We start from the raw sequence: 144,179 nt of genomic DNA, 5'->3' as shown, positions 1-144,179 counted from the left end.
GGCCTAGATACTGTGAAAGGACAGCCAAAAGTACTCACCTGCTGGTGTTGTACACATACTTTTTCAAGGGTACTGTAGTGCATTTTTCTGCCCTCATAAGTGCACACCACATACATATATCTAAGTATTGTACCATATTGTTCCCGATAAAATCTTAAGGGCCTAGATATGAAAGGACAGCCAAAAGTAATCACCGGCTGGTGTTGTACACAGAAACTTTTTTAAGCGTAGTGAAGCGTATTGTAAGGTATGTAAGGCAGAGAAGTGCCAGGACATGTACAGAGGAGTGGCAGAGGTCTAAATTCATCAGGCGCAGGCAGAGGTTGCAGCAGACTAGGGGCGAGTGGCAGCCGAAGTCGCAGCGAGATGCCTGATCTCCCGGTATCAGCTAGCGGTCATGTCTCGACCTGCAACCCATCTGCCGTCATCGATTTGTTAACACGGTCATCCACTTCATCACAAGGGACATCTGATACCCCCAGTCAACAGTCAGTGGGTTCCTTAGACACAACCCTCAATTGGCATGGCTCGGGAACAGTCCCTTTCCTCCCATTGCATCTGTCCTATGCTGTTCCCTCCCCTACAGAAGTATCTTATGCTGTGGGGTCAGCTCCACTATTCACTGAGGACGATCTAATAGAGGACAGTCAGCAGCTACTGCCCAGCCAAAAAGTGGAGGAGACATCAACCACTTCCTCTGCTAGGTGGGCAAGTAGTGATGAGGAGAGTGACATGGGAGGTGGTGTTGCCATCATTCAGGGTCCTGAAGCAGACACTGTTGAGGAACCTGAGGAAGACATCAGTGGCATGCAGACACTTGTCGATGATGATGAAGCCGATCGCAATTAGGAGTCGGGTGCAGAAGGGGCTTCATCATCATCAGGAGAAGAGGGTTGCGGGTTGTCCATGAGGCAGCAGCTGAGCCAGCAAGGTGGTAGCATGGTTGGCAGTCAGCATGGTGGCAGAAGTGGAACTTCTGGAGCCAAACGTGTCCATTGGAGACCACCTGCTTCGTGGCAGCCTATCTTCCCGGGATGTAGTGGAACAGGGGTTCCTGGAGACAGTGGCAGTAGCAGTCAATTATTGCGAACTGTTGGTGGGAAAATCAGCTACTCGGCGGTGTGGCAGTTTTTTGTCAAGCATCTGGAGGAGTTAACATAGCCACATGCAAGATGTGTTGGCAGAAGGTGAAGCGTGGCCAGGGTCCCAATGTTGGCACCACGGCCCTGTGTCAACATATGCTGTGCCACCATAAAGCAGCCTGGGAGAACCGTGGCTCCGATGTGGTAATCCAGCTGCTGCATCACCCAGTGGCACGCTGCTCCCTCTTTCAGCCAGCCAAGACTCCCCCACTTCAGCTGAAGGGGGCTGTGTGTCATACCCTCCTTCTGTCGCTTCAGATGCTCCTGCTCCTCTTATTTTTGGTCAGTCATTCCACCAGCAATCCATCGGCGAAGCCATGTCCAAGAGACAACAGTATGCCCCCACTCATACAACGGTGGAGAATCTGAATGTGCTCCTGTACAAGTCTCTGGTGTTGCAATACCTCCCTGTTCAAGTGGTGTAGCAATACCTCCCTGTTCAAGCCATTATTTCTTTGCAAAGAAGGCAGTATCAGCCCTGCACAATTTTGTGGAAGAGAACGTGGGCCAGTACTTGAGCCTGTTGGTGTGTACCAAAGTGCACGGCAGTGCCAACCTCTGGAGCTGTAACTATGGTCAGTGACAATACATGTCCTTTATGGCTCACTGGGTGAATGTGGTTCCTGCACAGCCACAACACCAACTTGGACAGGTCATGCTGCTTCCTCCTCCACACTCTCAGGCCGTTGGTCCTGTGACAGTGTGCAACTCCACCTCCTCATCCTCCACTGTGTTCTCAGCCTCCACTGCACAGACAAGTCTCAGTGCCCCTTCAGCATACCATGTGTGCAGGGAACGGCAGTGTCACACTGTTCTTCACATGGTTTGCAAATGGAGTCACATGGGGAGGAACTGCTAAAAGTCATTCATAAAGAAATCGGAGCATAGCTTACTACACGAAAACTGGAAATGGGAACCATGGTGACAGACAACGGGAAGAACATCTTGTCTGCGCTTCGACAAGGAAGGCTGAGCCATGCGCCCTGCATGGCACACGTGTTCAATCTGGTTGTCAAGAGGTTCCTGAAGTGTTCCCCCCATTTGCAAGACATCCTAACAATGGGAGGGAAACTTTGAATGCACTTCAGCCACTCGTACAACGCAAAGCACACCCTCCTCATAAAGGTATCCCCCAACATAGTCTGATTTGCGACGTTGCCACACCTTTGAATTCCACACTCCATATGAAAAGCTCTCACCGATTTCTAGATGATCCAAGCAGATAGAGATACTCCCCTGTGTAACTTCAATGTCAACCAGTGGCAGCTAATACGTGACACCTGCCGTTTGCTCCACACTATTAGTCGCCTGGATTACGGGATGAACAGCGTCATTCCACTCTGCGCTCACGTTCCACTGCCACATTATTAGTCAGTCGTCAGGATTACGGCATGAACAACGTCATTCCACTGCGTCATTTCCTACAACACGTGTTGGAAACGATGGCTGATCAGGGCACTGGAAACGTATGGCCTATATCTACCGGCCACATGACCCCTGTGTGGGCTGAACTGGAGGAGGAGGGAGAGGGGCACAGTGGAGCACAGTTTAGGTTTTGCAAATTGGGCGGTTTTTCTAGTCATCTGACAGGAGATGAGGAGCAGGAGCAGCCAGAGGAGCTAGAGGGTTATGAGGAAGGCGAGACAGAGGACCCAGACACACCGTGGCAGTATGCAGTGGAGATGGAGGCAGAGAGACCCTCCGAGTCACTTGCACAAATGGCATGATGCATGCTCACTTGCTTGCGTAGTGACCGCGGAATTGTCGCCATTGACTTCTGGCTCTCCACCTTATTGGACCTACGCTTCCCGCACAAAATGGGGTCCTTTCTTACACCCACTGAGAGGGAGGACAAACTGACCTACTACAGAGACATCCTTTGTAGTCAGTTGGCCGATGCCTATCGGCGCCATTGTCCATCCTCTCGCAGGTCTAATTCGGGGGGCCCTCTGTGCTCACCTTCCACTGCCATGGCTGCTGGGGAGGGGTGGAAGGAGCAGTACCAGCTCCATCAGCTGCAGCCTGAGTCTACAGTCACTAATGAGTACGTTTCTTCACCACACAGTGAAGAAACTCATGAGCAGCAGGTAGACCTGGAGCAGGAACTGAACCAGCAGGTGGTGGCATACCTTGACATGCCCATACCAACCCACCTTGAAGATCCGCTGGACTTCTGGGCAGCCAAACTTTCAGGACTCCTGATGCTGCTGCTGCCACATCCACGCTGCTGCTGGGCCTGGGACATTACCTAAAAAATGTTATGGTAGCACTAGATACCATTAATCTTCAATTTAAACTTGAAAATTCATTTTTTAATCTTAGGGATTGTAAAGCCCTATTGTGTCCTCATGCTGCCGCCAGCTCCAGGCTGTGGCATTCTGCCACTATATGGTTTACTCATGCTGCTGGGCCTGGGACATTACCAAAAAATTATATGGTAGCACTAACTACCATAAATCTTCAATTTAAATTAGAAAATGTATCTTTTAATCTTAGGGATTGTGAGGCCCTATGGTCTCTTCATGCTGCCGCCAACTCCAGGCTGAGTCATTCAGCCACTGTATGGTCTCCTCTTGCTGCTGCCAATTCCAGGCTGTGTCATTCTGCCAGATTATGGTCTCCTCATGCTGCCGCCACCTCTAGGCTCTGTCATTGTGCCACCATGTGACTCCTTGTTAGATTGGGTTTTGTGGTCATACAGTAGTAATCCAAAGTAAACACTGGGCCATTAAACTTGGGAATTTAATATAAATTTTCAATTTAAATAAAAAAAAATCAATGTAATCTTTTCAAGACTGAGGCCCTATGGTTGTCGACATCATATTACCTGTGGAATTATCACAAGAATCCAATGAAACAGCTTGGAGCGATAACAAAGAACCATAACTGATTAAATTAAACATTTGCACTTTCATAGTCAGGAGGCAGGGGCTGGAACAGGTGGTATCTCACCTGGCTGAGGACCGCCAGCTCGATGCTCACCAGAATGCGTAGTAAAAACATTAAAATAGATTCTAATAGAGATGCCTATAATCTGCATGTCATACTGAATAACAGTATTATTTCACTAGCACAGCACACTCCCTATCCTATGCATAGGCAAAGTGTTCTACACCCCTATTGAGCCTCTCTGTAGGCCAGAAATAGACGTTTTTAATAGCGATTCACCACAAATAAATTTGGTCCAAACCAAATTTTTGGGGAAAATTCGGCGAATTGGCCGAATGGAATTTTTCAAAAATTCGCTCATCTCTATACTTAATAAAAATGATTTCCTATAGAAATCATGGTTATAAAGACACCACTAGGGGTCTTCATACCATTCAGTACATAATCCTGTCTGGCTGCAGCATTATATTTTTCCATGCTAAAGCACAGGCTGGGACAAAATCCAGTAAGTGAGGGTGGGACTAGCACTCCTCTCTGCTCACTCCTGTCCTATCAGACTTCAGCATGAAAACAGAGAGTAAGGGGTAACAGAGCAGCATGCAGTGATTAGATGAAGAGATCAGCAGAGCAGAGGGAGGAAGAAGAGTCATGCAGATTGAAGACACGTCCCTGCCAAAGCACAGGATGACAAGCCAAACAAAGTGAGCAATTTATAGAAAGTATTTGTGAGAGAAATATAGGTGCTAGCCACATAGAAATGATATGTACATGATCAGGATGAGGTACTAAGTAACACATGATATGTTTTTTGTTGTTATGGGATATGACAGTGTGGTAGCTTGGGGGAATAGGGTAAATGGGGTGTAGCTGTGCGGTTAATAAAGGGTGCTTTCTTAACCCTTTCTATTCATGACGCCAGGGTGAGGGCTCCTCTGTGCTTGTCCTACTGCCACCTTTCCCAAGAGTGATAGGGAGGTATGAAATAATTGAATGTCCACAACCGGAGAGTTTGCTGAAAACAGTCGCAACTTTTACTGAAGATTTTATGCAAGCTTTATAACCGGAACAGTCTCTGTACAAGCAAAGTCTCTTATATATTGACTGTGGTTGGGACCTTAAGTGTTTTAGAGTCTGTAGACTAATTTGCGCTGTTCCGCTGGATTTAGGGGATTTAGTTGAAGTCCAGCAGTCACGCTAGCTTTAGTGGGGATTCAGTTTAAGACTCACGTTTTGAGGCTAGCAGGCTTCAGGCCTAGAGTTGTCTTTGCAAGTTGCACGGATCTGTCCTCTCTGATAGTCTGGAACCCAAGAGAGTGATAATTCCAAGGTAAGCATACTAATATACATTATATTAAATATATACATTTAGACATTACAAAACTAGAAAAGAAAAGGCGACTAGGGGCTGTCCCATCTGTGGGACCCTACCTGAGCGTAGTAACTCTGACTTTGGGGACCACCATACAAGGTACGGTATGCAATATGGTACCGGGACACCACAATAGGTACTATTAAATAAATCATGATATCATTAAATTTCAGGAATGGGCTTCAAAGGCTGGTATAAGCAATCTTACACACTGAAAACCAGTTGCCCATGTTTTGAGATATAGAATAGTATTAAATAGTATTCCTTAGATAAAATAGCTGTCAGTACTTATATTTCTGTTCATGTTTAATATGGATGAATTGCTATGGAATGGTTTCAAAGAAAGTTTTCTCGCTTCAGTGGGTACTGTATGTAGTGTAGAGTTTGATATGATGGTTGGAGAATGTAGGACTTGCTAGGAATAGTCCAAGCTGCCTCAAGGCTCCAACCATAAAATCGCTAAATGGGCCACTCAAATGAGCTACAAATAGGAGTAAGTGTAACAAAAGAGACAATTAAAAAAGTAGTAGAACAGAGATTAAGTATGAATATATTTAACACCAAATGTTGTTCTCATTGCCATCTGTTTACAAAGAGTTAAACGACTGGCTCTGTAGCTGACTTATTGTGTTACCTCAGAATCAAATGTCAATGAGGCAGCTGTCACACAATCCCAAGCGATCAAGTGTCTGTCCCATTGTCAATGAGAGATAGGCACGCAAAGCTAGATGTTGTTACTCCAATGAGTGCATTATTTCAGGCAGTAACATATGCTAAAATTAGAGTAATCGCATTATCAGTAGCCTTTTAACTTGGCCTCTCAAATTTGCGGAGGTATAGCATTTAAAAATCCAACCAAATTCTAGTAAAAATAAATTCTACTTAGGCACTTGTATTTTTTACCATCTGGTTTCCCTTGGTCACTAAAGGCATTAAGTTTACAACAGAGAAAAAAATTTGATTCAGAGGTCAAGGCACATATATTCAGTGCTTGAGAGACAAAGATACAGCGTGGTCACCAGTAATTCAGCACTGAGTGGAGATTGCTCCAAGCATGCGGATTAACGGGGTGCCTGGCAGGAGATTTCACGGAGTCCCAGCAGCTGGACCACCAGCAATCACTTATCCTCTATCCACAGGATAAGATGCCTAGGAGCAGAGTACCCTTTTAATATGTGGAAAATTTGCCAGTTTTTGCTGGAGCCCTGGTTTACACAGAAATTTCAGGATTTTGCAGATTTACACCACCCTCAAGTGGGTGGAACTTAATGTAATGGGAGTGTGGTCTTCTGTTCCCGTCTTATTAATTACGATTTATGCTACGTTGTAACTGAAATCTATGCCAGTTCCTAGCTTGCGTAGATTTGAAGCCATGGTGCAGGGCCAGCCGCTGCAGATTAATTAAGAGAGGTGCGCCTCTTATTACTAATGAGAATAATAATTATAATACTGAATATCGCCAGGCACTTATACCCTAAGTAGAAGGTAAATTGAATCAAAAATGAAAGAAAAAGTGCAGTCCTCAGGTTCACCTGTGGATATCTGTGTGTGGTAAAGGTGAGGTGTGGGCATAAAAAGAGGGGGAAGGGGGAATGGATAGGAACAGAATGGGGAGGGGGAGGTAAATTAGAAGGAAAAAGGGAGAAAAAAGGGAGAAAGGGGATAGAAAAAGGACAAGGAAGGAGAAAATCGATCAGACTCAAGTAAAGTGAAAACTAAGTCATTTATTTAAATTAATGTTTGTGGTGAAAAAATGTGGGGAGGTTCGCTGGGCCCTAGCGACCACCCACCTAGTCACCTGTTACAAATAAAAACAACAGAAGTAAACGACATGCAAAAATCTCCCCCTATGCTGCCAAAAGTCTGGTTATCACCAATAAACAATGCAGTGAATGTTAGGCAGGCACAAAATATCTCCTGAGCTCTGTGTGCTCCCTGCAAACAAGAAGACAATATCACTCCTATGTAGAGGTAAGTTCTCCTGAGCGCTGTGTGTTCCCTGCAAACAAGAAGACAATATCACTCCTGTGTAGAGGTAAGTTCTCCTGAGCTCTGTGCGCTCCCTGCAAACAAGAAGGCAATATCACCCCTGTGTAGAGGTAAGTTCTCCTGAGCTCTGTGCGCTCCCTGCAAACAAGAAGACAATATCACTCCTGTGTAGAGGTAAGTTCTCCTGAGCTCTGTGTGTTCCCTGCAAACAAGAAGACAATATCACTCCTATGTAGAGGTAAGTTCTCCTGAGCTCTGTGTGCTCCCTGCAAACAAGAAGGCAAAATCACTCCTGTGTAGAGGTAAGTTCGCCTGAGCTCTGTGCGCTCCCTGAAAACAAGAAGGCAATATTACCCATCAGCAGCGGTACATCGCGGCTTGCAGATCTCAAAGAAGACCGACAGACGGGTGAGCGGGACATATTACCCCAGTGTATAATAACCCATTGATGCTATAAATTACAGAAAACTTTTACTTTTCTGCCTTTATCCTGCCACAAAGCAGGAATCAGACTTTATTCCATGTTGGCGGGGAGCGCATAGCGCTTAGGAGGATTAACCCTGTGTATAATGGATATTGAATATCACTTTATAGGAGCATATAACGCTCAGGAGAACGTATCATCTGCATAGCAGGAACTACTTTCAATTTACAGGAAGCGCACAGCGCTCAGGAGAACTTACCTCTACACAGGAGTGATATTGCCTTCTTGTTTTCAGGGAACACACAGAGCTCAGGAGAACTTACCTCTACACAGGAGTGATATTGCCTTCTTGTTTGCAGGGAACACACAGAGCTCAGGAGAACTTACCTCTACACAGGAGTGATATTGCCTTCTTGTTTTCAGGGAGCGCACAGAGCTGAGGAGAACTTACCTCTACACAGGAGTGATATTGCCTTCTTGTTTGCAGGGAACACACAGCGCTCAGGAGAACTTACCTCTATACAGGAGTGATATTGCCTTCTTGTTTTCAGGGAGCGCACAGAGCTCAGGAGAACTTACCTCTACACCGGAGTGATATTGCCTTCTTGTTTGCAGGGAACACACAGAGCTCAGGAGAACTTACCTCTACACAGGAGTGATTTTGCCTTCTTGTTTTCAGGGAACACACAGCGCTCAGGAGAACTTACCTCTACACAGGAGTGATATTGCCTTCTTGTTTTCAGGGAACGCACAGAGCTCAGGAGAACTTACCTCTATACATGAGTGATATTGCCTTCTTGTTTTCAGGGAACACACAGCGCTCAGGAGAACTTACCTCTACACAGGAGTGATATTGTCTTCCTGTTTTCAGGGAACACACAGCGCTCAGGAGAATTTACCTCCATACATGACTGATATTGCCTTCTTCTTTTCAGGGAACACACAGACAGACATTTATCAAGCGATTTAGTTAATTTTTTTTGACTAAAAATGTCGCACAAATGTCGCACCTGCGACTACGCGATTTTTCGTCCGACATTTTGACTGGAAAGCGAGAAAAGCAAGTTTTCCAAAACGTAACTACGTAGTAATAATATTAAAATGGACTACGGGTAGTCAGGTATTTATTAACTGCGACAGTCGCAACTGCGCAAAAAAAAGTCACGACAAGGTTAAAAATTGACTAAATTTACTCCAGCTCAAACATGGAGCAGAAAAAGCTACTACCAAAGTAAAAAAGGAAAAATTGCTTACGTGAAAGAAAATTATCAACAGGCTGAAACCAGTTGATAAATAAGTCGCACATAAGCAAAAAAAAAGTAAGGAAAAAATTACTAAAAAAAAAGGAAAACATAAGCAAACATTGATAAATGTCCCTAACAGAGCTCAGGAGAACTTACCTCTACACAGGAGTGATTTTGCCTTCTTGTTTGCAGGAAACACACAGAGCTCAGGAGAACTTACCTCTACACAGGAGTGATATTGCCTTCTTGTTTTCAGGGAACACACAGAGCTCAGGAGAACTTACCTCTACACAGGAGTGATATTGCCTTCTTGTTTTCAGGGAACACACAGAGCTCAGGAGAACTTACCTCTATACAGGAGTGATATTGCCTTCTTGTTTGCAGGGAGCGCACAGAGCTCAGGAGAACTTACCTCTACACAGGAGTGATATTGCCTTCTTGTTTGCAGGGAGCACACAGAGCTCAGGAGAACTTACCTCTACACAGGAGTGATATTGCCTTCTTGTTTGCAGGGAGCACACAGAGCTCAGGAGAACTTACCTCTATACAGGAGTGATATTGCCTTCTTGTTTGCAGGGAGCACACAGAGCTCAGGAGAACTTACCTCTACACAGGAGTGATATTGTCTTCTTGTTTGCAGGGAACACACAGCACTCAGGAGAACTTACCTCTACACAGGAGTGATATTGCCTTCTTGTTTGCAGGGAGCACACAGAGCTCAGGAGATATTTTGTGCCTGCCTAACATTCACTGCATTGTTTATTGGTGATAACCAGACTTTTGGCAGCATAGGGGGAGATTTTTGCATGTCATTTACTTCTGTTGTTTTTATTCGTAACAGGTGGCTAGGTGGGTGGACGCTAGGGCCCAGCGAACCTCCCCAAAATTTTTCACCACAAACATTAATTTAAATAAATTTAAATAAATTATTTAGTTTTCACTCTGCGTGAGTCTGATCGATTTTCTCCTTCCCCACACACTATCCCCTCCTCCTCCTTTATCTATCCCCCTTCTCCCTTTTTTTCCTTTTTTCCTTCCCCTCCCCACTCTGTTCCTATCCCTCCCCCCTTACCCCTCTTTTTATGCCCACACCTCACCCTCATCACACACAGATATCCCCAGGTGAACCTGAGGACTGCACTTTTTCTTCCATAACAATGAATATGCTGAATCTAACAGCAGTAGGATTTTACATAAGACCGATGTGTGAAACTAATTATTAAATTCTCCCCTGAAGTCCTTTTGCTGCTTACATAAATGAACTGACAACTTGGTGTTACCATTCCCCATTGTCAAAGAGCTGTGTCCTTGCACTGTCTGATACTGTCTAGTCATTGCTGGTTAAGTCTAGAGATGAGTGATGCAAGCCCGGGGGACCCAGTCTCGCTTAGAAATTTGGGAAAAAGTGGCTGGTTGAACATTCAACCTTTGCCAGGCTCGGCTTGCAGGAGCCTGGCAACCGTGCTATTATAGGAGAAGGAATTAGGAACAGGTGGAATTTTGGAGCCTTAATGAATGTAGGAAGTACTAGGAACACTGAGATGACGTCAGGGAAGCCCAGAATACCTTGTAGCTAGCATGACCCAAGGTTAGCCATTCATTGCCAGCACTATATTAAATACATTTGTCACAAGAAAAAGTAATAGCGCTTAGCACAGTGCATACATATCGTCCACTCAGGCAGTATTTAAGTAGCCGGTTAACACATATACCCTTCGGGTTCCAAATCCTTAGAAAATACAGTCTTTAGGCATAACAGTCAGCAAGAATGAATAGGACGTCACTCACCGGGGTAAAGTGCTGTGTTTCTTTATTTTCTAAGGTGCATAAGCCGAGGTGCGGACGGACAACTTCAGGGACGCAGCTTGTAAAGTATGGACGGGGTAACAGTCGTTGCACGTGCCTTAAGGCACGTGCAACAGCTGTTACCCCGTCCATGCTTTACAAGCTGCGTGCCTGAAGTTGTCCGCACCCCGCCTTATGCACCTTAGAAAATAAAGAAACACAGCACTTTACCCCGGTGAGTGACATCCTATTCATTCTTGCTCACTGTTATACTATATTAAATACAGTTCCCAGCCCAATCAAGAGACAGCACAGAGAAGGGGATTTAAAAGACTGATAAAACCCTATGCACTGCATTGTGGCCATCATCTTGGAGAAAAAAGCAATGCAGAGAGCAGTACACAGAAGAATTCACTGTGGAACTACTAATCCCGGAAAACACTGTGTAGTGGGCTGACCAGTCATCTGCTTTACTGTGTCCAGTTGCTACATTAAAAATCCCAGCAGTGTGTGCAGTGGGCTGACCTGTCTTTTAACATACATTTGCATTAAAAGTTTGAGAGTGAACCTGGTATAGGAAATTTAGGCTAAGTTATGTGCATTTTCTGGGTTTATTCAAAAATATAGCATGTGTAGCTGGGTTTAACATAAATCTGTGTTAAAAGCATTGAGAGTAAACGTGATAAAGTAGTCCCTTAACTTATATCAGCCTTAGATTCCAATATATATATATATATATATATATATATATATATATATATATATATATATATATACATATAAATATATAACTGTTTATTTATTTAGAAAATTTTCAAGATTTTTTAACAGACAGTGAGTAGCACAATTGAATACAGAACAAGGAAGTATAGACATGTCTCCCACGTAAAATTCAAAATAACAGATGTGGTTAGATGAATATCATCCTATCTTCCGGGTAGTAGTCTAGACATGAATTATCCTATGCAAAGGTGATAACCTAAATTCTAGAGGAATTAAATCAGCGTATGCAAAATAAGCTAAATCTATTGAAACAGTCAGTAATCGGCTGATTTTAATATGTATTCTTACTTGTGGGCACCATTGCATCAAAAGATTTTAAGTCAGAGATAAAAAGAAGTAGTATGTAGTAAAAAAAAAAAAAAAAAAAAAAAGAGATGAATCATTGAAGTCCACATTGAAGACAAAGAAGGAATAGAAACAAAGTAATAGAAAAATAAGAATAGAAAAATAAGACAATTAGGTTAAAGAGAAAGAAAGAAACTAGAAAGCAAGGATCGCAGTTCCACCCGACCAAGCCCTTAGAAGAGGACTATTGGGGCGGTTGGTTTATGTGCAATGAATCCCATAGGAACCAGATCTTATAAAAGGCAGGCAGCTTATTGGCTATAGTGGCCAAAAGGTATTTCATCCTTCTGACCTCTTGGATCCTGTCTATAAGTATTTGGAGAGAGGGGACGTCGGGTAGCTATCAAACATTTTGAGGCCGTTAGAACTAGCAGAAGCAGTTTGATCTTACTACTGGAGAGTTGACCAGGAGAGAGGTTTATAGATATGTTTTCGGAAGTAAAGGGATTCCAATATTTTCAACATACATTTCCGCTACATTTCTGGACCATTGTAACTTGAAACCAAATATACAATCAATGTACTATACAATGCTACAGACAGTCCAGATCTGCAAAATGTGTCTCTGGCTGGAAAAAAAAACAGACTGGGCATTTCACTGGCAAACACCTGTATTACTGAAATACATACACTGATTGGCTATCTGGTAGCACCCCCCTACAGTACAGGAATGTACTACATGTTCTGTACTACTCTTTACCTATGCCACAGTTAGCTGCTCCTTTTGACACTAGGTGGAGGCAGCTTCATTTTACCTTTTTTAGGACATTGTGTGTACTGTAGAAAGACCTGAAGAAGCTCCTGTCCTCTACATAGACAGTGATTTACAGCTTCCAGCAGCTCTTTCTTACTTTTATATGTAAGGATTTGCTTTATCTGTATTAGTTATCTACTTATTTTTCTTTAATCCTCACTTTTTTCTTTTTTTGGGGGGGCTTAAGAATCAATAACCAGGTTTCCATAGAGGTATGGTCTCTACATACAGGGGGTTTCAACATACAATGTTCATCCTGGAACCAATTAATATTGTAACTTGAGGGACCACTGTATAGGCATTTTAGGTCAAGTTATGCATATTTTCTGGGTTTAATCAAACAGATATTATTTGTTGCTGGGTTTAACATAAATCCGTATTGAGTGTTAAGAGTGAAAATTGACTGATAGTTCCTCCAACACTTGTGGTCTAGTTGGTGAGTGACAAATCATCTTAAAAATATAAAAATAACCTCAAAATTTTTTTCATAAAAGAAAAAATGTGTGGTAAAGAAATGATTGACCAGGAACGGGATAGTTTAACACTGGTGGTTGGCAGCAGCCAATGTGCAGCCCACCCTGCTGCATTCCTCAGACAAACTGCAGGAAAGGCTCCTCCTATCCACTGCAGGCTTGGGACTCACTATCTTGCACTGCTGCAGGACAGCGACAGCTTCAGATACACCTTGCAGGGTCCACATGCGGAGAGTGTTTCTAGGGACAGCTTAGGGCTCACTCTCCCTGTCCTCCCCCGGTCATGACAGTCATCATTATTTTGCTATAAAACCCATTTCTGCTTTGCACACTCATGTGGCGGAGAGGATGGGTCAACTCATGCAGTTGTTAGTGTGCAGCTCAGTGTATGAAGAAAAAGAAAACATCCAGCACAGTAGCTCCTTTAAAGCGATGAGTCTTTATCATTTAAAACACAAGTTCACATGGTATACAAGACATAGTGACGCATTTCCATTGGCACAGCAATCGTAGTCAGACTGTGTTTGCAATGCACAGTGTATGCTATGGCAGATCCTGGGAGTAGAAGCTATGACCAGAGCCAATACAAGTCTTTTACGGTTGGCTGGATCTACATCTTGCAGAACAAGGCTCCACCACAAAGAGGCCAGGAAATAGTAATGACTTCACCATGGTTGCGCCAATCCAATTCAACTTCTGACACCTCCCACCTATCCTCCTCCTTCTCATTCAGATCCCCCTCCATGGGCATCTTGCAATCCCTCACAGGGAATAGGGTAGCTTACCTTTCTTTTCATTCCTCCTTTCAATGGTGCAAAGTCAAGCAAAGCCATTACATATGCTAAAACTGGCCAACAAAAGTTGATGTCCTGTCTACAGCAGGAAGTTTGACACTGGCTCTTTCCTCATAATCTGAGATTCGGAAATGTGATAGCTGATAACAGCACGAGCATTGTAGCTGCCCTGTATGACACTCTCTACCTGTATGGCGCATGTGCTTAATCTTGTCATCAAAGTTTCTTGAAAAATTATGTTGGTCTAAGCTATGTGCTGCTTATGTGCAGGAAAGTTTGCATCTGGTTTAGCTGTTCTTATGGTTTTTAAACACGCCCTTTAAGACCTACAGTGGCATAATAGTCTTCCAACACGGTAGAACTCAACATTACACATTTTGGACTTCCAGTTCCAGTAGCAGCGTAAAGCAGTGAAAGACTACCTAATGCAGCAGACAGTTTTTTGAGCCACTATAACTTTTATATGCTCTGGTCTTTCAAAGAAGCAACAAGATTTGTCAGGAAGGACAACAGTGGAATTATTGATGTTATGCTGCTGATATTACTTCTGGAGCAAACGCTCACGGTGAAGGTGGAGCAAGGAAGCATAGACAAAGATTCACATCTGGCTGTTAGCAGTATGGAAATTTGTCTTGAGGAGGAGTTGGATGAAAAAGTGTGGCCTGATGAGAATTTGGAGATGGAATCTGTTGAAGATATAGGAGATAAGGAACCTAAACAAAGTGACAGCGATGATGATGATAATGATGACCATGTTGACCAAACTTGGCAGTATGGGACAGAGGCCGAACCAGCCATCGGAAAAGCTGAAATGGATTGAGAGCTGTATGCTTACTTGCTTGTACATTGACAGGCGTATTGTGCATATGAAGGAAACATGTGAGTTCAGAATTGCCAGACTCTTAGATCCACAATATAAAGCCAGAATGGAGGAATTTTTTGCACCTTCCGAGAAGGAGGCAAAATTGCATATTTATAGCGAGAAGCTACCCAGCCAGTTTACCACGGTTTTCCAACAACAAACAACTGCTAAATAGGGGTCAATCTCTACTCCTCGCTGAGTCAATGCTCCACTCTCTCTGTTAGCGCTACCCCTGCAAAAGGCAGGAGAAGCACATTTACATTGGAGTACGCAATGATGAAGTTTTTACTAAAAATACATAGGAATTATAGTATAACTTCACCTGGGGTACACATAGCCTTTCTGCAGGAGATTTATCATCTGCAGTGTTTTAGTATGCTGCATATATGTAAGGCCTCCTTTGTGTATATTTTGCGATGCTCCCTGACGAAGTGCAATAGCGCGAAATGTGCATTGGGGTAAGTGCAGGTGGTGCATGGCTCTGCATTGGTAATCCTCTTGTCTCTTTTTCTATGTGCTTCCATTATCTTGAGTCATCTATTTTAGGTTTATATACCTTAATACCATGTAAGCTCTGACTGACGTGGTTTATGCATGTTGTTCTATCTATTACAGCAATGTTTCAGTCTGGATTCCCTGCTGTCTATCCAGCTATGTGCACTGTTCTTATTCCATATTTTTTATATTTTTAAGTTTATTTTATCAATAATAAACAGTAATATATAAAATATACAATTCCAATCAGAATCATAGACATACCAGTTCCTTAACAAACACATATTAGCCAACCATTCCAAATAGCCCCCCAACCTCCCAGCTCCACCCCCCAGTCGCCAATGCAAAAAAAAAATTTTTTAACAATTTTGCCAAGTTTTTTTTTAACTTCTGCATTTGTTTAGATGAGATTTGCGCCTTCAAATATTCATATTTTTCAATCTTCTCCACCAGATTTTACCATTCCACTATGGATGGGACCCTTTCGGATAACCATACCCTTAGGATCAGCAATTTCGCACAGAACAAGACCTTATTAATAAGCAGCATGTACCTATCCCCTTGAAATGCTACTCCCAAAATTACTAATCTACCTGTTAGAACTAGTTGTATTCCCAGTTTCATATTAATTTGATGACCCACATCTTCCCAATAGGCAGACATTTTGCGACAATTCCATATTATGTGCAAAAAAATCTGCTTCACTCATATCACATCTAGGACACTTTGCACCTATCTGAGGCCTCATCTTGGCCAATTGTTTCGGGGAGAGATAAGTATTGTATACAATGCGCAATTGGGTAAAACAAAATTTATCATTAATAGAGATATTAGGAATGTTCCTCAAGATATTACCCCATTGAGACTCTGGAAACTCTCCTAAGCACTTTGCCCATGTTGACCTATATTTCATATTTATTTTTCCCTACTTTCTTTTGATAGTAGCCCGTATATTATAACCATAATTTTCTTACCATACGTGTTCTTCTTTATTAATTCTAGCACACCGTGATTCTGAATTAACATGTTCTTTTTATGCTCTGTGGTCTGATAAGCGTGACTCAATAAGAGGAACCTAAAATATTGGTTCCTATTTAGTGCATATCTATTAGCTAAAGTGTCAAACGTGACCATCTTATCTCCTTCAATAATTTGTGAAATATATTTAATTCCATGGTTAATCCAAAATCTGGCATCCTCCATCAACAAAAATTCTGCCAAATTATGATAAAACCCTAGAGGAGTGAACTCTGTGCACCCTTTAATCCCTATAACTTTTTTTAGTAACATCCAACCCTTCAATATCATCCTCCCATATGAGAAGGAAGAATCTATTTGTTTTGCCTCTAAGCTCTCAATTATTCAAAAATCACCCCATGGATTAATCAAACTACAAAGTTGTAAACACAACCTATTTTCCTTATCCAAAATAAGTTTAACTATACGGGCCAGATAATAAAGTTTGAAATTCGGGCCCGCACAGCCCCCCTCTCCAGGTTTAGCACATAGGACCTCATATTTCAGTCTCGCCCTTTGCCTCCCCCAAATGAAACGATTTAACTTCCTATGAAACTGATTAAAACAGAATTCTGGAATCCAAACTGGGGCTGAGTTTAACAGAAAGAGAAGCTGTGGCAAAATTATCATTTTTATCAAGGCCATTCTGTCTGCCATAGAGAGGGGGAGTTTCCCCCATACCTGCATCTTTTTCTCAATTTTCTTTACTAAGGGATTGATATTAGCTTCCATAAACCTTTGCAGGTTGATTGTAATCTTAACTCCCAAATACTCTAAACTCTGTCCATCATTCACTATTTTAAGTGGTATATCCCTGTCCTTCAGACAGAACCCAATAGGCATAATGTATGATTTCAGCCAGTTGATCTCCAAGCCTGCGTATTTTCCAAACTTAGAGCAAATTTCTATTATTTCTGGAAGGGCAGCCATCGGGTCCTGAATGAAGAGGAGGAGGAACGAATTAGGTTAGCCAGAGGCTCTATATAAATTGCAAACAGAAGGGGAGAAAGGAGACAGCCCTGACGGGTCCCTCTGCCTAACACAAAACCTCTGGATAAACATTTACCCCATATAATTCTGGCGGACGGGTGTAAGTATAGGAGTTTAATCCAGGCAATACATTTTTCTCCAACCCCTACTGCTCTCAATACTTCCCACAGGAAGCACCACTCCACCCTGTCAAACACCTTGGTGGCATCTAATGACAGGATGTAGCAGAGAGCGTACCTTTCCCCTTTGGAAATTATTAAATGTCCTTTGAATATTAGTAAATACATTTCTCCTTCATGTAGTCCCACAAAAATATGTCTCAAAGTGTTAGACCTGGTGATCATAGAGGTCAGCACAACACTGGGGAATAATTGTTTTAGTCGCAGACGATTCAACTTTCTGATGAAGTTTCTTCAAGTATCTGTGAGCATCTAAATGGTAATTCAGACAGGTGATAAAAAGTATATTACCTACAAGCCCAACACGGCTAATGATTTAATCAACAAAACCTACAAAATTAGCCCAAAGATATACCGTATTTTTCGCCATATAAGACACTCCGGCATATAAGACGCACCCAATTTTAAAGGAGGAAAATCTAGAAAAAAAAAGATTCTGAACCAAATACTGTAGTAAAATATTTTATATCAGTATAGTTCCCCCACAATAGTTGGCAGTATAGTTCCCCCACAATAGTTGGCAGTATAGTTCCCCCACAATGGTAGGCAGCTCCTCCCCCCCTCCCCCCACAATAGTTGGCAGTATAGTTCCCCCACAACAGTAGGCAGCTCCTTCCCCCTCCCCCCCACAATGATTGGCAGTATAGTTCCCACACAATAGTTGGCAGTATAGTTCCCCCACAATGGTAGGCAGCTCCTCCCTTCTCCCCCCCACAATGGTTGGCAGTATAGTTCCCCCACAATAGTTGGCTGTATAGTTCCCCCACAATGGTTGGCAGTATAGTTTCCCCACAATAGTTGGCAGTATAGTTCCCCCACAATGGTAGGCAGCTCCCCCCCCCTCCAAAATGGTAGGCAGCTCCCCACCCTCCACAATGGTTGGCAGTATAGTTCCCCCACAATGGTTGGCAGTATAGTTCCCCCACAATGGTTGGCAGTATAGTTCCCCCACAATGGTTGGCAGTATAGTTCCCCCACAATGGTTGGCAGTATAGTTCCCCCACAACGGTTGGCAGTATAGTTCCCCCACAATGGCTGGCAGTATAGTTCCCCCGCAATTGTAGGCAGCTCCCCCCACAGACATACAGCTTCCAGCCATATACAGTGTATGGCTGGAGGCTGTATCTCTGTGTGCTGCCCCCACAGTGATCCGGTCACTGCTCCTCTGGCCCAGTGTCACATCTACTGCTATGGCCTATGGACCATAGCAGTAGGTGCCGGGACCGGAGGACCGGTGACCGGAACGCTGAAGATTACACACCGCCGGTCACTCACCAGGCCCTGGTCAGCGCGCGTCTTCCTCCGGTCCTCCGGCGCCTCTATGGTTGTACGCACGGGACGTCACTGAGGTCCCGTGCGTACAACCATAGAGAGGCAGAGGATCGCAGGAAGACCGCAGGAGGACCGGAGGAGGACGCGCATCGGCCGGGGAATGGTGAGTGACCCGCGGACAGCCTTATGTCCCGAAAAGATTTTTCGGGACATAGGGATGTCCGGCATAGGAAAACCTATGATTTTATCTGCCCGGGCCGGCTCCTGTGTGCGGCTGCAGGCGGGGGCCGGCCAGAGCAGGTAAAAATTAATACTGTATATTAAAAACCAGGGGGCCTCCAGCTGTTGTGAAACTACAACTACCAGCATGCCCAGACAGCCTTTGCCGGTCCGGGCATGCTGGTAGTTGTAGTTTCAGAACAGCTGGAGGCCCCCTGGTTTTTAGTATACAGTTATTAGTAATTCACTTGCCCGGCACCCGGAACTGTATGTTCCAGGCGTAGGGCAATAAACATAGCCGGTGTGAGGTGAAAAATTCACCGGCGGTCATGAGGCTGCTGCGGGTGGGGAGCGGGTAGTCAGCGCTGTACCGCACCGCCGCAGCCTCTGTACTTACCGCTGACTTCCCGCTCTCGCCAGCAGCAGCCACGGGCGTATATTCGCCGTATAAGACGCACCAACTTTTCCCCCCACGTTTTGGGGAAGAAAAAGTGCGTCTTATACGGCGAAAAATACGGTAATCAAAAATTCATCTTTATTAATGTATACAAAACAGGTAGAAAAAACACCCATAAAATGACCTACCCTTAAAAAAAAACCAACACAAAGCTAAGCAGGATATCACTGGGATATATACAGAAATCACGGTAATGCCAATATACAGTCTTGCAGTATTAATTTGGTCAGCACATAAGAGAACAATATCTCAAATCAAAACAATACCTAATTGTGACATGCTGACGGCTTCCCAGTGATGATCCTGCAACCTCGACACGTGTTTCGGATGATTCCTTTCTCAAGAGGCGCTACATGAGGTAGGAACTACCGGCTTTTTATATGGTCGCCCTCAAATGGCGCATGTAGCGGAACCGGACGCCGGCCGACTTCCGGGTGGCGTCACCGATGGATGCGCGTCATAACTTGAAGCACATCCGCCCATACTGACTGCTCTCCGAAAGACAGCACAGCGCCACGAATCCGCGCATGCGCTCCGTTCGTAACCATCCTCTTTCTTGAGTATCAACTAGGGTAGCCGCATCGCATATCCCAACAAGGGAAAGGTACACAACATTATAAATTGTTTGCACTGTATTGAAAAATATATATATATATATAGGATAGAAATACTGATCATATATCAAATATCAAAAGTAGGAATACCATACTATATGATCCTAAATCCAAATCAATTCTTACAATATCATTTTACAATAACCCTCATTGTCTATCACAGCAAGAATCATAAGGACCTATAATCCATACTAGTATCCATATCTATCGTATAATCTCTTTATATCTCTAGCAACTATGTATCCTTGTCCTTAGGGAGCCCCCTACAGACTAGTATGGAAACCGACACAAGAATCCCACAGCCTACACCCAAACATCCCCTATCCAATGATATATTCAAACCAAAACACCCATTTCAACATACAATAGATACCAATATTGATAATAATTCAGAAATAGTGAAAATCAATAATGTGTAAAAAAATATGAAGTTAATGTATATATATACATTCACCCATGTACACACACGCGTACATGTGTATACACCCGCATACATACCCATGCACGCACAACCCAACACCATACCCAGAGATAAAAATTGTTCATCATACTAATAATAATAATCCCATAGGAGAGCAAGGCTCAGTTACCACCTAGTGATAAACCCCCTATTATGTGTTTGTGATCATTGTATGTGCTTGTGATCATAATGTGAAGATAATGGGATTATTATTATTAGTATGATGAACAATTTTTATCTCTGGGTATGATGATGTTGGGTTGTGCGTGCATGGGTATGTTTGCGGGTGTATACACATGTACGCGTGTGTGTACATGGGTGAATGTATATATATATATATATACATTCACTTCATATTTTTTACACATTATTGATTTTCACTATTTCTGAATTATTATCAATATTGGTATCTATTGTATGTTGAAATGGGTGTTTTGGTTTGAATATATCATTGGATAGGGGATGTTTGGGTGTAGGCTGTGGGATTCTTGTGTCGGTTTCCATACTAGTCTGTAGGGGGCTCCCTAAGGACAAGGATACATAGTTGCTAGAGATATAAAGAGATTATACGATAGATATGGATACTAGTATGGATTATAGGTCCTTATGATTCTTGCTGTGATAGACAATGAGGGTTATTATAAAATTATATTGTAAGAATTGATTTGGATTTAGGATCCAATAGTATGGTATTCCTACTTTTGATATTTGATATATGATCAGTATTTCTATCCTATATATATATATTTTTCAATACAGTGCAAACAATTTATAATGTTGTGTACCTTTCCCTTGTTGGGATATGCGATGCGGCTCCCCTAGTTGATACTCAAGAAAGAGGATGGTTACGCCCGGAGCGCATGCGCGGATTCGTGGCGCTGTGCCGTCTTTCGGAGGGCAGTCAGTATGGGCGGATGTGCTTCAAGTTATGACGCGCATCCGTCGGTATCGCCACCCGGAAGTCGGCCTGCGTCCGGTTCCGCTACATGCGCCATTTGAGGGCGACCATATAAAAAGCCGGTAGTTCCTACCTCATGTAGCGCCTCTTGAGAAAGGAATCATCCGAAACACATGTCGAGGTTGCAGGATCATCACTGGGAAGCTGTCAGCATGTCACAATTAGGTATTGTTTTGATTTGAGATATTGTTCTCTTATGTGCTGACCAAATTAATACTGCAAGACTGTATATTGGCATTACCGTGATTTCTGTATATATCCCAGTGATATCCTGCTTAGCTTTGTGTTGGTTTTTTTTTCAGGGTAGGTCATTTTATGGGTGTTTTTTCTACCTGTTTTGTATACATTAATAAAGATGAATTTTTGATTATAACTTTGGGCTAATTTTGTAGGTTTAGGTGATAAAAAGTATTAAAGGGGTATTCCAGGCAAAACCTTTTTTTATATATATCAACTGGCTCCGGAAAGTTAAACAGATTTGTAAATTACTTCTATTAAAAAATCTTAATCCTTCCAATAGTTATTAGCTTCTGAAGTTTTCTGTCTAACTGCTCAATGATGATGTCACGTCCCAGGAGCTGTGCATGATGGGAGAATATCCCCATAGGAGCTGCACAGCTCCTGGGACGTGAGTCATCAGAGAGCAGTTAGACAGAAAACAACTCAAATTCAGAAGCTAATAACTATTGGAAGGATTAAGATTTTTTAATAGAAGTAATTTACAAATCTGTTTAACTTTCCAGAGCCAGTTGATGTATAAAAAAAAAGTTTTGGCCTGGAATACCCCTTTAAAGTTGTGCAGCCACGCTGCTCCTTAACTTAAAGGGAACAGAAGCAGATTAACCTCTTGAATGCATGGCCTCTTTTGGCCATCATGTATAATACATTTTGGGTGCCTTTACTTATCCAAGAGATTCGGAGAGTTTTTTTCATTGTGGTAGATTTAGTAAAAAACACTTTTTGTTAATAATTAGCAATTTTTAACATTTTAAATGATCTCTTAGTTAATAATTATCATTTGCTATATGTTAGGTTATGTCATTGTTATTTATATATATAAATATATGTATTAAGACTAATATATTAGCCGTATTTGTGGGAGGCGCGGGAGGTACATAAGGACCCGCGGCTCACCTTCCCTGCACGCCGTGGGTTCTTCGCTACTTCCGATCAGCTGACTAGGCGGGTCAGCTGACCGTCTTCGCGAGCTTCGGGCGCACTCGGCATACGAGCAGGTTAGTGGCTGGGCTGGGCGGGGTACTTTCCCTCGCTCCGGAGGTAAGCTAGAGGCTAGAGGGGTCCCCGTTCAGTCCAGCCTTGGTTGTTCTCATGTTTCATTGTACATGCTGTAAGGCAGGCCGGCTCAGTTCACGCTACGAGGGGGGGAAGGGGGAGTTTTATTGCAGGCCGGCTCGGTCACGCTACATGCGGGTCTGTTGTATTCAGTAAGCTGGCTCAGTCACGCAACATGTGGGGTCTGTGCTTTTAGCAGCCCGGCTCGGTCACGTTCATGCTGGGGTCTCTGATTATTTAGGGGATTTGTGGCGCATTCAATACATGATTCTGGGCCATACAGCAGGCCAGCTCGGTCTACGCCACTTGGGGTGTTTTGTACTCTTTATCAATGATTTCATCCAGCCTTACACCTGGTAGCTTGTGCATGCCTTATTTAGTGTCAGGGGGTGGGGAGAGGGGGTAGGGGGGTTGTCAGCGTGGGTGGTTCTCAGCTGGGTCTATGTCGCCTCTTGCTCAGCTGGTTGTGTTGCCCCCCCTTCCTCACCACGTTTACTCTCTTATGAAATAAATGCATCAACGTGTAGGGGTACACATATGTATATATATGTGTATTGTGCATTGTATTTAGTGTATATGTGTACATGTGTGTATGTATATGTATGTATGTGCGTATATGTATATATATGTGTGTGTGCATATCTATATACATGGGTGTATGTGGGTATAAAAAATGGGGAAGAGGAGGGGTAGTGAAGAAGAGACTTAATTTAGTCATGTTTCTACAGGATCAAGCTCATCATTATTATCTACGTTTGGGACATCCTCAGATAACATTCGGTACGTTTGATAATCTGCATAGTTAAATTAGATATCTGGCACATGTTGTTAATATATGTTTTCATAGGTGTAGCCTGTTGTGCTAATCAGTCAGCGACCAGTTGCAGTCCTCGTTTAGCACACACTCACCATTCAGTTTTCGGTACGTACAGCTCGATCACATACAGTACCATGTAAGTCAGCGCAAGGTTTTCATGTCTTATCGTGTTTTTTTTTTTTTTTTTTGATAGTATGCGGAGTGAATGCCTTGTCTGTTTTTCAGAGATTCAGTGTTCGGCACGTAGCTGTTTCAGTTCTGCCATTATAACTGGTGTTAACTCTCTTGTCTTAGGTAGGTAAGTGGGGGTTTACTATGTTGTTGGTCTGTCATTATATATATATATAAAAAAAATAAAAAAAGTGTTTGCTTTGTTATCCCCAAGATTACAGTTGGCCTATATCTGCGCAAGGATCTATTTTCGCTTCATTTTTATAGTCGGCTATTCTTGCTGGTATGTGGGGGAGGTCAGTCCCTTGTAATCGCCTCATGAACCTGACACGCCTTCAGGTTGCGGTTACCTCAGGGTTTTCGGTTCTCGTTTTTCAGTCATGGATTCGTGGTTTTGTCTTTCAGGTTGATCAGTTAAGACAGCTAGGTGTCTGTAACACCTGGAGCTGGTGTGGTCATCATATTTCTACAGTCGACTCGTCTTTAATTGGTATGTGTTCACGTCAATCGGTCATGTTTAAAGGGGTACTCCGCCCCTGGCATCTTATCCCCTATCCAAAGGATAGGGGATAAGATGTTAGATCGCCGCGGTCCCGCTGCTGGGGACCCCGGGGATTGCCACTGCGGAACCCCGCCATCATTACTGCGCAGAGCGATACAGGGACCGGAGCAGCGTGACGTCTTGGCTCCGCCCTTAATGCAAGTCTATTGACGGGGGCGTGCCGTGACGTCACGTGGGGCGGAGCCGTGATGTAACGATGCTCCGGCCCCTGTATTGCCCGTCATTACGTGCAGAGCGATCTCTCTCTGCGCAGTAATGATAGCGTGGTTCTGCAGCAGCCATCCCCGGGGTCCCCAGCAGCGGGACCCCGGCGATCTGACATCTTATCCCCTATCCTTTGGATAGGGGATAAGATGTCTAGGGGCCGAGTACCCCTTTAAGTGTGCATTTCTATTGATCACCTTGATGTAATTTGATTATAGTCCAGGTATAGGTGATATAGTTTGGGTTGTATTTCTAATATCAAGCTTGTTGTTGTCTTCACTTTAGGAAGTTCTGCTCCATCTATTCCGGGTAAGATTCTTGCTTATTACTTTTGGTAATCGCCTCATGAACCCAACACGCCTTTGGGTTGCGATTACTTTGGTGCATTTCTGTCAAGATTACAGTCACCACATGTCCTTCTATTTATGGCTTGGGAGTATTCACGAGCATGCGTGGTCACCAGCGGCACTCAGTTACTTCACAGGTTATGTGTTATAGTCTTTGTTTGGTAGTTGCAGTTTGGTAGTTTGGTTCAGAGCAGGCTAGCGTGTCATCTCTGCGGAATTGGACTATTCCGAAGATCACGGCCGAACTCGTCAAAAGGGGGATCCCCTTCCCAGCGACTGCTAGGAAGGCAGAACTTTACAGATTCATGATGGCCAACACTGCTGGTCCCTCTAATGAGGAGGTCTCCATGAACACACTTCATACGTCGTCAACGCAGCTTCATGCTCTCATTAACAATATGTCCAACAACATGTCAGATATGCAAACTAGAGTCGAGGCTTTAGAGAGCAGGAACGTTTCGAATCCTACAGCTCCTCCCACCACTCACTTGCCAGCGTAGCAAGTTAGCCGTCCAGATACAGTGGCTGTCATCCCTAATATCGCTCCAGGCCATTTTCTACCGGCACATATCAAGAAAGACATTATCGAGGGCAAAGATGTAAACCTAGCTTCCCTGTTGATAGCCACACATGATTTGTCCGAAAACAAAACTATAGCCTGTGGTGAGGTGTCGGTGATTCTAAAATCCAAGGATGTGAGGCTCAACAGGAAGCTAACGTTGTCTGAGTTTATAATGTCTTTCAGTATTTATAGAGACATTATCTGCACAGTTAAGCCGGGTAGGAGGGAGGAGCTAGACCAGCATCTGTATTACGGAATTTTATCATAAGTACGGGGGTCACACCTTTTATGATTATCATAAGTCTTTTTCTGCCAAAGCTGCAGCTGCCTTGAGTGAGTTTAACTATGAAGTCAATTCGGCGGTGGTAGATACTGAGATCTATTGCAACCATTTTGCGGGTCTTAAAGCCCCAGCATGCGCCAGATGCCAATCTACCACCCATTCCTCAGAATGGTGCCATCTGGCGAATTCTGACGCTACAGTGAGTAAGCCTAGTACTTCAGGTTCCTATTCTAAGAGTAATAGAGTGTCAGGTTTGACTGATAAACTGGGACGGCCTATCTGTTTTTTGGGAAAGCCACAAATATGCAATAATTTTAAAGGGTACCTCTCATCAAATAAACTTTTGATATATTTTAGATTAATGAATGTTGAATAACTTTCCAATAGCATGTTAATGAAAAATATGCTTCTTTCTATTGTATTTTTCACGATCAGTCCTGTCAGCAAGCATTTCTGACTCATGCTGGAGTCCTAAACACTCAGAGATGCCAGCCTGCTTTGTTCACAGCCAAACAGGCTGTGAACAAAGCAGGCTGGCAACTCTGAGTGTTCTCCTTTGTGAACAAAGCAGACTGGCAGCTCGTAGTGTTTAGGACTCCAGCATGAGTCTGAAATGCTGGCTGCCAGGACTGGTAGGGAGACCCCTAGTGGTCATCTCTTCAAAATGGAAAATTAAATAGAAAAATGCATATTTTTTAATAACATGCAATTGTAAAGTAATTCTGCATACATTAATCTATAATATATCAAAAGTTTTTTAGATGAGAGGTTCCCTTTAATTACACGTCGTGTAACTTTGGTCAGTGCAGGTTAATGTATATTTGCACAATCTGTTTTCATGCTCACCCCAAGACATCTTGCTCCCAAAAAACGGAGAAGTTCTGACTAGGCATAGTGAACACTGAGTTTCTAGGTTTGTTCTTGGAAGATCACCCTGACCAGCGCTTTGTCCAATTCCTGCTCAATGGGTTCCGTGCTGGATTCCACGTAGGGTTCGTGACGCTTCCTCAGGCACCTATGAGTGTGATAATCTGTTATCAACCTTGGCGGATCCAGACACTGTTTCGCTTCTCATACAGGCAGAATTGGACAAAGGATTTATCATAGGCCCCTTTTCCCAACCTCCTTTTGACATGTGGAGAGTAAGTCGCATTGGTTTGATTACGGGTAAATTGTCCAATAAAAAAAGGTTGATTTATGATTTGTCCGCGCCATATTCTAAGTCTACTCCTAGTCTTAACTCCCTCATACCTGCAGAGGAATTTTCGTTAAAGTATGCCTCCGTTGATAGTGCTATTGCCATCATCCTCAATATGGGGCGGGGGTCTTGGCTCGCTAAAGCTGACATATCTGATGCATTCAAGCTCCTGCCCATTCAGCCTCAGGAAATGTGGAAATGGCATGGCATCAAATGGATGAGTAATTATTATTTTGCAGTCAAGCTGACTTTTGGGGCAAGGAGTAGCCCGTGGTTATTTAACAGGTTTGCGGAAGCGCTTCATTGGATTCTAGAGAATAGATTTTCATGTGGTCACGTTATACATTATTTAGACGACTTTTTGCTTGTTGAACCTCCGCATAAACCCCCGCGAGATCTAGACATATTGTTAACAGTTTTTGAACAGTTAGCAGTTCCAGTTTCCCCCAAGAAAGTAGAGGGCCCATTGAAGGTTATCACTTTTTGGGGATTGTACTAGATTCCCAAAATATGGAAGCTAGGTTGCCTCAGGAGAAGCTGCAGAGAGTCAAAGCAGTTATTTCCAGATTTAAAGAAAATCCTCACATATCAAAGGTAGAGTTACAGTCAGTTTTAGGAATGTTACATTTCGCTATGCGAATAATTCCGCAAGGCCGCACTTTCATTTCCCGACTTTTAGAACTTTTGCCTACAGTCCCAGAACAGCACAGCATTATCCAGCTAGACCGGCAGGCGATATCTGATCTAAGCATGTGGGAATTATTTTTACGTGACTGGAATGGCGTGTCATTTTTCATTCCGAAAGTCAGTGATCAATAGTTTTTTCCGATGCTTCTGCTATTTCAGGTTTTGCTGCTATCTGCGGCACAAAATGGTTGGCAAGCTCTTGGCCTCCAGAAGTCAGTATGCTGCCTGGTTTTCAGCGCAATTCAGCACTCTTTGAGTTATATCCTATAGTGGCGGCAGCGCAAGCTTGGGGTCAGTACTGGAGAAAGACCACGGTATTGTTCGTATCTGATAATACTGCCATAGTAGAGGTGCTTCTGAAAGGCAGGTCAAAATGTTCTTTAATTATGTCTTTCGCTAGAAGATTAGTATGGTTATCGCTACATCATGGATTTAATTATACTTGCGCTCACATAAGTGGTATTCAGAATGTGGCTGCCGATGCTCTCTCTAGAAGGAATCTCTCACTTTTCTTTCAGGTGATGCCAGAGGCAGAGCTAACAGGGGCTCTCATCCCACTGCTACATACACTGATGTTTGATTAGAGGGACACTGGCAAGTAGCCAAACAACTTATCGTTAATTCATTATCTGCTAATACTTGTAGGATTTATGACACAGCTTGGAGAGCATTCTCCAAATTTCATACTGATTTTCCAGAAGGGGACATAAGATCAGTGTCTTTTGTTTTAGCATTCTTTGGGTTTTGCCACACTGATCTACACTTAACCCATAGTACTATTAAGTTATATCTGACGGGTATTCAACACCATCTGTCCTTGACTGACCCAGACAGGGCGTCATTGTTTTACTCCCGTTTAGTCAAGGCAGCACTGAAGGGTGTTGCTCAAAGGGAGGTTCCTAGGGCACCCGTTAGGCAGCCCATTTCTGGTGATGTTTTTAGGAAACTTTCCGATATGTTAGATAATGCCCCGTTTGGTTTAATTAATAGTTTATCTTTAAAAGCAGCTATGTATCTGGGGTATTATGGATTTGTAAGACCCGGGGAATTTACTAGCTGCAATTCTGTTAGTTCTTATCTCAAGTTTAGTCAGCTAGTACGTGAGGCGGAGCATTATGTATTGTCTTTGACGGTGACTAAGACAGCTCTTCCAGGCCAAGTGGTAGAGGTCCGGTATTTCCCCACTACTCATAAATGGTGCCCGGTGAAATTTCCCGACACGCTGTTGGGACAATGTCTATTTAGTAGGCCTGACACTCCTCTGTTATGATTTCATAATGATTCCTTAACCACTTCTGTTTTTATTAAATATTTACGCGTTTTGATCAAGTCTATGGGAGGTGATCCGTCCTCTCTATTGAGCCATTCATTTCGTATAGGGGCGGCCACCGCCGCGTCTCGAAACGAAGTTCCGGCGCACGTCATTAAACAACTTGGTCGCTGGAAATCTGCTAGCTACATGAGATATATACCTAATCCTCGCAAGGAGATGGCGTCCGCTTTTCAGTCTCTTGTCATGTGATGATTATGTAAATAAAGTATTATGATTTGAATTTCTGAGTTTTGCCCTCTTATTCAGGCCTACTCTATACGCTGCAGTATGGGCACATTTCAGACTGCTTAGATTCCAGTTAGGTAGGGGTTGTTGTCTAGGTACCTAAGTACGCTCACGGTTTCGGTGAGCTCCGACCACAAGTATTAAGGCTAATATATTAGACGTATTTGTGGGAGGAGCGGGAGGTACATAAGGACCCGCGGCTCACCTTCCCTGCACGCCGTGGGTTCTTCGCTCCCACCCACCCTCCCTTAATGACACATATTTACTACAGGGTATGCCCTCTTATTCAGGCCTACTCTATACGCTGCAGTATGGGCACATTTCAGACTGCTTAGATTCCAGTTAGGTAGGGGTTGTTGTCTAGGTACCTAAGTACGCTCACGGTTTCGGTGAGCTCTGACCACAAATATATATAAAACTGTTTATTTGTAAATTTTTAAAAAATTTTTGTAACAAATAACAAAGAAAAATGAAAGAGGATAAGTAAAAGAAAATATATCAATGGGAGTTCCCAAGAATTATCTTCATTACATTTTCATCAATGTCATAATATCTAAGATATAAGTCAGTAGTTTAAATACACTTATTTTTTTCCAAACATTAGGAAAATTAAAATTTACGTATCATTTGTAAAATCGTTTTCCATAATGTAGATAATAAGATTATATGTATAAATCTTGAAAATGGTCCTATGGTAGGACAGAAACGTTGTTGCTATGTGAGCCAATAAACCACCACTTTTTTTCACGTAATTGAGGAGTGCTGCGCTTTTTCTACATTTATATATATATATATATATATATATATATATATATATATATATGTGTGTATTTTGGGTGAAAAAATGCTGTCCCTGTAGCTATTACATACTGTATGTGTCTTGGCTGGGACTAAATACAGAAAGTGTGGGAGGGACAGGGCTCTGTGCAGGCTCCTGGCTTGTCAATCATCCTGCTGTGAGAGCAGGGGGCGTGTCATAGAGCTTCATTGCACAAAGCCCTGCTTGTCCTGTCCACACTTCCTGTATTTTGTCTTCACACAGATAAACAAGGGCATTAGCTGCAGGGACAAGACAGATTTTTTTTTACCCAAAAATATACACATTTTTCAACCAATATATATTACAAATATACATGTCATTCTTTATATTATGTAAGTTTTAATTTCCAAAATCTATTTTGTAGAGGCCATTTGAGTTCTGAGGTGCATTTGAGAGGCTTGCATATTAACCCCTCCCCCAGAAATCATCCAATCTTAAAAACTGTACTCCTCACGCCCCTGGAGCAGGTAAGGAAAACTCCAGTAGCCATCTTGACTCCTTGGACCCTCACGATCGTATTGTGGGTGTTCCAAAGAGTCTCATAAAGCAATCCTAATGCTTTAAAGGGTTAAAGGGTAGATATCAGCGTGATCGCTGATGTCTGCCATTAGTGAATGATCCCCAGCTACCAATTACAGCAGCCATATTGGCCCGATTACCGTGTCGGGAGAGGCAGTGATTGCAGAGCCCCACAACCTACTTGTACATTGCATGTCTTCCAGGGGTTAACCTGTGGAAAATACTGTTTGTTTGTTTTTTTATAAACAAACTACTTTATTTCAGCCACCACTTGAGGGCCTTGTTTTTAAAAGACGCTCAGCCTTATGGTGCACCAAAACACAGTCCCAGAAGTTCGGGCAGGACATGCAGGTCTCTTTGCACACCTTAGTATGTCAAGCAGCATGGTGAGAGCGAGCACTGGGAGCAGACATAGAGACACACAGAGAGAGTGGAGGGCAATATGCTGCCACCGGGAAATGATTGGTTGCAGGGTTTACACTACACAACTCTGCTAAGGAGAGTTAGAGTGGAAGTTCCTGTGATGGAAAACATCATCACTGCCAAACTGAATGCCCCTTCCTGTAAAGTGGTTTGCAAGGGACAATTAAGCCATAAAAATTAGAAAATCTAATCTTTCTAATAACACATAGTTTCAATGAAAAAGCTCTCCAAAATTTTTCACCCAGTACCCGATTATTGGTCATGAACTGCCTTGTGGGCACAGGTAAGGTTTAGAAAGGAAGTACCACCATCTTGCATTTTTTGATGTGGTAACAATCCACTGGAAACCCCTTTAGAAGTGATTCGCTATTGGAAAATATATACATGAGCATGTAGACCCGACAAGTGCATTAGGAATGTTTTCAGCATTGGACTGTGAAAACGAAAGTTTAAAGCAAAAAAATTTAAAAAATTCATAACATTTTCACAAGGAACACAGTTGGATAAGCACACCAAAATTTGTAACACAATTTCTTCTGGGTATGTGGTCATGTCACATATGCTGGACTGCGGTACCAGTGCAGAGTAAGTCCTTGGCAGTTGACCCTTTTTTGGAAGCTACAATCCTCATGGAATTCATCTAGGGGTGATGTGAGCATTTTGACCCCATACCCACAGGTGGTTTCCAGAACCTAAGGGAATTTGTCTTCAGTGTCAACTGCACTAACCTGTTGGTACAGGCTAGTAGTGCAGGTGACACTGATTATAGCAATACTTACCTACCCCCGATCCGTGGTCCTGTTGAGCCGTTATCGTCTTTAAAGTGGTATTCCAGGATTTTTTTTTATTTGACTATGCTACAGGGGCTGTAAAGTTAGTGTAGTTAATAATACAGTGTCTGTACCTGTGTGTGACAGTGGTCTTGCAACTCTTCTGTTATTTCCACACCAAAATTTATTTTTAACAGCATACAAAATTACTCAGGTTTTGTCAAAAGCGTCAAGACATGACCTCACTAGTCCTTCTTCAATGGGTAGAGCAAAAGCTGTGTCGGATAGAGCTCATTTTGCAACAGCTGGAGGCACTTTTTTTTTTGTTTTTTAGAAAACACTGGTCTTTTGAATGGAATTCAACTCATTAGTGTTTCAATGGGTTGGGTGGCTGATATGTTGAAGTGAGGAAAGTGACCGCACACTTTCAAACAAGGGATCATGGGATATGTAGTTTAAGAGACAGAACTCCAACAGGAAATACCCAGTTCACAAAAAGCTTGCCTCAGCGTTATGGTAATCTCACAACATAGCCATTTAGCCCCTATAGCATGTCCATTGCTGTCTGGCAGGTACGTACTAAAAACACCTTATGGTGGCATAAACTGGCAGCAGGCTGCTGCTGAGGAAGCAGCAGCGGTGACGTCAGAATGCTCCTGCTGTGTACAAAGCATGCCGTCGGAATAAGGAAGATAACCGATCAATGGAGCAATGGATCAGGGATAGGTATGTTTTGTTATCATCAGTGTTACCCACACTACCAGCCTGTACCAACAGGTTAGTGTGGGTGACACTGATGACAGATTCCATTTAGGTTCTGGGAATCACCTGTGGGTGTGGGGTCCAAATGCTCACTACACCCCTAAATGAATTCCATGAGGATTGTAATTTTCGCTTTAAGGGGATACTTCAGTGGGAATTTTTTATTTTTTCATATCAACTGGTTCTAGAAATGTAAACAGATTTGTAAATAACTTCTATTAAAAATGTTCAATCCTTCCAATACTTATCAGCTGATGAATATTACAGAAGAAGTTGAGTTGTTCTGCGCTCTGCTGACACCTCTGTCCATGTAAGGAACTGTCCAGAGCACGAACAAATCCCCAGAGCAAACTTCTCCTGCTCCGGACAGTTCCAGCCAACATTTATCATTGTCTTTATACAGTTTTTTGTGTCTACAAAAGGCGCAAAAAAGGCACTAGCAGGTTTATACATTTCTACACATTTCTGCAGATTTTGAGTTGCAATCCACTGATTTTGGAAGGGATTTATGAACTGCGCCTTTTTGTGAAAAGGCACAAAAAAGGTGCAACGCCATTGAAGTCTCTAAAACTACACCAGCCCAGACTTAGCTTAGCTTTTTAGTGTATGTGAAGAGAGAAATTTCAGAAAAAGTGACCCGCACAAAATGTATCAAATGCTCTGTGACCATTTAATAAATTTGGTTCTCCGACACATTGCCAGCACACACAAAAAAGCTGTAGAAAAAAGCTTCATTTACACCTAAAATGATAAATGCCGGCCATAGTGTTTGTGTCCTGGCAGTGACAATGGGTGATAATTGACACAGTTCATAATGACAGGGTAGCGTTACTCACCCCGCTCCAAAGGTTGCAGTCCTCCTGGGCCAAGCACTGAGGTAATAAATAATCCAGATGGAGGGTTATGGAAAACTGGCTTTATCGAGGATCAGGACAGATGTTACAATCCTTGACAATGCAGATCAGAGCAGGGGAAATGCAGCATAACCCAATGTATCCATTTATCGTGCTGAGACTTATGGTAGACTCTCCTCTCTGATACTTGACTTGAGTGAGTTTAGTTGCTGCAGACTTTGACTAGTGACTTAAGACAACCCATGTGGATTTGAACTCTCTACAGAGGTATCCTATTGAAATTCCTACCGCCAGGATTTGGACTTAAAGGGGCACTCCGCCCCTAGACATCTTATCCCCTATCCAAAGGATAGGGGATAAGATGTCAGATCGTCGGGGTCCCGCTGCTGGGGACCCCGGGGATCGCTGCTGCAGCACCCCGCTATCACTACTGCGCAAAACGAGATCGCTGAGCACATAATGACGGGCAATACAGAGGCCGGAGCATCGTTACATCACGGCTCCGCCCCTCGTGATGTCACGCCCCGCCCCCGTCAATACAAGTCTATGGGAGGGGGCATGGCGATTGTCACGCCCCATGCCATAGACTTGCATTAAGGGGACGGGCCGTGATGTAATGAGGGGCGGAGCCATGATGTCACGCTGCTCCGGCCCTTGTATCGCCCGTCATTACGCACAGAGCGAACTCGCTCTGTGCTATAATGATGGCGGGGTGCTGCAGCAGCGATCCCCGGGGTCCCCAGCAGCGGGACTGCGGCGATCTAACATCTTATCCCCTATCCTTTGGATAGGGGATAAGATGTCTAGGGGCGGAGTACCCCTTTAAGACGTTTGGACCAAGAGTTGCCTGAGGCTTTCTATCTCCTACTCTCTTAGATTTTCAGACTGGTCCTGTGAGGCGGGACACTTGTAGATGAGTGGCTACTGACTTTGACTTCTCATAGACTTCTAACTCCTCTCCACACTGCTACCTCAGCTCTAACTAACTAGACCCCTCCCCCCTACACTAACTACTTAAGGCACAGGCCAGGGGGCATCCCATTGGGCATAAGGATCACATGGTTTTTCCTGCATTACACCACCTTAAAGGCACAATAACATTTAATAAAGGTAACATAACACTTCCATTAGAAATCATTGTACAGTAAATCAGAACACAATACAGTACAGTACTTGGAGCAGAGGGACACCAGGACCTGACAGGGCATATCTTGCACTGGGAGACCACACATTGAAAATAAAGGGAGTCTGCTGCAATGGAATTTCCAAATGAAAAATGTCCACCATGTGAACACACTTTAAGGAATTTTCAAAAAATTCAAACTTACCACCCATCCACAGGATAATCACAAGAACAGGGATCCCAATTGCTTTTGTTTAAATGAAACAGGGGTCATTTATTTACATTGCCACACCATTCAAACTACCCAGGGGATTGCTCAGGGAAGCCATCAGGGCAGTACTGCTGTCAGGGGCCTGGGTCAAATTATACATGCTGCCAGTTCTTTTCCCCTGCACTGTCTGGGGGGAAGGAACAGAAGGTTAGGCAATATTGGGGCCTGAAATTCTTATGGCGATCTGGGGACTGTCAAAGATAGATAAGCACAGCACTCAGCTGTCTTAAGAAGTCCTACAGTGTGTGAATGAAGCAGCAGACTAGGCGCTCAGGACCCCCATTCTTGTATTTTGTGAGAGTCCAGGTGTTCTGATCCCTACTGATCAGGCAATTATCAACTATCCTGTGGATCAATAATAAATTATCTTGGATTAACCAATTAAAAATCCTTTGTCAGTGCTTGTTTTTGTGGGACAAGCTATAGTTTGGATTTGTACCATTTTTAGTTACATAAGACATTTCAATCAGTTATGACATTTTCGGGGAGACAAGATGAACAATTTTTTTTAAAGCATTCACCTTGCAGCATAAATTACATGTTATGTTTCTTCTGTTAGTAGGTACGATTAAAGTTATACACATTTTTTTCTTTATGTTTGACTTTTGCACAAAAAAGACACTTTTAAGTTGTCATATTCTGAAAGCCATAACTTTAATTTACAGTTAAGAGAGTCCCATGACTTTGTTTTTTGCAGGACAAGCTGTAATTTTCATTGGTACATGTGACCTTTAGATAAATTATACTCTCTTATTCTATTTGGAGGCAAGGTGACTAAAAACCGCAATTCTAGAATAGTTTTTAGTTTTTTTGTTGCACATTCACACATATCGTCTCTGCTGTGAAATTGCTTCTGCAGATTTCATTCTGGTAAATCAACAGAAATGTATGGTTGAACACAGCATCAAATCCGCAGTGGATATGGCATTTTTTAATATTCCCTTTAACTGCATTACTATGGGAAGTAAGATATAAATAAGATACTAATTTTCTAAGACTGTTTGTTACCATAGGTCTTTTTAGGGAAAAAGGTGCCTTTTTTTAATTGACAATTTCTTTACTTTGTTTGTTTTTTACCTTAACAAGATTCTGTACATGGTAGACCCAGAGACCATGATTTTACTTCTAGATACTATGGCAACCATTGGCACCTACCAATCGCTAAGAATGAGCCAATTGTGAGGCTATTAATGGGCTACATGGGAGCACCCTCCTCCTGTCAATCCACTAAATGCCACAGTTGCTAGTGACATCTATAGGGTTAGACTGCCAAAGATCAAAGCTCACTCTGGTCTTAGAAGTTGCCCGAGGGGCCCAACCTTATAAAACAGTAATCTCTAGGTACAGATCGTGTAAGCTCAGCTGTTGAGCTAACAGAATGCTAGTATTGTACATATACAATGTGCAATGACTTATCCCAGTTTGGTCCAATCGGTTAAACTTTTCTCATATCTGGCTTACTTTGTAGTTGCTATGGCGACACCCTGGCCTATCTGTGGTTCTGTCTCTTTAGCCAGTGAGATACCTTATGTGACCTCACCGGCTCAGCTGCCTATTTAAAGGGGGTTATCCAGGAAAAAAACTTTTTTTTATATATTAACTGGCTCCAGAAAGTTAAACAGATTTGTAAATTACTTCTAATAAAAAAAATCTCAATCCTTTCACTACTTATGAGCTGCTGAAGTTGAGTTGTTCTTTTCTGTCTAAGTGATCTCTGATGACACCTGTCTCGGGAACTGTCCAGAGTAGGAGCAAAGCCCAATAGAAAACCTCTTCTACTCTGAGCAGTTCCCGAGACAAGCAGAGATGTCAGCAGGAATCAATGTTGCCAGTCAGAAAAGAACAATAATTAGAGATGAGCACATTTCAGAAAAATTTGATTCGGCCGATTTGCCGAATTTTCCCCCAAAATTTGTTTTGTTCCGAATTTATTCGCAGCGAATCGCTATTAAAAATGGCAATTTCTGGCCTACAGAGAGCCTCAATAGGGGTGTAGAACACTTACTCTTGCTGTAACACGCATAGGGTGTGTGCTGGGTTAGTGAAATAACACTGTTATTCAGTATGACATGCAGATCAGAGGCGCAGAGCGGCACAATGACAGAGCCTGGAGGTGGCATCAGAATGAGGAGATCATATAGTGGCTGAATGACACAGCATGGAGGTGGTGGCAGCATAAGGAGACCATATAGTGGCTGGATGACACAGCCTGGAGTGTGCGGCAGCATGAGAAGAACATATAGAGGCTGAATAACACAGCAAGGAGGTGGCGGAAGCATAAGGAGACCATATAGTGGCTTAATGACACAGCCTGGAGTTGGTGACAGAATGAGGAGACCATATAGAGGCTGAATGACACAGCCTGGAGTTGGAGGCAGCAAAAGAAGAACATATAGGTGCTGAATGACACAGCCTAGAGTTGGCGGCAGTATGAAGAGACCATATAGTGGCTTAATGACACAGCCTGCAGTTGGCGGCAGCATGAGGAGAACATATAGTGGCAGAATGACACAGCCTGGAGGTGGCGGAAGCATGAGGAGACTATATAGTGGCTGAATGATGCAGCGTGGAGGTGGTGGCAGCATGAGGAGAGCATATGGTGGCAGTATGAGACAGCTTGGAGCAGGCAGCATCATGAGGAGAACATATGGTGGCAGGATGAGACAGCCTGGAGCTGGAATCAGCATGAGGAGAACATATGGTGGCAGAATGAGACAGCCTGGAGGTGGCAGCAGCAGCATAGGGAGTCCTGAAAGTGACCCGGTGAAAGAGTGGTACGGTGGGTGGCAATACCCGTACCCGGTGGCGAAGGTTGGTGAAAAAAGGAGAACTTGGCATCAGATGTGTGGCATCAGGCAGGTGGTAGGATCAAAATAGTAGCTGAGGCAGCTATGCAGAAGAAAATGGTCTCTTTTGTAAAAGTGTTAGTGTGCAATTGTTAGGATAAAATATATGGACCCCCACATTTTTTAAAATCAAACAAAAGTAAAGGTGTGCAAACAACATGTGCCACCTATACCACCAAGTATTGATGTGATGCAAAGACCTCTAAAAGGTGGAAGGGAACAATGTATGGTCCATTGTAACAGATGGGGGTAAAACTTCCCCTGTAAGGCCTTACTCTTGCATTATTTATTCCCTTCTTGGCAAGTGTAACTCACCCTAAAAAGGGCAGCCCCACACAGGAACCTCTCCCTATTTTCACCTACAAACACTGCCATTTCCCAGGGTTTTTAGGTGGAAATAGGGATTGGTTCCTGTGTGGGGCCGCACTTTTTAAGACGAGTAACACTTTCCTCAAAAAGGGGGAAGGAAACAACTTATTTTCCATTGTAGCAGGTGGGGGTAAAAACTTCCCCTGTAAGGCCCTACTCTTGCCCTATTAAAGGGCAACTGGTGCCAGTAAGTTAAACAGATTTGTAAATTACTTCTATTAAAAATTCCAGTACTTATTAGCTGCTGAATACTACAGAGGAAATTATTTTCTTTTTGGAACACAGAGCTATCTGCTGACCTCATGAGCACAGTGCTCTCTGTTGACATCTCTGTCCATTTTAAGAGCTGTCCAAAGTAGGAAAAAATCCCTATAGCAAACATATGCTGCTCTGGACAGTTCCTAAAATGGACAGAGATGTCAGCAGAGAGCCCTGAGCTCATGATGTCAGCAGAGAGCACTGTGCTCCAAAAAGAAAATTGTTTCCTCTGTAGTATTCAGCAGCTAATAAATCCTGGAAGGATTAAGATTTTTTTAATAGAAGTAATTTACAAATCTGTTTAACTTTCTGGTACCAGTTGATAAAAAAAAAAAAAGTTTACAACCGGAGTACCCCTTTAACCTGTTGAGGACAGCGGGCGTATCCATACGCCCCGTTTTAAAGTCTTTAAGGACTGAGGGCGTATGGATAGGCCCGTGGAAATTCCGGTCCCTGCCGCTAGCCGGTTGGGGACCGGACCGGGATGCCTGCTTAAATCATCCAGCAGGCATCCCGTCCTGAGACCCCCCCCCCCCCCCATGTCGGCAATCGGAGAAAATCGCATGTCAATTCAGACATGCGATTTTCTCCTATTCCGGGCTGATCAGGTCTCTGGGGACCCGATCACTCGGAAAAAAGGGATGAACGGAGCTGTCAGTGACAGCCCCGATCATCCTGAGGTATAGGAGCGAGGTCGCAGTGCTGCGATTTCCTCCTATCCCCTGCCATTAGTCAGAACGGAGTTCTGACTAATGGCAGTGCACGACAGGGGGTTGCCATAGAAACCCCCCATTTTGCCCACCCCTGGATGTCGGGCAGAACGGGGGGAGTAGATGGTGGCCTGTACCTGAGAAGAAGATGCCGTGGGGACCGCAGATCATCGCTGGAGACTGCGGAGATCAGCGGCGCAGGTAGGGAAGCGACGGTGGGGGGAGGGAAAGGAAGGGGGCGATATTTACTGCTGCCCTTCCTAGTGGTTGCCAAACTTCAACTCCCAGCATGCCCACACAGCCAAAGGCTATCTGGGCATGCTGAGAGTTGTAGTTTTGCAACATCTGGAGGGTCACAGTTTGGAGACCACTATTACAGTGGTGCCAAAACGGTTGCCCTCCAGATCTTGCCAAACTACAACTCTCAGCATGCCTAGGCTGCCCAGGCATGCTGGGAGTTGTAGTTCTGTAACATCTGTCCCTTCAGATTTTTCCATTTTCATGAAAATTTAGAAAATTGCTGCTATACTTTAAAGCTCTCTAATTTTTTCTAAAAGTTCAAATATGTCCATTTTATGATGCCAACATAAAGTAGACATATTGTATTTGTGAATCAATATAAAATTTATTTGAAATATCAATTTTCATTGTAAGCAGAGAGCTTCAAAGTTAGAAAAATGCAACATTTTCTAAATTTTCAAAAAAAATTTACCACTAACATAAAGTAGAATATGTCACGAAAAACAATCGAAAAAAGAATCAGAATAATCGGTAAAAGCATCCCAGAGTTATTAATGCTTAAAGTGACGTGGTCAGAATTGTGAAAAAGGGCTCAGTCCTTAAGGTGAAAAAGGGCTGAGTCCTTAAGGGGTTAATTCCCTTCTTGGCAATTGTTACTCACCCTAAAAATGGTGGCCCACACAGAAAACTCTCTATTTCCACTAAAAAAAAACACAGAAATGGCAGTGTTTGTAGGGGGAAATAGGGAGAGGTTCCTGTGTGGGGCAGCCCATTTTTGGGCAAGTAACACTTGCCAAGAAGGTAATTAATAATGCGAGAGCAGGGCCTCACAGGGGAAGTTTTTATCCCCACCGGTTACAATAGACCATACGTTGTTCCCTTCCACCTTTTAGAGGTCTTTGCATCAGATCAATACTTGGTGGTGTAGGTGGCACATGGTGTTTTTTGCACACCTTTTCTTTTGTTTCATTTAAAAAAAACTTTTAAGGTCCAGATATTTTATCCTAAGAATATTAATAAAAGTTAAGTTTTACGTAATGCATATCCTCAATACTTACTTGTGGTCTGATGCGGAGGAATGTCTGTAACTGGGGAGCAGCACCTTAAATATGTTTTGCACTATCCATATTTGTGAAGTTTGGTGTGGCACCATGGTCAATCTACTTTCATGCATCAGGCATTGGTGGGTGGAAATCCTGGCTGATCCATGCCTGATTCAGCTTCACAAAGGTCAGTCTCTCAAAATTTTTCGTGGACCTACGAGTTCTCCTTGGGGTGACTATGGCCCTGCCGCACTAAACACATGCTCTGATGGCACACTACTGGTCGGGCAGGACAGCTTTTCCACGGCAAACTCTGCTAGTTTTGGCCAAAAATCAAGTTTGGCTGCCCAAAAGTCCAGCAGATCTTCAAGGTGTGTTAGCATGGGCATGTCCAGGTATGCCACCACCTGCTGGTTCAGGTCCTGCTCCAGGTCTACCTGCTGTTGATGAGTTGCTTCACTATGCGGGTGAAGAAAGCTACTCATCAGTGACTGTAGACTCAGGCTGCTGCTGATGGAGCTGGTACTGCTCCTGCCACCCCACCCCTCCTCAGCAGCCATGGCTGTGCCCCCCCGTGTCAGACCTGCGAGAGGATGGACGATGGCGTAGATAGGCATCGGCCAACTGACTACATAGGATGTCTGTAGTAGGTCAGTTTGTCCTCCCTTTCAGTGGGTGTAAAAAAGACCCCAATTTTGTAGCGAAGATCCATTAAGGTGGAGAGCCAGAAGTCATCCCGCTGCCGAATGGTGATAATTCGGCAGTCACTACGCAAGCAAGTGAGCTTGCATGGTATCATTTGTGCTAGTGACTCGGAGGGACTCCATGCCTCCATCTCCACTGCATACTGCCACGGTGTGTCTGGGTCCTCTGTCTCGCCTTCCTCATAACCCTCTAGCTCCTCTAGCTGCTCCTGCTCCTCCTCTCCTGTCAGATGACTAGAAAAACTGCCCATCAAACTGTGCTCCACTGTGCCCCTCCCCCTCCTCCTCTTCCTCCAGTTCAGCCCCCACAGGGCTCATGTGGCCGTGAGATGTAGGCGCCACATCCCTAGTGCCCTGACCAGCCATCGTTTCCAACACGTGTTGTAGTGGATGAAGCATTGGAATGACGTTGTTCATCCCGAAATCCTGGCGACTGACTAATAATGTAGCTTCCTCAAAGGGCCTCAGCAAATGGCAGGTGTCACGTATGAGCTGCCACTGGTTGACATTGAAGTTACACAGGAGAGTCCCCCTATCTGCTTGGATCATCAAGAAATTGGTGATGGCTTTTCTCTGTTCATATAGTCGGTCATATGGAGGGTGGAATTCCAAGGTGTGGAAGTGTCACAAATCAGACCATGTCGGAGGATGCCATTCTGACGCTGCAGCTCAAGGAGGGTGTGCTTTGCGGTGTACGAGTGGCTGAAGTGCATGCAAAGTTTCTTTCCCATTGTTAGGATGTCTTGCAGATGGGGGAACACTTCAGGAACCGCTTGACAACCAGATTGAACACGTGTGCCATGCAGGGCGCATGTCTCAGGCTTCCTTGTTCCAACGCAGACAAGATGTTCTTCCCATTGTCGGTCACCATGGTTCCAATTTTCAGTTTTCATGGAGTAAGCCATGATTCGATTTCTTCATGAATTACTTTTAGCAGTTCCTCCCCTATGTGACTCCGTTCGCCAAGGCAAACCACGTGAAGAACAGCATGACACCGCCGTGCCCTGTACACATGGCATGCTAAAGGGGCATTGAGACTTGTCCGTGTAGTGGAGGCTGAGGACACGGGGGAGGATGAGGAGGTTGATTGCCACATTGTCACAGGACCAACCACCTTAGAGTGTGGAGGCATGACCTGTCCAATTTGCTGTTGTGGCTGTGCAGGAACCTTATTCACCCAGTGGGCCATAAAAGACATGTATTGTCCCTTACCGTAGTTACAGCTCCTCCAAAATCGATGACGGCAGATGGGTTGCTGGTCGAGACACGACCGCTAGCTGATACCGGGAGCTCCAGCCTCTCGCTGCAACTCCTTCTGCCACTCGTCCCTAGTCTGCTGTGACCTCTGCCTGATGAATTTAGGCCTCTGCCACTCCTCTGTACATGTCTTGGCACTTCTCTGCCTGACATACTTAGTGCGTATATGAGGGGAGTACAATACGCTCCACTACGCTTAAAACTGTATTTGTGTACAACACCAGTCGGTGTGTACTTTCGTCTGGCCTTTCACAGTATCTAGGCCCTTAAGACTTTAACAGGCACAAAACAGTACACCACTTAGATGTACGTATATGTGGTATGCACTCATGAGGGGAGAACAATGCGCTCCAGTACACTTAAAAAAGTATTTGTGTACAACAACGGCCAGTGTGTACTTTTGCCTGGCCTTTCACAGTATCTAGGCCCTTAAGACTTTAACAGGAACAAAATAGTACACCACTAAGATGTGTGCCTGTGGTAAGCACTTATGAGGGGAAGACAATGCGCTCCAGTATGCTTAAAAAAGTATTTGTGTACAACACCAGCCAGTGTGTACTTTTGGCTGGCTTTTCACAGTATCTAGGCCCCTAAAACTTTAACAAGAACAAAATAGTACACCACTTAGATGTACGTATGTGGTATGCACTTATGAGGGGAGGACAATGCGCTCCAGTAGGCTTAAAAAAGTATTTGTGTACAACACCAGCAGTACACACTAGGTGTTGTGTACTACACCCAAATTTGCACTCTCTCTCAATCCCTTCCCTATCAGTGCTTCTAGGCAGGATCTGGGCTTGAGATGAATCGCTGCTGTTCTGTGCAACACACTTCTCTCTGTCCGTCTCTCTGTGCAACAGAATGCTAATGTGACTGGGAGGGGAATCACTGCTAGAAAAATGCTTTTCTGTGCAACACACAGCGCTGTCTGCTCCTCTCTATCTCTCTGCAATAAAAGGCTGAAGTGACTGGCCGCAAGATCGCTGACAATTACAGAGGGCTGTGACATCACAGTGGTGGCTGGCTGCTGATAGGCTGCATGCTGCATGTGATTCATGGTCATCCCGCCTACTCTTGTTCCCACCTTCCCAGGATTCCTTGCCCCATGTCCTCACATGTGGATCCACCATTTTAGATGCCCTGAAGCCTGGACCGCACTAAATGGAGTTTAATGAAGCGATTTGCGTGATTGAATTGCGGCGATATTCATATTCTTTGCTAATAACATTTTTCCTGAAACTTGTAACAAATTCTGATTCATCAGATTCGATTCGCTCATCCCTACTGATAATTATTGGAAGGATTAAGATTTTTTTATATTTGTAACTTTAAAAACTGTTTAACTTTCTGGAGACAGTTGATTTTAAAAAAAAAAAAGTTTTTTCCTGGAATACCCCTTTAAGCCTGCAGTGTACTAATGCACTTCGTGAAATAGTTATATACAGAGTATACTGGCACTACGAGGTGAGAAGGAGATGGGGGGGATATATACTGCAATGTGGGAGTGTGGTGGTGCTCTGGTATATACAGTGGTGCAATCTTCATCGCCAAGCAAAGAGAAGCAGAAACCGGCAACTCACCAAGTTCACGCCGTTCGACTTCTTTATTGCGTGTAATACTCACATAAAATCATAGGGAGGGGATATGCACAGGGAGGATACCACAGGCGACAAGCTTTGTTTCGCACTGATCAGTGCTTCATCCGGCCATACCACTCTGTCTGGATTAGTGCACTATATACACAGATAAGACCCGTTAGTGACCACCCACACTCGTGATTTACAACATCTGAGGGGAGGTGGAGTTTTCACAGATATACTGCGGTGTCGGCTTTTTCATTTAACCCTAAAGGGCCCGTTGCATTGGATCCAATGCAACTCCCTTTTTAGAAGTGTTGTCTCTGTATTTTCTCCTCTGTGTTCTATTTTTTTCGAGACCCACAAATGGGAGAATTTCAGGGTTATTCCCATGCGCCTCCCTTACATGGGATATTAGATGGGGTGCCCCCTTTCTGTCCGTGCGGATGGAATACAAAATGCTCCCTAATCCGCACAAACAGCTGGCGTTGCATCTTCCCAATGTAAAAAAAGCCACATGGGCAGAAAATAGCGTACACAATGTTTTTGGATTTGCAGGTTATGAGTTCATTTACTGTGTGAAAAATGGGCCCCAAGAATTACATATAAAAAGAACAAAACAATAGGAGATGTCCTGAGAACAGCCCAAGATAAAGGGGAAAAAAGTAAAACTACATTGCTGGGAGACATTGCCCCAAAAGGAAATCTAAAATGCAAAAACTGCAATTATTGTAAATAAATAAAAAATAAATAATTAAAAAAAAAATAAAATAAAATAAAATGGCAGTTAGGTATATACAATTGGGGCCCATTTTTCACACAGTAAATGAACTCATAACCTGCAAATCCAAAAACATTGTGTACCATAGGCGTGCGCAGCCTATTGCATTAGGGTGTGCACCCTAAAGCACAAACTCAAGCTGCGCACGCTTGTGTGTGTTTATGTGTGTGTATATATATATATATATATATATATACACACACACACACACACACACACACACACTGCTTGCATGCACACATACATAAACAGACCTACACTCATATAAATACAAACAAAATGAAAAATTTTATTAAAACTTTTTTTTGGATTGGAGGCTCCATTATACATACACTGTAGAGCAAGCATACCTCCATTATACATACACTGTGACTGTATAGCAATCATACATCCATTATACATACACTGTACAGCAATCATACATCCATTATACATACACTGTACAGCAAGCATACCTCCATTATACATACACTGTACAGCAAGCATACCTCCATTATACATACACTGTGACTGTACAGCAATCATACATCCATTATACATACACTGTACAGCAATCATACATCCATTATACATACACTGTACAGCAATCATACATCCATTATACATACACTGTACATCAATCATACATCCATTATACATACACTGTACAACAATCATACATCCATTATACATACACTGTACAGCAAGCATACATCCATTATACATACACTGTAAAGCAATCATACATCCATTATACATACACTGTACAGCAATCATACATCCATTATACATACACTGTACAGCAATCATACATTCATTTTACATACACTGTACAGCAATCATACCTCCATTATACATACACTGTGACTGTACAGCAATCATACATCCATTATACATACTGTACAGCAATCATACATCCATTATACATACACTGTACAGCAATCATACATCCATTATACATACACTGTACAGCAATCATACATCCATTATACATACACTGTACAGCAATCATACATCCATTATACATACACTGTACAGCAATCATACCTCCATTATACATACACTGTACAGCAATCATACATTCATTTTACATACACTGTACAGCAATCATACCTCCATTATACATACACTGTGACTGTCCAGCAATCATACATCCAATCCATTAATAATGGATTGGATGTATGATTGCTGGACAGTCACAGACACAGTGTATGTATAATGGAGGTATGATTGTTGTACAGTGTATGTATAATGGATGTATGATTGCTGTACAGTGTATGTATAATGGATGTATGATTGCTGTACAGTGTATGTATAATGGATGTATGATTGCTGTACAGTGTATGTATAATGGATGTATGATTGCTGTACAGTATGTATAATGGTGGTATGATTGCTGTACAGTGTATGTATAATGGATGTATGATTGCTGTACAGTGTATGTATAATGGATGTATGATTGCTGTACAGTGTATGTATAATGGAGGTATGATTGCTGTACAGTGTATGTATAATGGATGTATGATTGCTGTACAGTGTATGTATAATGGTGGTACGCTTGCTGTACAGTGTATGTATAATGGAGGTATGATTGTTGTACAGTGTATGTATAATGGATGTATGATTGCTGTACAGTATGTATAATGGCGGTATGCTTGCTGTACAGTGTATGTATAATGGCGGTATGCTTGCTGTACAGTGTACGTATAATGGATGTATGATTGCTGTACAGTGTATGTATAATGGATGTATGATTGCTGTACAGTGTATGTATAATGGATGTATGATTGCTGTACAGTGTATGTATAATGGATGTATGATTGCTGTACAGTGTATGTATAATGGAGGTATGCTTGCTGTACAGTGTATGTATAATGGATGTATGATTGCTGTACAGTGTATGTATAATGGAGGTATGCTTGCTGTACAGTGTATGTATAATGGATGTATGATTGCTGTACAGTGTATGTATAATGGATGTATGATTGCTGTACAGTGTATGTATAATGGAGGTATGATTGCTGTACAGTGTATGTATAATGGATGTATGATTGCTGTACAGTGTATGTATAATGGATGTATGATTGCTGTACAGTGTATGTATAATGGAGGTATGATTGCTGTACAGTGTATGTATAATGGATGTATGATTGCTGTACAGTGTATGTATAATGGATGTATGATTGTTGTACAGTGTATGTATAATGGATGTATGATTGCTGTACAGTATGTATAATGGCGGTATGCTTGCTGTACAGTGTATGTATAATGGATGTATGATTGCTGTACATTGTATGTATAATGGATGTATGATTGCTGTACAGTGTATGTATAATGGATGTATGATTGCTGTACAGTGTATGTATAATGGATGTATGATTGCTGTACAGTGTATGTATAATGGATGTATGATTGCTGTACAGTGTATGTATAATGGATGTATGATTGCTGTACAGTGTATGTATAATGGATGTATGATTGCTGTACAGTCAAAGTGTATGTATAATGGATGTATGATTGCTGTACAGTGTATGTATAATGGATGTATGATTGCTGTACAGTGTATGTATAATGGATGTATGATTGCTGTACAGTGTATGTATAATGGATGTATGATTGCTGTACAGTGTATGTATAATGGATGTATGATTGCTGTACAGTCAAAGTGTATGTATAATGGATGTATGATTGCTGTACAGTATGCATAATGGACAGGGCCGTCTTTAATTTTGATTGGACCCTGGGCAAGCAATTTTTTGGGCCCCCCGGTGCCCCACCCCCATCCCACACACACTCGGGATCAGTACAGGATCAGTAATGTAATGTATGTACACAGTGACCTCACCAGCAGAATAGTGAGTACAGCTCTGGAGTATAATACAGGATATAACTCAGGATCAGTACAGGATAAGTAATCTAATGTATGTACACAGTGATCTCACCAGCAGAATAGTGAGTACAGCTCTGGAGCATAATACAGGATATAACTCAGGATCAGTTCAGGATACGTACAGGGGGAGGGGATTATCAGATTATACATGTGAGGGGAGGATAATATTGATTATTATAATCCTCCCCTCACATATATGTAACATCTCCCCCTCACATGTATAATCTGATAATCCCCTCACATGTATAATCTGATAAACCCCTCCTCACATTGATTATCCCCTCACATATATAATATCATAATCAGATTATATGTGAGGGGATAATCAATGTGACAAGGGGGTTATCAGATTATACATGTGAGGGGATTATCAGATTATACATGTGAGGGAGAGATGTTACATATATGTGAGGGGAGGATTATAATAATCAATATCCTCCCCTCACATGTATAATTTCCTCCTTTCTCACATTATATAATAAATCCCCCCCACCCCCACACTATATAATAAATCCCCCCTCACATTATATAATAAATCCCCCCACACTATATAATAAATCCCCCCTCACATTATATAATAAATCCCCCCACACTATATAATAAATCCCCCCTCACATTATATAATAAATCCCCCCACACTATATAATAAATCCCTCCTCACATTATAAAATAAATTCCCCCACACACTATATAATAAATACCCCCATACACATACACACACCACACACACACACACACATTATACATACTCACATATTCGGCGGTGGGTCCCCTGCTGCGGCCTGGATCCTGGAAGCGGCCGTGTGGGGAATGAGAGGAGCGGGAGACTCTCTCTGCTCCGCTCCTCTCTATGATGCCGCCCGTGACGTCGCACGTCACGTCACATGACCATCTCCCAGACAGCCATTGCGGTACTGGCTGCCTGGGGATGAGTGACGGGGGCGGCGGCGAACATAAAAAGGTAGCGTGCGGCGCAAAACCGGGCGCCTTCCCACTAACATTTTGTCCGAGCTGCTTTTGGGCCCCCAGGAATTACAGGGCCCGGGGCAGCTGCCCCTTTTGCTCCGCGGCCGCGGTGATTAGGGTGTGCCTGGGCACACCCGGCACACCCTGTGCGCACGCCTATGTTGTGTACGCTATTTTCTGCCCATGCGGCTTTTTCACATTGGGAAGACGCGACGCCAGCTGTTTGTGCAGATTAGGGAGCATTTTTATTCCATCCGCATGGACAAAAAGGGGGCACCCTGTCTAATATCCCATGTAAGGGAGGCGCATGGGAATAACCCTGAAATTCTCCGATTTGTGGGTCTCGAAAAAAATAGAACACAGAGAAGGAGAAAACACAGAGATAACACTTCTAAAAAGGGAGTTGCATTGGATCTTAAGATCCAATGCAACGGGCCCTTTAGGGTTAAATGAAAAAGCCGACAGCGCAGTATATCTGTGAAAACTCCACCTCCCCTCAGATGTTGTAAATCACGAGTGTGGGTGGTCACTAACGGGTCTTACCTGTGTATATAGTGCACTAATCCAGACAGAGTGGTATGGCCGGATGAAGCACTGATCAGTGTGAAACGGAGCTTGTTGCCTGTGGTATCCCCCCCTGTGCATATCCCCTCCCTATGATTTTATGTGAGTATTACACGCAATAAAGAAGTATAACAACGTGAACTTGGTGAGTTGCCAGTCTCTGTTTAGCTTTGCTTGGCTATGCCAATGCACTTCACCTGTGAAAGATCTGCCTCACCACAAAGAAGTTAGTGTGTTTCTATTTCTACCAGAAACATGGTGAATGCAGCTCAGAGGCTGTTAATAACTTCATTTTCTGATACTGGCTTTCAATACAATCATTTTAAGTTTAAATAATTTAAATCTGGGTCAATATATATATATATATATATATATATATATAGGGACGTGCACAGACATTTTGGAGGGCAGGGGCTCAAATAAAAAAATAAGGCACTTAATTATAATTGTTTTTTTTTTTTTTTTTAAATGTTAGTAAAAGCCTTACATATGTTAAAGGGGAACTCTGGTACAGAACCTCTTATCATCTCCTACTCACAGGATAGCAGATAATTGTCTGATTGCAGAGGGTCTGACCGCTGGGACCCCCTGCTATCTCCTGTTGTGCACCCTGGCTCTTCTCATGTACAGAGCGACCTCAGCACCATGCATGGATTACTGTCGACCACTGCTCGAAGAGGTGGCCGACATGTCCCTCCGTGTATCTCTATGGGAAAGCCGGAGATAGAGCGTTCATGTATCTCTGGCTCTCCCATAGAGATACAAAGAGGCACGTGTCAGCCACCTCTTCGCACAGTGGGTGACAGTAATCCATGCATGGTGCTAAGGTCGCTCCGTACATGAGAAGAGCCAGGGTGCACGGCACAAGAGAGTGGGGGAGGGGGGTCCCTGCGGTTGGACCCTGTGGATAGGGAATAATATGTTCTGTATCGGCGTTCCCCTTTAACAAAACAAAATTCCTGAGGTAGGGGCCTCCATTGTCATGTCAGCTTAATAGGACCCTGCATCACCCCACGTAGGTCCCGATCAGCCCCCCTAAAACCCACTGGCACCAGTAATTTGCACTTTTAGATGCCGCAATCAACTTTGTTCACAGCATCTAAAGTGATAGTTATGGACATTGCTGTGATCGCCGAGGTCTGGCATTAACTGCGTTCTGGCTGCTGATAACAGCCATTACTTACCGGCTTTGAAGCGAGTTCAACTCCATATCTCACTTCAAAGTCTTTTAGCATCCTCTAGATGTTCAAAAATTATATGTATGCGAAACTATAATACTATTACTTCACATTTGACAGGTTACACTGTCATGAATGATACCTCCAAATGTCTGCTGCAGCTGCACTAGGACAGCAGGCTCTCTCCCTGTATATGAGGGTCCCTACCTGCAGCCATCTCCGTCCGATCAGCGATCTGCTGTTCCATGCCTGCTCAGGTGGCTGAAGCAGCAGAGTGCAGATAACACTGATCAGTGGTATGCTATGGCATAGCATTGAACAGTGTGTACAATCAGAATATTGCATATAATAATTCCCTAAATTAACAAAAAAAAATGGTGTAAAAATAGTAAAAAAAATTAAGTTAATAAATGGGATTTAACCCCTTCCCTAATAAAAGTTTGAATCACCCCCCTTTTCCCATTTAAAAAAAATGTAAACAAAAATAAACCTAAACATACATGGTATGACTGCGTGCGTAAATGTCCAAACTATAAAATTATAATGTTAATTAAACTGTGTGGTCCATTAAAAAAAATCCAAAGTCCAAAATTGGGTATTTTTGGTCATTTTGTATACCCTAAAAATATGTATAAAAGGCAATCAAAAAGTCCCATCAAAACAAAAATTACTGCTAAAAACTACAGATCAATAAATAAATACAGAAAAATAAATAAGTTATAGGGGTCAGAAGATGATAATTTTAAACATACTCATTTTGGTGCATGTATTTATAATTTTTTTCAGTAGTATAATAAAATAAAACCTACATAAATTGGGTGTCTCTGTAACCGTATTAACCTAGAGAATAGATATAAGGTGAAATTTTTACCAAAAAAGTACACTGCGTTGAAACAGAAGCCACAAAAAATAACAAAATGGTGTCTTTTTCTTCAATTTTGTCCCACAAATAATTTTTGTAGATTTTGTGGTGAAATGACTGATGTCATTACAAAGTAAAATTGGTAGCGCATAAAACAAGTTCTCATATGGGTGTGTTGTTGGAAAACTGAAAGGAGGAAAATACAAAAGTGCAAAAATGAAAAAATGCTCCTTTTTTCTGTTAAGCTTTAATTATCCATATGAGGGCTCATTTTTACGCCATGATCTGTAGTTTTTATTGGAATTTTTATTCACTGCTTATACAGTTTTTTTCTCATACATGAAGTTATCGAGAATCTGCAATTCTGGACTTTAGATTTTTTTTTTTACTTTTATGCTATTTACTGTGCGATTTAATATTATATTTTAATAGCTTGGACATTTCCGCACGTGGCGATACCACATATGTTAATTTTTGTTTACATTATTTAATTTTATTAGGTACGTTTTATTAGGTAAGGGGCTTATTCACATTTATTAACACTTTTTTTGAAATATTTTATTCACTATTTTGTATCACCACCTCCAGTATGCAGGGCAACAATGAACTACAACTCCCATTATGTAAAGTGACAAAGCATTTCAAGCTCAAAACCTCCAGGACTCAAGGCAAGATGGCACTACAGACTGTGCAGTGCCTTCTTGTCTTGTGTGCTGGAGGTTGTGAGCTTGTAATGCACTTTACATACTGGGGGTGGTACTGCATTGTCCCTTTCCATGCTGGGGGTTGTAGTGCTTTAACCTTTTGCATATTAGAGTCTGTACTACAAACTTCAATATGTAAGGTGACAAAGCACTACAATCCCCAGCATGTATAGTGACAAAGCATTACAATCCCCAGCATGTATAGTGACAAAGCACTACAATCCCCAGCATGTATAGTGACAAAGCACTACAATCCCCAGCATGTATAGTGACAAGGCACTACAATCCCCAGCATGTATAGTGACAAAACACTACAATCCCCAGCATGTATAGTGACAAAGCACTACAATCCCCAGCATGTATAGTGACAAAACACTACAATCCCCAGCATGTATAGTGACAAAGCACTACAATCCCCAGCATGTATAGTGACAAAGCACTACAAACCCCAGCATGTATAGTGACAAAGCACTACAATCCCCAGCATGTATAGTGACAACAATCCGCAATATGCAAAGGGACAAGGAACTACAATTGTTGTAGTGCTTTGTTCCTTTGAATACTGAAGGTCACACATAAGAAAACCACTAAATTAAAACTATTACCGGGGCAGGCAGGGCAGAGGGCAGACAGATCACCGGAGACACTTCAGGAATGCAGAGGGAAACAGGAGCGCGGACTCCTCTACAGTAATGACGCTGCTGAGGTCACGTGACCTAGCAGACGTGCGCATGTCATTTACCCAGGCAGCCCCTGCGCTCTAATGTACGGATCCTGAGAGTAAGAGGACTCCTGGGAGCATCAGGATAGGTTCAGGGGGCATGTTGCGCCGGCCAGACTGGAAAGAGTGAGCAGACCAGAGGGGGAGGGGAAGGAGAAGGAGGGGGGCTTGGGGTTGGTGGGTTATGTGAATCAGGAGTTTTGTGGACAACCTCCCCGGACTTGAGCAGTGCTGTAGATGTACAAAAAAAAAAAGTGCATTAAAGGGGCAGCTGCAAAATATGGCAGGGGATAGAGCCCCCTTTGAAGCCTATGTGTGCACGTCCCTGTGTGTATATATATATATATATATATATATATATATATATATATATACACACATATTTATAAAGCTCCAAAGCCATTACACTACCTGGATATTTTCCCTGCCTATAAACCATCCTGCCTGATATGCATTGTCCTGTTGTCTTCTCTGGCTGCTTGATATTCTTTGCCATCCTTCCCTCTCCTTGCCTACATCTCCCAGCAATTGTTGTAGCTCTGCTCTCTCCCCCACCCTTCTGCTCTGAGCAGCAGAGAGCGGTTCAGTGTCAGATTGGCTGAGGCTGCACACACTTCCCAGTTCTCAGCACTGAAGAGAGCATGACTCATCAATACAGGGCAGAAACTACATGGTCTACTGTATGTCTTTCAGGAGGGTGGGGCAGCTTTCATAGAGGGATTTGGACAGAGACATGGTGGATGGCTGGATGATGTCATTCCCTCACTTCATGCATGTACGTGACAATCAAAGAGGGTAACCTGCTCTATATAGGTAATGAATGATACTTTGACAATTAAATAGGTTTGTGAGAGGAAAAGGATGGGCTATGGCTTTAGTTTCTCAAAGTACCCCTTTAAATTGTCTCATACATTGAATGTTGAATACAACAGTGGCCTGGCATTTGACAATGATGTAACTAAAGTCAGTGGCCGGTACTGATGGTGACTTTGTACGGCTGGGTTTGCATCAGGTTTTCAGCCATACGGGACCGCATACGACTGGGGGGAGCTAAAACCGGGCACTCCCGTATCCCTGCCGTATGCCGCCCGTATGTAATTCATTTCAATGTGTTGACCGGAGTGAAACGCTGACTCCCGTCGGTTCATTTTTGCCCCGTATGCGGTTTTCCACCGGACCTAAAACCGTAGTCGACCACGGTTTTAGGTCCGGTGGGAAAACCGCATACGGGGCAAAAACGAGCCGACCGGAGTGAGCGTTTCACTCCGGTCAGCTCATTGAAATTAATTACATACGGGCGGCATACGGCAGGGTCCCGTATGGCTGAAAAAATTATATGAACCCAGCCTTATTCAATAACTGTAATAAAGCATCTCCAGAGTTCTACAACATATCAATTATGAGAGAATAAACACAACATCCTTTAACGAACTCCTTCTCTGAAAATGTATTGCAACAAAAGGTAGCCAACTTTCTATTCAGGGTTGTAGCAATATTCCAATGATGAAGCACATACATTATCAGTGCCTAAGAAATATTATAAAAAGAAAAATACCATTAAGATTCAGCAAGAGATATGCGATTACTGTTTCTGACCTCATTTTAATGGATCTCCTGTATAAGACATTAATGTAATTAAAATAAACCCATAGTAAAAAAAAGAATTCAATTTGGTTGTGAAGCAAAAGGTTTTACTTCTGGTATCATCACTCACTAGAATGCCAAATAAAAGCAAAATTGCAGGGTTCAGCAGATGAATGAAGCGACAGCAACTCCAGGCTCCTCTTCTTACAAGCTTGTACTTGGCACACGTTATCACTATGGTGACAAGGTCAATCTGCTTGTCATAACTGTAGAAATTAATAAAAGGAAGGGCAATTACATAGCCATAAATATAGAAATCTGCAGGACGGAAATGCAGATGTTCTGTTATGAATAACAAATATATATAAATATATATATACCCTAACTAAACACATATAGGCCCTGATATACTATTTTAAACCTGACCTGTTTTGTTGGGTTGTGCACCAAAACGTGTCATATTGCGCCACAATTTGCGCCTAAAACTAAAAAATAAAAAAATAAAAACAACTCTCCATTTTACTTAGAAAACTCAAAAAAGGGGTGTGGCCTTTGTGAAAAGGAGTGTATCCGTCGAAAAGGGGTGTGTCCCTGACCTTTTCAAAAAATCCCAACATATGTACTATTGTTTCCACAGAAAATGTGGTGGACTTCAGCTATAAAAACCCCCAGCTCAGAGCAGTTGTAAAAAAAGCAAAACGTGGGGAAAAGTGCAAAATGTAGGGAAACATTAGTAAATACAGTGGGAAAATACTAGTCGGGAATTAAAACCCACAAAGAAAACTACACTCCACTCTTAGTAAATCGGGGCCATAGTTTTTCTTACTGTGAGAACTTGGGCTACTATTTGATATTTAAAAGAAAAAAGTTCATATCATCTATCACAATGGTTGTGCCTCTCAAAATTGCAATAAAACAAGTGTCATTCAGACAAATAAACACATTTGCTTACAAGTTATATTAATATAATTATACAGTAACATCAACATAGAAATTATACATGTGCACCTTTATAACATTGTAGGTCACAGATATAAAAAAAAATAGATCAATATTTTAGCAAATTCTATAATTTACAGTTATATGTCAGTAGAAGAAAAGTCGTCATGATTAGAAGTTATATACACTGCTCAAAAAATAAAGGGAACACTAAGATAAAACATCCTAGAACTGAATGAATGCACTAATCGTATGACATACTTTTGTCTTTACATAGTTGAATGTGCTGACAACAAAATCACACAAAAATGATCAATGGAAATCCAAATTATCAACCCATGGAGGTCTGGATATGGAGTCATACTCAAAATCAAAGTGGAAAACCACACTACAGGCTGATCTAACTTTGATGTAATGTCCTTGAAACAAGTCAAAATGAGGCTCAGTAGCGTGTGGTCTCCACGTGCCCGTATGACCTCCCGACAGTGCTTGGGCATGCTCCTGATGAGGTGGCAGATGGTCTCCTGAGGGATGTCCTCCCAGACCTGGACTAAAGCATCCGCCAACTTCTGGACAGTCTGTGGTGCAACGTGGCCTTGATGGATTAAGCGAGACATGATGTCCCAGATGTGCTCAATCGGATTCAAGTCTGGGGAATGGAGGGGGCCAGTCCATAGCATCAATGCCTTCCTCTTGCAGGAACTGCTGACACTCTCCAGCCACATGAGGTCTAGCATTGTCTTGCATTGGGAGGAACCCAGGGCCAACCGAACCAGCATATGGTCTCACAAGGGGTCTGAGGATCTCATCTCGGTACCTAATGGCAGACAGGCTACCTATGGCAAGCACATGGAGGGCTGTACGGCCCCCCAAAGAAATAACACCCCACACCATTACTGACCCACCACCAAACCGGTCATGTTGGAGGATGTTGCAGGCAGCAGAACGTTCTCCACTGCGTCTCCAGACTCCGTCACGTCTGTCACATGTGATCAGTGTGAACCTGCTTTCATCTGTGAAGAGCACAGGCCGCCAGTGGCAAATTTACAATCTCCTGGCAGCGCCTCTATGCTCTGGACACTATGTTGACAGACACAGCAAACCTTCTTGTCACAGCTCGCATTGATGTGCCATCCTGGATGAGCTGCACTACCTGAGCCACTTGTGTGGGTTGTAGACTCCGTCTCGTGCTACCACTAGAGTGAAAGCATCGCCAGCATTCAAAAGTGACCAAAACATCAGCCAGGAAGCATAGGAACTGATAAGTGGTCTGTGGTCACCACCTGCAGAACCACTCCTTTATTGGGGGTGTCTTATTAATTGTCTATAATTTCCACCTGTTGTCTGTGGAATGTGAAATTGATTGTTAATCAGTGTTGCTTCCTGAGTGGACAGTGTGATTTCACAGAAGTGTGATTGACTTGGAGTTACATTGTGTTGTTTAAGTGTTCCCTTTATTTTTTTGAGCAGTGTATTACGCAACATAGTAGCGAGTCTAGGCCCTTGGCAGATTTGAAGACAATGAGTTACTGGGTTTCCCAGCCAAAAGTGATTGATGGCCTATCCACAAGATAGGCCATCAATAGCTGATGAATAGCTGATCCTGACATACAGCCCCCTGGCCATAATCCGTAATAGCACTATAGTCTTTAGGCATTAGATTAATTATCACTATGTTTATACATTATTATGTGTATTATTTTCATACTGTGAATCATTACTATGCTTAGCTAACATTCTTCTGACAGTATTTATTATTTCTGTACTGTAATATAACTTAGTTCATGCCTATTCTGTGATATCATTGTGATACTCTTTGTTATGACTTTACAGTATATATTAGTAATGTATGGTAACATTACCCTTGCAATTAGTCATAACAGTAAGTGCATAATCTTTATGTTTCATGCCTGTTTTGTGCTTGTATGTTTGTGTGTTGACATTACTGACCCCTGTCATGACATTACTGACCCCTGCTTGTCATGACATTACTGACTCTTGTTATGAAATCACAGTATTCACTATACATTCACAAAATTACTTGTGCATTATTTGTATTTTTCCAAATAGGAAATCACTATTCTTATTATTTCTATGCCACAGTTACAAGGTTGAAAAACTAGAGTCCATCACGTTCTACTTAAAACCCTACTGTGTTGATCCAGAGGAAGGTAAAATATATTGCCAATTGCCCCATGAGGAAAATTTTCTTCCCGACTCCAATAGGGCAATGAGAATAAATCCCTGTAGCAACGTTCTATCCACATATCTCTAGTATACATAACCTGTAATATTATCTTTTTTTCAAAAAAACATCAAGGCTTGTTTATTGAGTTAGACATAATTTTGGGGCAAGAGAGTTCCATAGTCTCGCTGCTCTTACAGTAAAGAATCTCTGTCTGTGATTATGGTGAAACCTTCTTTCCTCTAGACGCAGAGGATGCCCCCTTGTCATTGTTACCAGCCTAAGTATGAAAAGATCACTAGAAAGATCTCTGTACTGTCCATTCACATATTTGTACATTGTGATCAAATTGCCCCTAAGACGTCTTTTCTCCTGACTAAATAACCCCAAGCTTGATAACCTGTCTTGTCCTGTAATCTTCCCATACCATTAATTATCTTTGTCACCCTCCTCTGCACCCTCTCTAGTTCAGCAATGTCCTTCTTATATACAGGTGCCCAAAATTGGACACAATACTCCATATGTGGTCTAACTAGTGATTTATACACGAGCCTCTATGCCTCTATTGATACATCCCATGACGTTATTAGCCTTGGCAGCAGTTGCCTGGCACTGATCACTAAAGTTGAATTTACTGTCCACCAGTATCCCCAAGTCTTTTTCCGTAGTAGTTTTCCATAATGTTTTATTAGTAAGCACATCATTGTACATTTTGGTTTTATGGTCCAAGTGCATAACCTACATTTATCCACATTAAACTTCATTTGCCATGTCTGTGCCCAAGCCTCCAGTTTCCCCAGATCCCTCTTTAATAATATGTAATCATCCTCTGTGGTGATCACCTTACCCAGTTTAGTGTCATCTGCAAATATTAAAATTATACTCTGTAATCCTTCTACAAGGTCATTAACCCCTTAAGGACCACAGGTTTTTCCACTTTCATCATTTTTCTCATCACCTTCTAAAAATCATAATGCTTTTAATTTTGCACCTACAGACTCATATGAGGGCTTATTTTTTGCGCCACCAATTGTACTTTGTAATGACATCAATCATTTCACCACAAAATGTATGGCATTTCTGATTCGACGCAGGGCACTTTTTGGAAAAATGACACCATATCTTTATTCGGTAGGTCCACATGGTTACAATGATACCCAATTTATATAGGTTTTCTTTATTTTACTACTTTAAAAAAATTATAACTACATGCACCAAAATTTGTACATTTAAAATTGTCCTTTGTTTATTACATTTTGACATATATACAATAAAAAAATATATATACAAAAAACAAAAAGTCATCAGCAGAGTAAAGAGAAAAAGAAAAAGAAGAGTAGAGAAGAAAAAGGAAAGAAAAAAGAGGAAAAAGGAAAAAAGGCCTGGTAGTCTATCTATTCCTTATTAAAGTTGCTGATTGTTTTAGTAATTTGTTTATTAACCCCTTAACGACGCAGGACGTATATTTACGTCCCGCGCCGGCTCCCGCAATATGAAGCGGGGTCGCGCTGCATAACATTGCGTCAGTCCTGGCGCTCATCAACAGCCGGGACCCGCAGCTAATACCACACATCGCCAATCGCGGCAATGTGCGGTATTAACCCTTTAGAAGCGGCGGTCATAGTTGACGGCCGCTTCTAAAGTGAAAGTGAAACTATCCTGGCTAGTCAGTCGGGCTGTTCGGGACTGACACAGCGAGGGCCCTTACCTGCCTCCTCGGTGTCCGATCGACGAATGACTGCTCCGTGCCTGAGATCCAGGCAGGAGCAGTCAAGCGCCGATAACACTGATCACAGGCGTGTTAATACACACCAGTGATCAGCATGAGAGAGCAGTGTATGGGACCTATAACACTGCAAAAAAAAAGTAAAAAGTGTTAATAAAGGTAATTTAACCCCTTCCCTAATAAAAGTTTGAATCACCCCCCTTTTCCCATAAAAAAAATAAAACAGTGTAAATAAAAATAAACATATGCGGTATCGCCGCGTGCGTAAATGTCCGAACTATAAAAATATATAATTAATTAAACCGCACGGTCAATGGCGTACGCGCAAACAAATTCCAAAGTCCAAAAAAGCGTATTTTTGGTCACTTTTTATACCATTAAAAAATGAATAAAAAGTGATCAAAAAGTCCAATCAAAACAAAAATTGTAACGATAAAAACTTCAGATCACGGCGCAAAAAATTAGTCCTCATACCGCCTTGTACATGGAAAAATAAAAAAGTTATAGGGGTCAGAAGATGAAATTTTTAAATGTATACATTTTCCAGAAGTACGACAAAATCAAACCTATATAAGTAGGTTATCATTTTAACCTTATGGACCTACATAATAATGATAAGGTGTCATTTTTACCGAAATATGCACTGCGTAGAAACGGAAGCCCCCAAAAGTTACAAAATGGCGTTTTTTCTTCGATTTTGTCGCACAATGATTTTTTTTTCTGTTTTGCCGTGAAGTTTTGGGTAAAATGACTAATGTCACTGCAAATTAGAATTGGTGACGCAAAAAATAAGCCATAATATGGATTTTTAGGTGGAAAATTGAAAGGGTTATGATTTTTAAAAGGTAAGGAGGAAAAAACAAAAGTGCAAAAACTGAAAAACCCTGAGTCCTTAAGGGGTTAAATAATGAATCTATTTATTCTTTTAACCAAACTCTTTGGTTTTCAATCAGTATGTTTCTTATCTTTAATTCTTCCTATTCCCTATTTCGAAGGTAAAAGTTATCCAAAATTTTTAATATAGAGGCTTGAACTCAAGCCATTTGCTCCAAGCAAGGTTAAAGTTTTTAAACAATTCTTTGTTGTGGCAATTGATCTCTCCATCAGACAATTGAAATTAATGTAATTGATAATCTGTTTTACATTAGGAAGTTCTTTAGTTTTCCTTTTGCCTGCTGTTTTCGATTTTACTACACATAGGAGATGCACTAGGACAGTCTTAACTGATATATTTTCATCTCCTATATTCACGTGTAGCAGAGCAATTTCTGGACCCCATTGAAATGGTACATTTATAATTCTACGTAGTACTAAGAAATTCTGATGCCAAAGTAGTTTAATATTTTCACACTCCCACCATATATGCAAGAGGGTACCTATTTTTTGGCCGCATCTCCAACACAGATCTGAGCCTTCAGGATACATCTTGGATAATTTATATGGGGTGATGTACCACCGATACAAAAGTTTCCCTGATATCTCTAAATGTGAGAAACATCTATAGTTGATTTATATACCTTTTCCCACTGAATCAAAGAGAAGGTCATTCCCAGGTCCCTTTCCCATTTATGGCAACATGATATTATATGTGGGTTAGGGGACAATGCTATATATGATCGTGATATGCCTATTTGTAGTGAATGTGAAGAAAAATAAATAAACAGGAGCTATAAGAAGGACATGTAGTTTTTGGAGGAAGTGTGATGGACCTTATATAATGCCTAATTTGCAGATATTTATTGAATTCAGTGTGTGGGAGCTTGAATTTGTCCATAATAGTGGTGTGGGGTAACAGGCCTGAAGAATCTGAAATATTTGAGAGTTTGGTAATACTCCTATCTTGACACTTTGAAAGGCTTAAGTCCGGGATTTGTTCCTGTAAAACTTCAAAAGGTAAGTCTCCTATAGGTAAGTCTCCTATAGGTAATTGTTACGCCTAGCGCTCCGGGTCCCCGCTCCTCCCCGGAGCGCTCACGGCGTCTCTCTCCCTGCAGCGCCCCGGTCGGTCCCGCTGACCGGGAGCGCTGCACTGACATGGCCGTCGGGGATGCGATTCGCACAGCGGGACGCGCCCGCTCGCGAGTCGCATCCCAGGTCACTTACCCGTCCCGGTCCCCTGCTGTCATGTGCTGGCGCGCGCGGCTCCGCTCTCTAGGGCGCGCGCGCGCCAGCTCTCTGAGACTTAAAGGGCCAGTGCACCAATGATTGGTGCCTGGCCCAATTAGCTTAATTGGCTTCCACCTGCTCCCAGACTATATCTGCTCACTGCCCCTGCACTCCCTTGCCGGATCTTGTTGCCTTGTGCCAGTGAAAGCGTTTAGTGTGTCCAAAGCCTGTGTTACCTGAACTTCTGCTATCCATCTTGACTACGAACCTTGCCGCCTGCCCCGACCTTCTGCTACGTCTGACCTTGCCTCTGCCTAGTCCTTCTGTCCCACGCCTTCTCAGCAGTCAGCGAGGTTGAGCCGTTGCTAGTGGATACGACCTGGTTGCTACTGCCGCAGCAAGACCATCCCGCTTTGCGGCGGGCTCTGGTGAACACCAGTAGCCTCTTAGAACCGGTCCACTAGCACGGTCCACGCCAATCCCTCGCTGACACAGAGGATCCACTACCTGTAAGCCGAATCGTTACAGTAGATCCGGCCATGGATCCCGCTGAGGTGCCGCTGCCAAGTCTCGCTGACCTTCCCACGGTGGTCTCTCAGCAATCGCAGCAGATTGCCCAACAAGGACAGCAGCTGTCGCAGTTGACCGCCATGTTACAGCAACTTCTGCCTCTGCTACAGCAGCAACCATCTCCTCCGGCAGCTCCTGCACCTCCTCCGCAGCGAGTGGCCGCTCCTAGCCTCCGCTTGTCCCTGCCGGACAAATTTGATGGGGACTCTAAACTCTGCCGTGGATTTTTGTCTCAGTGTTCCCTGCATATGGAGATGTTGTCGGACTTGTTTCCTACAGAACGGTCTAAGGTGGCGTTCGTAGTGAGCCTTCTTTCAGGAAAGGCCTTGTCTTGGGCCACACCGCTCTGGGACCGCAATGATCCTGCCACAGCCACAGTCCAGTCCTTCTTCGCTGAAGTCCGGAGTGTCTTCGAGGAACCAGCCCGAGCTTCTTCTGCCGAGACTGCCCTGCTGAACCTGGTCCAGGGTAATTCTTCAGTGGGCGAGTACGCCATCCAATTTCGTACTCTTGCTTCTGAATTATCATGGAATAATGAGGCTCTCTGCGCGACCTTTAAAAAAGGCCTATCCAGTCGCATCAAGGATGTGCTGGCCGCACGAGAGATTCCTGCCAACCTGCAAGAACTTATCCATTTGGCCACCCGCATTGACATGCGCTTTTCTGAGAGACATCAAGAGCTCCGCCAGGAAAAAGACTTAGATCTCTGGGCACCTCTCCCACAGTCTCCGTTGCAACCTACGCCTGGGCCTCCCGCCGAGGAGGCCATGCAAGTGGATCGGTCTCGCCTGACCCAGGAAGAGAGGAATCGCCGTAGGGAAGAAAATCTTTGTCTGTACTGTGCCAGTACCGAGCATTTCCTGGTGGATTGCCCTATTCGTCCTCCACGTCTGGGAAACGCACGCACGCACCCAGCTCACGTGGGTGTGGCGTCTCTTGGTTCTAAGTCTGCTTCTCCACGTCTCACGGTGCCCGTGCGGATTTCTCCTTCAGCCAACTCCTCCCTCTCAGCCGTGGCCTGCTTGGACTCTGGTGCCTCTGGGAATTTTATTCTGGATTCTCTGGTGAATAAATTCCGCATCCCGGTGACCCGTCTCGTCAAGCCGCTCTACATTTCCGCGGTCAACGGAGTCAGATTGGATTGCACCGTGCGTTACCGCACAGAACCCCTCCTGATGTGTATTGGACCCCATCGCCAAGTGATTGAGCTCTTCGTCCTCCCCAACTGTACCTCTGAGGTCCTCCTCGGTCTGCCATGGCTCCGGCTTCATTCTCCCACCCTTGATTGAACCACCGGGGAGATCAAGAACTGGGACTCTGCCTGCCATAGGAAGTGCCTCTCCCCCCCTCCCAGTCCCGTCAGGCAAGCCTCAGTGCCTCCTCATGGCCCCCGTCCTGGTGACACACTGCCCCGTGCCAGGCTTCGCCCTCTGCCCTCCCTCCCCATTCCCACTCCTGCTGTACTGCCTGCCGTTGAGGAAACCCTCCATCCTTTCCCGGTGTCCTCATCCCAGGGGAGGCAGTTACCGGACAAAGAAAAGGGGAGACCTAAGGGGGGGGTACTGTTACGCCTAGCGCTCCGGGTCCCCGCTCCTCCCCGGAGCGCTCACGGCGTCTCTCTCCCTGCAGCGCCCCGGTCGGTCCCGCTGACCGGGAGCGCTGCACTGACATGGCCGTCGGGGATGCGATTCGCACAGCGGGACGCGCCCGCTCGCGAGTCGCATCCCAGGTCACTTACCCGTCCCGGTCCCCTGCTGTCATGTGCTGGCGCGCGCGGCTCCACTCTCTAGGCGCGCGCGCGCCAGCTCTCTGAGACTTAAAGGGCCAGTGCACCAATGATTGGTGCCTGGCCCAATTAGCTTAATTGGCTTCCACCTGCTCCCAGACTATATCTGCTCACTGCCCCTGCACTCCCTTGCCGGATCTTGTTGCCTTGTGCCAATGAAAGCGTTTAGTGTGTCCAAAGCCTGTGTTACCTGAACTTCTGCTATCCATCTTGACTACGAACCTTGCCGCCTGCCCCGACCTTCTGCTACGTCTGACCTTGCCTCTGCCTAGTCCTTCTGTCCCACGCCTTCTCAGCAGTCAGCGAGGTTGAGCCGTTGCTAGTGGATACGACCTGGTTGCTACTGCCGCAGAAAGACCATCCCGCTTTGCGGCGGGCTCTGGTGAACACCAGTAGCCTCTTAGAACCGGTCCACTAGCACGGTCCACGCCAATCCCTCGCTGACACAGAGGATCCACTACCTGTAAGCCGAATCGTGACAGTAATGGTAGTAATGATTGTGAATGATATTTTTGGAAGTGACCAGACTTGCATTGCTGCTTTAAGTGTGGGAAGCAGGCACTTTCTATATAAAGTTGAGAGGCAGCTACTCCAGAGTATATTCTTAAATGGAACTCCAGAGTTTTCGGCTATCTCGATGTTCACCCATTGCTTTGAGTTATCACCAATCCATAGGGTAAGCATCTGGTCTAATATAGTGGCCTAGTAGTAATTTAGCAAATCGGGGCATCCCAGGCCTCCTCTCTCTACCGGTAGACACAAAAGTTTTAAAGATACTGTAGCTTTTTTCCTTTTCCAGATGTAGTGAGAGAGCAGCTTTTGTGAGCTACGAATTCTAGAAAGTGGTAGTTGAATTGGTAGGTTCTGGAAAAAGTATAGAATTTTAGGGAGGAGTACCATCTTTATCACAGATATTCTACCAAGCCAAGATATAGGCAAATTCATATATTTCCCCACATCCCGTTTAAGAGAGGTAGTTAATATATCATAATTACAAGTCACCATATTAGATAAAGGCACAGTTAGAGTGATCCCTAGATAGGGCATTTGTCCATTTAAAATGGTATTCTTTTTGTATTTTAGCATTTGTTTCTGGTGGAATGAATAGACCTAATACTAGTGATTTTTCTGCATTGTTTTTTTAGTAGCTGACTTTACGAAATTCTTGAAGTATGTTCATTGTTCCCCTCAGGGATTGTTCAGGGGATGTGATCGACAAGATAACATCGTCTGCAAAAAGACCTATTTTATGCTCTTTATAGCGAACCTGCACACCTTTAATCAGTTTTGAAGATCTAATCATTTGGGCGAGAGGTTCCATAACCAAGGTAAAGATTAGTGGAGAGAGGGGGCATCCTTGCCTAGTTCCGTTAGAAATTAAGAATTCTTTTGACAGTACCCCAGAGGTATAAACCTTTGCTGATGGTCTACTGTATAAAGCTTTAACAGCGTCAAGAAATGAGCCTGGGAGGCCAAACTTGATAAACACCTCCTCCATATAGCCCCAGTGGACGCGGTCAAATGCCTTCTCTGCGTCCAGAGATAGGAGCAGAGAAGGCATTTGCCGTTGTTGTAATATTGATATAATGTCAATAAATCTGTGAGTGCCATCTAACGTTCGTCTGCCCTTTGCAAAGCCTACCTGATCATTTACTATGAGAGAAGGAAGGATATCCTTTAGCCTAGTAGCTAGGATGGACACATAGAGTTTTAAATCTGTGTTCAGTAGGGCAATTGGCCTAAAGTTGCTTGCCTTATCCATAGATTTCCCTACCTTAGGGATTGTGACAATCTGGGCTTTAAGTAGTTCAGGGGGAAAAGATGCAGATGTTATCACCTCGTTGTACATTCTGGTTAGGTAGGGGACTAGCTGTGTGCCATGTAGCTTATAGTAGTCGTTTGAAAGGCCGTCAGGACCTGGGGACTTCTGCGTTTTTAAGGATCGAATTACCATCGCTACCTCAGCTTCTGTAATGGGAGCCGCAGGTTTGTCCAATTGGGGAGGGTTTAGTTGTGAAAGGTTTACTTTCTCTAGGAAAGATGAAATCGAGAGGGGGTCAGGTTGAGGAGTAGCATGGTTTTCTTTTAGATTATACAGTGCCTCATAGTATTTAGCAAATACATTTGCTATACCCCTCGGGTCAGTTATTTTTACCCCAGAAAAGTTGTAGATATATGTGATTCTTTTTTTTTTTAAATAACTGTTTATTTATTTAGAAAATTTTCAAGATTTTTTTTTAACATAAAGTGAATAGCACAAGTGAATACAGAACAAGTAAGTATAGACATGTCTCCAACGTAAAATTCAAAATAACAGATGGGGTTAGATGAATATCATCCTTTCTTCCGGGTAGTAGTCTAGACATGAATTATCTTATGCAAAGGTGATAACCTAAATTCTAGAGGAATTAAATCAGCGTATGCAAAATAAGCTAAATCTATTGAAACAGTCAGTAGTCGGCTGATTCTAATATGTATTCTTACTTATGGGAATATGTATGATTCTTGATATGTGTGATTTTAGATAGATTTTTCAATTGCTTGGCAAGATACGCTCCTGGTCTATCACCTTGCCAATATTGAGATAGTTTAAGCCTTCGTAGGTTGAGGTCAAATTTAAAGGAGCGTAATTGATGTAACTGAGCTGTAAGAGCCAAGATTTCTTCGGCTCTTGCAGTGTCATAAGTAATCTTATTTTGGGTATGAAGAATAGCTAGTTTGTTCTGAATGTTTAGAATTTTCTCATTATTTAGTTTTTTGAATTGTGAACTCTGTTTAATAAAGTGGCCCCTGATGGTTGCCTTGTGAGCACACCAGAGTGTGGTGTCTGAGACATCTTTGGTGTCGTTGTTAAAGAAGTATTGACCAATAGCTTCGGCAGTTGGTTGAGTATAAGTGGGATGATGTAGTATGAATGAATTTAGTCTCCATAGTGGGTCTTGTGGGTGTGGGGACTGCTCTTTTATTGAGAGGAAAATAGGATTATGGTCTGACCATGAGATTACTCCAATTTCTGTCGTTTCTACTAAATGTAGAAAAGATTTTCCTACTAGAAAAAAATCGATTCTTTGGTACATCTTGTGACGGGGGGGGGGAAGTAAAATCCTTCTCACCTGGATGCTGAATTCTCCAAGGGTCGTATAGTTGACACGATTGGAGAGTTTTAGTATATGGGGTTGGCTCATTTACATGACAAGGATTTGTAGAGTACATAGTCGGCCACTGTGGTTGGTTGAAATTGCCATTTATAATTAAAAATCCTCTTTTAATAGGCTTTATGATTTTTTACATTTTTTTTATGTTGTTTGATGTTAGGGCTATATAATGATTGTTACGCCGAGCGCTCCGGGTCCCCGCTCCTCCCCGGAGCGCTCGCTACACTTCCCTCACTGCAGCGCCCCGGTCGGTTCCACGGACCCGGGGCGCTGCGTTACTACCTCCGGCCGGGATGCGATTCGCGATGCGGGTAGCGCCCGCTCGCGATGCGCACCCCGGCTCCCGTACCTTACTCGCTCCCCGTCAGTTCTGTCCCGGCGCGCGCGGCCCCGCTCCCTAGGGCGCGCGCGCGCCGGGTCTTTGCGATTTAAAGGGCCACTGCACCGCTGATTGGTGCAGTGGTTCCAATTAGTGTTTACACCTGTGCACTTCCCTATATCACCTCACTTCCCCTTCACTCCCTCGCCGGATCTTGTTGCCCTAGTGCCAGTGAAAGCGTTCCTTGTGTGTTCCTTGCCTGTGATTCCAGACCTTCTGCCGTTGCCCCTGACTACGATCCTTGCTGCCTGCCCCGACCTTCTGCTACGTCCGACCTTGCTTCTGTCTACTCCCTTGTACCGCGCCTATCTTCAGCAGCCAGAGAGGTTGAGCCGTTGCTAGGGGATACGACCTGGTCACTACCGCCGCAGCAAGACCATCCCGCTTTGCGGCGGGCTCTGGTGAAAACCAGTAGTGACTTAGAACCGATCCTCTAGCACGGTCCACGCCAATCCCTCTCTGGCACAGAGGATCCACTACCTGCCAGCCGGCATCGTGACAGTAGATCCGGCCATGGATCCCGCTGAAGTTCCTCTGCCAGTTGTCGCTGACCTCACCACGGTGGTCGCCCAGCAGTCACAACAGATTGCGCAACAAGGCCAACAGCTGTCTCAACTGACTGTTATGCTACAACAGTTACTACCACAGCTCCAGCAATCATCTCCTCCGCCAGCTCCTGTACCTCCTCCGCAGCGAGTGGCCGCTTCTGGAATACGACTATCCTTGCCGGATAAATTTGATGGGGACTCTAAGTTTTGCCGTGGCTTTCTTTCCCAATGTTCATTACACTTGGAGATGATGTCGGACCAGTTCCCCACTGAAAGGTCTAAGGTGGCTTTCGTAGTCAGCCTGCTGTCTGGAAAAGCCCTGGCTTGGGCCACACCGCTCTGGGACCGCAATGACCCCGTCACTGCCTCTGTACACTCCTTCTTCTCGGAAATTCGAAGTGTCTTTGAGGAACCTGCCCGAGCCTCTTCTGCTGAGACTGCCCTGTTGAACCTGGTCCAGGGTAATTCTTCCGTTGGCGAGTATGCCGTACAGTTCCGTACCCTTGCTTCAGAATTATCCTGGAATAATGAGGCACTCTGCGCGACCTTTAAAAAAGGCCTATCCAGCAACATTAAAGATGTTCTGGCCGCACGAGAAATCCCTGCTAACCTACATGAACTCATCCATCTTGCCACTCGCATTGACATGCGTTTTTCCGAACGGCGTCAGGAGCTCCGCCAGGATATGGACTCTGTTCGCACGAGGCGTTTCTTCTCCCTGGCTCCTCTCTCCTCTGGTCCCCTGCAATCTGTTCCTGTGCCTCCCGCCGTGGAGGCTATGCAGGTCGACCGGTCTCGCCTGACACCCCAAGAGAGGACACGACGCCGCATGGAGAATCTCTGCCTGTACTGTGCTAGTACCGAACACTTCCTGAAGGATTGTCCTATCCGTCCTCCCCGCCTGGAAAGACGTCCGCTGACTCCGCACAAAGGTGAGACAGTCCTTGATGTCTACTCTGCTTCTCCACGTCTTACTGTGCCTGTGCGGATGTCTGCCTCTGCCTTCTCCTTCTCTGCTGTGGCCTTCCTGGACTCTGGATCTGCAGGAAATTTCATCTTAGCCTCTCTCGTCAACAGGTTCAACATCCCGGTGACCAGTCTCGCCAGACCCCTCTACATCAATTGTGTAAACAATGAAAGATTGGACTGTACTATACGTTTCCGCACGGAGCCCCTTCTAATGTGCATCGGATCTCATCACGAGAGGATTGAACTGTTGGTCCTCCCCAATTGCACTTCTGAAATCCTTCTTGGACTTCCCTGGCTTCAACTCCATTCCCCAATCCTGGATTGGTCCACTGGGGAGATCAAGAGTTGGGGGCCCTCTTGTTCCAAGGACTGCTTAAAACCGGTTCCCAGTAAACCTTGCCGTGTCCCTGTGCTTCCTCATGTAACCGGTCTCCCTAAGGCCTATATGGACTTTGCGGACGTTTTTTGCAAAAAACAAGCTGAGACTCTACCTCCTCACAGGCCTTATGATTGTCCCATTGACCTCCTCCCGGGCACTACTCCACCCCGGGGCAGAATCTATCCTCTGTCCGTCCCAGAGACTCTTGCCATGTCTGAATACGTCCAAGAAAATTTAAAAAAGGGCTTTATCCGTAAATCCTCCTCTCCTGCCGGAGCCGGATTTTTCTTTGTGTCCAAAAAAGATGGCTCTCTACGTCCTTGCATTGACTACCGCGGTCTTAATAAAATCACGGTTAAGAACCGCTACCCCCTACCCCTCATCTCTGAACTCTTTGATCGTCTCCAAGGTGCCCATATTTTTACCAAACTGGACTTAAGAGGTGCTTATAATCTCATCCGCATCAGAGAGGGGGATGAATGGAAAACGGCATTTAACACCAGAGATGGACACTTTGAGTATCTGGTCATGCCCTTTGGTCTATGCAACGCCCCTGCCGTCTTCCAAGACTTTGTTAATGAAATTTTTCGTGATCTACTATACTCCTGTGTTGTTGTATATCTGGACGATATCCTGATTTTTTCTGCCAATCTTGAAGAACACCGCCAGCATGTCCGTATGGTTCTTCAGAGACTTCGTGATAATCAACTCTATGCCAAAATAGAGAAATGTCTGTTTGAATGCCAATCTCTTCCTTTTCTAGGATACTTGGTCTCTGGCCAGGGACTACAAATGGACCCAGATAAACTCTCTGCCGTCTTAGATTGGCCACGCCCCTCCGGACTCCGTGCCATCCAACGTTTTTTGGGGTTCGCCAATTATTACAGGCAATTTATTCCACATTTTTCTACCATTGTGGCTCCTATTGTGGCTTTAACAAAAAAAAATGCCGATCCCAAGTCTTGGCCTCCTCAAGCGGAAGACGCCTTTAAACGACTCAAGTCTGCCTTTTCTTCGGCTCCCGTGCTCTCCAGACCTGACCCATCTAAACCCTTCCTATTGGAGGTTGATGCCTCCTCAGTGGGAGCTGGAGCTGTCCTTCTACAAAAAAACTCTTCCGGGCATGCTGTTACTTGTGGTTTTTTTTCCAGGACCTTCTCTCCGGCGGAGAGGAACTACTCCATCGGGGATCGAGAGCTTCTAGCCATTAAATTAGCACTTGAGGAATGGAGGCATCTGCTGGAGGGATCAAGATTTCCAGTTATTATTTACACCGATCACAAGAACCTCTCCTACCTCCAGTCTGCCCAACGGCTGAATCCTCGTCAGGCCAGGTGGTCTCTGTTCTTTGCCCGATTTAATTTTGAAATTCACTTTCGGCCTGCTGATAAAAACATTAGGGCCGATGCTCTCTCTCGTTCCTCAGATGCCTCTGAAATTGAACTCTCTCCTCAACACATCATTCCTCCTGACTGCCTGATTTCCACTTCTCCAGCCTCCATCAGGCAAACTCCTCCAGGAAAGACCTTTGTTTCTCCACGCCAACGCCTTGGGATCCTCAAATGGGGTCACTCCTCCCATCTCGCAGGTCATGCGGGCATCAAGAAATCTGTGCAACTCATCTCTCGCTTCTATTGGTGGCCGACTCTAGAGACTGATGTGGTGGACTTTGTGCGAGCCTGCACTATCTGTGCCCGGGATAAGACTCCTCGCCAGAAGCCCGCTGGTTTTCTTCATCCTCTACCTGTCCCCGAACAACCTTGGTCTCTGATTGGTATGGATTTTATTACTGACTTACCCCCATCCCATGGCAACACTGTTATTTGGGTGGTCGTTGATCGATTCTCCAAAATGGCACATTTCATCCCTCTTCCTGGTCTTCCTTCAGCGCCTCAGTTGGCTAAACAATTTTTTGTACACATTTTTCGTCTTCACGGGTTGCCTACACAGATCGTCTCGGATAGAGGCGTCCAATTTGTGTCTAAATTCTGGAGGGCTCTCTGTAAACAACTCAAGATTAAATTAAATTTTTCTTCTGCATACCATCCTCAATCCAATGGACAAGTAGAGAGAATTAACCAGATCTTGGGTGACTATTTACGACATTTTGTTTCCTCCCGCCAGGATGACTGGGCAGATCTTCTACCTTGGGCCGAATTCTCGTATAATTTCAGAATCTCTGAATCTTCCTCCAAATCTCCGTTTTTCGTGGTGTACGGCCGTCACCCTCTTCCCCCCCTCCCTACCCCCTTGCCCTCTGGTCTGCCCGCTGTGGATGAAATTTCTCGTGATCTTTCCACCATATGGAAAGAGACCCAAAATTCTCTCTTACAGGCTTCTTCTCGCATGAAGAGATTCGCAGATAAGAAAAGAAGAGCTCCTCCCATTTTTTCCCCTGGAGACAAGGTATGGCTCTCCGCTAAATATGTCCGTTTCCGTGTCCCGAGCTATAAGTTGGGACCACGCTATCTTGGTCCTTTTAAAGTTTTGTGTCAAATTAATCCTGTCTCTTACAAACTTCTTCTTCCTCCTTCTCTTCGTATCCCTAATGCCTTTCACGTCTCTCTTCTTAAACCTCTCATCCTCAACCGTTTTTCTCCTAAATCTGTTCCTCCCACTCCTGTTTCCGGCTCCTCGGACATCTTCTCTGTCAAAGAGATTTTGGCCTCTAAAAAGGTCAGGGGAAGAACTTTTTTTTTAGTGGATTGGGAGGGTTGTGGTCCAGAAGAGAGGTCCTGGGAACCTGAGGACAATATCCTGGACAAAAGTCTGATCCTCAGGTTCTCAGGCCCCAAGAAGAGGGGGAGACCCAAGGGGGGGGGTACTGTTACGCCGAGCGCTCCGGGTCCCCGCTCCTCCCCGGAGCGCTCGCTACACTTCCCTCACTGCAGCGCCCCGGTCGGTTCCACGGACCCGGGGCGCTGCGTTACTACCTCCGGCCGGGATGCGATTCGCGATGCGGGTAGCGCCCGCTCGCGATGCGCACCCCGGCTCCCGTACCTTACTCGCTCCCCGTCAGTTCTGTCCCGGCGCGCGCGGCCCCGCTCCCTAGGGCGCGCGCGCGCCGGGTCTTTGCGATTTAAAGGGCCACTGCACCGCTGATTGGTGCAGTGGTTCCAATTAGTGTTTACACCTGTGCACTTCCCTATATCACCTCACTTCCCCTTCACTCCCTCGCCGGATCTTGTTGCCCTAGTGCCAGTGAAAGCGTTCCTTGTGTGTTCCTTGCCTGTGATTCCAGACCTTCTGCCGTTGCCCCTGACTACGATCCTTGCTGCCTGCCCCGACCTTCTGCTACGTCCGACCTTGCTTCTGTCTACTCCCTTGTACCGCGCCTATCTTCAGCAGCCAGAGAGGTTGAGCCGTTGCTAGGGGATACGACCTGGTCACTACCGCCGCAGCAAGACCATCCCGCTTTGCGGCGGGCTCTGGTGAAAACCAGTAGTGACTTAGAACCGATCCTCTAGCACGGTCCACGCCAATCCCTCTCTGGCACAGAGGATCCACTACCTGCCAGCCGGCATCGTGACAATGATATTATTGTATATGGTAAGTTATTAATTATACAAACAAATATGACATAACGACCATCAGGGTCAATTTGCATGCTTAAAATGGTAATAATTACTGAGTCTCTTATTAATATTGACACCCCCCTTTTTTATATTGCACAGGAGAGGAAATATGGGGAAATGATTTGGTAGCCTAAAGAGATCTTTACTATTCAGATGTGTCTCCTGTATGCAACAAATATCTGTAGTATGTTGATTAATTTCTTTGAATAATAGGGATCTTTTATATGAGGAATTTAATCCCTTAACGTTCATTGATAGCACTTTAACCAGCCTAGCGGTATTCCCGAGCGTGACTCGGGGTTAATTTTCGCTGCTAGAAGCGGTAACCCCGAGTCACGCTCGGGGTAGAATTGCAGAGTTGCTGTGCACAGTATATCGCAAAAGCAATCAAATCGCGATTTTTGCTTTTTGCGATGTAGTGATGCAGCCCCCGGGAAAATATGTGATTATCTGCTCGGGTCGGCTCCCGTTGCGGGGGCCGGCCAGAGCAGGTAAAGACATATACTAAAAGTCAGTGTTTCCCTACCAGGGGGCCTCCAGATGTTGCAAAACTACAACTCTCAGCATGCCCGGACAGCCAAAGGCTGTCCGGGCATGCTGGGAGCAGTAGTTTCACAACAGCTGGAGGCCCCCTGGTAGAAAACCCTGAACTAAGTGTAAAAGTAAGAAGGAAGAAAATAAAAAAACCTTTTGCTCACCTAGTCCCGGTCCCTGAAGATGTCGTTCCCCTCCGTGCGCTCTGTTCACTGCTCTGTTCATCTTACAGGACCTTTCACTTTTCAGCCAATCACAGGCCGCAGTGGTGTAAAGCCTGTGATTGGCTGAAGGGGAAAGGACTTGTTCTGCAGCAAATACACTAGGTTTGAAATCTGCCGGCAATCCTAGTGTATTTGCTGCAGGACAAGAAGATGACAGAGGGGGGAATGTGACACAGGGGAGAATGAAACAAGGGGGGAATGTGACACAGGGGAGAATGAAACAAGGGGGGAATGTGACACAGGGGAGAATGTAACAAGGGGGGGGGGAATGTGACAAGGGGGGGGAATGTGACATAGGGGGGAATGTAACAAGGGGGGGGGAATGTGACAAGGGGGGGGGAATGTGACATAGGGGGGAATGTGACAAGGGGGGGAATGTGACAGAGGGGAGAATGTGACAAGGGGGGGATGTGACAGGGGGGGAGTGGAATGTAACATGGAGAGGGGAGAAGGTAACAAGGGGGGGGGAGAATGTAACAAGGGGGGAATGTGACAGGGGGGATGAATGTGACGGGGGGAGAGTGTAACAAGGGGGGAGAATGTGACAGGGGGGATGAATGTGACAGGGGGGGGGGAGAATGCAACAAGTGGGGGGAATGTGACAGGGGGGGAATGTGATATGGGGGGGGGGGAATGTGACAAGGGAGGGGGAATGTGACGGGGGGAGATGTGGAATTTCAATGCAAAAAATTGTACCGCTTTTGGTACAAATTTCCAGACGGAATCGTACCGCTAGGGAGGTTAAGTACCGTACCATTTGTCTGTATAAAAAAACCTGATTGTACAAAAAAGTATAAATTTTCCAGTATCAGCTAGACAAGATATTACCGACATATCTTTATTTCTAGTATATAGTAAATAAACCAATTTTACCAATTTCCAAAGACTAACATTGTATTAATTCAAGTGTTAGGGAAAGAAAGAAGAAAGAAAATAAACAGTGAAGACACAAAACCAAAGAAATAAAAAACTAAAAATAAGTTGGCTAATCTAGCCACCTCAATCGGCGGACAGTCTGGGGTGCTCTTCTTCTGCACCCAGTATGGGGGTTGATGGGATATTTCCATCTTATTTCTATAGAGGCTAATCCGACATGATTATTTCCACATTATTTCTTATGATTAACAATGGTCCAATCAGGTGATAGCTGGTTGGAGGTTCTTTTCTGTGTATTAGGGGTCTCCGTACCCTTGATCAAAAGTCCCCAGTCCTGGAAGAGTTTCAGTAATTCCTGAGGGGAAGATGTCACATACCTTGGGAGACAATTATTTTTACAGGAAATCCCCATTTGTATATAATACCATAGGAACGAAGAAGGCAAGTTCCTTGTGCAAATTCCCTTCTTTTAGACAGTGTAGCTTCAGATAAGTCTGGGAAGATTACAATATTATAAAATTTTTCAGGAAGCTGTGGCCGGTTTCTTATTGTGGCCAAAATCTTTTCTTTAGTACGGAAAAAGTGAACTTGCAGAATTTCATCTCTAGGCTGCAATGGAGGAACCGTTTTAGGCTTTGGTTATCTATGAGCTCTGTCGATTGTTAAATCTATATTTGAGCAGTGCGGGAGTATTATAGAGAAATACTCTATCAAGTAAATGAACAAGTCATCGCTCTTTATTGTTTCTGGTATGCCACGTAGTCGGAGATTGTTTCTCCATGACCGGTCTTCTGTATTTGTCATTTTAATTTTTAGAGCATTCAGCTCTTCTTTTAGCTCCTGCACTTCACCAGCAACTTCTCTGTGGGCTATAACTACTTCATCTAATTTCTCCTCAATATGGGAGGTGCGAGAGCCTAGAGCCTGGATTTCAGTATGAATACTAGTAACTGCTTTTTGCAAGATATCCGTAAATGAGATTTGGAGTTCTGATTTGTCTCATAGAGGCATTTGTCTCATAGAGGTCTCAGTTACAGGTATATTGTCATTTTTTTCCTCCTATGGTTACTAGGTCACTGCTTTAGGGAGCTAGATTTTTTGCTGGGGTTGGTATTTCATTTAGGGCCAGAATTAATGGAGGGAACTGAGGTTGCGAGCTCCTGCTGATTGTTGTTCTGGCGGCCAGGCTAAATGCCACAGGAGCAGACAGTTTTGCTAGAGGTGGAACCTCTAATGGCTGTCCCTCTGTATTTGTCACAGTGGAATTCATTAAGTTAAGTATTTTTTTTTTGTTTTACTACCACAGCTTCGTCTGTACTCCCCTCCTCTTCATATGATACGGTAACATAGTCATTAGAAGAATTTGAGACACTCACCTCTGCTCCCCCTGCCGCACGCTCTGCTTCACCCAGTGGTCCGATCCCGCCGGCTTCTTCCTCCTCTTGAAAAAGGAAGGGGTTAATGTGTGTGTTTTTAAACTTTTTTTAAACTTTTTTTTTTACACTTTTAGTCCTCTTAGGGGACTTTTAGGAGGAATCATTAGATTCATCATACAGATCAATGTGGTTCCACAGAACCACATTGATCTGTGTGCTCTGTGCTCGATTGATAAAGCCTGGTCCTGCCAGGCTTTATCATTCACAGGGCAGTAGCCGACACAGAAGGAGAGGTAAGCCCTCCGGCTACCTCAGAAGTGGATCACCACCCCGCGATCGCGCTGCAGGGGGTTGATCCACCCCATTGGACCACCGGGGAGCATTTACAGGGTTCTTTAGACGCTGCTGTCAGCTTTGACAGCGGCGGTCTTAAGGGTTAATAGCCAGCCATGACGATTGCCGCATGTCAGCTATTAATGCCAGCCCTCAGCTACAGGAATCAGCTGAGGGCCATCCGGTATGAAGCGGGCCAGTATGATGCGCCATACCCCGTTAACGGCACAAGGAAGTGTATACACAACCTTGGTCGTTAACCAGTTAATAAACAGAAGTGGACCCAGTACTGACCCCTGTGGTACATCACTTGTGACTGTTATCCAACCAGATTAATTTCTATTGATCCCCACCTTCTGCTTCCTATCACTGAGCCAGTTGCTAATCTATTTACATATATCCTCCCCTAGTCCCAGTTTCCTCATTTTATATGTTAACCTTTTGTGTGGCACAGTATCAAATGCCTTAGAAAAGTCCAGATATATAACATCCACAGCTTCACCCTGGTCCAATCTATAGCTGACCTCCTTATAGAAGCTGAGCAGATTAGTCTGACAGGACCAATCCTGCATATACCCATGTTGTTACTTGACTTTGGCCTATCCCATATTTGAACTGTATATATATATATATATATATATATATATATATATATATATATATATGTATATATCACATAGATACTGTGTATCTATACATAAGCCAGGTACTCAAATGTCAACACATAGATTAGAAGAAGATGAGACATGAAGTTGTTCTTTAAGTTATTTTGGATTTCAATCAGTAAAATATAAATTTTCATGGACTGAATTACTGTATCTCATTCATGTCCCAAATAATCCATATTTTAGACATCAAACTGTTTTGGAAGAATATTCCTTTTCATCTGCATTGCCACACAGCTATTAAGTTGATTCATCCCATAAATGACTGTGTGCCAGTCACATAAATACATTGAGCTAGGATGTCATTATGGTGTTGTAAAATGCAGACTGGAGAACACCAGCGCTTTCTTGCATCGGCTCCTATTCGAACTCTCCTTTCTTGACCTTTGATACCCACACATATCCAATATACTATTTACATTTTATAGCCAGCAAATAACCTCTTCATCTACTCAATGCATGCAGCCACCACCTCAAGTCTGTCCTAGAAAGCCTGGTATCAAATTTAACAGAAGCTGACAAAATAATGTAAAATGTCATTCATCATTATTATTTCTGTGTAGCTGCAGAAAAACAGCTGAGACCTGGGAGCACAGACAGGGATTTTAGAAACAAATCATATTTACAACCCATATCTCTCAAGATTGAAATAGGATGTGAATTTCCATAAGAACAATAGTGACAATCAGCCCTCTTTAAGAAAGATTCTACCGCAATCAACCGCAAAGAGGTTACAAGGATTACATTAATACTGCAAAGTGTTAGGGGGTCATTATAGAAAGAGACAGGCAAATTAAGTCCCATGAGGACTGCCATTTATTATTTGCAAGATAGGAAATGTTTACACCTCTTCATGCAATGCCAACAAAAAGCTATACTGTTTAACAGACAGATATGAGATTGTAGATAGGTAGATATATATATGAAATAGATGGATAGATAGATAGATAGATAGATATGAGATAGATAGGTAGATAGATATGAGATAGATGGATGTATATGAGAGATAGATAGATAGATATGAGATAGATAGGTAGATAGATATGAGATATATAGATATGAGATAGATAGATAGATATGAGATAGCTAGATAGATATGAGATAGATAGATAGATAGATATGAGATAGATAGATAAATTTTAGAGGGATGGATAGATATGAGATAGATAGATAGATAGATAGATACTGTAGATAGTTAGATAATATATAGATAGACCTACCCAAGCATGGAGACCATATAGCAAGGGATGTGACACTGGTGCCCAGAGATCCTACACTTGATCAAGTTTCTTTACCAAAGACAAATAATAAATTGCAGCATTTCAGCAAGTTCAAAAGTAAAAAAAAAAAAAAAAAAAAAAAAAAAAAGGGGGTTTTATACACCCATATTCCAAATCAAGTTTTTTTTTTGTTAGATAGGAGATAAATAAATAGATATATAGATAGATAGATAGATAGATAGATAGAAAGATAGACTTACCCAAGCATGGAGACATAGAGGTCATATGGTTTTTCTATGGGATGACAATAGGCAGGGATTTATAACATTCACTACACAACACTAATTTGATTCTGTCAGTATTATAATAGAGCCATTCATTTCTATTTTTGCAGTATTGACTGTGCAAAGAGAATCTGTATCAAGAATTATATTAGTAAAATTGCTTTTCTATGGAGTTGAAAGGTTATTTCTTGTCTTATTCTGTTTCCCAAATAACAGTGAAAATAATAGTTGATTATATATAGTTAGTCTACAAAAGAAATATTAAGAACTATAGGTCAAGGTGTTATGTGAATGATATAATAATATTATTATGTTGTTATGTTCCTTGTAAGTGTGTTTGGTCTATACATCAAACCCTTTAGTAATGTATCCACTGCCCTGAACATAGAATGTCCAACAGTAATAATTACTGGACAAAGGCAGATTAATCATCCAGCAGCATAAAGACATGTATGTTAGGTTATGCTCTGAGTGTTACACCTTGAAATTAAGTAAAAAAACAGAGGTATATATAGAAAATAGCAGATTATTTACTCTAACATGATGCAAGAGCTCATACAGTAAGCTTTGTGAGTTCGATTTACACAGAGGGTACAGAGTTTGATGGTTGCTACATAAAGGTGGCATTAACAAGTTGAACAAGGTTGAACAAAAACTGTTATAAACAGCACTCAAGGGTAACTACTACTTCACTTCAAATTCATCCAACTAACCAAAGCACATATCTCCCCCAAGCACAGATTTACCCAACAGAAGAAGGATCACCACCCAACTTGAGTCTACTCTCCAATTACTCCTACGTAACAACTCCATTTCACTTCCACTTCCACAGGTCAACCCACCAGGTAGAATCCAGACCAAGGATACCAATTCTTAATGCTGAACAAGCCACCATCAACTACCTAGATTCCTCTGCTTGCTTTTACAGGTTTGGGCCTAGTTTGTAACCACCCAGTCTTGGCATTCTTTAATCTGACACCTCACACAACTGACTGCCTAAATAGGCTGGTAATACATCTCCCTACCTGCTTAGGTGACAGCCTGCCTCAGGTTTTGCAACCTATTCATCTTTGTGGCTGAGACTTTTCAGTCCTTTTCCAAAAATGGTCCACACAACTGGTCAGCTTACTGGCAACTGGTAATGTGGACAACCCTGACTCAAGCTTCACTGTTGGTCTGACATCACTTTACAAGACCTTGCTGCCCACTTATATCAACCAATGGTCAGCAACTGTTTTCTCATTATGCACACAGTGTCATAGCCCTTTATCCACTGTCACAATTTCTATTTCTGGTATTTTGGTAACTACTGAGTAGTGAAAGTTTGCATTTTAAGGCTCATTCACACTGCCGATGTGCTCCACTAAAGTGAGCTCTGCTGGTTAGTCTCTTGAAAGGGCAAGAGTTGAGCGGGGAAAAAAAATACTGCATGTCACTACATGTTCAGTCTTTTCCCCTGCTCAACCCCCCCTTAAATGCCAGACACCTGACGGAATCCATTCAAGTCTGGACCTGGCGGTGTCAGTTGTGCTCTGATCCGTTTAAGGTCTGTTCGGTGCAATAAAAACAGCTGAATGGACCCTGAAGTGGTCGGAGCACAAAGGTAGTGTGAACCTAGCCTAAGAATTCTTCAGTCTCATTTAGCTGCAGGGACAAAATGAAAACAAAACATTTCGTTTACCCCTTTACAAGTACACCCAGGGTTAGAATGGGAACCATTCATAACACTTTAATTGCCTGTAATAAGCTTGTCTAGACCTAGATGTTTACACTGTAGTTAACCGTTGCTGATAGCAGAAGTTAGTGGTAGGTTGTGTGAAGCAGCAGGGTGAGTTCTATAGATCAAATGAATGAAGCAATAGGAAAAGTGATTAGAAGGATGTGAGGTACATTAGACAAAATGATATGTCGCATGTTTCACTCTGCTGTTTTCTGCCAAGATTCTGCAATAAAACTCTCATTTATTTCCACCACCCCCACGCTGCCAATTTAAATACCATTAGCTGCCCATTTGTGCTCTGTTGTGCGACAGAGGACTGAATGCACGAGCCATGTTCCCTCTGTCACATAATTCTCCAGATGGTGATCTCTGGGGACACAATAAGGGCATAGACTTAAAACTGAGTGAATTGTGAAAGTATTTAACCATGGCAACACAACCATTATGCAAAGTATATAAGTGAACAATACTGTATATGAGCCAATGGGTTTCAATTGGTAATGCAAGATAACTGTGCATGTATGTAAAATTTGTTAGAGGGGCCTATAACCATCATGTGTCGTCATGAGTAAAAATTTTATATTTTTCATGAATACAATTAAGTCCTATTAAAATAGTAGAAGAGGGAGGAAGATTTTTAGTTAAAAATTCATTTCACCAAATTTTTAAATTCATACATCCCAATCTGCATCATGATATAGAATAGATGGCTGAAACCCAACAATTTATTTAACCATCAAACAATGAAGCTTTATTTATGGAATTCAAAGCAATACAATCAAATTGCCACAGTTCTATATATGAACATCAGGTCCACAAACCAAATAATAACATAAACTTCCAGGTCTTCATATTCAGATAATTAGTAAGAAACACACCACGCAACAGTACAAATAAGTAAGACACTAGGTGACTTCAAATTAAAACGGTCAACCTGATCTTCTCTTATGGCAGACAATTTTTCATTTAACCTCTTAAGGACCCAGGGCGTATGGATACGCCCTCACACCCTGGGCCTTAAGGACCCAGGGCGTATCCATACGCCCTGGCGTTTTCCGGTCCCTGCCGTGCGCCGGGCAGAGATCGGAACCGGATGCCTGCTGAAATGCTTCAGCAGGCATCCAGGGCAAATGCCGAGGGGGGCCTGGCATCCAGGGAAATCGCACTTGCGATCTGCGGCGATACCGGCTGATCGGGTCTCTGGGACCCGACCGGCCGGTAATTTTGCATGATCCCGGCTGTCACAGACAGCCAGGACCATGCTGGAGTATAGGAGCGAGGTGGCGAGCCTGCAACCTCCTCCGATCCCCTGCGATTCTTCGGTTAGTTAACCGACCAATCGCAGGGGGGGGGGGGCGGTTACTTCCTCCCGCCCTGCCCGGCCCCTTGAAGTCCAGAGAGGACGGGAGGAAGACCGGAGGACGCGGTGGGGGACGGGGGAGTGCTGGGGACCGGCCCCGGTACTTACCTTGTCCCTGAAGACCCGGATCCCGGCGATGAAGACGGCGGCGACAGGTGAGTGGATCTTCAGCCGCGGTCGGGCCCTTTACAGCAATGCACGTCGCCGTAAAGCCACATGCATTGCTGTATTGGGACCCTGTATACTACAACTCCCAGCATGCCCAGCCAGCCCTTGGCGTCTGGGCATGCTGGGAGTTGCAGTTTTGCAACATCTGGAGGTCCACAGTTTTGGGACCACTGTGCCCTTCCAGACGTTGCAAAACTACACATCCTCAGCATGCCCTTACTGTCCAGGCATGCTGGGAGTTGTAGTTCTGTAACATCTGGCCCTTCAGATGTTGCAGAACTACAACTCCCAGCATGCCTGGACAGTTTTGGCATACTGGGAGTTGTAGTTTTGCAACATCAGGAAGGGCACAGATTGGGAACCACTGTTTTAGTGGTCTGCAAGCTGTAGTCCTCCAGGTGTTGCAAAACTACAACTCCAAGCATGCTGGGAGTTGTAGTTCGGCAACATCTGGCTCTAAATATGTTGCCGAACTACTACTTCCAGCATGCCTGAGAATGTTTGGGAGTAGTGGTTTTGCAACAACTGGAGGCACACTGGTTGGGAAACATTGTCTGTTTCCTAACTCAGTGTTTCCCAACCCATGTGCCTCCAGCTGTTGCAAAACTATAACTACCAGCATGCACTGATAGACTGTGCATGCTGGGAGTTGTAGTTTTGCAACAGCTGGAGGTACCCCCCCCCCCACCCAGTGAATGTACAGGGTACATTCACATGGTCAGGGGCTTACAGTGAGTATCAGGCTGCAAGTTTGCGATGCAGCAAATTTTGCACGGCAGCTCAAACTCGCAGTGGGAAACTCGCTGTAACCCACCGCCCATGTGACGGTACCCTAAAAACACTACACTACATTACACTAACACAAAATAAAATAAAAAGTAAAAAACACTACATATACACATACCCCTACACAGCCCCCCTCCCCAATAAAAATGAAAAACGTCTGGTACGCCACTGTTTCCAAAATGGAGCCTCCAGCTGTTGCAAAACAACAACTCCCAGTATTGCTGGACAGCTGTTGACTGTCCAAGCATGCTGGGAGTTTTGCAACAGCTGGAGACACCCTTTTTGGGAATCACTGGCATAGAATACCCCTATGTCCACCCCTATGCAAATCCCTAATTCAGGCGCTCTCTCACTTCGGAGCCCTGTCATATTTCAACGCAACAGTTTAGGGCCACATATGGGTATCGCCGTACTCGGGAGAAATTGTCTAACAAATTTTGGGGGGGCTTTTTCTCCTTTCCCCCCTTATGAAAAGGTGAAGTTGGGGGCTACACCAGCATGTTAGTGTAAAAAAATAAATTGTTTACACTAACATGCTGGTGTTGCCCTATACTTTTCATTTTGACAAGAGGTAAAAGGGAAAAAAGCCCCCCAAAATACGGAGATACCCCATATGTGGGCACAAAGTGCTCTGGGGGCGCACAACAAGGCCCAGAAGGGAGAGCGCGCCATGTACATTTGAGGTGATTTGCACAGGGGTGGCTGATTGTTACAGCGGTTTTGACAAACGCAAAAAAAAAAAACCACATGTGACCCCATTTCGGAAACTACACCCCTCACGGAATGTAATGAGGGGTGCAGTGAGAATTTACACCCCACTGGTGTCTGACAGATCTTTGGAACAGTGGGCTGTGCAAATTAAAAATTTCGTACAGCCCACTGTTCCAAAGATCTGACAGACACCAGTGGGGGTAAATGCTCACTGTACCCCTTGTTATGTTCCTCAAGGGGTCTAGTTTCCAAAATGGTATGCCATGTGGGTTTTTTTTTGCTGTTCTGGCCCCATAGGGGCTTCCTAAATGGACATGCCCCCCGAGCAAAATTTGCTCTCAAAAAGCCAAATATGACTCCTTCTCTTCTGAGCATTGTAGTTCGCCCGTAGTGCACTTCAGGTCAATTAACCCTTGCAAAAATGTGAAATTTGGGGGGAAACACATTTTAGTGAAATTTTATTTAATTTTTTTACATATGCAAAAGTCGTGAAACACATGTGGGGTATTAAGGCTCACTTAATTCCTTGTTACGTTCCTCAAGAGGTCTTGTTTCCAAAATGGTATGGCATGTGTTTTTTTTTTTTGCTGTTCTGGCACCATAGGGGCTTCCTAAATGCAACATGCCCCCCAAAAACCATTTCAGAAAAACGTACTCTCCAAAATCCCCTTGTCGCTCCTTCGGTTCTGAGCCCTCTACTGCACCCGCCGAACACTTTACATAGACATATGAGGTATGTGCTTACTCGAGAGAAATTGGGCTACAAATATAAGTAAACATTTTCTCCTTTTACCCCTTGTAAAAATTAAAAAATTGGGTCTACAAGAACATGCAAGTGTAAAAAATGAAGATTGTGAATTTTCTCCTTCACTTTGCTGCTATTCCTGTGAAACACCTAAAGGGTTAAAAGGCTGACCGAATATCATTTTGAATACTTTGGGGGTGCAGTTTTTATAATGGGGTCATTTGTGGGGTATTTCTAAGATGAAGACCCTTCAAATCCACTTCAAACCTGAACTGGTCCCTGAAAAATAGTGAGTTTGGAAATTTTGTGAAAAATTGGAAAATTGCTGCTGAACTTTGAATCCCTCTGGTGTCTTCCAAAAGTAAAAACTTGTAAATTTTATGATGCAAACATAAAGTAGACATATTGTATATGTGAAAAAAAAAATATTTTGAATATTTTCAAAGTTAGAAAAATGCAAAATTTTCAAATTTTTCATAAAATTTGGGGATTTTTCACCAAGAAAGGATGCAAGTTACAAAATTTTTTTACCACTATGTTAAAGTAGAATATGTCACGAAAAAACAATCTCGGAATCAGAATGATAACTAAAAGCATTCCAGAGTTATTAATGTTTAAAGTGACAGTGGTCAGATGTTCAAAAAATGGCCGGGTCCTAAGGTGTAAAATGGCTGGGTCCTTAAGAGGTTAACAGAATAGTATTAATCCTATCCACTACCATAGCGAAATGTAAATTCGGCTTCCTCCATTGAGCCGCTATGTGTATTCTCGTTGCCATTAACACATGTTGGGTGAGCTTGAAGGTGCAAAACGGCATTCTAGATGGTCTGTGGCTGAACAAGCAAAACATTGGCGTATGTGGTATCTTGACATTACAGATCAAGGTAAGTAAAGTGAGAACTTGCGACCAAAGCACCTTAACCACTGGGCAAATCCACCATGTGTGATAAATGGTACCCCTTGCCCCACACTCTCGAAAACACAATGGCGAGACAGTGGGGAATACCCTATTCAGATGTACGGGAACCCTATAAGTACGGTGAAGAATTTTCAGGGACGTCTCCATCAGAGAAACCTGCCAACTTCCCCTGCTAATCACTTCACAACACTCTCTCCACTGTGTCAGCGACAAAGTTGAATTAATATCACTCTCCCAATCAGTCATAAATTTCAACTTCATCTCTGAGGGAGGCGAGTTGAAATGAGCATATAAAAGAGAGAGTAGTCCGGTCAAGTTTGGGGAATAGAGCATATGTCTTTCAAAGGAAGTAGGGCTAACTCGCATGTTATGCGGGGCACAAGACGTATAAAAAGAGAGAATCTGACGGGCCCAAAAGTGTTCACTTTTGTCTGGGAATCTCATAGCGTTGGCACAAAGAGTCTAAATTATGCAAAGTGGTCGCTGACAGAAAATTATGCATACAATACAAGCCCTTACTCCGCCACCAGCGATAAGAAGCAGAAGTTAGACCAGGCAGAAAAGAGGAGTTAGAGAGGAAGGGTGTTAAGGGAGAGGGAACTGACTGCAGGTGAAATTTAAAACGGACCTGACGCCACAGGGAAAGAGCATACATGGTGACCTGAGCTGAGGAAGGCAGAACCGACGCAATTGGCAGATTAGTCCACATTAGGACTGTCAAAGATTGTGGTGCTACCAACGCCTCCTCCAATCCCACCCAGCTCGGAGCCCAACAATTTATTTAAAGGGGTACTCCTGTGGAAAACTTTCATTTTTAAATCAACTGGTGCCAGAAAGTTAAACAGATTTGTAAATTACGTATAGAAAAAATGTTGCCCGGACCTTCCAAGGTAGTGTAATCAATTGTATATAGAATATGGATTACTGGGTCGTGCTCCAATGATAATTCAAAATAATTTTTTATTTAAAATATATTCTAATACAGTGCATTACTCCTCACAGGGCCCATGTGAGAAGAACACATAAAATAAATATACAGATGCAGACAAAAAGATGAATGAATTTTGAAATATTTTAAAATGTATATATCACTGGCATATGAGATGGCTCTATATAGACATAATATAACTCGATCCTATATGTATCCTCACAATATTAGGATGATGCGATATATTGCTTGAGCGTCCTTTTGTATATAACAGTTTTGTACCAAGTTAAATACTGTGTTACCGGTCCTGTGGTGGAATAGATGATTTGGCTCTGACAGCTCTCGCTGAGGCAGTTAAGGTTGTTCCTGTGCCTGGATATGGGAACTGCAGTCGGCAGTCTCAGATGGTGCTGTGGCTTTGACTTGCAGAGTCCGGATGGAACGCGGTGGTGGTCGTCACAGGCTGGTGGCTCTGGCAGGCGCCGATGGTATAGTTGCCGGGAGACCGTTAGTTACTTCTATTAAAAAATCTTAATATTTCCAGTACTTATTAGCTGCTGAATACTACAGAGGAAATGGTTTTCTTTTTGGAACACAGAGCTCTCTGCTGACATCATGACCACAGTGCTCTCTGCTGACATCTCTGTCCATTTAGGAACTGTCCAGAGCAGCATATGTTTGCTATGGGGATTTTCTCCTACTCTGGACAGTTCTTAAAACGGACAGAGATGTCAGCAGAGAGCACTGTGTTCCAAAAAGAAAACCATTTCCTTTGTAGTATTCAGCAGGTAATAAGTACTGGAAGGATTTTTTTAATAGAAGTAATTTACAAATCTGTTTAACTTTCTGGCACCAGTTGATTTTAAATAAAAAGTTTTCCACGGGAGTACCCCTTTAAGGCCTGTTCTACTTGTCCAGTGATCTGGCTCAAGTGCCCTCTGCTTGGTAGTAACCTGCCGAGGAAAACTGATGTTAGAACTGTTCTCAATGGGTGCACCTCATACATAAATGTGGAGGAGGAGGACAAATGTGGAGTGTTAAGGTAACCTCCATCCCTGTAGTGTTATCTGACCACTTCCTGTGTCAAGGGTTTCCGACACAGTAAGGCACAGTCTGTCGTGAACTCAACTTTTACAACTTTTACAACTTACTCCACTGTTAGACCAAGCTCACTATTTTTCAACTTTTTTGCCAACTGGTCCTAACTTTCAAAGCCCTATCATAGGTCTTTAAGGCCACCAATTCCAGTTGTAGCCATTCAAAAGTCCACCAGGATTAGGAACTTCCCTACAGGTTACTCAAACCAGACTTGTTGTGTCACACAGCTCAGGAAGAGCCCCTAGATGACAATGTTTGGTACTCATGAACATTTGGGTGTTGCAGTGCAGGTCACCTAACAGTAATATTCTCTTGGGGAAGTAGATAAAATGGAATGGTAGAGTCTTTAGAGCAGATGAATGAATAATTGGTCACTGTCCCTTCTATAGTTGATTTTACATCAGTTAAAGGACATCTGCAGCAAAAGTCAACTTATCCCCTATCCACCGGATAAGGGACAAGTGTTTGATCGTGGGGGGTCCGACCGCTGAGACCCCACCCAATCTCCCAAATGGGGCCCCGCATTGCCGTTCTATGTGAGCGACTAATGCGTGTAGCGTCGACCTCTCTGTGGTCGACGGTACGCCCCCTCCATGACCTCTCCCCATACAGTTAAATGGGAGAGGCAGGGAGGCACGAATGCTGCATCCCCACCTCTAACATAGAGATACATGGAGGAGGCGTGTCGGCCACAATGTCACGCTGCGGCCGGCACGCCTCCTGCACGGGAGAGCCGCAGCAGAGCCGTGGCCCCCTAAAGTAGATTTCTGGGGGTCCCGGTGTTTGGACCCCCCCCCCCCCCCCCCCCCGCGATCAGACACTTATCCCCTATCCTGTGGATAGGGGATAAGTTGTCTTTTGCTGCAGATGTCCTTTAAGCTGAGTGGAAAGTCTGTAATGTGCTTTTCTCAAGTGAAGTAACAAATATAGATGCAGTTGTAGAGAGGATACCATCCAATTAGCTTAAACACCACACAGGTTGGCTTACTGTGGTACAAATGCTTATACTTTTACTTACAGGTTTGGCGCATGATACCCTATTTGTAGGGCATAAACAGGAGAAATTCTGTGACCCACACAGTGCCAGTTGCCCCCTACTAGGCGTGAGACCTGTAATGTGGGAGACCTGCAATGTTCCACTCAGCTGTAAAGAGGGTGTGAGCGTAGATTGTGACAAAGTGCCTGACCAGGGTAGAATAGTCAGTGGGTCATGTTTATCATGTAAAGTTTAAAGAGGTAGCAGAGATTTTATAGCAATCCCCTTCAAAAGACTGCCATTTTGGAAGTAAGGGTTCCCATCATGGTGACTAGCAAGGATCTATATGGGTCCAGTAATTTGATGCAACAATTTTTGACAGACTGATGGGAGAAAATCTTTTTGGGCACACACTGTACACTGCGCATTTGGCCCAGATATGTCTTAGATGATGGAACAGAACAACTGCCCTAAAGTTAACAAACCTTTGCAGTAACACTTTGGCCTAGGTGTACAGTATGTATGCCTAGCAGGTTCAGAGCTAGGAGATGAAACTAGATAGACCAACTAGTTTAGGATGAGCCCTCTCTGGGAGAAGAAGATGAACTAGGGACTCTTCCTACAGCTTTTCTATGAGTATCTGTATAGAAACTAGCTGGAAAACATGATGTGACCAAGGCATTATTCATGTATACACAGCAGTATGCAAATGTGTAACCCTTACACTTCAATGTGTGGTGTCCCCTCAGTTAGAGTCCCTCCATTCCACAGGGCTCTCCTGCAGGGCTTGCCCCTTGGTTGCCTTGTATGAATGTGTTCCTGTATATTGTACAATATGTATATAGAGGACATGTGATGATGTCATGTGATGTACCCAGAGTTCTCTGGGTTCAGGACCTACAGGCTTTGCAACCAATGGGATTAGTCCAGACCCCCTAGTATATAAGGGGCTGTAGTCACTAAATTCACTCTCTTATCCCCCGGATCCAAAGCAAGCGCAATCAGCATTTCTCAATTCATCTCAACTAGGCCAAAACCTAAAGATCCAGCAGCCACTAAAACCGTGAGTTATAACGCTCTATCTACAAATTCTTTGTGACTATTATTCAACTCAAATCCTATAATTAGTAGCACAGTGGCCTGCTTAAAGCTCAAGACTATTAGTCCCAGCAAAGCCTGTGAGGAACCTGCATCCCAGTTACCTCAAGAGAAACTGTTTAATTATAAAAACTGTTGGCATAAGAAGTTCAGTAAAAGTTCCAGTTATCTCATAAAATCTGCTGTGGACATTCCGTTTATTTTCCTGCCGTTTGTGGACCGGTTGTCGGCAGGGCCTTCTATACAAAACAACCGCACCCTGGCATCACGACAAACCAAGGGTTAATACCACCAGACCCTGTAGCATCATTGCAACACCCCTATATCACTATCCTTCTGGCTCACCACATGTCCACAAAAACAGTTTTGAAAGCTAGCTTACAGTGCCTCACGCACAGATATAATGAAGTAGAAAAGGACTTTCCGAGCCACACAACTTCTAATGTATGGCAGCTGGAACACAGGCACCAGGACACTTCAAATGAACCTATTCTATAGAGCCTTCAAAGACAATTCTCTGCATCACAGCACTCTGCAAGTCCCCCCCCCATTTCCAAGACGTACTGTCTGCTTTTCAACAGCCAGGACCTGCTTGTCAAAACAGCTTAATAATTTCTGTAAAGAATCACTACCACTCGACAGGCAACCATCCTGGTCAGCTCCACATATGTGTACACATTGGGGGAGATTCATCAATATGTGTCTGTGTGCAGCCATTTCACAGTCTTTTTTTGTTTTTTTTCTTTTATTTTTGGGTTATGTGTGCCAAATTTATATAAACAGTGCAAGTCATTGGTGAATTTTGCACAAATCAAAAATCACCTCGGAACTTGCTGTATGATGTCACTTTTCTAAGACAAGGCAGAGGTGGTGTAAATTTGTGGTTATTCTTTTTTTATGTTTGCGCAATATTTTTGCGACTTTTTAAAAAGACATAGTTAATCAATCTCATCCTCTGCATTTCGCAGTCACTTTTGCCAGTTGTCTATTTTAAATTGCACAAAAATTTTGCACTACATTTCAGCCAATAAAATGTCAGGAAGTCAATGATAAATCTCCCCCCATGTCTCTCTCAGACCCCAGTTCATTACCATCTTCTCAGCCTCCAGTCCACTTGATTCTCTTTGAGAGGAACATGCCAGTGTTTGGATGTCTAAGCCCAAGCCACAACGATGTCTCCTCATTGGCCCCACTTGCACCAAGACCCCAGCCTTTTTAACACTTCATAAGGCTCCCCCTTTAGTGAGGAGGCACAGCACATCAGAGTCACCAGACATATTCCTCTCCCAGTCCAAGGCCCCTCCAGGACTTACTGTATGCCGATGTCTGGGGCTTCCTCTGTGGTGGGCTTCCCTGCAGACTTTCATCCTTGTTGCTAAGCATTGAAATGTAATACCTATTAAGTTCCTGCATCTTTCAACTGGCTTTTGCATTAAAAATAATTGAAGTCAGGATCTGGACTTGCTGCATTAAACAGTGACCAAGTCCAAGTGCAGACCACAATTATCAGCTAGTAGCTGCAACTGGCACTTGTGAATCGCTGATTATTAATGGCTACATTAGTAATTGCCTCTGCTATTGCAAGTGCTGGCCACGGCTGGTAAAGTTGTGTGTAAGAGCACCCTAAGTCAGGAAACTTTCTAGATTGAAGGGAGGAGCTTGCTCTAAACTTGGCTCTTTACCATGTGGAACAGGTCGCTAGAAGTAGTGTAGTGTAGCGTGTGGAGAAAAGCAAACAAGGCTTTCTCTGCAATACACAAATTTCTTTGTTGTCCTCTGGTCGGAGTTACTGCTGCTTAGCTGTCATGGCACAAGACGTTTTCCAGTCATAAGAAAAAAGCTCACCCACACTGTTTAACTGCAAAAGCTTCTACATTCTTTATATGAATAATTCTTAAAAAAAATACGAGGCAAGAAAAGCAGAAAATGATCACCCAGGTGGATATAGATACCCTGAGACATATGTCCCTTCCCCCGATACTTGCTTTTGGACAAGAAGTTTTCCTGCATACATCCTTCCATTGCAGAACCAGAGCACAGTAAAGAAACTACAGTATATTGAACTACAGTAAGCCAACCTGAGATGCTTCTCCTCGGTCGCCTCTGTAACTTTGGACTGACAACACACTAAATTGAAAATTTACATCTGCATTAGTCATTACACAATTATGTCTAAAAAAAAAAGCACCTCAAGATTGGTGAATTCAGTAAGGCTGCCATGAAAGCAACACATAAAGAGACAGTGACCAAATATGCATTTTTCTGTCCAGAGCAGCATATGTTTGCTATGGGGATTTTCTCCTGCTCTGGACAGTTCCTGATACGAGCATCAGGTGTCAGCAGAGAGCACCGTGGACAAGACAAAAAAGAAATTCAGAAAGCAAAGAACTTCCATTGTAGCATACAGCTGCTAAAAGGTACTGGAAGGATAAAGATTGTTTAACAGAAGTAATTTACAAATCTGATATCCAGTAGGAAAAAGAAGCGGAGCACTCACCAGACCTTGAATGCAGATAGACTTTATTGACCGGATCGATCAAAGGCACATCAGGAGGGAGATGGTACAGACAGGGGAGTGTGACTTAGAGACGCGGGGGTATCCTCTCGGTGACGGACCGTTGCGCGCCGAAGCGCTTCTCCAGACCGGGACTGATGAGGTCACAGGAAAAGGTGTGCTTTATGGGATCAAGGGAGCCATGACGCTACAGGTAAGTAACATACTATTGGTGGGCTGGCTTCATTGTGTAACGATCATTACAAAAACACATTAAAAAAAAAGTGCATATTAAAAGCAGCAACTTTACATATGAGATACAAAGGTGTATATTCTTAAATCAAAGCACTATATTCTTGCTTTTCATTCATTCCAAGGGGGCCGTTGGCATCCGTCCGGATGATCCACTTAGCTTCACATTTCAGCAATTGCTGATGTTTGTTTAACCCCCTGGCTGCTGACACAACATGTTCTATACCTGCAAAGCGTAGAGTTTCTGGATCATTGTTGTGATACTCCCTCATGTGGGAAATCAATCTGGGGGCCCCTGCACCAGTGACCAGGGACCTAAAATGTTCGCTGATCCTATGGTATAGGGGACGGATTTTCTTTCCCACATAATAGTGCCCACAAGTACAAAAAAGACAATGAACCACATTTGTTGTCTTGCAGGTGATCATTTGTCGAACATGGATGTAACAACCTCCTAACTGGAAATTATTCTGTTTGCTGTTAAACTTACATTGTTTACACGTACCACACGGAAATTTTTTTCCTACTGGATATCTGTTTATACCGTCTATCAGTGTAGCACCACCTGTATGTGCCTCCAGCAGTTGCAAGGGGAGAAGTCATCAAGGGTCACAGCCTTTCCCGTCCTTTAGATACAGAGAGTGGTGCCGAGCTCCCTTCGTTACATATAATTTACAAATCTGTTTAACTTTCTGGTACCAGTTGATTAAAAAAAAAAATGTTTGCCACCGGAGTACCCCTCTAAAGTTTCTCTGTTTGAGGAAAGTTGCTGGTTCTAAAGCAAATTCTCGAGTCCTGATGTCTTGGTTCCTAACTGGACACTTACCCCCAAGAGTGGCATTTGCCATCAACCGGGACATTGTTTACCACAGAGTGCCCCAGGTAACTGGAGACTAACTTCCGCAGTACAGCTCCTATAATTGCTGTGACTGCTCAAGGTGGTACCAAAGATTAACGCTAAGTATCACTCAAGCCATTGTGACACTACAGATTGCTGCTATCTGACCCTTTATGCCTAAGGCACTTGCTTTACCACAGGTGGACACTGTGCTAGTAAATCTGTTTTTTTATTTCTTAGTGCACCTATAGTAGTTGACTTAGTCTTTGGAATGTGCTTTATTGTGGGTCTGGAAGTGTGTGATATAGTGAAATAGTTGAAAATGGGCATATTCTTGAAATATATGGGGGGAGGGGGAGATGTTTCAAAACCTGTGCAGAGGAAAAGCTACTCAGTTACCCATAGCAACCAATTAGATTGTGTCTTTTATTTTTAACAATTCCTCTGCAAATAAAAGAAGCAATCTGATTGTTTGCTATGGGCAACCGGGCAACTTTTCCTCTACACAGGATTTGATTGATCTCCCCCTATAGAGTCTACAACTGATCTAGATTAGGTCAGAAAGGCAAAAAAGCCTTTCCATTTAGATGTTGTACAATAAAAGAGCCTTTCCATTTAGATGTTGTACAATAAAAGAGCCTTTCCATTTAGATGTTGTACAATAAAAGAGCCTTTCCATTTAGATGTTGTACAATTGGCACTGATAGACCGTGCATGCTGGGAGTTGTAGTTTTGCAACAGCTGGAGGCCCCCCCCCCTGTGAATGTACAGGGTACATTCACATGGGCAGAGGACTTACAGTAAGTATCAGGCTGCAAGTTTTTGCGCGGCAGCTCAAACTCGCAGCGGGAAACTCGCTGTAATCCCCCGCCCGTGTGACTGTACCCTAAAAACACTACACTAACACAAAATAAAATAAAAAGTAAAAAAAATACTACATATACACATACCCCTACACAGCCCCCCTCCCCTCCCCGATAAAAATGAAAAACGTCTGGTACGCCACTGTTTCCAAAATGGAGCCTCCAGCTGTTGCAAAACAACAACTCCCAGTATTGACGGACAGCCGTTGACTGACCAAGCATGCTGGGAGTTTTGCAACAGCTGGAGGCACCCTGTTTGGGAATCACTGGCGTAGAATACCCCTATGTCCACCCCTATGCAAATCCCTAATTCAGGCCTCAAATGCGCATGGCGCTCTCACTTTGGAGCCCTGTCGTATTTGAAGGAAACAGTTTTGGGACACATATGGGGTATCGCCGTACTCGGGAGAAATTGCCTAACACATTTTGGGGGGCTTTTTCTCCTTTAACCCTTTATGAAAAGGTGAAGTTGGGGTCTACACCAGCATGTTAGTGTAAAAAAATTAATTTTTTACACTAACACGCTGGTGTTGCCCTATACTGTTCATTTTGACAAGAGGTAAAAGGGAAAAAAGCCCCCCAAAATTTGTAATGCAATTTCTCCCGACTACGGAGATACCCCATATGTGGGCGCAAAGTGCTCTGGGGGCGCACAACAAGGCCCAGAAGGGAGAGTGCACCATGTACATTTGAGGGGATTTGCACAGGGGTGGCTGATTGTTACAGCGGTTTTGACAAACGCAAAAAAAAAAAAAAAAACACATGTGACCCCATTTCGGAAACTGCACCCCTCACGGAATGTAATGAGGGGTACAGTGAGAATTTACACCCTACTGGTGTCTGACAGATCTTTGGAACAGTGGGCTGTGCAAATTAAAAATGTTGTACAGCCCACTGTTCCAAAGATCTGACAGACACCAGTGGGGGGGGGGGGGGTAAATGCTCACTGTACCCCTTGTTACGTTCCTCAAGGGGTCTAGTTTCCAAAATGATATGCCATGTGGGGGTTATTTTGCTGTCCTGGCACCATAGGGGCTTCCTAAATGCGACATGACCCCCGACCAAAATTTGCTCTCCAAAAGCCAAATATGACTCCTTCTCTTCTGAGCATTGTAGTTCGCTCGTAGTGCACTTCAGGTCCACTTATGGGGTAGCTTCATACTCAGAAGAGATGGGGTTACAAATTTTGGGGGGTCTTTTCTGCTATTAACCCTTGAAAAAATGTGTTGACTCTGACCAATCCTAACTTTTGACATGTCTCTGTAATGTCAAAAATGTATTTTAATGACGGAAACACAATACATTTAACAATTTAAGCCCCAACATAATATAACTTCTAAACCAACCCCAACTAAAAGATGTTCTTTAGATATCAAAACAAACAGGATATACAAAAATATTTTATTTTAAGTAATGACAATTAATATTTGACGATTAAACACAATACTTAAAGAGGAACTCCAGTGGAATTTTTTTTTTTATGTCAAATCAACTGGTGCCAGAAAGTTAAACAGATTTGTAAATTACTTCTATAAAAAATCTTAATCCTTCCAGTACTTATCAGCTGCTGTATGCTCCAGAGGAAGCTGTATGTCTTTTCTATATAACCACAGTGCTTTCTGCTGACACCTCTGTCCGTGTCAGGAACTGTCCAGAGTAGGAGAGGTTTTCTATGTGGATTTGCTTGTACTCTGGACAGTTCCTGACACAGACAGAGGTGTCAGCAGAGAGCACTGTGATCAGACTGGAAAGAACTACACAGCTTTCTCTGTAGTATACAGCAGTTGATAAGCACTGGAACGATTAAGATTTTGAAATAGAAGTAATTTACAAATCTGTCTTAAGTTCATTTGAAAAAACATTTGTTTTCAACTTGTTTCCACCGGAGTTCCCCTTTAAAAATCAATACAGTACTGCAGTGAGACGCATCCATGCCAAATTAAAATGTAATAAAAAAATGCAAAAGATCATTTTCAAATGCTGCTTTATTGTAGTCATGATACTAATTCTGCATACTGTGCAACAGTAGCAAGCAAAGGCAAATTTCCAAGCCCCGGAATATAAATATACTGAAGTGTAAACCAGAAAATGCACTTGATAATAGAATTAATATTATGTGTCTCTCCAGCACATTTTATCAGCTTCATCTGCAGCTTCAATGTTTTTTTTTTTTTTTTTTGTGTGTGTGTGCAGACTTTCTTTAGTATGCAAATATAAGATGAGCCTTGTTTTTTTAGACACAAAAGCTCAGGCAAATTAGTTTTACATTCAAGCAAGCCAAGTAAATTTCTTTTTGAACATTTGACAGCTGGAGTCGCTACAATTAATTCATAATAGCAATGCAAGTCAAATTCTTACTTGGTGTCATTCATATGTCACTACTGTCTCTAAAGCTTCTAGCTACCAGCCAAGAATAGTATCAATTACAGTCACTTGAATGAAAAGGGGGTTGGGTTACTAACAATTTAACTATTAATATGATTTTCCAGATTGGAAATTTTGGGAGAGATTCACTAATGTGTTTTCACCTAGACCTCATTGTAAAATGTGCCAATATTTGAAAAAATTTTGGTGCAAAATTTTGCATCACGTGTCAAAGACATTTAGGCTATGTTCACACATCATTAAATGAATAGCAAAATAACACAGTGAAATAAGAATATAATAATTACATTTTTTTAATCTAATAATGTGCACAATAAAAGTCCTCGATGAGGCTTAAATGCGAAAGGGTGTGTGAGGCTTGAAGAGCAATAGCAGGGGCCAATATTTCACTTACATTTTCATATAGAATATTGGTGCAAAACTTAGTTTATCATAACATGAGCCACTGGGAAAAATGAAATGTATCCTTAAAGTGTACCTGTCATTAGCAAAAACTTTTTATATAATGTAGATAATATTATTATCTGTATATTTGTAATATACATTGGTTAAAAAATGTGTATATTTTTGGGTGAAAAATGCTGTCCCTGCAGCTATTACCTGGGTGTCTTTGTGAAGAGACCAAATACAGGAAGTGAGGGCAGGACAAAAAGGGCTCTGTGCAGGATCCTGTCTTGTCAGTCATCCTGCTCTGTGAGCTGGGGGGGAGGGTGTCATAGAGCCTCACTGCACAGAGCCCTGCTTGTCCTCAGTGCACAGAGCCCTGCTTTTCCTCAGTGTACAGAGCCTTGCTTGTCCTCAGTGCACAGAGCCCTGTTTGTCCTCAGTGTACAGAGCCCTGCTTGTCCTCAGTGTACAGAACCCTACTTGTCCTCAGTGTACAGAGCCCTGCTTGTCCTCAGTGTACAGAGCCCTGCTTGTCCTCAGTGTACAGAGCCCTGCTTGTCCTCAGTGTACAGAGCCCTGCTTGTTCTCACTGTACAGAGCCCTGCTTGTCCTCAGTGTACAGAGCCCTGCTCGTCCTCAGTGTACAGAGCCTTGCTTGTCCTCAGTGTACAGAGCCCTGCTTGTCCTCAGTGTACAGAGTCCTGCTTGTCCTCACTTCACAAAGACTAACAGCCAATAGCTGCAGGGACAAAAACATACATATTTTTTAACCAATGTATTAAATACCTATTTTACATATAAATACATATTTTTTAACCAATTCCAAATATACATATATTGTAATTGTATTATCTACATTATATAAAAGTTTTTGCTAATGACAGGTACACTTTATATTGCCTAGTCGAAGTTTATATAAAATCAGTAAAGTGACCCAGTTTTTTCTGTTTTGCATAACTTTTATCTTTTATGTGTGCATTGCAGCCTTGAGCACATATTTCTTCAGTGTGACTAATGCCCAGTTTTCAGGCCTGATGAAAGGAGACTATGGAAAGCATGAAACCATTTCCTAGTATTGTGGAGAAGTATATGTTCCATTGACTTTGTGGACTTGCAAGTCCATAGGTTTACAATTATATATAAAAGATCAGGGCAACATCTACGGCAGAATGTATACACAGCAGAATTTCTTCATGGAATTTTGCATGAAAATTCTGCAGTAGATTCCGCAGAAATAAATTGCCCATTCATATCAATAGAATTCCTGCAGCAGAAATTCTGCTGTGTGAATGGGACAGCGTAATCCCATTGAAGTGTATTGGCTATAAATTCATGGAGAATTTTCATGCAGAATTCCATAAAGAATTCCATGCAGAAATTCTGGATTGTGAACATAGCCTAAATGGTTTCCTCTTGCTTGTGAGGAATTTCTCATATTTCAGGTTCTTAGGACTCTTTGAAACTATAAAAATGTAAACCAAAAACTGCATAATCCATGATCTATTATAAGTAATAGGGAGGACTTGAATAGAGAAAGACAGGTCTAGATTAACTGGCCAAACAGACTGAGAAGGGAATGGCATATATAGCTATAAGTGTTAGAAGTTCCCTTAATAATAGTAATTTGTCCTGTTATTTCCCTATAAAGATAGTGTTCTGGCTAGAAAGGCCACATGCTTTCCAGTAGGTGGGACTTGAGCTTATAAAAATTTTGGCAGACGCAGTTGCTTAGGTTGATACCACAAGTTTATTTGTTGGAATGTGACAAGACCGCATAAGAGTAATGCTCTCAGTTTGCGGCCTAAAGCCAACAGGTTCTCAGACTAAAGCTGGCCAAAAAGCGAGAAGTATTGAAACCTTCCCTTCTGCCCTGCTGTTAAAAAAGCATTCTATTGATGATCTACAAGACACAAGAGCTCTGTTCTGTACCTGGATGAGATCTCTGGGGAAAAAAATAGAACAATAACTGTACGTGCTTTTAAATTGTTTCAAGAGTGTGCCTCCTTGGAGTGCATTACATCTTAAAGGGGTATTCCAGGCAAAACCTTTTTTTATATATATCAACTGGCTCCGGAAAGTTAAACAGATTTGTAAATTACTTCTATTAAAAAATCTTAATCCTTCCAATAGTTATTAGCTTCTGAAGTTTTCTGTCTAACTGCTCAATGATGATGTCACGTCCTGGGAGCTGTGCATGATGGGAGAATATCCCCATAGGAACTGCACAGCTCCCGGGAGAGCAGTTAGACAGAAAACAACAACTCAACTTCAGAAGCTAATAACTATTGGAAGGATTAAGATTTTTTAATAGAAGTAATTTACAAATCTGTTTAACTTTCCGGAGCCAGTTGATATGTAAAAAAAAAGTTTTGGCCTGGAATACCCCTTTAATGGCTGGTAAGTTGTGAACCAACTTGTGGAAGGTCTATATGTCTCCAAATATTAAGATGCAAATAATTCACCTAATCGGAGGTTAACTTTTGGATTATGGAGTTTCCTCCATGTGGGAACTGCTTAAGAAAAACTCAACTTTATGTTATTTATTAGTACTTTGTCTGTAGTTACCATGAATCCTTGCCATCTCCCGGCAGCCTAAGATTTCTGGTAAAACAGTTACCACGAGTTGCTGAGAATTTATGGTAGCTACAGATGATGTTCTGATAAATTACAGAAAAAGTCAAAATTTACAACAAACTGTTAACTCATGTTGTAACTGCGTTGTGTTATAGCCCTCTTAAATGGAACCAAGTAAGCTATGCACTGACAATGATTTAACTTTTGGCTTATATAATCAATACATATTGCTACCTGTCTATCTAGTTTGTTAGATGCAGTCATGGACTGGGTTCACACACAGTATTTTGGTCAGTATTCAATCAAAAGAAAATGAATCAAGCGCACTCACCATTCATGATGCTTCTTCCATGTTCTTTATTTCATGTCAATGTGACAAGGTGCAGGGGGGGGAGGTTGCGGGAGAGGTCAAACAGGACTACGGATCCGTCTCGTGCTACAAGCGCTTCATAAGGCCCTTGAGTGAAGGGCAGAACTAGCACAGAACTGACACAAAGAAGAACTATAATGGAAAGAGTCACAGTTTTTACTGTGTTTTGAACCCATGTTTGTGTTTAAAACCCAAGTACTTACCAAAATACTATGTGTGAACCCAGCCCAAGCAGGAAAACATATTTTATTTTCAAGAATACCAAAATGCATATATTTTAGGCAGGGGTCAAGTCCTGGGAAAAAAAAGTTTGGGAACTCATCCAAGATTTCCACTCAAGGGCTCGTACTGCAGGACTCCAGCTAAAGGGAACAGTGTGCCCGCAGGAATTCCATTCCCATGCATTTCTGCAGGACTTGAGCCCTAATTTTAGGCATGCTGCTTATAGGCGTTACAGGAGGAGTTTGCAATAGAAGATGCAATGCAGAACTTGGAATTAAACTTCACTATAAACCAGGTGCAGATTTCTAATTTAAACAGTAGGTCAAAGGATTGAGACCAGGTGTGATCTAAACTTATAACATGTCTTGATGGCATGTTAAAAGTTTATACAAATAAGAGTAACACTTTAAATTCAATGAATCTGGCTTGAGGTTGGAGCTGTACAATACAGGCACGCGCCGGAGCTCTGAAATTTAAAGGGCTAGTGCGCGCATTAATTAACACTTGTGGCCAGATAATAAATTCCTCCACCTCCCTCACTTCCATGTCAGATCTCTGTTGCCCTAGTGCCTGAGAGAAAGCATTCCTGAGTATTGCCTTGCTGTGTACGATACCCTTAGTTTTGTGACCTGACCTTGCTCCCTTGCCGCCTGCCTACTGACCATTTACTATGTTCCTGACTATGCTACTGTGCCGCCTGCCCTGGCCTCCTCCTATCCTGACTACGAGTTGCCTTATCCCACCTGTGCCTCAAATTTCCTCAGCCGCCTGTGTGGTCGAGCCATGCCAGTGGTAGCGTCCTGGGTGCCGCCTGCCATAGCAAGTCCATCTGGTGAAACCAGTGGCACCTTAGACTCTACTCCCTGGTACGATCTGTGTCATCTGCCACACAGGTCCAGCGGATCTACTACGACCAGTGTTCCTGTCTACTGAAACGTAAGTGTTACAGTAGGAGTTGGTAAGGGCTACCTCTTTTACACTTTCTCCCTGTGCACCATAGGCCATCGCATATTGAAGGCAGCATCAACATGTGATGCTTTTGTATGTCGGGGCCATCGCATAAATGGCTATCCGGCAGCGCTGACTGCTTCAGCTGCCACCGGATAGCCGTTTACGGTGCCCCGTGTGGTCCGTTGATGATCACTTACCTGTCCTCGGGGCTCCGGCGCTTCCTCTTCGGGATCCCCTGCATCATCGGTGCTCTCCATCGTCGTCATCACGTCGCTGCGCACGCCGTCCCATCATCCAATAGGAGCGGCGTGCATAGCGACGTGATAGCGGCGACGGAGAGCAAGGATGCCGGGTAAGCAGAGGCCTTGCCGGAGCATCGGGGACACCATGGGGACGCGGCGACAGCGATGGAAGGTGACATCCCAGGCAGCGGTGACGGTCCGGAGCGGTGGGGACAGGTGAGTACAACTTCCTCTACCAGAGGTCTCCGGGCATGCTGGGTGTTGTAGTTTTGCAACATCTGGAGGTCCACAGGTTGTAGACCACTGTCCTATACTTTACATTGCACGGATCCCTCAACATACGATGGTTTCAACAAACGATGGTCAGTTTAGAACGGATTACCATCGTAAATTGAGGGACCACGGTATGTTTAAACTTCCCTTGGAGGGAGAATAAATATCTGCATTGTACAGCTCCAACCTCAAGCCAAATTCATTGAATCTAAAGTGTTACTCTTATTTGTATAAACTTTTAACATGCCATCCAGACAATTTATAAGTTTAGATCATACCTGGTCTCAATTCTTTGACCTACTGTTTAAATTAGAAATCTGCACCTGGTTTATAGTGAAGTTTAATTCCAAGTTCTGCATTGCATCTTCTATTGCAAACTCTTCCTGTAACGCCTATAAGCAGCATGCCTAAAATCAGGGCTCAAGTCCTGCAGGAAAGCATGGGAATGGAATTCCACCAGAATTTCAACAGAGCCCGCCGCAAAGCGAGATGGACTTGCTGCGGCAGGCAGCACCCAGGATGCTACCCCTGGCACGGCTTGACCACACAGGCGGCTGAGGTAATTTGAGGCACAAGTGGCATAAGGCAACTCGTAGTTAGGATAGCAGGAGGCCAGGGCAGGCAGCACAGTAGCACAGTCAGGAACGTAGCAAATGGTCAGTAGGCAGGCGGCAAAGGAGCAAGGTAAGGTTACAAAACAAAGGGTACTATACACAGCAAGGCAATACTCAGGAACGTTTTCTCTCAGGCACTAGGGCAACAAAGATCCGGCAGGGAAGTGAGGGAGGTGGAGGAATTTATTAACTGGCCACAAGTGTTACTTAATTAATGGGCGCACTGGCCCTTTAAATCTCAGAGTTCCGGCGCGCGCGCACTAGGGGACGGGGACGCAAGAGCCCGAGCATGGAGACCGAGGAGGAGGCAGGAGGAAAGTAGGTGAGTGACGGGCTGGGATTCTCATGCCAATCCCAGCCCCGCCGGCAGCAGAGGAAACTGGGGCCATGCGCTCAGGGCCGGCGTGTGTGATTGGAACACATATCATAACAGTACCCCCCCCCCCCCCCTTTGGTTTCCCCCTCCTTTTATGGTTCAGAAATTTCCTGAGAAGGTCACGGTCCAGGATATGCTTCTCTGGCTCCCAAGATCTCTCCTCAAGACCATAACCCTCCCAGTCAACCAGAAAAAAAATGCTTACCTCTCACGGTTTTTGTGGCAAGAATCTCTTTAACCTTGTTGTAGACATCAGAAGAGCCAGAGACAGGCGTCGGGACAAGATTTTTTTGAGAAAACTGATTTATGACAAGAGACTTGAGGAGAGAGACGTGGAAGGAATTGAGAATACATAACGTAGCAGGCAGATGGAGTTTGTATGGGACAGAATTAATTTTTTTCAGAACCTGAAAGGGACTAGTGTTGAGTGGCATAGGCCATATTCGAATTCACGATATTTCGCGAATATATGGATGAATATTCGTCATATATTCGCTAAATTTGCATATTCGTAATATTCGCATCTTATTTTTGCATATGCGAGAATTCACATATGCTAAAATTTGCCTTTTTAGTATTAGAGCCTTCTGTACACCACACAAGCTGGAAGCAGAGAGGGATGATCACTGTGATGTGTACTGTGAAAAAAAAAAAAAAATATTCGCAATTGCGAATATATAGTGCTATATTCGCGAATATTCGCGAATTCGCGAATATGTGATATTCACGAATAAATTTGCATTGCGAATATTCGTGAGCAACACTAAAAGGGACCAAGGTAGCGAGGACCAAGCTTGTAACAGGGGATCTTGAAGTGGATGTATTTGGAGGAAAGCCACACCATATCACCAGGAGAGAAGGACGGAGGAGGTTAGGCACCCAGGAGGAAACTGGGAGTGGAAGAGGAGAACGGAGATGGAGTCTGTAGACAACAAAGAAGGGAGATGACCTTGTGGACTCAGAACTCTTATGATTATATGAGAATTCAACCCAGGGGAGAAGGTCGACCTAATCATCTTGGCGAGCTGACACAAAATGCCGTAGATACCCTCTCCACCCTCTCCACCTGACCATTGGACTGAGGGTGGTAGGCCGAGGAGAAGTCCAGATTGATGTCCAGATGGGTACAGAGGGCTCACCAGAACTTAGAGACAAACTGCACTCCACGATCCGAAACAATATGCTGAGGAAGACCATGTAGACGAAAGATATGCAGAAAGAAGTACTTCGCCACCTGTGGGGCAGAAGGAAGACCAGGTAGAGGAATGAAATGAGCCATCTTGGAAAATTGATCTACAACGACCTAAATTACAGTATTATTACGAGATGGTGGCAGATCGGTGATAAAATCCATAGGGATATGGGACCAGGGAGTCTCCGGAATGGGTAAAGGCTGTAAGAGTCCTGCAGGTCTCTGCCGAGGTGTTTTGTCCCAGGCCCAAGTATCACAGGAATGGACAAAATCAGAAACATCACGTTCAGGATGGGGCCAGCAGTAGTGTTGAGAGATTAAAAGTAGAGTCTTACATATTCCAGGATGACCTGCAGTCAAGGAAGAATGACCCCATTTCAGTACCTTGCGTCTCAGTCTGGCAGGCACAAAGAATTTTCCCGGGGGAACTTGCTGAATTTCAGCAGGAGCGGCAGGAATCAAATGGTCAGGAGGAATAATATGCCTAGGCGTGGAATCCAAACCAATGACGTCAGAGGACCTGGAGAGAGCATCTGCCCTGATGTTTTTGTCTGCTGGACGGAAGTGAATGAAGAAGTTGAACCTAGAAAAGAACAATGACCACCTTGCCGGGCAGGGGTTCAAATGCTGAGTAGACTGAAGGTATAGAAGATTCTTATGGTCGGAGCAGATGCTGACCGGATGAAAAGATCCTTCCAATAAATGTCGCCATTCCTCCAAAGCAAGCTTGATAGCGAGAAGTTCACGATCTCCAATGGAGTAATTCCTCTCAGCAGGAGAGAAGGTTTTGGAGAAGAAGCCACAAGTTACAGTCTAACCCTTGGTGTTTTTCTGAGTAAGAACAGCACCGGCACCAACTGAAGAGGCATCAACTTCCAAAGCAAAGGGTCTCTCCGGATCAGGTCTTGTAAGCACAGGAGCCGAGGCAAACGCAGACTTTAAACGGGAGAAGCCCAATTCGGCATCAGGAGGCCAAGACTTCGGGTTGGAAGCCTTTTTCGTAAGCCACAATTGGAGCAACCAAGGAAGAAAAATGGGGGATAAATTGACGATAATAGTTAGCGAATCCCAGAAAGCATTGTATGGCACGTAGGCCAGAAGGAGGCCAATCCAATACCGCAGACACTTTATCTGGATCCATCTGCAGGCCCCGATGAGAGACAATGTAGCCAAGAAACCGAAGACTAGAGATGATTCTTCCATAGATGCTGAAGAACCAGACAAACGTGAGTTCGATGCTCCCCTAAGTTGGAAGTGAAGATCAGAATGTCATCTAGGTATACGACTACACAGGTGTAGAGTAGATCATGGAAGATATCATGGAAGACAAACTCTTGAAAAACGTCTGGAGCATTGCAGAGGCCAAAAGGCATAACGAGATACTCAAAATGTCCATCACGATTATTGAAGGCTGTTTTCCATTCATCTCCCTTGCGAATACGAATGAGGTTATATGCTCCACGTAAGTCCAACTTGGAGAAGACCTTGGCACCACAGAGATGGTCAAAAAGTTCTGAGATAAGAGGTAGAGGGTAACGATTCTTGATTGTGATTTTGTTAAGTCCCCTGTAGTCAATGCATGGACGGAGTGAGCCATCCTTCTTTCCTACAAAGAAGAAACCTGCTCCGGCAGGAGAAGAGGACTTACGGATAAACCCTTTTTGGAGATTCTCCTGGATATGCTCGGCCATGGCTTTGGTCTCAGGAACCGATAAAGGGTAAATCCTTCCATGAGGAGGAGTGGTACCAGCCAGAAGATCTATAGGGCAGTCGTAAGGATGATGTGGAGGCAGAGATTTAGCCTGCTTCCTGCAGAAAACATCAGAGAAATCTTGGTAAGGTAACGGAAAGACAGGAAAAGGAGGGGGATGAGAAACAACTTTATGCTGAACTGGTTAGAGACAATGATTTTGACAGAATTGCCCCCCAGCGAACAATTTCTCCAGTTCTCCAATCCAGATGCGGAGAATTACGTTGAAGCCAGGGAAGGCCAAGAAGAAGCTCAAAAGTGCAGTGTGGAAGTACATAGAATTCAATCTTTTCCTTATGAAACACTCCCACTTGCATGAGGAGAGATTCGGTATGGAAGTGCACCATACAGTCCAGATTTTGTCCATTAACTGAGGAGATGAACAAAGGCTTGGCAAGCCGAGTAACAGGAAGATGATATTTGTGGACCAAAGAAGCATCAATAAAGTCACCTGCGAATCCAGAATCTAGAAGTGCTGTAGCGCAGAAGGAAGACTTGGCAGAAGCGAAGACTTGTACAGTAATGGTTAAGCGAGGAGAGGAAGTATTCACACCCAGAGATGCCTCTCCCACATACCCTAGGTGCGAGCATTTCCCGGACATTGTGGACGAACAGTACAGTCCTTGAGGAATTGCTCCGGATTAGCACAATACAGGCACAAATTCTCACTGCGACATCGAGATTTCTCTAATGGTGTCAAGCGAGATCGATCCACTAGCATAGCCTCTTCAGCAGGAGGCACAGGAGATTGTAGAGATGGACGTTGAAATATAGGAGCCAAGCGAGGAAATCACTAGGTATGAGCAGGTACCCTCTCCAATACCTGATCGCTTTGTGATGCCAGGGCACTGTTAACCTATACATGGTCCGAGGTTGGAGACAGCTTCTCCTAGGCCAGACACGGGGAGTTAAAGGGGTACTCCGCCCCTAGACATCTTATCCCCTATCCAAAGGATAAGGGGATAAGATGTCAGATCGCCGCGGTCCCGCTGCTGGGGAGCCCTGGGATCCCCGTTGCGGCACCGCGCTCTCATTACAGCACAGAGCGAGTTCGCTCTGCACGTAATGACGGGCAGTACAGGGGCCGGAGCATCGTTACGTCACGGCTCTGCCCCTTGTGACGTCACGGCCCGCCACTTTCAATACAAGTTTACGGGAGGGGGCGCGGCGGTTGTCACGCCCCCTCCCATAGACTTGCATTAAGGGGACGGGCTGTGATGTCACGAGGGGCGGAGCCATGACGTCACGCTGTTCCGTCCCCCGTATCGCCCGTCATTTTGCACAGAGCAAACTAGCTCTGTGCTGTAATGAGAGCGCGGTGCCGCTCCCAGGGCTCCCCAGCAGCGGGACCGTAGCGATCTGACATCTTATCCCCTATCCTTTGGATAGGGGATAAGATGTCTAGGGGCAGAGTACCCCGTTAAGAAACACACCAATGTCAGGTTACGGATAACTGCCTTTTACTGAGCAGGGTGAAGATGGTATTGCACCCCAGCAGTATGGCGCAGAGTGGAGAGGATGCAGTGTAACCCTTTGGGAGCTCTGTTGCTTTGCTGGGACTTATGGTGCTTTTCACCCAATTGATCAATACTGATCTGATAAAGGACTGAATATTTTTCCAGGTTGCTAGGGTTCTGACAAGGTCCTGAGACTTTCTCCGTCAGTGCTTGAATTTCCTCTATGCGGGGGATTTCTTGCAGAATGGCTAGGTAGGACTTGAGATGAGATTGGTTCTGGAATTCCCTCAGAGCTTCTCCACATACAGTTCACACCTTTACCACACTTGTGCTCAGAACTCTGGAATGAATTGGGGCAACTCCTCCCCCAACTACTCTATATAGCTAACAGTTTAGGGGTTCCCATTGGCAGGCAGGGTCATATGGGCTTGCACTGCTTCTCTCTTAAAGGTGTAACACATATAGATAACACATAACTTATGAAAAATATAGTAAACATTTGATAAAGTGCTTGAACATAATAACTGTAGCAATCAGTCCTTTAGTGGGCCGAACACCTGTGCCACAGGTCTGCCCGAGGAAGTCTGAAGCCCACAGGACAGCCTTTGGTGCTGGGACACCACACATATCTGACAGCTGTACATCCAGTGGGCTTGTCCCATAGATCTGTTGCAAGACAACCTGGCAGACTGGTTAGAGATCAGTAGCAAGAATGATAAGGGAAAGTGGAGTGGATAAGGGAAGGATAAGGAGGGAAAGTTTTGTCCCCAAACATTGTGCTCATTGTGTCCTTAGTTGCAGGAGTGATAATCCTGATCGTCCTCTTGGTCTGATGCCAGGTAGAAAGTTACTATGGAACTCTTCATTTTGTGAGATGCAAAGAGAGCAGCCTGAAGAAGTTTTATTCCCTTCTGTTGTAGCTTTGCACAGGTTTAGACATCCAAGCTTGTTAGTTGAAGAGAGTCTCACATCCTTTTTACACCTCCTGTCAATCTCCTGTCTAATATTGGAATCAGCTACTGTTCAGTGTATTGAGAGAGAAAGAAAAAATTCTGCTGGTAGTAACACTGCAAATGTTGAAGTCATGGACTGGCATCAGAATGTATTTCTGACTATTACTGGTCACTATATTCAGTATCGGTATGATGGTAATTTTCATATTCCTATAGTATTGGTGTGTTCTACAATCATGATATGTTGGTATTTTTCAGTCACAATATGGTGGTAATATTTAATCTCTGGATGTGGTGGTGCTATCTAGTCTAGGTGGTGCTGTTAACCAGTCATTTTATTGGGGTGTTGACCAGTAATTCCATAGTAGTGTTAAACTTTCATGGCAAATAGGTGTTATCCAGTCAAGGTAAATGTGATAATTAGGGATGAGCGAATCGAATCTGACGAATCCGAATTCATTATGAATTTCAGGAAAAATTAGATTTGCGAATCGCTTCATTAAACTCCATTTAGTGTGGTCCAGGCTCCAGGGGATCTAAAATGGATGTGGGATCCACATTTGAGGACATGGGGCAATTTTGGGTGTAGTACACAGTGACTGTGTGCTGCAGCACTGGTGTGTACTGCTGGTGTTGTACACAAATACTTTTTTAAGCATACTGCAGCGCATTGTCCTCCCCTCATAAGTGCATACCACATACGTACATCTAAGTGGTGTACTATTTTGTTCCTGTTAAAGTCTTTAGGGCCTAGATACTGTGAAAGGCCAGCCAAAAGTACACACTGGCTGGTGTTGTACGCAAATACTTTTTTTAAGCGTACTGGAGAACATTGTTCTCCCCTCATAAGTGCATACCACATACATCTAAGTGGTGTACTATTCTGTTCCTGTAAAATTCTTAAGGGCCTAGATACTGTGAAAGGAAAGCCAAAAGTACACACCCACTGGAGGTGTACACAGATACTGTTTTAAACGTAGTGGAGCGTATTGTACTCCATTCATATACGCATTAAGTATATCAGACAGAGAAGTGCCAGGACGTGCACAGAGGAGTGGCTGAGGCCTAAATTCATCAGGCAGAGGTCGCAGCAGACTAGGGACAAGTGGTATCAGGAGTCACAGCGAGAGGCCTGAGCTACCGGTATCAGCTAGCGATCGTGTCTCGACCAGCAACACATCTGCCGTCATCGATTGGTTAACACGGTCATCCACTTCATCACAAGTGTCATCTGACACAACCAGTCAACAGTTGGTGGGTTCCTCAAACACAACACTCAGTTGGCATGACCTGGGAGCAGTCCCTGTCCTCCCATTGCCTTTGTCCTATGCTGTTCCCTCTCCTAAAGAAGTATTTTATGCTGTAGTTTCAGTTCCACTATTTAGTGAGGACGATCTAGAGGACAGTCAGCAGCTACTGCCCAGCCAAGAAGTGGAGGAGACATCCGCCGCTTCCTCTGCTAGGCGGGCAAGTAGTGATGAGGAGAGTGGTGTGGGAGGTGGTGTTGCGTGCTTTCAGGCTCCTTAACCCCTTAAGGACCGGAGGTTTTTCCGTTTTTGCATTTTCGTTTTTTGCTCCTTGCCTTTAAAAAATCATAACTCTTTCAAATTTACACCTAAAAATCCATATGATGGCTTATTTTTTGCGCCACCAATTCTTCTTTGTAATGACATCAGTCATTTTGCCCAAAAATCTATGGTGAAGCAGGAAAAAAAATCATTGTGCGACAAAATTGAAAAAAAAAAACGCTGTTTTGTAACTTTTGGGGGCTTCCGTTTCTACGTAGTACATTTTTCGGTGAAAATGACACCTGATATGTATTCTGTAGGTCCATACGATTAAAATGATACCTTACTTATATAGGTTTGATTTTTTCGGACTTCTGGAAAAAATCATAACTACATGCAGGAAAATTAATACGTTTAAAATTGTCATCTTCTGACCCCTATAACTTTTTTATTTTTCCGTGTATGGGGCGGTATGAGGGCTCATTTTTTGCGCCGTGATCTGAAGTTTTTAACGGTACCATTTTTGCACTGATAGGACTTATTGATCACTTTTTATTCATTTTTAAATGATATAAAAAGTGACCAAAAATGCACTATTTTGGACTTTGGAATTTTTTTGCGCGCACGCCATTGACCGAGCGGTTTAATTAATGATATATTTTTATAATTCGGACATTTCCGCACGCGGTGATACCACATATGTTTATTTTTATTTTTATTTACACTGTGTTTTTTTTTTTATTGGAAAAGGGGGGTGATTCAAACTTTTAATAGGGGAGGAGTTAAATGATCTTTATTCACTTTTTTTTTTTCACTTTTTTTTTGCAGTGTTATAGGTCCCATAGGGACCTATAACACTGCACACACTGATCTTTCACAATGATCACTGGTTTCTCATAAGAAACCAGTGATCAACGATTCTGCCGCATGACTGCTCATGCCTGGATCTCAGGCACTGAGCAGTCATTCGGCGATCGGACAGCGAGGAGGCAGGGGCGGATCCCGGCTTCACTATGACGCCGGGCCCGCCATGATATGACGCGGGGTTACTGTGTAACCCCGCGTCATATCAGAAGAGCAGGACCAAGGACGTACCGGTACGTCCTTGGTCCTTAAGGGGTTAAGCAGACACTGTTGAGGAACCTGAGGAGGACATCAGTGACGTGCAGACTGAATGATGATGAAGCTGATCGCACTTGGGAGCAGTGTGCAGAAGGGGTTTCATCATCATCAGGAGAAGAGGGTTGCAGGTTGCCTGGGAGGCAGCAGCTGAGCCAGCAAGGTAGTAGCATGGTTGGCAGTCATCATGGTGGCAGAAGTGGAAAGTCTGGAGCAAAATGTGCCCGAGGGTAGACCACCTGCTTTGTGGCAGCCTACCTTCCTGGGAGGTAGTGAAATAGGGGTTCCTGGAGTCGGCAGCAGTAGCAGTCAATCAGTGCGGACTGTTGGTGGGAAAATCAGCTACTCGACGGTGTGGCAGTTTTTCATCAAGCATCCGGAGGAGGTTAACATGGCCACATGCAAGATGTGTCGGCAGAAGGTGAAGCGTGGCCAGGGTCCCAATGCCACCATGGCCCTGGGCCAACATTTGCAGCATCACCATAAAGCGGCCTGGGAGAACCATGGCTAGGATGTAGTGGTCCAGCCTGCTTCATCACCCAGTGGCATGCCTCTCACTGTTTCAGCCAGCCAAGGCTCCACCACCTCAGCCGAAGCAAGCTTTGTGCAATATCCATCTTCTGTCACTCCAGATGCTCCTGCTCCTCCTACTTTGAGTCAGTCATTCTGCCAGCAATCCATCGGAGAAGCCATGTCCAAGAGACAACAGTATGCACCCACTCATCCAACAACGCAGAAGCTGAATGTGCTCCTGTCCAAGTTGCTGCTGCTGCAGTCCCTCCATTTTCAAGTGGTGGACTCTGCACCTTTCAGACAACTGATGGCTTGTGCCAAGCCGAGGTGGAGAGTGCCAAGCCATCATTTCTTTGTGAAGAAGGCAGTACCAGCCCTGCACAATTTTGTGGAACAGAAGGTGGGCCAGTCCTTGAGACTGTCTATGTGTACCAAAGTGCACGGCAGCGCTGGCGTGTGGAGGTGTAAGTACGGTCAGGGACAATACATGTCCTTTAATGCCCACTGGGTAAATGTAGTTCCTGCACAAGCACAACAGCAACTTGGACAGGTCATGCCACTTCAGCCTCCACGCTCTCAGGCCATTGGTCCTGGGACAGTGTGCGACTCTGCCTTCTCATCCTCCACCATGTCCTCATCCTCCACTGCACGGACAAGTCTCAGTGCCCATCCAGCATACCATGTGTGCAGGGCAACGCGGTGTCATGCTGGTTTGCCTTGGTGAGTGGAGTCACACAGGGGAGGAAATGCTAAAAGTCATTCAAGAAAAAAAATTGAATCATGGCTTACTCCACGAAAACTGGAAATGATGTTAAACTGTCATGACAAATATTCCTCTGCATTAGACCACAAGAACATCTTGTCTCTGCTGCGACAAGGAAGCCTGAGCCATGCGCCCTGCATGGCACATGTGTCACAATTCGGCAGGCTGGAGGTGGATCCTCTGTGCCAGAGAGGGATTGGCGTGGACCGTGTCGGTGGACCGGTTCTAAGTTGCTACTGGTATTCACCAGGATGGTCTTGCAGCGGCAGTAGCAACCAGGTCGTATCCACCGGCAACGGCTCAACCTCTCTGACTGCTGAGATAAGCGCGGTACAAGGGAGTAGACAAGAGCAAGGTCGGACGTAGCAGAAGGTCAGGGCAGGCAGCAAGGATCGTAGTCAGGGGCAACGGCAGGAGATCTGGAACACAGGCTAGGAACACACAAGGAAACGCTTTCACTGGCACAATGGCAACAAGATCCGGCAAGGGAGTGCAGGGGAAGTGAGGTATAAGTAGGGAAGTGCACAGGTGAAGGTACTGATTAAAACCCATGTGCCAATCAGTGGCGCACCGGCCCTTTAAATCGCAAAGACCCGGCGCGCGCCGGGACAGCACAGACGGAGATCGAGTCTGGTAAGCGAGTCGGGATGCACATCGCGAGCGGGCGCGTCCCGCATTGCGAATCGCATCCCGGCTGGGAACATTATCGCAGCGCACCCGGTCGGCAGGTCTGCGAATAGGAGAACGATTTGAGCGCTTCGGGGAGGAGCGGGGACCCGGAGCGCTCAGCGTAACAGTACCCCCCCCCCCTTGGGTCTCCCCCTCTTTTTGGAACCTGAGAATTTGAGGATAAGGTTCTTGTCAAGGATGTTGTCATCAGGTTCCCATGACCTCTCCTCTGGGCCGCAATTCTCCCAATCAACAGGAATTTTTTTTTTACCTCTGACCGTCTTGGATGCCAGAATTTCTTTCACCGAAAAGATGTCAGAGGACCCGGAAACTGGAGTGGGAACAACAACCTTGGGAGAGAAGCGGTTAAGGATGAGTGGTTTAAGGAGAGAGACATGGAAAGCATTGGGAATACGGAGAGAAGGAGGAAGAAGGAGTTTGTAAGAGACAGGGTTGATTTGGCACTTGATTTTGAAAGGACCAAGATAACGTGGTCCCAGTTTATAACTGGGGACACGAAAGCGGACATACTTGGCGGAGAGCCATACTTTGTCTCCGGGAGAAAAAATAGGGGGAATTCTTCTTTTCCTATCGGCATGTTTCTTCATCCGGGATGAGGCCTGTAAGAGAGAATTTTGAGTCTCTTTCCATATGGTGGAGAAGTCCCGAGTCACCTCATCAACAGCGGGCAAACCAGAAGGCATGGGAGTGGGAAGGGGGGGAAGAGGGTGACGGCCGTACACCACAAAAAATGGGGATTTAGCGGAAGACTCAGAGACTCTGAAATTGTATGAGAATTCGGCCCATGGTAGAAGATCTGCCCAGTCATCCTGGCGGGAGGAAACAAAATGTCGCAAATAGTCACCCAGAACCTGATTAATTCTTTCCACTTGCCCATTGGATTGGGGATGATAAGAAGACGAGAAGTTTAATTTGATTTTAAGTTGATTACAGAGGGCCCTCCAGAATTTTGACACAAATTGAAAGCCTCTATCCGAGACGATATGCGTAGGAAGCCCATGAAGGCGAAAAATGTCTATAAAAAATTGTTTCGCCAACTGAGGCGCAGAAGGAAGACCCGGAAGAGGGATAAAATGTGCCATCTTGGAGAATCGATCAACGACCACCCAAATAACTGTGTTGCCATGGGATAAAGGTAAGTCAGTAATAAAGTCCATACCAATCTGAGACCATGGTTGCTCAGGAACAGGCAGAGGATGGAGGAGACCAGCAGGCTTCTGGCGAGGGGTCTTGTCCCGGGCACAGACTGTACAAGCCCGCACGAAATCAACAACATCCGCTTCCAGGGTAGGCCACCAATAAAATCGAGAGATGAGCTGGATGGATTTTTTGATGCCAGCATGGCCTGCAAGGTGTGAGGAGTGTCCCCACTTGAGAATCCTGAGGCGCTGGCGTGGAGAGACGAAGGTCTTCCCTGGAGGAGTTTGTCTGATGGAGGCTGGAGAAGTGGAGATCAGACAGTCCGGAGGAATAATGTGTTGCGGGGAAGCTTCCACTTCAGAGGCATCCGATGAACGAGAGAGGGCGTCAGCCCTAATGTTCTTGTCAGCAGGGCGAAAAGGAATTTCAAAGTTAAAACGGGCAAAGAACAACGACCACCTAGCCTGGCGAGGGTTCAGCCGTTGGGCAGACTGAAGATAAGAGAGATTCTTGTGATCAGTGTATATAATAACTGGATATTTGGATCCCTCCAGCAGGTGCCTCCATTCCTCAAGCGCCAATTTTATGGCCAGTAGTTCTCGATCACCAATGGAGTAGTTTTTCTCCGCCGGAGAGAAGGTCCTAGAAAAGAAACCACAAGTAACAGCATATCCGGAAGAATTTTTCTGTAGGAGAACTGCTCCAGCTCCCACCAAGGAGGCGTCTACCTCCAGCGAGAAGGGCCTAGATGGATCAGGTCTGGAGAGTACGGGGGCAGAAGAAAAGGCAGTTTTGAGATGATTGAATGCATCTTCCGCTTGAGGAGGCCAGGACTTAGGGTTGGCGTTTTTCTTGGTTAGGTCCACGATAGGGCCACAATAGTGGAAAAGTGCAGAATAAATTGTCTGTAATAATTGGCAAACCCCAAAAAACGTTGGATAGCATGGAGTCCGGAGGGGTGTGGCCAATCCAATACGGCTGATAGTTTATCTGGGTCCATTTGGAGTCCCTGGCCAGAGATATAGTATCCTAGGAAGGGAAGAGATTGACATTCAAAGAGACATTTTTCCATTTTGGCATATAATTGATTGTCCCGAAGTCTCTGAAGAACCATGCGGACATGCTGGCGGTGTTCTTCTAGGTTAGCAGAAAAAATCTAAATATCGTCTAGGTAGACCACAACACAGGTATATAGAAGATCACGAAAAATGTCATTTACAAAGTCTTGGAAGACAGCAGGGGCGTTGCAAAGCCCAAAGGGCATAACCAGATATTCAAAGTGTCCATCTCTGGTGTTAAACGCGGTCTTCCACTCGTCCCCCTCCCTGATGCGGATGAGATTATATGCACCTCTTAAGTCCAGCTTGGTAAAGATGTGGGCGCCTCGTAGGCGATCAAAGAGTTTCGAGATAAGAGGTGGGGATAGCGTTTTTTTACAGTGATTTTATTAAGTCCGCGGTAATCAATGCAAGGACGTAAGGAGCCGTCTTTTTTGGAAACGAAGAAAAATCCAGCTCCGGCAGGGGAGGAAGACTTGAGGATAAACCCCTTTTTTAAATTCTCTTGGATGTACTCCGACATGGCTTGTGTTTCCGGAGCAGACAGAGGATAGATTCTGCCCCGAGGTGGAGTAGTGCCAGGGAGGAGGTTAATAGGACAGTCATAAGGCCTGTGAAGAGGCAAAGTCTCTTGTTTTTTGCAAAAAACCTCAGCATAATCCAGATAGGCCTTGGGGAGACCAGGTATCGGAGGGACCACAGGGTCTTGACTGACAGTACAGGGAGCAGGCTTAAGACAGTTCTTGTGGCAAGTAGTACCCCAGTTCTTGATCTCCCCGGTGGTCCAATCAAGGGTTGGGGAATGGCGTTGAAGCCACGGTAGTCCAAGAAGAATTTCCGATGTGCAGTTAGAGAGGACCAGAAATTCAATCTTTTCGTGATGGGGTCCAATGCACATTAAGAGGGGTTCCGTGCGGTAACGCACAGTACAGTCCAATCTTTCATTATTAACAGATGCGATGTAGAGGGGTCTGGCGAGACTGGTCACCGGGATGTTGAACCTGTTGATGAAAGAGGATAAAATAAAATTTCCTGCAGATCCAGAATCCAAGAAGGCCACAGCTGAGAAGGAGAAGGTAGAAGAAGAAATCCGCACAGGCACAGTAAGACGTGGAGAAGCAGAGTTCACATCAAGAGCTGTCTCACCTTTGTGCGGAGTCAGAGTGCGTCTTTCCTGACGTGGAGGTCGGATAGGACAATCCTTCAAGAAATGTTCAGTACTGGCACAGTACAGGCAAAGGTTCTCCATGCGGCGTCGTGTCCTCTCTTGAGGTGTCAAGCGAGACCGGTCAACTTGCATAGCCTCCACGGCGGAAGGCACAGGAACGGATTGCAATGGACCAGAGGAGAGAGGAGCCGGAGAGAGAAACCGCCTCGTGCGAACAAAGTCCATATCCTGGCAGAGCTCCTGACGCCTTTCGGAAAAACGCATATCAATGCGGGTGGCAAGATAAATAAGTTCATGCAGGTTAGCAGGGATTTCTCGTGCGGCCAGCACATCTTTGATGTTACTGGAGAGGCCTTTTTTAAAGGTCGCGCAGAGGGCCTCGTTATTCCAGGACAATTCGGAGGCGAGAGTACGGAATTGGATGGCGTACTCACCAACAGAAGAATTACCCTGGACCAGGTTCAGCAGGGCAGTCTCGGCAGAAGAGGCTCGGGAAGGTTCCTCGAAGACACTTCGAATCTCCGGGAAGAAAGAGTGTACAGAGGCAGTGACAGGATCATTGCGGTCCCAGAGCGGTGTGGCCCATGACAGGGCTTTCCCAGACAGAAGGCTGACTACGAAAGCCACCTTTGACCTTTCAGTTGGAAACTGGTCCGACATCATCTCCAAATGCAGGGAACATTGTGAAAGAAAACCACGGCAAAATTTAGAGTCCCCATCAAATTTGTCCGGCAAAGATAAACGGAGGCTGGCGGAGGAGATGATTGTTGAAGCTGTGGTAGAAGCTGCTGTAGCATCACGGTCAGTTGAGACAGCTGGTGGCCTTGTTGCGCTATCTGTTGCGACTGCTGGGCGACCATCGTGGTGAGGTCAGCGACAACTGGCAGCGGGACCTCAGCGGGATCCATGGCCGGATCTACTGTCACGATTCGGCAGGCTGGAGGTGGATCCTCTGTGCCAGAGAGGGATTGGCGTGGACCGTGTCAGTGGACCGGTTCTAAGTTGCTACTGGTATTCACCAGAGCCCGCCGCAAAGCGGGATGGTCTTGCAGCGGCGGTAGCAACCAGGTCGTATCCACCGGCAACGGCTCAACCTCTCTGACTGCTGAGATAAGCGAGGTACAAGGGAGTAGACAAGAGCAAGGTCGGACGTAGCAGAAGGTCAGGGCAGGCAGCAAGGATCGTAGTCAGGGGCAACGGCAGGAGGTCTGTAACACAGGATAGGAACACACAAGGAAACGCTTTCACTGGCACAATGGCAACAAGATCCGGCAAGGGAGTGCAGGGGAAGTGAGGTATAAGTAGGGAAGTGCACAGGTGAAGGTACTGATTAAAACCCATGCGCCAATCAATGGCGCACGGCCCTTTAAATCGCAAAGACCCGGCACGCGCGCGCCTTAGGGAGCGGGGCCGCGCGCGCTGGGACAGCACAGACGGGGAACGAGTCTGGGAAGCGAGTCAGGATGCGCATCGCGAGTGGGCGCGTCCCGCATCGCAAATCACAAATCGCATCCCGGCTGGGAACATTATTGCAGCGCACCCGGTCGGCAGGTCTGACCGGGGTGCTGCGAATAGGAGAACGCTGTGAGCGCTCCGGGGAGGAGCGGGGACCCGGAGCGCTCGGCGTAACAACATGTATTAAATCTGGTTATCAAGCAGTTCCTGGAGTGTTCCCCCCATCTGCAAGACATCCTAACAATGGGAAGGAAACTTTGCATGCACTTTTGCCACTTGTACACCGCATAGGATATCCTCCTTGAGCTGCAGCATCAGAACGGCATCCCCCAACATAGTCTGATTTGCAACGTTTCCACACGTTGGAATTCCACCCTCCATAAGTTGGACAGACAATACGAAGAGAAAAAAGCCATCAACAATTTCTTGATGATCCAAGTGGATAGGGGGACTCCCCTGTGTAACTTGAATGTCAACCAGTGGCAGCTCCTACGTGACACCTGCCATTTGCTCAGGCCCTTTGAGGAAGCCACATTATTAGCCAGTCATCAGGATTACGGGATGAATAATGTCATTCCACTGCTTCATCTACTACAACATGTGTTGGAAACGATGGCTGGTCAGGGCACTGGAGATGTGGCGCCTACATCTCACGGCCACATGAGCCCTGTGGGGGCTGAACTGGAGGAGGAGGGGAGGGGAGCACAGTTTAGGTTTCGCGAGATGGGCGTTTTTCTAGTCATCTGACAGTAGAGGAGGAGCAGGAGCAGCTAGAGGAGCTAGAGGGTTATGAGGAAGGCAAGACAGAGGACCCAGACACACCGTGGCAGTATGCAGTGGAGATGGAGGCAGGGAGTCCCTCCAAGTCACTTGCACAAATGGCACGATGCATGCTCACTTGTTGCGTAGGGACCGCCAAATTGCCACCATTCGGCAGCGGGATGGCTTCTGGCTCTCCACCTTATTGGACCCTCGCTACCAGCACAAAATGAGGGCCTTATTGACATCCACTGAGAGGGAGGACAAACTGACCTACTACAGAGACATCCTACGTAGTCAGTTGGCCGATGCCTATCTGCGCCATCATCCATCCTCTCGCAGGTCTGACTCGGGGGGCCCTCTGCGCTCACCTTCCACTGCCATGGCTGCTGGGGAGGGGTGGGGTGGCAGGAGCAGTACCACCTCCATCAGCAGCAGCCTGAGTATACAGTCGCTGATGAGTAGCTTTTTTCACCCACATAGTGAAGCAACTCATCAGCAGCAGGTAGACCTGGAGCATGACCTGAATCAGCAAGTAGTGGCATAACTTGACATGACCATGCCAACACACCTTGAAGATCCACTGGACTACAGGGCAGCCAAACTTGATTTGTGGCCGCAACTAGCAGAGTTTGCCTGGAAAAGCTGTCCTGCCCGGCCAATAGTGTACCATCAGAGCAGGTGTTTAGCGCAGCGTGGGCCATAGTAACCCCAAGGAGAACTCCTCTGTCCATGAAAAATGTGGAGAGACTGACCTTTTGAAGAGGAATCCGGCATGGATCAGCCAGGATTTCCAGCCACCTGATGCATGAGAGTAGATTGACCATGGTGCCACACCAACACTTCACAAATATGTAAAATAGGCAATTAAAAAGGAAGACATTTTCTCCAAAGCCAGGCGCTTCTCCCAATAAAAAGTATTCTTTATTCCGTCAGGAAAGGCATAAAAAGTTGGTATAAAAAGCATGTCAGGAAAGGCATAAAAGTGCTTTTTATACCAACTTTTTATGCCTTTCCTGACGGAATAAAGAATACTTTTTATTGGGAGAAGCGCCTGGCTTTGGAGAAAATTTCTTCCTTTTTAATTGCCTATTTTACTACTGCCTGCCGACCTCCTTGGATGATAGGGTTCTCCTGGGCTGCTGACCCACTATTGATGCGCTGTTGTAGATGTTATGCTCTGAGCATAACCAACTCTGGTGAGCACATAAGTGTTGAATACTTTGCTTTTAATGTTTTTAATAATACACTAGGATCGCGCTCCTCCTGTTCTTTTTGTCTCTTCAGTACACTTCACAAATATGGATAGTGCTAAACAGATTTAAGGAGCTGCTCCCCAAACATTCCTCTGCATCAGACCACAAGTAAGTATTGAGGATATGCATTACATAAAACTTAAAGGGGTTGTGCGCTGCCCTGCAGTTCGGAGCTCCGCTCACAGCGTCCGGAAGTTCATTACTCCGAACGCTGTGTGCGGACTTCCGTGTTCGCCCCATCGGGACGTCTCGCCCGCCCCCTCAATGAAAGTCTATGGGAAGGGGACGCCACCGTTGTTACTCCCCCTTCCCATAGACTTTGGTAGAGGGGCCGGGCGTGACGTCATGAGGGGGCGGGCGAGACGTCACGAAGGGGCCGGGCGTGACGTCACGCCCAGCGGCAGCGAACACGGAAGCCCGCACACAGCGTTCGGAGTAATGAACTTCCGGACACTGTGAGCGGAGCTCCGAACTGCAGGGCAGCGCACAACCCCTTTAACTTATAATATGCTTAGGATAAAATATATGGACACAAATTTTTTTTTTTTAAATCAAACGAAAGGAAAGGTGTGCAAAAAACATGTGCCACTTACACCATCAATAATTGATGTGATGCAAAGGTGGAAGGGAACAACTTCTTGGCAAGTGTTACTTGTCCTAAAAAGGGCGGCCCCACACAGTAACCAATCCCTATTTCCAGCTAAAAACCCTTTGAAGTGGCAGTGTTGTAGGTGGAAATAGGAAGAGGTTCCTGTGTGGGGCTGCCCTTTTTAGGGCGAGTAACACTTGCCAAGAAGGGAAATAACAATGCGAGAGTAGGGCCTTACAGGGGAAGTTTTTACCCCCACTGGTTGCAATGGACCATACATTGTTCCCTTCCACCTTTTAGAGGTCTTTGCATCACATCAATACTTGGTGGTGTAGGTGGCACATGGTGTTTTTTGCACACCTTTCCTTTTGTTTTATTTAAAAAAAAATATTGGGTCCATATATTTTATCCTAAGCATATTATTAAAAGTTAAGTTTTACGTAATGCATATCCTCAATACTTGTGCACACTAACGCTTTTACAAAAGAGACCGTTTTCTTCTGCCTACCTGCCTCAGCTACTATTCTGATCCTGCCACTCGCCTGATGCCACACATCTGATGCCAAGTTCTCCTTTTTTTCACCCACCTTCGTCACCGGGTATTGGTATTGCCACCCACTGCATCACTCTGTCACAGGGTCACTTTCAGGACTCCTGATGCTGCTGCTGCCACCTCCAGGCTTTCTGATTCTGCCACCATATGTTCTCCTCATGCTGATGCCCGCTCCAGGCTGTCTCATTCTGCCACCATATGTTCTCCTCGTGCTGCTGCCACCTCCAGGCTGTGTCATTCAGCCACTATATGGTCTCCTCATGCTTCCACCACCTCCAGGCTGTGTCATTCAGCCACTATATGTTCTTTTCATGCTGCCGATAACTCCAGGCTGTTTCATTAAGCCACTATATGGTCTCCTCATGCTGCCACCAACTCCAGGCTGTGTCATTCAGCCATTACATGTTCTCCTCATGCTGCCGCCACCTCGATGCGGTGTTATTCAGGTCCTATATGGTCTCCTCATGCTGCTACCACCTCCACGCTGTGCCATTCAGCCACTATAGGTTCTCCTCATGCTGCCACAAACTCCAGACTGTGTCATTCAGCCACTATATGCTGCCACCAACTCCACGCTGTGTCATTCACAAACTATGTGGTCTCCTCATGCTACCGCCAACTCCACGCTGTGTTATTTAGCCACTATATTTTCCCCTCATGCTGCCGCCACCTCCTCGCTGTGTCATTCAGCCACTATATGGTCTCCTCACACTGGTGCCACCTCCAGGTTCTAACATTTTGCCGCTCTGCAACAGTGATTCTAACAGCGACGCCTCTGATCTGCATGTCATACTGAATAACCGTATTATTTCACTAACCCAGCACACACCCTATGCGTGTTACAGCAAGGCAAAGTGTTCTACACCCCTATTGAGGCTCTTTGTAGGCTAGAAATAGCCGTTGTTAATAGCGTTTTGGGGCAAATAAATTCGGACCGAAACAAAAAAAAAAAAAAAAAAATTGGCGAATCGGCCGAATTGAATTTTTAAAAAATGTGCTCATCTCTAGCATATAGAAAAATTCATCAGCATTTCTGTAGTCACAGTTATCTCCAAAACCAAAAAACATGGCCAATGATTGTGGTAAAACATGGAAAATCTGTTGGGCGCTATGTGATCATTTAAGATCCTATGAACATAATCCAAAAGGAAACACCTACCATGCCTGGCAGTTAACCCCTTATGGACACGGGGTTTTTCCGTTTTTGCATTTTCGTTTTTTCCTCCTTACCTTTAAAAAAATCACAACTCTTTCAATTTTGCACCTAAAAATCCATATGATGGCTTATTGTTTGCGCCACCAATTCTACTTTGTAATGACATCAGTCATTTTACCCAAAAATATACGGCCATACAGGGAAAAAAATCCTTGTGAGAAAAAATAGGAAAAAAAAACACCATTTTGTAACATTTTGGGGACCTCCGTTTCTACACAGTACATTTTTAGGTAAAATTGACACCTCTTTATTCTGTAGGTCCATACGATTAAAATGATACCCTACTTATATAGGTTTGATTTTGTCGTACGTCTGGAAAAAAATCACAACTACATGCAAGAAAATTTATACGTTTAAAATTGTCATCTTCTGACCCCTGTAACTTTTTTATTTTTCTGCGTACAGGGCATTATAATGGCTCATTTTTAGTGCTGTGATCTGAAGTTTTTAGCGGTACCATTTTTGTATTCATAGGACTTATTGATCATGACCAAAAAGACACAATTTTGGACTTTGGAAATTTTTTGCAAGTACGCCATTGATCATGCGGTTTAATTAACTATATATTTTTGTAATTCGGACATTTCCACACACGGCGATATCACATATGTTTATTTTTATTTACACTGTTTTTTTTGTTTTTGTTTTTAAATGGGAAAAGGGGGGTGATTGAAACTTTTATTAGGGAAGGGGTTAAATGATCTTTATTCACTTTTTTTTTGCAGTGTTATAGCTTCCATAGGGGCTATAACACTGCACAAACTGATCTTTTACATTAATCAGTGGTTTCTCATAGGAAACCACTGATGGATGATTCTGCCGCTTAACTACTCATGCCTGGATCTCCGGCACTCAACAGTCATTCGGCGATCGGACAGCGAGGAGGCAAGGTAAGGGACCCTCCTGCTGTGTCACAGCTGTTCGGGATGCCACAATTTTGCCGCGGACATCCCGAATAGCCCCCTGAGCTATCCGGCAACTATTTACTTTCACTTTAGATGCGGCGTTCCCGCTGTGGCCCTGTGTTATAGAACGGGAGTGGACTCATAACGTACCTGTATGTCATGGGTCCTGTAGGGTTTTTTTTTTTTTTGTTTTTTTTTGTTTTAAATCAACTGGTGCCAGAAAGTTAAACAGATTTGTAAATTACTTCTATTAAAAAATCTTAATCCTTCCAGTACTTTTTGAATTTCTTTTCTGTCTGACCACAGTGCTCTCTGTGACACCTCTGTCCATTTTAGGAACTGCCCAGAGTAGGATCAAATTGCCATAGCAAACCTATCCTGCTCTTGACAGTTCCTGACATGGACAGAGGTGTCGGCATAGAGCACTTCAGTCATACAGAAAAGAAATTCAAAAAGAAAAGAACTTCCTCTGTAGTATACAGCAGCTGATAAGTACTGGAAGGATTAAGATTTTTATATAGAAGTAATTTACAAATCTGTTAGACTTTCTGGAATCAGTTGATTTAAAAAAAAATAATTCCAGCAGAGTAACCCTTTAAATACCAAATGTTACAATAATTTCCAACAACCACAACCTTACACTGCTTTGCACGATTATACTATGGTTCAATCACAAATCTTCAAAACAAGACAAAATTTGCAATAAAAAGATCGTACTAGACAATTAGGTGTTTTCCAAGTAGTTAAGAGCCAGAAATGAACTACCGTATTTCTATACTGGGGTATAGAAGTCTTCCGGGCAAATACGACTTACTTTCTGTGAAAACTGATGATCATGGACAGGTAGCTTATAGTTTAATTTACGTCTGGATGTAAATTTACATGTTGCCTTCTCTGGGGTCTGCTTTCTTTGGGGTCTACAGTATGTAATAAAAATAAATGTCTATGTTTTATTCAAATAAAAAGCAAATGTATAACATAGTGATAGCTTATCTGTGTGGTTTAACCTTGCTTACAGGTAGTATTGGTTCTGAACATACACTAACCAATTGCATATTATAGTAAAACCAAAGATTTATGGCTTAAAAAATCTATTTAAAATAGATGACTTGATAGTAGAACAAAAGATATATGGGTTAGGAAATCTAAAATCAAATGGCATTAAATCATAATAAGTTCCTGAAATAATTCTTAGCTCTACAGACATATAACTAACAGGTACAGATAAAGTACAGCTGAGATGCAAGGATAAAATGGAGCTTTAGCAGATCTCAATTGTTTTAACAGTAAGTTTCATGCACTGACAAAAAAAATGGCATATGTTAAATATTGATAAAAGGCTGCATTAGGTGTATTGTACATGCTGTGCAATCCATGAGAGTTCGAACAGTCTTACAATTCTAAGCAAGACGTGAATCATGGGAGTATCCTGACACATAACAAGGTAAATCTTTCACACCAGCTAAGTTAAATATATTATAAGAACTCTCCGTTCTTATCCAGTTAGAAACAAGGGTGACTGGAGCTAGAACCTGGTGTCTACCATACCATTCTTATTACAATGCACAACATCATGTAAGTGGTCACTTATAAGTGTGTATCTATATTGGTCAAAAGATGCATTAATACTTCCGGTTCCGGCGCAGGCATGTGAGGAGTGCAGAGCCGGAGCTCCCACACCTCGGACCCTGTACCCACGCTGAACAGACAGCCAGGAGGGGTTTATTCCCCACTCAACAGACCTTCAGGGGATGTGGAGCCCTCGGGGAGCACGGGAAGTCCGCAGCACCTCAAACGCTCGCAGCGGGAGCCGCGGGACTCTGGCAGCCGCGAGCTACCTCACTAGCGGGGCTGCCATTTTCTTCAGGGCTTCAGTGCAGCGGGACACAGAAGCAGCTGCAGAAGTTCTACTGACCACTGCAGCCACTCTCCAGGTACACAGCAGAGCAAGGTAAAGGGCAGTGACAGTCTACCCTCCACTAGGCAACTCCAGACTTGATAAGGGGCTGCCTCTTCAGCCAAATTGCTCTCCTGCCACGCTACATAGAAGGACAAGCAATTCCCCTGTGGGGCCACCTCACATGCCACCCCTGCATCTGCCTCCATCTTTACCCCTGAACAGCACTGTGCACACTGCATTGCTACTCCAGAGCTGCAGACAGAGCTAGTATAAGCAGAAGATGATTTCTTGTGGAAAAAATACACAGAATTGCACTGAAAAATCATTCTGCCCCCTGTGATAAGGTTGATGAAGTTCAGGCAGCTTCTTGATATATTTGAGGCAACGAAAAGCTATCTGCCCCTCTCTGATAAAATGCTGAATGAAGTGACTGGGAGCTTAATGGCTGGCATCAAAATCATTCTCAGTGACAACAAGCAAAGCACTGCACTTCTCTCTGTCCACAATGCCGATGTAACTAGCAGTTGGAAGTGGAACGCTGTGGTATAATCAATTCAGCATGTCTGTGTAACACACAGAGACACGCAGTCCGTCCTATCTCTCTGCAGCGAATGGCATGAAATGAGCAGCCACAAAAAGGCTGCCGATTATATAGGGCTGTGACAGGGGTGAATGAATGCGGATAGGCTGCATCCCGCATGTGATTCAGGGTCATCACGCCTACCTTGCTTCCTGCCTCGCATTGCTGCCTTCCCAGCATCCCCTGCCCCATGTACTGACATGTGGATATGCCATTTTAGGTGTCCTGGAGCCTGGAACGCTGTAAAATGGAGTTTAATGAAGCAATTTGCGTGATAGAATGACAACGATATTCGCATTCGTTGCAAATCAAATACATCCTGAAATTCGTAATGAATTCGGGTTCGTCTCCTTTAATTTTCTCATCTCTAACTATTATCATTTGGTACACTTTGGGTGGGAAAAAAGTGATAATGGTGTTGGAAAAATATGGAGACTAAGATGTTTGTCTGACAAATTCTGCAAAAAAGAGTTATGGCTGGAAGAAATCTTCATGGCGGTTTGGGCCAGATGGAGAAAAAAAGGAAAGAGACCCACTCCGATAAGAGAAGACATCTCCTGGTAGTCACTAGATTTAACTGTACTATAGTCCCTATTTTGTCAAGGTATGGGGGTAATATTGGTTTGTACATAGTGGTCCAGTGGCATTGCTAAGGAGGGTGCTGGGGGCAGGGGGTGAGTCACTTAAAGATGTGTTCATTTATATGGTCTGCAGGGCCTGTTTAATGCTGTTATCTACCTCTATATGGTTACTGTATGGGGATGAATATTTGTCTTTGTATAGTGGATTTTATTCAGTAGCAGTGTGGTGGTAATAGTTATAACATGATGGTAATATGTGGATGTCGTGTTGTTGACATTTCTGCCCCTTTAATACTGCTATTATTGATAACATTGGTCTCAGTATATAGGATTTGGTCAGTAACAGTATGGTAGTAATATGCTGCTGGTAATATTCCTTGTCATATAGCTAAAACAATTACTTGTGGTGGGGGGGGGGTTACACTATTTTCTATTGCAACAGGTATCACTTACCTTAGCAGCACCACTATACGGGTCTTTATTCAGTAGCAGTATATGGTTTGCACAAATAGAGAAGAAGTTGGCACTACTAGAACAGCAAACCACAGTCCAAATCCTTTTTGCCTGTATGAAGACAGAGGCAAATGAGTCAAAGGTAATACTCAGCTGTTGTCAGCATCAATATATAACAAGTACATTCGTAGGGCAGAGAGAACAAAAAATGTATAGTAGCACTCACTGATTCCTTATAATCCAATGCTTTATTTCTGTTTCATTAAAACAGTGTAGGTCAGGGAAAGTGTGTACAGCAGACCTGATATGTTCTCCTGTTGTACTGTATATGGTAATATTTGTTCCTTAAATGGGCACTGTCATGAAATTTTTTTTTGATATGTTGTATGTTGATATGTGAGCACACTACCAGGCAGACTAAATGCCATTTTTAAAATAGTAAAAAAATAAATAAAGGCAGGGAGGGTGTTAGGGATAGAAGGGCAATGGGTAGGGACAGAAAAAAAAAACATGATGGTGGGAGCTACCCTTTAAATAGCGGTATTATTTGGTAACTGTATAACTATTATACCAACTTTACTGGTACTGGGTTATACTGCGGATTTTCTTTCTTTATACTGTCGGGTTATACTGCGGATTTTTGAATTAAGAAATCTTACAAAGCTATCAATCTTAGTATGAAAATATTGCCACGCCAGGAGGAGTTCATACAACAAGAGGCTAAAGCAGATCATCCATACATGTACATTTTTTTTTGTATAATGACCTGATTCCCAAGATTATAGGAATAAAAATTCTTAGAACAACCTCACAAGGAAATGTCTTGTCTTTACAAAACTTACAGTTTCGATCAATTCATATATTATAGTCTGTCAAACAGACAAAGGCAGATATAAGACTGTATTTTCTGACCCTACTGAGGCCATAAAACATCATTCTAAAGATTCACCTTTCCAATCCTCTCCATTCAATAGTCTTGGGATTTTGATCATTATGCAAAAAAAAAAAAAAAAAAACTGTGTGGGTGGTTGTATGATCTCCCCCAGCCAGGGCCAGTTCTACCTATAGGCAATTACGCAGCAGCCTAGAGCACACTCTTATTGGAGGCACCGCTCTACCTGCAGCAATAAAGTTAGCCAGCATCCAAAGCACCCGCCCATCCAGCACATGCACCAGGCCTGCCTCCAGCCAATAGTTGTAAACACTCCAGGATTTTTTTGACACAGAAAGAGCTTCCTTTTCAATGAGCCAAACTAGTTCCAACTCAAAAAGGTTTCCCTATAAGGGCACAATTAATGCCCAGTAATCTTTACAGCGAATTCAAGTGGTATGGCCCCATATAGACAACTTCCTCCTATTGAGGCAACATCTATCTTCTGAGATTGATGATTTTGTAAGATTTCTTAGTTCCAATGAATTGAGATTTTCAGCAGCATCTTCTAAGACCAGTGTCTAATTTCTGGATGTTTCCCTAGAATATTCCCATCCCTATTGTGCAAACTGACCTTAGGTAAGACACACTCCAGGTTTACAGTTGCCATCCATGTCACACTGTGAAGAATCTCAGGATAAAGCACTTTCTCACATTTTGTCAACAGGTTTTTGTTGTGTAGCTCGTAAGGAGAATCTCCAAGGTAACATATTCTCCCCTAGAACCAAAAATTGGCTCAAAGTGGTGGGTTGTTTTGAAGAAGTACTGAAGTACTGAAGTACTGAAGAAACAGTACGGTCGGCACCGCAACCTCAGAAACACCTGTGAACGGACCACTCCTAATGCTGGCAAGCAAGGAGTTAATTGGCAAGACAGTCTATGCATAACACTGAATCACTGCTGATCTACTGGGTTCCAAGTCCCTTGGAGCAAACTTTTCAAACATGCACGATAGAGAAGTAACAGGGACGTCACTCACCGGGATGCAGTAAAAACATTTCTTTTATTTTAACAGTGCAGACAAACGAGCACGAACATCGGGAGCCACAGCCAAACAGCCGCGAGACGGGTAACAGCTGTGTCACGTTTCTTCACATGCTTCTTCAGACCTGGCTCCCGATGTTCGCGCTCGTTTGTCTGCACTGTTGAAATAAAAGAAACATTTTTACTGCATCCCGGTGAGTGACGTCCCTGTTACTTCTCTATCGTGCACTCTAGGTATTATGTTTTGGTGGATGTTTTTGCCCATATCATGCACACTCACCATTACTAGACCTACAGTGCCATTTGTTTTATTGCAGCACAGATGCATCCATGTGTTCCATTACTGTAACTGGGTAATGCGATCACCAGTCTGTCCCACAGTAAATGACAGTTCTTATTGTGTCAGCAGAAGTGGTCGGCCCTGGGTCAGCTGACTTCCTGTGAACTAAAAAAAAGGACATCATCACCTATGAGGTCACTTTTGCTAGACCTCTGACTCCTCCCCACCACTCCTCTACCAGCTTCATCTGTATACTGCTGCTACTATCTCTATGGGGTCAGGATAGATATTAATTATACATCTCCCCTGATGGACTTCCCCTTGGTTTTTGTTGTGATTTTCCAAAATCACCACCAAAATAGATTGTGTTATTTTACTGCAGTTGTTCAAATCACTGTAAAAATACAGAAAAACATGTGAAAAATGCAAATCAATGTGTGCACACAGCTTAAAGACTTAAAAATTCCATTAGAAAAAAAACCACTACAGCATTGCTTCACTTAGGATATGTCTTTTCAGTACTGGCAGAAACAAAGGAAGTAGATTTGACAATATATGTGCACAAAGAACACCTCATTTGAGTACACTTACAGAAGAACTGGAATTTTTATTGCTAATATAGTGCCTATGCTTATATGAGAAGCCCAGCCAAAGCCCTGACTTAAACCAAGTCGAACATCTGCTTCTCATCCAAACTTATAGAGCTTGAGAGGATCTGCATAGAAAAATTACAGAAAATCCCCAAATCCAGGTGAGCAAACCTTGTGCCATTATACCCAAGAAGTGCTGTGATAGCTGCCAAAGGTGCTTCAACTAAGTATTGATTAAAGGGTCTGAATACTTATGTCAATGAAAAAGTTTGTTTTTTATTTTGACTAAATTTGCTAATATTTTTAAAATTCTGTGTTTACATTCTCATTATGGGGTATTGAGTGCAGAATGATGGGGGGGGGGACTTGAATTTTGTTGACTTTAGCAAAAGACTAAGACATAAAAAAATGTGAAAATAGTGAAAGGGTCTGAAGACTTTCCGAATGCTTTGTATGGTTGGTATAAGTCCTAGTGCTAGAAAACTGTTGTTCCATTTTATTGTTTTCTGTCCAGTTCATAGATATCAGGCAGTTGTGTTATTTTTAATTCAGAACTACATTTAATCATGGATTGGATGGACATGTAGTTTATTTTGTTTATGTAGAGCCTGGCCTATATCTACAAGTCCCAGCCACATGAATAGGTTTTAACATAACTTTGACAATATGAATTGTCCATGCCCCATGAATGAATCTGACAGAAATGTCCCAGTTTGTTTTGTTCTTTTGTGTCCTACATTCTGAAGTAGCTGTTCCCAGGGGCCATATCATATTTATACATTATGTATCATCATATGCATCTTCTTTTTCGCATTTGGATTTCACAATAATTATTAGAGAACATATAAGAAATTAGTCGGTTCAATAATTGGATTTATTAGCATTTACAGTACCCGGCACAGCAGATAACAGCGGTTTATATTTTAATGTCCAGGATTAATAATGCAATAAAAAGCACCTGACACCAAAACTGCCAAAAGAAAGCTGTAGGTTTTATGATAAAAATAAATGAGCTTTTTGTCAGACACATAAATATTGGTCATTCAGCAGTATTTTATTTCATAGACGCCTTCTATTTGTACTCATTTAATTGACTTGAGCAACATTTATGACATATTCTAAACAAAATACCAATAATTCTATTACCATCAAGCTAATATGATCAGGTGATGACCTTGCAGAATGATTTATCCTTGCAGACAAACATCTTTTACACAAATTATGTTTCACCTAGTAATTTTTTAAGTGTACATACACATTAGACTAACATTGACTGAACCCACCAATTTCAGCAGGGCCAACTCCCCAGGTAGGACTCATTAATACGCATTTGCGCGTTGTCATTTATGTGATGTGAATGAGCAGAAAGTGCCCACAGGGCAGGGCCAATCACCACCAATGCCCAGCATTTCCATCCAAGAACAGAATTGTCTTGAAATGTTTCATTGCCTGGAGATTCTCTGTTATGATCCAAGCTAATAGAACCATTGTCTGCCTAGTTTCCAGTGGTAAATTAAATTAATCAGAAGAACTATATGGGTGCCAAAGTTTCCATCACTTACTCTTGTCTATTTCTAAAGGTAGTCTGTTTGTTGAACTCGTTTGGCTGACAACTATTCCTCCAGACCCTTCCAAACAGAGACCTGGGGTTTTTCCGCTTTTCCGTTTTCGTTTTTTCCTCCTTACCTTAACCCCTTAAGGACACATGACGTACTGGAACGTCATGTGTCCACTCCCGATCTATAACGCGGGGCCACGGCGTGGCCCCGCGTCATAGCGGGTCGGGCCCGGCCTCTAACAACGGCCGGGACCCGTGGCTAATAGCGCGCGGCATTGATCGCTGTGCCGCGCGCTATTAACCCTTTAGACGCGGCGTTCAAAGTTGAACGCCGCGTCTAAAGTGAAACCGAAAGCATCCCGGCTAGCTCAGTGGGCTGTTCGGGATAGCCGCGGTGAAATCGCGGCATCCCGAACAGCTGACAGGACAGCGGGAGGGCCCCTTCCTGCCTCCTCGCTGTCCGATCGCCGAATGACTGCTCAGTGCCTGAGATCCAGGCATGAGCAGTCATGCGGCAGAATCGCTGATCACTGGTTTCTTATGAGAAACCAGTGATCAACATAGAAGATCAGTGTGTGCAGTGTTATAGGTCCCTATGAGACCTATAACACTGCAAAAAAAAAGTGAAAAAAAAAAGTGAATAAAGATCATTTAACTCCTCCCCTATTAAAAGTTTGAATCACCCCCCTTTTCCAATAAAAAAAAAAACACAGTGTAAATAAAAATAAAAATAAACATATGTGGTATCACCGCGTGCGGAAATGTCCGAATTATAAAAATATATCATTAATTAAACCGCTCGGTCAATGGCGTGCGCGCAAAAAAATTCCAAAGTCCAAAATAGTGCATTTTTGGTCACTTTTTATATCATTTAAAAATGAATAAAAAGTGATCAATAAGTCCTATCAATGCAAAAATGGTACCGTTAAAAACTTCAGATCACGGCGCAAAAAATGAGCCCTCATACCGCCCCATACACGGAAAAATAAAAAAGTTATAGGTGTCAGAAGATGACAATTTTAAACGTATTAATTTTCCTGCATGTAGTTATGATTTTTTCCAGAAGTCCGACAAAATCAAACCTATATAAGTAGGGTATCATTTTAATCGTATGGACCTACAGAATACATATCAGGTGTCATTTTTACCGAAAAATGTACTACGTAGAAACGGAAGCCCCCAAAAGTTACAAAACAGCGTTTTTTTTTTCAATTTTGTCGCACAATGATTTTTTTTCCCGCTTCACCATAGATTTTTGGGCAAAATGACTGACGTCATTACAAAGTAGAATTGGTGGCGCAAAAAATAAGCCATCATATGGATTTTTAGGTGTAAATTTGAAAGAGTTATGATTTTTTAAAGGCAAGGAGCAAAAAACGAAAATGCAAAAACGGAAAAACCTCCGGTCCTTAAGGGGTTAAAAAAATCATAACTCTTTTAATTTTGCACCTAAAAATCCATATGATGGCTTATTTTTTTGCGCTACCAATTCTACTTTGTAATGACATCAGTCATTTTACCCAAAAATCTATTGCAAAATGGAAAAAAATTCATTGTGAGACAAAATTGAAATAATAACGGCATTTTGTAAATTTTGGGGGCTTCCGTTTCTACACAGTACATTTTTCGGAAAAAAAGTCACCTTATCTTTATTCTGTTGGTCCATACGATTAAAATGATACCTTATATAGGTTTGATTTTGTCATACTTCTGGAAAAAATTATAACTGCATGCAGGAAAATGTATACGTTTAAAATTGCCCTCTTTCTGACCCCCATAACTTTTATATTTTTCCGTGTATGGGGTGGTATGAGGGCTCATTTTTTTGCGCCGTGATCTGAAGTTTATAGCGGTACCATTTTTGCATTGATAGGCCTTATTGATCGTACGCCATTGACCGTGCGGTTTAATTAACAATATATTTTTATAACTCAGACATTTCCGCACGCGGCAATACCACAAATGTTTATTTTTATTTACACTGTTTTTTGTTTTTTTCTAAATGGGAAAAGGGGGGTGATTCAAACTTTTATTAGGGAAGGGGTTAAATTATCTTTATTCACTTTTTTTTTTCACTTTTTTTTTTTGCAATGTTATAGCTCCCATAGGGACCTATAACACTGCACACACTGATCTTTTACATTGATCAGTGGTTTCTCATAGGAAACCACTGATCAATGATTCTGCCGCTTGACTGCTCATGCATGGATCTCAGGCACTGAGCAGTCATTCGGCGATCGGACAGCGAGGAGGCAGGTAGGGACCCTCTGGCTGTCCTGTAAGCTGTTCAGGATGCCGCGATTTCGCAGTGGCGATCCCAAACAGCTCCCTGAGCTAACCGGCAGTGATTTAGTTTAACTTTAGACGTGGCGTTCAACTTTGAACGCCGCGTCTAAAGGGTTAATAGTGCGGCATGCCGCGCGTTATTAGCCACGGGTCCCGGATGTTGTTAGAGGATGGGCCCGACCCGCTATGACGTGGGTAATATGAGTATACATGAGTATATATGTGTTCTCGATTAGGGGTGGGGAATAAGCAGCTTTTTGTATGTATGCAAATGAGCAGCAATGCCCACAGGGTGGGGCGATCTTCTAAATTATCCAGCCTTTTCATTCCCTATTACTCTTTGCCTCCTGCTTGCTCCTTTATTGACTGACAGTATTTGTTCTGCAATGAAAATGATGGGTGATAGCCCAGCTCTGTATGCACTTGAGTCTCATTTCTGGTGCAAAAAGAAGGTGATAATTGATTCTTGCCCCTTTTCTCCCCTATACTAACTTATTCAATATCTGTTTAACCCTTTTAAACTACAGTATTTATCTGGTATCAAAACGGAAGCTGTGTTTAGGTAATAAAGAAAAAGATGAAGGATGTCTATTTTGATAATCACAACTGTGACACAACTAGTGGCATATTTAACCAGACCTCTACTTTATTATGAATTTTATGAATAATTAGTTAAATGTTCCATCTTACATAGTCTCTTGGGCTTGCAGAAATATTTATTTCTATATATTCCAAATTATCCATGTTACTGTGTGTTCTTAAATTTGGTAAACGACACTCTATAGATGTGCAAGGTGACATCACAGTACAGGGTTAATGTGCATGACACAGAACAGGGACACAAAGTGATGTCACAGTACAGGGTTAATATTCACAGTGATGTTACAGTACAGGGATAATACACCCCCCCCCCCCCCCACCACCACCACCACCAGTGCATGGCTTTAGGCAGCCTAAGTGTCCTAAATAAAGAGCTGCTTCTGCATAGGATAAGGTCAATGCGAAATGCTGTTTTATAAGTAGCACTTAAATATAATAAAATGGTTTTTCACAATAAAGAGACCTCTACACTTCCCCTCAGATGAAAACTTATATAGGAAAGGGGGGACACATTTTGATCAAAAAGTGCGCTGAGAGCCTCCATTTTTTGACCTAGAGTGCTGTTTTTTGACCTAGAGTGCAACTTTCTTGTTTGTACATTTTATATAGGAAAGGTGTGCAGGGTTAATGTCTATGGAGTAGATAGTTACTATGATCTATGGTCTATGCTCTAATTAATATCCCTCTCCCCTTTCCCCCTGACATTCCAAATTAGAATCCTAGCAACCCAATCCTGCCACCCACCTTCCTAACACCACCACCTCCTGTACCCAAGTTGACCCGGTGGCACTTCATCACACAGGACTCCTCACTTGTCACAGAGCTTACCCCTCCTCTTTCCTCGAAATAATTTATATATATATTTAGGCAGAATTATTATATCCCTTCCAATTCGACAATTCGAACCAGGCTATGATGACTTCTTGTGCAATGGCAAAAAAAGACACTCTATCATTATACACAATATCAGCCTTGAAATAACAAAGAGAAGAAAATTTTCGCTTCTGAAAGTCTTTTTTTGACCTCCATAAATGACATGCACTTTTTCTGAGTTTCTTTTGAAAAGTCAAAAAAATGCAAAACTTTTCACATCATTAAAGAACAATTTCTCTGGTTTCCTTTGCTCTCTATAGGCTCTTTCCAAACGGATGAGTGAGGAGAATGATTCCGCGGCACATGTATCAGTTATCTACTTGTAACAAAAACTCAGGAATCCAATTAGACACACATGTGTGGTAGCCACAGGGGTGTTAGGAGAAATACCTTATCACTTTATGACGCAAGGGAACTGCTATCCTATACACGGTCGGAGGTTGGAGACAGCTTCTCCTGGGCCATACAAGGGGAGTAAATGAACACACCAACGTCAGGTTACGGATAACTGTCTTTACTAAGCAGAATGCAGATGGTATTAAATGGACAGTTGGTTGTGGGTGAGAGGATGCAGCGTAACCCCTTGGGAGCCCTGTTGCCTTACTGGGACTTGTAGTGTTTTCACCAAATGGATTTATACTGACTTGTAAGATGGGTAGATGAATCCTGGTAGGTAGGGTTCTGTATCCGTATTTTCAGGTGCTGCACATCTCATATCTTCACAGCATAGACAATTGCCTTCAGATGACCCCAAAGATGAAAGTCTAAGGGGGTCAGATTGGGAGACCTTGGGGGCCATTCAACTGGCCCATGACGACCAATCCACTTTCCAGGAAACTGTTCATCTAGGAATGCTCGGACCTGACACCCTTAAGGTGGTGGTGCGCCATCTTGCTGGAAAAACTCAGGGAACGTGCCAGCTTCAGTGCATAAAGAAGGAAACACATCATCATGTAGCAATTTCGCATACCCAGTGGCCTTGAGGTTTCCATTGATGAAGAATGTCCCCACTATCTTTGTACCCCATATATCACACCATACCATAAATTTTTGTGTTCCAACAGTCTTGGAGAGATCTATCCAATGTAGGTTAGTGTCAGACAAATAGTGGTGGTTTTGTTTGTTAACTTCACCATTCACATAAGTTTGCCTCATCACTGAACAAAATCTTCTGCGTAAACTGAGGGTCCTGTTCCAATTTTTGTTTTGCCCATTCTGCAGCACCTGAAACTACAGATACTGGAAGCCTGTGCTAGCATTTCTCCTGCGGTGTTGCTATCAGTGTGTGAAGAGTGGGAGAAGAGGGTTGCATTGACAATCCAACACAATGGGCAGCACATTGAACACATTTTATAAGTGGTCAGAAACGTGTAAATAACTCATGAAAGAATAAAGTTACGTTAAAACCAAGCACATCATTGTTTTTCTTGTGAAATTCACAATAATTTTGATGTGTCACATGACCCTCTTCCTATTGAAAAAACAAAAGTTGGATTCAAAATGTACGACTTCAAAATGGCCGCCATGGTCACCACCCATCTTGAAAAGTCCCCCCTCCCCCCTCACATATACTACCGTACCACAAACAGGAAGTTAATATCACCAACCATTCCCATTTCATTAAGGTGTATCCATATAAATGCCCCCTTTGTATTATCCTTTCTTTTTATTTAAATCATCTCAAATTAACATGACGTCAGATGGTAAGGAACCTTTTTGACCACTTACATCCACTAGGGCTTAGTTGCTGAGACCTGCTTAGACACTAACCCACCCCCCCCCCCCCCCCCCCCCCGCTGCTTTATTCATCTAAAGCACAGTACAACAAGATCCACTTGCCATGACCTTATTTTTCACTGGTGATGTTTGTTATGAAGTATGAGTTTAAGCAACTCCCAAATATTTCTCAAGTTCTGATAATGCACTTCTGTCTTTTGGTAATACAATGCTACTCAATCTCTATTACTGAGGCATAGTAGGCATAGATGAAATGGGTAAGAATATTGCTAAATAAAGCATCAAACTTCTTGGCTGTGCCATACTAGACACCAGGATGGAGTACCTAAAACCAACATATCAGTAGAAAACAGCATCCAATCACTTACGTCATTTCTGACACTTTGCTTTCCTCCTGTATAAGTTCTCTAATAAGTAGAAGTAGAAGTGGAAACCCTCACACTCTTTTAAATTTCCAGAGCAGATTCCCTTTAATTGTGTATCTCCTAAAGCCTAATATTGTTAAAATAGTACAGTTTTACTTTTTTACAGATGCCACAGCTGACAAGTGATATCCTAGTAGCTATTGCGGTACTTATCAATTAAAAAACAGAGACTCATTCCAGATAAAAACAGTATAACCATGCACCTCCATCTTCCAACTTTCATGATGAGAGTAGCAGTTTTTGCAATGTTCCATTTATGTAACATTTCACTGTGTTATTATTATATATGACTTCTATAAAATTGTCATATAGTATTGACAAAGACATTGGCCCTCATTTACTTCTATGTTGCTTTCTTACCCGACTGCTTTTTTCCCCTGGTATTTATTATTATGCCGCATCCTGTTTGTCGCACGTGCGTCTTTTTGGATTGGTTTTCCAACTCCTCTGAGTTGTCGGGAAAAAATCCACAACAATTGAACAAATTCGGGTTGGAAAGCTTTATAAATATGTGGGAAAACTCAGAAATGCCGGTTACGCGCCTTTTTCGGGTTTGGGAGAATCCACATCGGGTCCGTCGGGAAAAAATGTTGCATCGTGTCGCAGACTGGCGCACAATGTCTGCAACATGTCGCAGACAAAGATGCGACAAAAAAAAACGACAAAACAAGTCGGGTTTAGAATAGTAAATGAGGTCCATTGTAAAGACATTACACTATTGCATAGTCACACACTTTGTTTAGGTTGTAACTAACCGATATGGTAATGCAGGGTTTTTTCATTATAACTTACTTTAAAGGGGTACTCTGGTGGAAAACTTTTTTTTTAAATCAACTGGTGCCAGAAAGTGAAACATATTTGTTAATTACTTCTATTACAAAATCTTTATCCTTCCAGTACTTATTAGCGGCTGTATAGTACAGAGGAAATTCTTTTCTTTTTTGGATTTCTTTTCTGTCTGTCCACAGTGCTCTCTGCTGACACCAATGTCCATATCAGGAACTGTCCAGAGCAGGAGAAAATCCCCATAGCAAACATATGCTGCTCTGGACAGTTCCTAAAATGGACAGAGGTGTCACCAGAGAGCACTGTGGACAGACAGAAAAGAAATCCAAAGAGAAAAGAATTTCCTCTGTAGCGTAAAGCAGCTAATAAGTACTGGAAGGATTAAGATTTTTTTTAATAGACTTAATTTACAAATCTGTTTAACTTTTTAGCACCAGTTGTTTAAAAATAAAAATGCTTTCCACCGGAGTACCCCTCTAACCCCTTAAGGACACAGCCCATTTTGGCCTTAACCCCTTAACGACCATGGACGTGTATACACGTCCATGTACCGTTAAGGTGGTATGACGCGGGCTCCCGACTCGAGTCCGCGTCATACCGGCCGGCCCCCAGCTGATTCCTGGCTGGCGTTAATAGACGACAGATCGCAGCGGCCAAGATTAACCCTTTAGATCTTTGACAGCTTTGACAGCGGTGTCTAAAGGTGCCTTTATTCCATCACTGTTGGTGAAGGATGGTGAAGCCATCATATGGATTTTCAGGTGCAAAATTGAAAGGGTTATGATTTTTTTTAAATAAGGAGGAAAAAGCGAAAGTGCAAAAACGGAAAAACCCCTGGTCCTTAAGGGGTTAAGGTTGATATGCCCTAGGGGGGGCAAGGAGTCCATGATCAGACATGAAAAGTTCATTCTGAGAGGACAGGTGGGGACAATGAGGAGCATTAGATGATTAGGATGTCAGCAGGCCCATTGGTCTTACCAGCTCAGGAGCAGGTGACAGCGATTCTGCTGCATCTGTAGGCTTGAGAAAGAACCTTGCAGAGAAGGGGCACAGTCAGGTGGTGGTGTACCTTTCACTTTATGGTATCCTGTCACATGGATTTTTTTTTATTTTTTATTACCAGATACAGCAACCCAGACACAGTGTGGTCTCTGCAGAAAGAAAGAAATTCACAGCCAGGTTCTGACTTTAGGAATTAGGGCTCTGCATAAGCACACAGAGAGGCATCACAAGGCCTGGCTACAAGTATCAGTAGTCCCCCAATGCCTGCTGTTTGATGGCTACAGTTTACACTAGTTTCCCACTGCCTGCTGTCCACTGGGTACAGTCATCACTAGTCCCCACTTTGCATAATCATGTGGTGGAAAGGGTGGGCCACTGCATGCAGTTATAGGTATGTGCACAGTGCATGCCACAGTAGATTGGAGTAGTAGCTATAAACATTTTCAAAAAGTGATTTATCTTGTGTACAGACTTGTTGCAATTCCCAGAAAGGAAGAATTTTGTCACTTTTTTTCTTTAAAAATTTAAAAAAACTTCTGCCTACCTGTCTACTGGTTCTTCGCAACTCCTCTAAAGAGAATTTTATATAGTTCTGTCAATTTTTAAAATTTGTAAAATATTATTGAAATATTACTGAAATATTTTTAAAAAAGAAACTTTTTTAAAAACTAATAAAAAACTTTTTTTTATTTCGTCAAAAACAAGTGTGTCGTTTTTATTTTCTTATTTGTTTACAGGTATACATGTTCCTGTTGAATTTTGTAAAAATTTTTTCAAATTTTAAAAATTTACAAAAGGGATTTTTTCACTGTTGTCAGGTTCTTCACTATTTTGAGACACTGTCCCCAATCCTGTTGCAACTCAAAAAAAGGGATAATTTTTGGAACGCTTGGAAAAAGCAATTGCGTCTTCTGATACTATTGTGTGCATTTTAACACTGGTAGGCGTCTTCAGGCATCTGCCAGCAACCAGGCATACTTTATCCAGTGTAGCATTAAAAAGAGTGCTTAGCACAGCAGGCAGTGTCATCACCCCCAAGCAAACAAGGTTGTCTGTCAACAATGTAGAAAAACTAAAAGTTTGTTAAAATGAATCAGGCATGGATTCCAGATGCCACTAATTAGACAGTATTACTACCCCCACCTGTTGTCCGCTGGCTACTACAACTGCCACCAATCTGTCAATTCCTCCTGTACACTGGATACTACAGGCCCCAACAGTCCACCACCTCCTGCTGTAGGCTGGATACCCTACCACCAGTCCACCCCTTCCTGCTGTAAACTGGCTACTACTCTGCCACCAGTCTGCCATCTCCAGCGTAAAAAGCCATTGCATCTTCCGATAGCTCTTTGTGCATCTGCCAACAACCAGGGATAGTTTATGCAGTTTTATTTTCTTGTTACTAAGCATACAAAATCTGCTATCACATTAAACAAGCTAATAGTTACCATGGGTTACAGCATGTTACCATAACTTAGCCTTAAAATTACTTTAAAACTACTTGAGTTCATTCCTAGCAGTGTAACACAGGGCTTTAGAGCTCTTAGGCAGTATTATACACTGATGCAAACAGAACATTTTCTGAAAGTTTGGTGAGCCCAGCGAGTTTCCCTCATCTCTAATAATAACATAATAATGAGGTCAATCAAAAATATTAACCAAGAACGATGGAAACTATTTTAATAACCTTACTGCTTACCAAGGACACTTGTGGTTTTGTTACACTGGAAAACCTGCTCAGGACTTATACAAGGGTAAACAGCTGAGAGGGACCAGATTGTCCTACTAAAAAACATGCTAGCTTCAGAATTATCAGCAGGGAATTTTTGTAACAAGATTTAGTGTAATTTAAGCAAGAGTATCTTGGTTATTACAACAGGTAATGAAGTGCTCAAGGGAGTCACTAGCAATCAGCAACCGTGGCACAAGTCCTGGATTTTTCACCCTGTGCCCTGGATCTCCAGGCTATCACCTGCTTTAAATGTATCTGCATACTCCAGATGCATATGAACTTGAATACAATGGCAGGGTAGGGAGCTGTCTCAGAACCTGCAGGCACTTCAGCCTGCAGCCTTTGGCAGCCCTTAGCAATTGAGCGCAGAATTGCTCTATCTAAGACATCTAATGATAGTCTATGATAAAAAAAAAGTGTGAAAAAAAAGTTTAAAAAAGTGTTTTTAAAAATAGAAAAGAAAACCTTTCCCTAATAAAAATTTAAATCACCCCCACCCCCCTTTCCAATTTTTCAAATAAAACACTGTAAAAAATATACCTATTTGTTATCGCCGTGTATGTAATTGTCTGAACTAATAAATTATGACATTACTGATCCTGTGCGGTGAATGGCATGAATGCTAAATAAAAAAAAAAATTTGAAAATCCAGGACGTTAAAAATGCAGATTTTTGGTCACATCACATCCCCCCAAAAAATTATTAAAAGTGATCAAATAGTCAAATATAAGCAAAAGTGGTTCTGTTAAAAAACACAGCTCATGGTGCCACAAATAAGCTTCGTAGAGATTTTTTTTTAACTCATTTTTTTGTCATTGGAAAAATAAAAAAGTTGTATTAGGGGTTATTTTTTGTGTTTTATCTTAAAAAAAATAAAATAGGATACTTAAATAAGCTCCAAAATTTTGTTCAATGCCACGTTCTGATCTCTACGAAGCTTATTTGTGGCACCGAACAAAATTTTGGAGCTTATTTAAGTATCCTTTTTTTTTTTTTTTTTTTAAGATAAAACACAAAAAATAACCCCTAATACAACTTTTTTATTTTTCCAATGACAAAAAAATGAGTTAAAAAAAAATTGCTGGGTCATGAAGGGGTTGACTGTTGCTCTGCTATGGCAGCACAACACAATAGAGTAAATAATTTTTAAAACATCACTAATATAGTCTGGCTACACTACAGTATATGGGAAAACATTTTGTTTCTGCAGTCAAAAACTATTTCTCTACAGTTTAGCTTGGAGACATAACATGGTCTCAGATGAATAGCCGCCCATTGCTTAGTTCTATATTGCAAATATATATCATATTTATTGGAGATACATAAAAATAATGAGTGCTCTGCTGCTGGAGATATTTGAATAAGGACAGTTTAGTGCACTCGTCTGAAGTGAAATGTCATATTACATCACTCATTCCTACTGTAGGAAATTATTTACTTTTACAAATAAATTTTCTTAATGAGAAGGACTGGTACACAAAACTCTACTATATGCTCATAGCTACAATATAATAAGAATGCTTAGCATTTTTATGTACAAGTCAAATGAAAGGCATAATGAAAACTCCTCTAACATTAAAGCCACAAATATAGCAATATAAACTTAGCCCTGCTGTTTCTTTTTGTTGAGGAGTTGAAAGTGATATCAAGCAAAATGTTTTTTTATAGGCATACTATGCAAGAGCTTTAGCTATTATTACCTATTAGAAGTACTGTATTGTAAAGTATTGGATTTACTTCTTCACTACCTGTGTCACCAGAAAATCACATATTGTTTAAGTCAAGTTTTTATGTTAAGAATATTTTTTAGAATTTTGGTGATGTTTTATATCGATATTTTTAAATCAATATTATAATTATATAAATAATAAAATAATCCTTAAAGGAAAATGGTCTCCCGTTCCCCTGAACTATAACCCGATATACTAGGTTATAGTGCGGGTGAACAGGAGACTGATGCGGGGTCTTGGACTGCTAAACCTACCTGCAGTCTGGAGCCCCGATCCTCCAAAGATCCCCCTCTTCCAGCGCTGATTTGCGCTTTGAGGCGGGCCCGCCGGCTGGATTTGAATATTCATAAGTGCTGGTCACAGGAGCGCTCGTGCCTACTGCATAAAATTGGCATGAGCAATAGCTTAGGATCTCAGGCACGGAGCGGTCATTCAGCGATCGAATGCACAGGAGGCAGGTAAGGGACCCTCCTGATGGTGGTCCCAATCAGCAGGACTGAGCAGCCGGGAGTGATTTATTACAACTTTAGACGCCATGATCAACTTTGAATGCCGCGTGTAAAGGGTTAAGAGAAGACGTGTAATGGATACAGCACCAAAAAGCAGAAGGCTCAAATCTTGATGCAGTGTGACTTAATTCGCTCCCCAAAGTGCAACGTTTTGGCAATAAACTACCTTTTTCAAGCATGACAAATAAAGTGACAATGTGCATATATATAGGAATCAAAGCATTCAATGATTGGTTGAACAACAGGTGTCTCACATGTGTCATTACAACTCTCTTTAACCTCCCTGGCGGTATGATTCCGTCTGGAAATTTGTACCAAAAGCGGTACAATTTTTTGCATTGAAATTCCACATCTCCCCCCCGTCACATTCCCCCTCCCTGGTCACATTTCCCCCCCCCCCCCCATATCACATTCTCCCCCTCCTTGTCACATTCCCCCCCCTGTCACATTCTCCCCCCTTGTTACACTCTCCCCCCCCGGCACATTCATCCCCCCTGTCACATTCCCCCCCTTGTTACATTCTCCCCCCCCCTTGTTACATTTTCCCCCCTCCATGTTACATTCCACTCCCCCCCCAGTCACATCCCCCCTTTGTCACATCCCCCCCCTTGTCACATCCCCCCCCCTTGTCACATTCCCCCCCCCCCCCTTGTTACATTCCCCCCTCTGTCACATTCCCCCCTATGTCACATCCCCCCCCCCTTGTTACATTCTCCCCTGTGTCACATTCCCCCCTCTGTCACCTTGTCTTGTCCTGCAGCAGAATACACTGGGTTTGCCGGCAGATTTCAAACCTAGTGTATTTGCTGCAGAACAAGTCCTTTCCCCTTCAGCCAATCACAGGCTTTACACCACTGCGGCCTGTGATTGGCTGAAAAGGGAAAGGTCCTGTAAGATGCATAGTGAAGAGAGCAGGGACCAGAGCGCACGGAGGGGAACAACATCTGCAGGGACCGGGATTAGGTGAGCAAAAGGTTTTTTTATTTTCTTCCTTTTTACTTTTACACTTAGTTCAGGGTTTTTCTACCAGGGGGCCTCAAGCTGTTGTGAAACTACTGCTCCCAGCATGCCCGGACAGCCTTTGGCTGTCCTGGCATGCTGAGAGTTGTAGTTTTGCAACATCTGGAGGCCCCCTGGTTGAGAAACACTGACTTTTAGTATATGTCTTTACCTGCTCTGGCCGGCCCCCGCCAATGGAGCCGACCCGAGCAGATAATCACATATTTTCCCGGGGGCTGCATCACTATATCGCAAAAAGCAAAAATCACGATTCGATTGCTTTTGCGATATACTGTGCAGCCCGCACAGCAACTCTGCAATTCTACCACGAGCGTGACTCGGGGTTACCGCTTCTAGCAGCGAAAATTAACCCCGAGTCACGCTCGGGAATACCGCTAGGCTGGTTAACATCCATTGACTAAAACATGTTACCATAGTGATCCATATACAAAAATACAAATACACTAAAATATTCAAGTTACATCAATTAATTGTGCATATAAGCATCTGATGAGCTTACTGGGACTTTATTTACATCCATCCATGTCTCTGATTGCCACCTCAACTTGCTGATGTTTCCATTTTCACATGTCTCCATGCCGTATGATGGCTTGTAAACAAACATTCTGCGGCTGCGTGGTTTCTCAGTATGCAGGAAGTTGCTCTGATCAGCTGATCCATCCAGGTCAGCTGATGAGCAAACGTCATAATCTGTATGCCAGTGTCCTCACAGTTCAGCATTCACATAATAATCGCAATTGCATACTAAATATACGAGTCCAACCGGACTGGTGCCAGAAACTGGTGCCAGAAAGTTAAAAAGATTTGTAAATTAAACGGTGTAAAGATGTAGAAACACAATCGGCACTCACCAAGTCTTCTCCAAAAATGAATCCTTTAAAGCAAAATACTCACATAGAACATAAAAAGTGGGGGAGAGGGATACGGTGCAGGGGGGTAAAAAACCTCCGGAGGTTTTTTACCCCCCTGCACCGTATCCCTCTCCCCCACTTTTTACGTTCTATGTGAGTATTTTGCATTAAATGATTCATTTTTGGAGAAGACTTGGTGAGTGCCGATTGTGTTTCTACATCTTTACACCGTTGGATTACTGCACTTATCTATTACAGTCAGAGCACCACTTTATCTCCATCCTTTGTTCTCTCGGACCTTATACCCTCTACAGTCCTACCAAACCAGTCAGTCAAGCAGTGCCGGACATCCCTTCCTTTGTTAATTTGTAAATTACTTCTATTAAAAAATCTTAATCCTTCCTGTACTTATTAGCTGCTGAATACTACAGTAGAAATTCTTTTCCGTTTGAAACACAGAGCTGTCTGCTGAGATCATGACCACAGTGCTCTCTGCTGACATCTCTGTCCATTTTAGGTACTGTCCAGGGTAAAAGGAAATCCCCATAGCAAACATATGCTGTTCTGGACAGTTCATAAAATGGACAGAGATGTCAGCAGAGAGCACTGTGCTCGTGATGTCAGCAGACAGTTCTGTGTTTCAAAAAGAAAAGAATTTCCGCTGTAGTATTCAGAAGCTAATAAGTACAGGAAGGATTAAGATTTTTTTAATAGAAGTAATTTACAAATCTGTTTAACTTTCTGGCACCAGTTGATTTGAAAAAAAAAAGTTTTTCACCGGAGTACCCCTTTAATAAAAAAGGAAAGATAAGGGGAAAAAAGGAAGAGAGAAGGGAAAAAAAAGGGGGGGGGAGGAAGAAAAAATGTAAATAAAAAAGAAAATATAAAAAGATAATAATAAAATTATAAATGAAGAAGGAAAAACTAAAAAAGAAAGAAGAAAAAAAGAAAAGGAGGGAAAAAAAGAAAAAAAAAGTGTAAGAAGGGAAAAAAGAAAAAAATTAAAGAATGAAAGGGGAAAAAAGGGGTTGAAAAACAAAACGTTTTTCTCTATCGCCTCCTCTCCTCAAGGGGGTGTTAACTGATGTTATGTCCAAATTCTAGAAAATGTTTAGGTAGAGGGAGGTCAGGTTTTTTTTTGTTTTAATGGAAGATTTATGACCATTGAGTCTTATCCGGCATTCATTTGTAGTTTCACCTACATAATATAGCCCACATGGGCATGACAGTAAATAAATGACAAAAGATGAACGACATTTAAACCTGCCATGGACTTTAAAGGAAAACTGTCAGATATTTTCTCCCGCACTATCCACAATACTGGTGGATAGTGAGGGAGACACTGATTAAAATGAGCCCTACCTTACCCAGATCCACCTGGCCGTTCGCCCGCAATTGTAGTTTTATTCTATGTGTATATCTTGCTGTAACTGGCATGGGCGGGGCTTCTGCATATTCATCCCACCTCCCTCCAGTTAGGAGCGGCGAAGAGAGGGAGAACTGGAGGGAGGGGGGATGAATATTCATTAGCGGCGCTGACGTCAGTGCAGAAGCTCCGCCCGTGCCAGTTACAGCAA

The sequence above is a fragment of the Hyla sarda genome, chromosome 1, assembly GCF_029499605.1.
Source record: "Hyla sarda isolate aHylSar1 chromosome 1, aHylSar1.hap1, whole genome shotgun sequence".
NCBI classification, from domain to species: Eukaryota; Metazoa; Chordata; class Amphibia; order Anura; family Hylidae; genus Hyla; species Hyla sarda.
This window is presented reverse-complemented; position numbering follows the sequence as displayed.